Source organism: Prionailurus bengalensis, chromosome C1 (genome assembly GCF_016509475.1).
Source record: "Prionailurus bengalensis isolate Pbe53 chromosome C1, Fcat_Pben_1.1_paternal_pri, whole genome shotgun sequence".
NCBI classification, from domain to species: domain Eukaryota; kingdom Metazoa; phylum Chordata; class Mammalia; order Carnivora; family Felidae; genus Prionailurus; species Prionailurus bengalensis.
In genome coordinates this window covers 221,836,747-221,973,302 of record NC_057345.1, presented here as the reverse complement: position 1 = coordinate 221,973,302, position 136,556 = coordinate 221,836,747, and the positions used below count along the sequence as shown (strand labels likewise).

Below are 136,556 nucleotides of genomic sequence, written 5' to 3'. Positions count from 1 at the left end.
CAGGCTCACCTGTGGCAGAGCTCCCCGCAGCCATCCAGGGGCTGCAGAACGCCGCTGGAGGACTCCCCCTGGGTCAGGAACAGCAGCACCGGCTTGTGCTGGGCCAGGGCCTGAGTGGGACGGATGTGCCAGCTGTGGGCACAGCCAGAGGGGGTGGGCGCCTCCCCGTGGGCCCCCCAGCCCCTCCCAGAAAGACTTTCCCTGGCGAGGGCAGGGCAGGATCTGCCCCCCTAACACTCCTTTCCTCCCCGTGGATGGGACAGATCTGGGCGGCGGAAACTGGATGGGCCTCATGTGCTGAGCCCGCGTCTGGGCTCTGGGAGGTGGGCTGGTTCTGGGAGGAGAAGGACTTCCCCCCCCCCCCCCAACCCGAGACAGAGCCGGAATGGGCCCAGCCTCTCCTGCCTTGTCCTGTTGGGGCCCGGTGAGGTCAGCTGAGTCCCCAGGGTCTTGGCTGGTTGGGACGGACCTTTCCCGACGGGGAGGGCTGGCATCCTGAGTGTCAGGGCGTCCTGCTCCCACCTCCTGCCTTCAGCCCCTCTCGCCCAGCCCACAGAACCGGGCTCCTGACTCAGTTTCCCTGCCAGGCAGCCTCCCTATCAGGCTTCCCGCCAGCCCCTAAGTACTGGAACGATCCTCCTGTGCACGGTCCCCTGCTCCGGGGAGAGCTGAGGGTCAGCCCCAGTCTCCCAGCCCGAGCCCCCTCGGCCAGCCGGCCTCCTCCCCTCCCTAGGGCCAGCATGCCCCACCCTACCTCTTCCAACTCTTGCAGAGTGTAGTGGTTTCCAGGGTCCTTGATCATTGGGTGCACGCGGGCTCCTGGGGGCGGGGGCAGCGTGAGAGGTAAGCACCCTCCACCCCGGTGTGGAGACCGGGGGTCTGTGCTGACCGCCCCGGCCCGCGGCCGCAGGGAAGAGGAAGTGGGGTGTGCTCAGGGAGCTGAGGCTCCGGGGGTGCACGGGATGAGAGCGACCAGGCTCAGCTCCTCTGCCCCCGCCTCGGGCTAACCTCCCCGAGCCCAGCCGGGCTCCTCCCTCGGCCAGTAGACAAGCATTTGTACAAGGCCTGGTGGGTGGGCCGCGCCTCAGCAGCGTGCGGTGACGGGCTGATGGAGCAACGGACGGACGAGTGAGGCTCTGGGAAGTAGGCCTTCGTCCCGCTCTCCCTCTCGGGCCCCTGCGCCCCCCTGCACAGCGGCTCCAGAGTCGGTGTAGAAGGAAGGAGGCCGTGGGACCACCGAGCCTCAGGGGGGAGCCCAAGGCGGGGGTGCGGGTGGGGGCCAAGAAGGGTCTCGCCCGGGGTGCGCAGGGGTCAGGCGGGGCCTCTGGAACGGGGGAGCCTGTGAGGTCCGCTAGGGGCCCTGGCCTCTGCCCGACGCCGCCTCCCCTTGAAAACCGGCGTGTGAACCGAAGGGGACGGGTGAGGGGTGGGGGGCTGTCCATTAACCAGGACCGAGTGCGGCCATGTGTGGAGCTGACCGTGCAGGATGTTTCCAAAGGCCACGATCAATCATTAAACCCGCTGCACACTCCTGCTCTTGATTTCAGTCCCTCTTCAGAAAGTTTTTACTCTGGAAGTGAACACCTCGTCAGTGCCTCTGTTTACTTGGCCGCTCCTGAGAGGCGGCTGTTCCTGAGACCCTGGGAGGGGGTGTCAGCCTCCAGAACCCTGTCCTGTCACAGAGCAGAAGTGAAGCCCGGGGACCCTGGGGAGCTGCGGGGGCTGTCTCGGGTTTGTGTGGAAACCTGAGGCTTGCCCACATGCTCTGGAAACAGCTGTCCTCAAGCTCTGGGCGACTGGGAGACAGGGTCTCTCCAGCACCCCAGCGCCCACTTGGAGGAGGCGGCAGCGGGCCTGGCGGCTGTGGGTGCGTGAAGGGGACGGGCACTTACCCGCGGAGGGGCCACGGTTGGCGTCTGGGGCGTGTGCGGTGGGTCTGCCGGGCGGGAGGCAGGTGGGAGGCCTTGAGGAAGGATGGCTCGAGGGCCCACACCCCACCCTCTGCCCCGTCTCTTACCGATGCGCTCCCCGATGTCCGCAGCCCGCTGCCCCCAGATGCCGTTGACCCCGACCAGGAAGGGGTCCCCTGGTTCCAAGATGTTGAACAGGGCGGCCTCCAGGGCGCAGTGCCCCGAGCCACTGATGGCCAGGGTGAGGGGGTTCTTGGTCTGGAACACGTACTGGATGCCTTGCTTGATATCATCCATTATCTGGGGGCCGTGGGCACGCAGGTCAGACCCTACGCCTCTGACCTCTCCCCCCTGAGGAGGACACTCAGGGCACCCACTGCCACCACCTACGTGGCCTACCTGGAACATCTCTTTGTGCATGTGCCCAATCATCTGCTTCCCCCCGGCCACCAGGACACGCGGAGCCAGGTTAGAAGGGCCCGGCCCCAGCAGCAGCCGGTTAGGGATGGACAGGGGCCTGAGCAGGGCCTCCGGAGGGGCCACCAGCAGCTGGCCGGTGGCCATGGTCCGTGCCCAACCGGCCACCTGGGGCCCCAGGGTCGCACTGGCCCTGGCCAGCGCTCGGAACATTTCCCAGCTGGCCTCGAGCTGGTGTCCGGAGGCCGATCGATGGGCTCCCCCGCTGCACCCTCTCTGCCTTTCGTTGTTTGTCGCTGTTACCTGACCCTTTATCGACACTTCTCCTGCATGTCAGGGCTTGACAGCCAGGGTGTTGAACCCTCGGTCGGGGGAGGTTCCTTCAGAGTCCAGTCAATGAAAAACAGAGTTTGGCAAGCTGCCCTCTGCCCTCCGGCCCCTCCCAGCTCCTCAGCGGTCGGATGATGCCCGGCCCCAGCCGAGTGCATCCTGCTGGGCTCAGGGGTCCCCCGAGTTTTCCTTAAAGGACCAGAGAGCGGATATTTCAGACTTGGCAGGCCTTCTAGGCTGTGTTGCGGCCACTCAATCCTGCTGTGGCCATGCAAAAGTGACTAGAGTGGTGTTGCTGTGTGCCAATAAAACTTTATTTACAAATACGAATCGTGGGCCAGATTTGGCCCAGGGACCACAGTTTGCTGGCCTAAGGGACAGGCTTAATTTGGAAAATATATATGCCCCGTCTGTATAGACATACACACTCTCTCTCTCGCACACACACGCACACGCACATATACCCACCGAGGGCACAGTCATCCCTGATCCTTTTAGAAATAAGGGTCTCCTCGGCCTCTCCACTCCCGACGGCCCTGACGTTTGGTGTTCACTCACGTTCCCAAGGGCACATCTGTCTGGGAGTCCTCCGCTAGCTAAGTCGACAGGTGGTTAGAATAAATGCAACGCTCGACTACTTGCGGGAAAGGGAGCCAGGCCAGCCGGGCCAGAGGCACCCGTGCAGTGGAGCCCCAGGTGCCCTGGGAAGCCAGGAAAGGCCGGAGCCCGACCTGGTGCTCCCTGAGCAGCACCCATGCCTCGCATAGTTTTCGACGGGGCCTGGTGGGAGCACGTGGATTCCTGCCGTGTTTAGGGCTCTGACGCCGTGGGCCTCGATCGCCGGGGACCGGAAGCATCGGGGCTTCCGCAGGAGACTTCACAGCGACCGAGGAGGCGGCACCCTCCCCCTGGGGCCGGGCACGTGACCTCCCCGTGCCGGCTCGATCCCCGGCCCGGCAAAGTCCCTTCCTTCAGCTCTTGTGGATGGGTCTGGGTTTGTCTGGCATCCTGGGAGCCCCGGGGACCCAGAGAGCCGGAGCCAGGCTGGGCCTGAGCACCCGGGAACCTCCACAGCCTTCGGAAGCGGTGGTGGTCTGTCCATCCGACGGGCGAGGAAGCAGGCGCAGGAGCAGGCTCCACGCCCTGGGCAGAGAGCAGCCCGGGTGGCCCCAGGGAAGGTGCCGTCCCAGCCGGCCCGGGGCATGCCCGCCATGACAGTTGGCCTGGACTTCTCCAGCTCAGTGGGCCCTCCCTCTCCCCCTCCCCTCCCCTCCCCTCCCCTCCCCTCCCCTCCCCTCCTCTCCCTTTCCTCCCCCTCCCCTCCTCTCCTCTCCTTCTCCTTCCCTCCCTCCTTCCCACCTTCCTTCCTTCCTTCCATTCCTTCCTTCCTTCTTTCCTCCTGCCCCCTCCCCTCCCCTCCTTTCCCTCCCCCTTCCCTCCTCTCCTCTCCCTCTCCTTCTTCCCCTTCCTTCCTTCCTTCCCTCTTTCCCTCCTCCCTCCCCCCTTCCCTCCTTCTCTCCCTCCCCTCCTTCCCTCCCTCCCCTCCCTCTCCCCTTCCCTCCTTCCTTCCCTCCCCTTCCCTCCTTCCCCTCCCTCCTTCCTTCCCTCCCCTCCCTCCCCTTTGCCTCCTTCTCTCTCTCCCTCCTTCTCTCGCCCCTCCTTTCCCTCCTCTCCCTCCCCTCCCCTCCTCTCCCTCCCCTCTTCCCTCCTTCCCTCCCTCCCTCCCTCCCCTCCTTCCCCTCTCCCAGAGCACTCACTCTCCACCAGGACCCGTCTGGCTGCTCCAGCTGATGTAGTATCAACAAGAGGAAAAGTAGAAGCCCTAATAGGTAGGGGAGGAGTGGGGACTAGAGGAGTCCTGGGTGCTGGGAGCCGAGAGCCTGGAAGAGGGGAGAACCCCAGGGGGCTGCCAGGAGAAGGCCAAGTGGAGTGGGAAGCACTGGGGGCCTCGAGAATGGGGAAGGGTGCCGGTCCCAGGGCCAGGAGGGCAGCGAGGACGCAGGAGCCGAAGGACAAAGGTGGGGGGTCTACGCAGCTGGAGGCCTGTGTCAGGAGGACGTGTGCAGACCCCCTGATGGAGCCGGCATTCTCAGGTCCTGCCCCACCACAGCCTGGTGAGCCTGCGTAGCCCTGGGCCCCGGGAGTCACGGTGTGGTGTCAGCCCGGCCCGGCCCTGGTGAACCCTTCCTCTGCCCTGAGCTGGTCAGACAGGACACACCGCACCGTGCGCCTTTCTGCCCACTAAGAACAAGGACAGCATGCCCTCCCCGGGGCCGGGCACCCTCGGCTCAGCAGCTGCCCTGGCTCTTTCCCTTGGTGGCTGCACCCCTTCCTCTGGGCCCCCTTCCCTCCCGGCTGGGGGGCTGCACCACCCCCCCCCCCCGTGTCCTCCAGGCACACACACCCCTTCGCTCCAGTCTAACACGTGCCTCTGTGCTTTGGCACGTGCTGTTCCCTCTGCCTGGAATGCTTGTCCCTTTCTTTGCTCAGCCCTGCTTGCTCTTCTCTTGGGCTGTGGCCAAGCCTCCTGTCCAGGGAGTCATCTCAGCTGCGTGGGGTCCCCCGGACGCCCTTCCACCGAGCCGTGTGCCGCATGCCAGCCGGGTCACGCGGTCCGGCCCGCCCCACCCCAGGGAAGGACCCCGCTTTGTGCGGTGCGGCACGTGGGAGGCAGGGGGAAGCCTGGGCCTGGGAGGACTGGCCGGTTCGTCCCGGCAGGTGGGTGGGTGGGCACAGGCCAGGAAGCCAGGGGGGGTGTGCGTGTTGTTCCCAAACAGGAAGGAACCCTGTGCCAGCGACACGGGGGCGGAGGGGGGAGCTGTTGCAATCCAGAGAGGCGTCGCCTCAGGCCAAGAGCCCATTGGGAGCCGAGGGAGCCCGTGACGACAACCGGCAGCCGGCCAGGCAACCGACCTCTGTCTCCGGAGCCCTGGAGATAAGGGCCACCTGGCCAGGTGCGCCTCGACCTCAGCTCAACACCAGACCAAGCGAGGCACCCAAGACCAAGGACAGCACCCACCCCGGAGAGTGTGCCGGTCAGCCAGGGCCTGGGTGGGGTGTGGAGTCCTCCCCCCGGCGCCTGGGTGGTCCTCCCTGGCCAGCTCCCGGTCGGCCCAGGTGGTCTTGCGTCTCCATTCGGCCGTGGGCCCCTCGGGTGACGCCGTGATACAGCGTGACGCCGTGATGCTGTGTTTCCACCTCCGCTTTTCCACAGTGGACGTGAAAAGTGCAGGTGACTGCTTTTGCCTACGGGTCTGCTGCCCGCCGTGCCCCCGAGCTGCGTGAGGAAGGCAGGGCACGTGCCGTCTGTCCCCCGGCGCTCGAGGTGGACGATGACCCGGTCTGTGGGCCACACAGGCCCGCTCCCCTCTGCCGGCCGCCCGCTCCTGCCCGGCGTCTCCAAGATGCTGTTTCTCAAACTACGGCTAGAGCCAGCCTGCTGGGACACCCCAGGCCAGGGAAGGCCATCAGAGGCCCTGTGCTCACCTTCCCACAGACAGCCCGCCGGGTCCCAGGAGGGGGCAGGGATTGGCCTGAAACCTCTGTCTCAGCCCGAGGGGCAGGACTGTCCCCACCTGCTGTGAAGTGCGGCTTTCAGCTCGGCAGTGTCCAGCCCCAGGGGTTCGGGCCGTGACGGAGGGGTCTCTGCCCAGTATGTGTCATACAGAGCCTGCCCCACTGAGAGGCCCCTGAGAAGACACTGTGTCCCTGGGTGATGGCTTAGTTGTGTGGCAAGAGGCGCCACAGGCCCGTCTTGACTGTCTGCTGGCGGTGCCCCCTGCCGCCCCGCTGAGCTGCCTCCCTGGGGCACAGGGCGCCCTGGGGTGCGGGACACAGGGGTCCGAGAGTGAAGGACGTGCACCTGCAGGGCAGACCCGGGAGCCCAGCCCCGTGCGGCAGCGCTGAGACGTGGGGACGGCCCACGGGCTTCAGCCCTGTGCCCGGGAAGGCCGGGAAATTCGGCGGCCGCGGCTCCTCTCCCGGGCAGCCCACCGCGTCCTCACCGCTGCCCGCTTGTCTGAGCGCCGGCTCCCCAGGTCACCCCCGTCCCCATCTCTCTGCGCCTCCGAGGCTGCACACGGGCTCCGATGCTCTGCCCACCCTGGACCCCGGGCTCTCCCTGATTTCCCCCCAAAACACCACCCACTTCCCGTGCTGCCCCTGGTCAGCCTGAGCGTGCTGGGTGAAGCACCCCTTCCAGGGTAAGGAGGGGGACGCATGGGGGTGCCCCGAGGGTATGGGCACAGCCTCTAAGTTCTGGAAGGGCTCAGGAGTTAGAATTTCATGGATTCGTCTGTTCCCCAGGCTGCACCGAGCTGGGTGAGGTTGGGGGAGCAGGGGTAGGGCCCAGCTGTGCCCTCCGGGGACCCACTGCTGGTTCTCAGAGAGAGAAGCCTCCCGGCCCCATCCTCAGGACCCTTGGGGGCCCCGCCACAGGGCTGTGAACAGGCTCAGGGTGGGGCTCAGAGAGGAGGGGCCGGGCCCTCTCCCCTGGAGGTGGGGGGCCCGGGCAGGTATCTGCAGTCACCTGCAGCCTGATCAGTGTCCTTGTCAAGTGTCCTCATCCATAAGTCAGGGAAGGCACCAAGGGCCACAGGGACCAGGGGAGACCAGGGTGCCAATTACTACAGAGCCTCTGGGCCCCCATCACACTCCTCTGGCTCCGGGACTCAGACTTTTAGGGATTTAAGGCTTCTATGAGCCTGAGAGATATGCCTACGTCAGGACGACCCAGCAGCACTCTCCCGTCTGAGATGAGCAGAATCCAGGCCAAAGTCGGGGGACGCCGCTGGGGCTGGCCCCACTGCCCAGTGCCGCACCCAGGCTGCCACTCCCACTGCTGGAAAATTCTGCCCTGGTGCCAGGGAAACAGATCCCAGCGGTTTCTGGCTGTCGTAGATTGGATGGGGTCCTCCCCAAATACATGTGCTAGTCCTGGTGAATGTGACTTATAACAGGGTCACTGCAGATGTGATCAGGTTAAGATGAGGCCACACTGGAGTAGGGGGGACTGCAATCCAATGGCTGCTGTCCTCACAAGGAGGGGGACGTTCAGGCACAGACACAGAAGAGGCCACGTGACAACGGAGGCAGAGATGGGAGTGATGGGGCCACAAGCCACGGACTGCCAGCAGCAGAGACGCTGGAAGATGTACGTGGGCAGGAACCTCTCCTACGCTGGCCTCCAGGACAGAGACAATAAACTGTCATGTCTGAGCCTCCCCGTTTGAGGTCATCCGTTACGGCAGACCCAGGGCACCCACACATCGTGTCCAGGAAAGGGTTGACCAGCAGGCCCCGCTGCCCTCCTCGGGAACGCCCGCCCGCCAGGTGGCCCGCGGCTGGAACTCGTGGATGAGAGGACCTCGCTGCCCCCTGACGTCTGTGCGGTCTGTGCGGTCTGTGCGGCGTGGTTCGAGCTGAGCACCCGCTTCCGCCCGGGCACCCGGAATCTACGCCAGGCCCAGGGGGCCCCGTGCCCAGCCCCCGATTAAAACCCCGGGCGCTGCGTCTCTCACAGGCACCTGGTGGTGGCCTGTGTGAGTGCACAGGGAGGGCGCCCGGGAGCTCGGGCCTGCTCCCCCGACTTCTCCCTTCCTGCGCGCCCTACCATTTCTGTGTTGTGAATCCCAGCTGGGAGCACGGCCTGTGCTATGTCTCGGGGGGCCCCCGTGAGTCACCGAGCCAGGTGGTTTTGGGGACCCCAACAAGTATGTGCAATTGACTTTTTAAACCTCGGGAAATTGAATGCTTTCCCTTAGCACCCACAACCGTGTGAACAGACCCACATTTCTGTCCTCCACGCGACAGACGTCTGCCTCATTTCTTCCGGAAACATTCTGGGAGAGGTTCTGGGATTTTGCGTCACCGGTTCGTATTTTTGTTTATTTAGCACCATTCACGTGCCTTCTGTGTGTCAACCACACGAGAATGAACAATTCTGAACAAGATGCTGGAGCCGAGTGGCCTCGCTGCTGCAGGGCGCGAGCCCGGATGGTGCAGGGCCTGCGGCCTCAGGGAAGTACCCAGGGTAGCGAGCACACGCACTCCGGGTGGGAGCGACCGGCCGGGAAACTTTCTGGCAGGAGCACGTCTGAGACAAGATCTGACAGGGAGAAAGGTTAACCGGGGCTGTAAAGGCGGGGTGCAGAGTGGGCCAGGCCCGTGGAGCAGGGCACAGTCAGGAACAGAGGGAGGCCCTGCGTGGTTTCTCCGGAGAGCCCCACGGAATCACGGACTTTACCTATGACAGTCACAGATCACAGCAAGGAAAGTGCTTCGAGAGTCGGCCAGGAAAGGGAGGTGCCTCTTCCCGGGCAACCTCCTGTGTCTGGAGGGCACAGTGTCCCAAACATGAGTATCAGAATGCCCAGACTTTCTGGTTCCGGAAGACTGGGGTAGGCCCGAGAATCCGCATTTCAGCAGGGAGCCCGAGAAGACCAGGCTTCTCAGTGGGTATGTCTGGGGTCAGAGGTCATTCAACTCCAAAAGCCTGTGCTTGGACCCCACCTTGCCCAGGGAGCCACTGGGGGACGGGACAGAGGTGAGAACACCACACGTTGGCCCCGCGGGAAACAGCGACACCCAGTGGCCAGACTGAGGCCCCACGGGGAGCTTGGAGAAAGCCGCGTAGAGGGATTGTTGCAGGTGGGGCAGAGGCGAGCCTGGGGGTCTGCGGGCACGGGTGCAAGCTGGGCGGAAGGTCTGCGTGGGTGCACGTCGGTCCCAGGTGGTAGCTGGATGCTCACTTTCCTGCACGAAGAATTTTGAGCCCGGCCGTGCTCTGGGTGTGAGCAAAGAGACAATGACTTCTGTGGCCGGAGCCTGCGGGGACTCACGGCGGCAGTGACCGCTGATGCAAGCAGGAAGGCTGCAGACAAGGCCTGGGGAGACGTGGGGGTGATGTTGGGACCCCTGACAGGAAGCTGTTCTCACTGCCTGGCCAAAAGCGTGGGTCACAGAGAGTTCTGGGGGGAACCGGGCCCCCCTCTTCTGCTGCATCCATCTGGGAAGGGTTGAAACCAAAAGCCCAGGTGGGAAGTAGGTTCCGGGGTGTTCTAGAAGCACGGGCGGTGGGTGGGTGGTAGTCCTGTCCTTATATTTTACAGAACTGAACTCAGCCAATCTTTGAATCCCCTGGAAGAAAGTCTGCTGCTATTCTGTTTACAGATGAGGAAACTGAGGCATGGAGCAGTTCACCCCCCTGGACTGAGCTTTACTGGGCCACTGGGCCGCCGTGGGCTTCCATTCGTGGTGACCGGCAGGGCTCCTTGTCCCCGGCCCCAGAAGACCATGCAGAGGAAGAAAGCTCTGGGCCACTCTCAGGTACATGCTTGCCATCAGGGCTCCAGCTGGGGTCTCCCCAGGAGTTGGGCCCGTCTGCTCCAGCTGGGCCAGGGCCCTGGGCCTCCGCGGAGGGAGCCAGGCAGAGGCAGCTCCGGAGGCAGTCGGGGCCCGAGTGCTGGCTCACGCACAGCACGTCCCTGTTGGGAGGGCTCCACTAACCCTTCCTACCACTTCTAGATGTGTTCTGGGTCTTACCTCTTTCCCCCCTTGTTCCCAGAATGTGGCTCAGACCCCGAGGTCACTGGGGTCTCGTCCCATGCATACCTGGCAGAGGAAGCTTGCTCTAGCAGGGCCTGCACAGGCCACGCCCTGGGCCCTGAACTCCCCGGGGGGACCCTGGTCTCTGCTCCACCGTGGCCCGGGACGCCCCTCCACATGGCCCCCGCCGTTTCGCCCACGTTCCCCCAGCGAAGGCACCTGAGTGGGGCCCCCGGCCACTTCCAAGGAGGCCTGAATCCCCGGGCAAGCAATGCGGGGTGCGGTCCGCTCACACCGGCTCCCCGAGAAGGCTCAGCAAACAGCACCGTCACTGTCGTCGGGACTGGCCTCCTGGCTCCTTCACACATCCTCTCGAATAACCAACGAGAAAGGAATTGATCCTCAAGCTCCTTCCTCCAAGGTCAGCCTCCTTTCTGCCAAGATCTAAGAAAAGATTTAATTTCAGTCACTTCTGCTGCCAGTTTTCAATTCTGCAATGTCATCTTCCGAGCCGCGCGTCTGAATTACACCCTGTGCACCCTGGGCGCCGCGTCGTCTTGGTTGAGGCGAGCAGAAGACCCTCCGAGGGAGCCCCGTGTGCCGAGGAGAGGGGCGTCGGAGGCCTTTCACACACAGCTTTGTCTGTGCAGAAGGGGTCCGTCCCGAATGATCGACAAGCACATTATCACGTGCAAAACAACACAGATTTGGGGGCCACACAGGCAGGAAGATCCTGACAGCCAGACACACGGACGTCAACGAACGACCTCTGAGTACGAAAACTGTGTCAGGGACGTGGCCACGGGAGTGCCTGGGAGGGGAAGGGGCTCCTGGCGGCCCGAGAGTAGCAGGTGCTGCACGCGCTCGTGAACAGGAGCAGGACGGCCGGACTCCTGTGGGATGTGCATGCGGTGGCCGCTGCAGCCACGGAGCCTGACACGAGCCGGACACGAGCCTGATGCAGCTTCGTGATCTAAAACGACAGGGGAGGGGCGCCTGGGTGGCTCAGTCGGTTGAGCTTCCGACTTTGGCTCAGGTCGTGATCGCGCGAGACCTTGCGTGATCTCGCGTGAGTTCGAGCCCCGCGTCGGGCTCTGGGCTGACGGTTCAGAACCTGGAGCCTGCTTCAGAGTCTGTGTCTCCCTCTCTCTCTGCCCCTCCCCCATTCATGTTCTGTCTCTCTCTGTCTCAAAAATAAATAAACATTAAAAAAAATTTTTTTTTTAATAAAACGACGGGAGTTGTTCACACCTTCGCGGAATAGAAGCCAAACACCTCTGCAGACGTTGTAAACATTTCCTCCTCTTTGGATATTTCTTGTCCTTGAAGTGTTGCTGGTTGATTCTGTCACATTCGAGTTCCAGATTTTGATGTGGCCCCACATCTGCTGGGCTGGTCCTTCACGATGTCTGGATACCTTATGCTCCAGTTTTCCGCCCTCATGATCTGGTGCCCTGCCAGAAGCCCTTTCCTAATACCATCCCGCAGGGGATTCAGATTTCGGGAGGACATAAACATTCAGTCTATTAGCTCCTGTGAGAAAATCTTGGTAATTAACACTTGCTTAGAAAATTACCAATTTGGGCGGCCGGGGGGGGGGGGGGCGCCTGGTTGGCTCAGTTGGTTGAATGACTGACTCTTGATTTTGGCTCAGGTCATGATCTCATGGTCCCTGGGATCAAGCCCCGAGTCAGGCTCTGAGCTGATAGTGAGGAGTCTGCTTGGGATTCTCACTCCCTCTCTCTCTGTCCTTGCCCTGTGCACACGTGCTCTCTCTCCCCAAATTGATAAATTAGTAAATAAATAAATAAAAAGAACGAAAGTTCATTCCTTTGTTTTCAGTGTAAATCCACGACCCTCCCCCGCGGTTAAAAAAAAAAAAGATTACCAATTTGTTTAGATTTTCACCTTTTATATAAAGATTTAAAGTGCATTTGTTGTGTAGTTACATTTTCTCCTTTTCAAATAACTAAGCCTTTTTTTTTTTCCCCCTGAGTCTGGATTTTGTTTATTTTCTCCTCCATAACTCCAGGTTTTACCTTATCTCTTGAAAACTCTGCTGAACTTTGTTGTTGTTACTTCCCATCTGAATTCTGGGGTTGAATATAAGTCAATCATTTTCAGTCCTTCTTGAATTCTTATCAGGGGGGCCTGGGTGGCTCAGTGGGTTGAGTGTCGGACCCTTGACTTCTGCTCAGATCATGATTTCACACTTCGTGGGATCGAGCCCCGTGAGGTTGAGCTGGAGCAGGGCTCTGTGCTTCGTGGAGCCTGCTTGGGATTCCCTCCCTCCCTCTCCCCTTTCCCTGCTTGCGCGTGCCAGCGCAAATTCTCTCTCTCTCAAAAGTAAATAAACATTAAAAATAGTTCTTATCAAAGCATTTAAGGCTTGCGTTTGTGTCCCTTTATTTAAGTTTATTTCTTTAGAGAGAGAGAAAGAGGGAGGGAGAGAGAGGGAGAGAGAGAGAGAGAGAGAGGGAGAGAGAGAGAGGGAGCATGTGCCAGCAGGGGAGGGGCACAGAGAGAAGGCGAGAGAGAGAATCCAAGCCGGCTCCGTGCTGTCAGCGCAGAGCCTGACATGGGGCTTGAACTCACGAACCGTGAGATCAGAACCTGAGCAGAAACCAAGAGTCAGACGCTCAACTCACGAGCCACCCAGGCGCCCCTCATTTGCTTCTTTTAACACGGGGGCTGCATCGGACTGACACCAATGAGGACCCCCTCCTTCACCCCTACCTGGAGTGCCATTTCACTTCTGTCTTCTCCTTTAGCCAAATACATTTTTCATTTCCAAAGTGCTTGATGTTTTCTCCTTGGGCTGTGTTTTTCTGGTTTGCTCTCTTTTTTATTACCTTGGACTCAGAAAAAGATGACCTATACAACTTCTTCTGTGAATAATTTACTGACGTTTGAGGGGGGTGGGGCTCGAGGCCTAACTGAAATGCTGTCAGTGTTCATGGGCTTTGGTGAGGGTCCCGTCAGCGGGCTCGCGGAGTCTGCAAAGGGCATTCAGTCACCGTGGGCAGGGCTACGGGCCCCCTGAGTTGGGGGTGAGTCCCAGGCGTCAGCGGCACTGAGAAGCCTCGCCGGTCCTGGAGGGTACAGGGCGGGGGCCGTACTGGAACCCGGAGTAGGCTGTGGGGGGTCCAAAGCCCTCAACGAGCATGGCAAACCACTAGGGGTGCTCTGAAAAGGCGGAGACGAGGGACACCTCCCTGCACCTGCCCCCCGCCCTCTCCTCCTGCCTTCTGATCTCCTGCTGGACCCTTCCACTGGCTGAAACCAGGGAGGTCAGAGGACCCAGAGAGGTCAGCCCCCGGGGACAGAGCGGGCAGAGGCTGACTGGGGAAGCAGGGGCCAGGTCTGGAGGGGGTCCTCACCCTGCATACCCCCAGGCACGGCCGTGACAGGATGTCCCCTGCCTCGCTATAAGTTCCTGTGGAAGGGCCTGTCTTCACTAAGACTGCTCAGGCCCAAGCCCTCAGCAGCATCGGGTGGTGTGCTGAACGTTCTTTGCATACGGGACCTCTGACCTCCAGGCTCTGTCTAGTGCCCGGCTGCTGCTCCCCCGACCCCCTCCCCACCCCCCCTCGGCTTTCCCTGCCAGCAGCCGAATCCGTCCTGGAATTTTCCGGGAGCGCTCAGTCTGCTTTCTTCCCCACCCACCCCCCCCCCAACCCTACTCAGCTCTTTGCGGGCAGTGGGGCGTCCTGATGTAGCCCCACCTAACAGACGGCATCTTAAGGACACAGAGAAGGACAGCCCTTCCTCTTCCCTCCCCCTGCAAGCCCCAGACACAGCTCAGAACTTGTAGGGTCTTTGTGGATGTGCAGGGGAGGGACAGGGGAGCTCCAGGTGGGGACTCCGATTGACCTTTAGGGACCTCCTTCTGGTCTGGTCACACGAGGAGCCCCCAGAAGCAGCCGTTCTGTGGACACGGTCCCCCCACAATGGGCTCTGGCTCAGCCCAGCTGCCAGCTGCTGCCAGCCAGACACTGAGTCAGCATCTGGCCCGCAAACAGAGCCCAGCAGAGCGGTCCACACGCGGTGCAGGGCCCCTCTGGGCCTCCCGGGCCAGAAGCTCAGGGGCCCGTCCACTTGGGACCTTGCCAATCTCCACCCGGTTCTGCTCTGTCCCACCCACGGCTCCAGGCTTCCGAGTCTGACACCCAGCAATGCCCGTCTCCCTCAGGCCATCTCACTCCTTCATAAAATGGAATATAACGTTGGTCCTACCTCCTGGGTGATTCAGCAGTAAAGTGAGAGCAGGTATTGCAGAGGGACAGGTGTGTTCTTCCAAATACAGATTCCTCCCTGCTGGCTGGGAGGGTGCTGTGAACCAGAGCCTCCATTAATTAAGGCCCGGACTGGGTACCGCGAAACCTGCTTCCTACCATCCCCCAAGGGCTGCCTCAACCCCTGGGGCTCTGGCCCCCGAGAAGCTCCTGGAGTCCGGGAATGAGCTTTCAGCCAAGGGCCTGCCTGGCACTGGCTTCACGCACCCCGACCCTCAGGGGCCTTTTCAAGTTTCTCAGCCTTGGTTTCCTCCTGGGCACAATGGGGCTGACAACTGTGCCTCCCTATGCAAGACAGCAGGAGTAAACCAAGCTCGTTATTCAAAAGTCAGCACTTTGCAAATTCTGATGCAGGTGCTGGGAGAATTAGGGACAGGTGTCTGGGGGCTGCCCCTCGGCCTTCCCACATGCCCAGCCTCGGGCTGCCCTCAGACCAGCCTGGTGGACGGTCGCAGCCCTAGGACGCGAGTCTGTGCTCGGCTCCTGGGCCCCAGCCCCACTGCCTATGCTGGGCCAGTGCCCCGGGGCTCTGCCGGGCCTCCTTCCACCGCACCCAGACCAGTGGCTCCTGTTCACTCACCACCCCATCTCTGCCGCCCCACAGAGTGAGGAAACCTGTCCACGGCTCTGGGAGGTTCCTCAATGCTCTGCCCGTGTGCTGGCCTGCCAGCCTGGGGAGTCCGTGCCCAGACAGCCTGGTTCTCAGCTTACACACTACACTCCGTGTTGGCTCGTTTGTTTTACTTTTCTCCAAACCCAAACAAGGGTACAATCCCCACTTTAAACACAAGGGCCTCAGACTCTCAGGGGATGGAACCAATGAGAACTGGGGCATGGGAACGTTCCATCCGGTGTCGGAGGCGGGAAGGCTGCATGGAGGAGGCATCCTAATAAGGCTTTGGAGGATAGGAATTGTCAGCTTTAGAGGAAGTCCGCAGAAGCTGAAGAGAAGGCGTGACCATGGAGTGGGCAGTGGGGCAGTTGGTCAGGCACCTGGAGGGAATGAGCAAGGACCAGATGGACAAAGGGGCTTCCGCCAGGTGGAGGAGCTGTGTGGCCACAGGATCCAAGCTCCAGGTCAGGGAAACTGTCCCACGCAGGCGCCCCTTGGGGCCTGGACCTGCCTAGGCAACCCCCCCCCCCCCCCCCCCGCAGCCCGAGCCGCTGAGCAAGTTGGGAAGAGAAGGGTCCCCACTAGGCCAGCAGGTCCTGCCTCGACAGGAGCGCAGTGCCTCCGCGCAAGTCCTTCCCTCGGTTTCCCGTGTTGGCCTCAGTTTCCTCATCTGTAAAATGCAGCTAACGCCTTCCAGCGTTGGATCTGGAACCCCACGGCGATGCAGCTCCAGCCCACAGAGCTCCCCGCCCCGCGGCCCCGGGCCCGCCTTCGGGGCGGGGTCTGTTCTCCCGCAGCAGGAGAGCCCCACGAAGGCCAGCAGCCCCAGCACACGCGCCGCTGTCCACGGGGATGCGCGCCCCGCTCGGCTCCCTGGCCCGGAGACACGCCCCGCCGTTGCCTTGGCAGCCGCGTCCCCCGGGGGCGCGCAGGGCCCCGCACCGGGCTGCGGGGCGGGGGGTTGCCTAGGCAACCAGGCGCTGCCGCCTCGGGGCGAGGCCCGCACTGGGCGGGGCCTCCAGGGGCGGGGCTCGGGGCCCCTGGCGCCAAAGACCCGGGGCTGGAGGTCCCCGAGTGGGCAAAGGAGTCGGGAGTTCTGGCGCCGCCCATCCACCGGGAGGACACTGCGGACTGCTGGCGGGCGTTAGAGGCCTCGCAGCATCTTCCGAATTGCACCTGTCCCCTTAGACATCCCCCCACCTCCAGAGCCAAGGTCGCCGTAATTTGGGCAGACGACAGCGGTCCCAGCACCTCCCCCCCTCCCCCAAACGGTCCAATTGTCACTTCTTTTCAGGTAACTTGTCACTCTGACTTCTATTTTGGATGATGATGATGATGATGTCCTGCGTTCTGCAGGTTTGGTTTTATTTTTCTCATTCGGGATCACGTTGATTTCTCGCTGAGCATTTCTGTCTATCTGCAGTTCTGGAAAATGCGAAGCCAATATTTCTTCAAATATAGTTTCCATGTCTCTCCACTCCTCCTTCCGGAATTTCAGGAGCCCTTTCTCAAGCACAGGTGACAGGCTTCTCCAACCCGGCTTCCCGATTTCTCCCGACCCCACCGCCCTGCCTCGGCGCTTCTGTTGCGCGCGGGCCCACAGTCCTAGGCTTCCCTTCCCCGCCAGGCAGGAGCCTCGAGCTTTGCTTTTCTTCCCAACTTTGCTCCAGGGTGACCCCAGTGGGACCTGGTGCTCACAAAGCTCTCCCAAGTAGCCGGCACCCCATCCCCACTTTGTTCCCCCAGGTCCCCTCTGCACCCTCCGAGCTGCTGTGCAGACATAAAAGTCCCTGCTGGTCCTGAGGGGCTCCACCGGGCTGAGCCGACACCATGGGTTTGTGGCACTTGGGCGGTTTATCTTTTCTGTTTGCAAGCTTGGTTTGTGTGTGTTGAGTCCTGCGATATATCTTTCCACAATTCGTTTTTATTAAGTGAAACCATTTGAAATGACCATTTTTTTTGTAGGTCAAAAATAGTTGCACATGAAGGATGTCACGAGTTAACCTAACGTTTGGAGTGACTGGGGGGGTCTTTCCAGGTTGTTCAGCTCTACAGCATTTTGTCTACAGCTCGGACAGGATTTTAAAAACCTGATTTCTAATGTAGGATTTGTTACTGTAAGTTCAGAATGGTACAACGAGAAGGTAAAAGTGAAAATGGGTCTTAACCTCTACTCTTAGAGCCGCCGAAATAAAAAATGTATCTGTATACCCAGAGAAGACTAGCAAGTTCAAACTGCACATACAGAAAGGCTATATAAACATGCTTAAAAGCGAAGGCCTTCTCCGCTCCTCTCCCCAGCAGCAGCCCCAGCCGTGGCAAATACCGTCTCCCGGTTCTGGCGCTTCCGTTCAGGAATACAAGAGAGGGAGGTGAATGTTATGCACACTCTTCTGTGCCCCTTTGAAGTAATTTAGCAAACATCCTTGTGATCTTTGCACATCAGCACATCATTTGGGACTCATTGTTTTTCGTAGCTTCAGAAAAATCTCTCCTGTACATACCCCCAATTCAACGAACCACTCCCCTTCGGGAAACACCTAGATTATCTCCAGTTTTGGGGGCAAATTTTTGCCCGTAGATACCGCAGGCGAATGTCTAGCCACCGCCTTCCTGAATCAAGGATAGGAGCACCTTTGGGGCGCCTGGCTGGCTCAGTTTGTAGAGCATGCAATGCTCGATCTTGGGGTGGTGAATCTGAGCCCCACTTGCGGGTAGGGGCCCCCCGGGTGGCTCAGTTGGTTAAGCGTCCAACTTCGGCTCAAGTCATGATCTCACGGCTTGTGAGTTCGAGCCCCGCGTCGGGCTCTGTGCCGACAGCTCGGAGCCCGGAGCCTGCTTCGGATTCTGTGCCTCCTTCTCTCTCTGCCCCTGCCCTGCTCATGCTCTGTCTCTCTCTCTCAAAAATAAACAAACATTAAAAATTTTTTAAAAATTAAACAAAAATAAAAAGAATGATAGGAGCACTTTAAACGTGGAAACAATTCGACAAACTGAAGAAAAATAATGATACTTGTCCCGGCCACTGCCACCACCATGTTGTAGAGGGGCTCCTTTCCACACACCCTTGCTCACTGGACATCACCAGACATTTACGTTTTGGACAATTCAGTAGGTCGAAAAATATCTCCCTGTTTTGATCTCCATCCCTTTAACTGTGATGACCTTTGCTATTGACCCATTGTCTTCCTGTCAAGTGTCCCTTCGCAGTATCTGGCCATTTCTCTGCCGGTGTTTACATTTTGTGCTGTTAGGTCGCACGGGCTTTTTGTAGCTTTAGAAAATTCCCTTCATCTTCATATGTTCTGAAGTATTTTTTCAGTATGGGGCTGGTCTTTCAATTTCGTTTATGATGTTTGGGCCATGTAGACGCTCCGTTTTCACGTGGTCCGTCGGTTTCTAGCACTTTCAAGTCATGGGTCCTCGTTTGTCCGCACCAAGATATTGAATGTGTCCAATCCTGCTTCATTCTCATTTCCTAAAGTTTCATTTTTTTTACAACAAATGTTTACTCCGCCAGAAGCTTTTCTTGATGTCGTGGCAGGCGGTATTCAATGTTATAGATCTCCCACAGTGGCCGGTACCAGGGACCAAGTCATCTACTCTCCCCAAATCATTTAAAAGGGTATCCTAAACTTTTGATCTGTATCTTTCAGAATTTAGAATTTTGGAACTTTCCGTTTTAACGTCTAACAGGGCAGATGCTCTTCCTTCCTCTCCTTTGAAACAAATTTCCTGATTAGTCTTGTATGTTCCTTTTTTTCCAGGTGACTTTTTTTTTTTTAATTTTTTTTTAATTTTTTTTTAAATTTTTTTTTTCAACGTTTATTTATTTTTGGGACAGAGAGAGACAGAGCATGAACGGGCGAGGGGCAGAGAGAGAGGGAGACACAGAATCGGAAACAGGCTCCAGGCTCTGAGCCATCAGCCCAGAGCCCGACGCGGGGCTCGAACTCCCGGACCGCGAGATCGTGACCTGGCTGAAGTCGGACGCTTAACCGACTGCGCCACCCAGGCGCCCCTCCAGGTGACTTTTTGTCGCTATTTTAACTAAGACTGAATCAAATGCGTCCTTTTAATCTAGGGAAAACTGGGCCTTTTACAACATTGCCTCTTTCTTTCCAGGGGTATGCTGTGCTTTGCCATTAATTTACCTCTTTTCAGTGGATTTTTAATTTTTGTACGCAGTTTCTTTACCCATGAGAAACTGGCACGTTTCTTGTTGTCTCTGGATGTTTTACATTTCTCAGTGCTATTGTGATTGGACTCCTCAATTCCAGGCTCTAACTGGTTATACTGGTGACCCCACTTGCTTTTCGGAAAACTGTTGCCCTGTCAGTGATGATGTTTCCTACTCGCCCCAACTTACTGTTTCCTGTGGCTTTTCGCTCATCCCTAAAGTTTTCTAGGTCGACAATCACCTTATCTGAAAAGAATGATAATTTTGTTTCTTCCTTTCTAATACGTTTGCCTTTTTTCCTCTCATTTGCAATTACAGCGGCTGATACTTCTGAGTGGAGTGGAGGGGACTGTGCAAGTCCCTTGCTGTCACGGGAGTCCTTTTGTGTCTCCGTTACAGCTGTCATCTGCACAGGGCTCACTGTGTGCCCAGCCCTGCTCTCAGCATTTCACATGCAAACCCCCAGCCCCACCTGTGAGGTTGGGACGACTCTTACCCCATTTGAGGAGTGGTGGCAGACATGGGGTGACTGACCTTGTCTGGAGTCACACAGCTGATGGAGAGTGAAGCCCACAAGAATGGCCAAGAAAGGCAATCAGGGTGTGGGTTGAAAGAGCCCAGGGGAGGGTGCAGTTGCAGGGCTAAGTCATGCGGGGTCTGCCGGCCAGTCCAGTCTTGCTGCTGGGGGGAGGGGCATGTAAAGGGTGCGAGGGCCAGCATGCAGATGCTAGGAGTCCCAAAGTCAGACAAACATTAAAACCAAGAGAGGTCAAAATATTTGAAAAACCATACAGATTAATTTTCTGGAATGAAAGAAAAATAAACAACCTCAGATTGAAAGGGCTCACAGGGGGGCACCTGGGTGGCTCAGTCCGGTAAGTGTCTGACTTTGGCTCAGGTCATGATGTCGTGGCTCGTGGGTTCGAGCCCCGTGTCAGGCTCTGTGCTGACATGTCAGCTCGGAGGCCGCTTCGGATTCTGTGTCTCCCTCTCTCTCTCTCTCTCTCTCTCTGCCCCTCCCCGCCTTGTGCTCTGGCTCTCTCTCTCAAAAAATAAAATAAAAACATTAAGCAAATACATTTTAAAAAGGGGGGCTCACAGAAAAATCCACACCTTTAGGAAGTTCTAGAAGTTCCATCCTGAGAGAAAGAACATGGAACAAGAACCCAGGGGACATGGGACGTCTCAACTGCATACAAGGAGACCACGAAAGAATATTTTTTAAAAATTGGAGGAAACAGGGCACCTGGGTGGCTCCATCAGATGAGCGTCCGACTTTGGCTCAGGTCCTGATCTCACGGCTTGTTAGTTCGAGCCCCACGTCGGGCTCTGTGCTGACAACTCAGAGCCTGGAGCCTGCTTCCGATTTTGTGTCTCCCTCTCTCTCTGCCCTTCCCTCACTTGCGCTCTGTCTCCCTGTCTCAAGAATAAATAAACATAAAAAAAAAAATACAAATTGAAGGAAACAAGCTTTGCACCTAGAGTTTTGTATCCAGCCCAATTGAAAGTATGAAAAAGTCTTCTCAGGAACCTGAAGCTTCAACATATTTTTCACCCAAAATCCACATTAAAAATACGGTGTATTTCATGAACAACATAAATGCAGGAGAGGCTTCCCAGAGGTATGGAAAATAACAGTGCCCACATTCCTGGGAATGAGTGTTAGTTATTTTAAACAAAAGTGAGGACCAAAGGAAAAAAAAAAGAGTATGTCCACAATAACTCAGAACCATAATCCTAGACAATCAGGGCCCTGGAGTAAAGAATCTTTGGCAAGCTGAGGTACTTGAATGTTAGGGACAATATGTGACTACAGAGGTTCATGGGGTAAGTAAAAATGGTGTTAAATTTAGGGCAATTGCCATAAGAATAAAAGTAAGACCAAGGATAAAGCACAAGAAAATTCACTATACTCCATGAAAAATAGAAAAAAATAAATACAATAAATAAAATTTTGTATAAGCTGGCAAACCAAATCTCAGTATAACAGTTAATTACTATAAATGTAAGTGGATAAAATTCCAATTAAAAGGTAACCCCCCCCCCAAAAGGTACAACCTAATTAGATTTAAAAATGCTAACAGTGGGTAGCTTAAAAGAGATACACTTAAAAAGAAAGATACAAGGGGCACATGGGTGGCTCAGTCGGCTGAGCATCTGACTCTGGAGTTTGAATCAGGTCATGATCTCACAGTTCATGGGTTGGACGGCAAGGAGCCTGCGTGGGATTCTCTCTCTCCATCTGTCTCTGACCCTTCCCCTCCCCCCTCTCAAAATAGATAAATAAACTTTAAAAAAGAGAAAGAGACAAATAGCTTAGAATAAAATGTTGGCAAAAGACATGCCAGGCAGATATGAACCAAAGGAAACTGGATATGACTTTCAAGTTTAAGACAAAAAAATTTTTTTAAACCCACATGGGACACCACATGCATTCTGATGAAATGGGCCACAGAACAATAGTGCACGTCCATCAGGATCATTTAAATACCCGAGAATAAGTCTCAACGTACATCACGCAAGATCTGCCAGACCTGCAGGGAGAAATAGGTATTTCAACAATTGTCACTAGAGATTTTAATTAAAAAAAAATTTAATAGCTCAAGCAGACAAAAACTAGACATCTCCAAATCCTGAACATCATAATTAATAATCTTAAAATCATAAATATCTACGGAAGTCTATACCCATCAAAGAGAGAGTACAACCTTTTAGCACATGTAGAATAGTTACAGAAAAGGACCATGTGTTGGGAGCTGAAGAAGCCTCCATAAATTTCTGGGGCAACATTCCATGCAGCGGGCTGCGATGTTTGGCTTGTGCTTCAAGGTCCCCTCTGCGCCATGTCCTAAGAAACCGTGCTCGTCAGTGGGTGCCCCAGCCTTCCAGCTGCCCTTGGACTCAGGCAGAGGGGGCACTCCCAGGTCCAGAGAGGAGGAGAGTGGGGTCCAGGGCCAGGGGTTGGCTGCTCTGGTCCCTCTTGATGAGTGCTCAGCTAAGGCCTCTGTTCCCGCCAGGGCTGCTCCCTCTCCTCCCTCCCACCCCTTGCAGTTGGCCACAGTGTCACTGCAGTGTCACTCAGTCCTGGGGTTTCCCTTCTCCTAACTACACCTTTGTAAACAGTCCCTTTATCAAATACTCCTCACATTACCTAATTGGAGTGTGCCATCTGCTTCCTGCCAGGATCCTGACTGAACACAGACTTTGTTCTCAGGCGGTAATGCGATTAAATTAGAAACTGGTAACAAAAAGTTACGATAAAAGAAATACCGAAGCAAGCGAGCAAGAAACGCTATTGGAAAGTAAATAACATTATTAAATAAGGCATGGGCTTATAACCCACGAGTTTAAAAGGAGATCATCAGGGATATTAGAAATATTTAGATCTGCGGCGCCCGGGTAGCTCAGGCAGTTAAGCGTCCGACTCCGGCTCAGGTCATGATCTTGCGGTTTGTGAGTTCAAGCCGAGCGATGGGCTCTGTGCTGACAGCTGGGAGCCTGGAGCCTGCTTTGGATTCTGTGTCTCCCTCTCTCTCTGCCCCTCCTCTGCTCATGCTCTGTCTCTCTCCCTCAAAATAAATAAACATTAAAATAAAAAGAGAAATATTTAGATCTGAGTGATAATGAAACATCATATGTCCAAATTTGTGAGCCCTGATAAGGCTGTGCTGTAGAATGAAGTTTGCAGTTTTAAATATATCCGTCAGAAAATTAGATGGTTTAAAAATAAATGAGTTTGAGCACTTAGCTCAAGACGGAAGCAACATACAGACCCGGAGAACCAGGAAGGAGGGAAATCATCAACAAGGGCAGAAATGAGTGAAACAAGAGGAAAGATGAGAAGACGGCCCAAACAAAAAGTTGGTCCCTTGAAAATATTTGAAAATATTAACAGAGAAAAACGCAAGTAAACAAAGTACAGAATTTAAAAAGGAGAAATAACTAGAGAAGCGATTGACATAAGAATGAGTATATGCCGGTAATTTTAAAAGCTCAGTGAAATTGATTAATTCCTAGAAACATGTAAAATTTGGCTCAAGAAATAGAGAACTTGACCAGATCAATAAATATGATGAAAATGGAAATGCTAAAGCCCCCCCATGCCCCGCCCAGATAGTTTGGAAAAACAAGAATTTCTCTTTTATGTAGGTGGTTCCATGAAATAAAAGAAGAAAAGAAGAAAAGTTGGGGGGGGGGGCTTTGGGGGATGGGGTGGGAGGGTGGCCTCCTTGGCAGGATGCATATTCCAGGAGCTGGGCTGGAAAGGGACCTGGGCACCTTGTTACTCTGGAGGAATGTGCCACGCAGATGGTGCAAACCGAGGCGAAGCCCCCCAGCCCTCACTGAGTGGGGTGGGGATTCAGTGGTTAACTAAAACCTTCAGGGCAGCGTCCTGCACCTGCTGGGCGCTGGGGGAGGCTGAGCCACGGGGATGCAGAGAAAGCTGATGGCAGGAGCTGGGCTGGAAAGGGAACTGAGCACCCCGCTTCCGCGAAGGCATAACGTCACCGCGCCCACCGCAGTTCCGGTGGGTGAGCCGGCTGGAGGCTCCGTCAAAGGTGCCACCCCCTAGGGTGGCCGGTGGAGGTCGGTGGCAACAGCGAGGCCAGTCGGTCTGGGTGGCCTGGGAAGCCGCTGGACGGGTTGACGCAGGCTGGGTTTGCCCGTGTGGCCCGGCAGCAGCGTGTGACCTGGTCCACGGAAGTTAGGCTGCGGAGGCAGGGTGCGAGGACCGTGGGGGCTGATGACCTGGAGAAGTGGGGCGGGCGGCGGGTGGGGGTCTCCACCCAAGGCATGATGGGAGGAGAAGCGGGAGGCGGCCGGCCGGTTGCATCATCCCTGCGAGAAGAGCTGTGCGCGATGCTCTGGTCCCCTCCAGTGCCGGACCGAGCCTGCAGACGCGGTTAAAATTCACCTGTTACGCCGGAGTCGGTGTCCGCTCCCCGCCCCCCACCGCCCCTCCCTGCGGCAGGGACCCCACCGAGTCTTTGTCCCTCTGCGACCAGGCGCTGGTGCTGCCAGCCTCGCGGGTGGGGGGCTGGGGGCAGGCGGAGATTTCACTAGAAAGGGGTCACACTTGGGGGAAGGCCCGGCGCGGGATCCGCGGCAAGTGCGGGCGGGCAGGGCGCCGCCCGGTCACTCACCCCCGCGGCGGGGGGAGGGGGGGGTGGCGCGCGGGGACTGCGCGGGCGGAGGGGGCGCCGCGTTCGAGCCCGGGGTCGGTTCCCCACGTCTCCCACCGAGCAGACCGCGGTGTCGTGTCGGCGGTGATGTCACAGCTCGGCTCCAGGCCCCCCGCCCCCTCCGGTCCCAGCCCCCCTCCCCGAGGCGGCCGCGACGCCCGTCCCTCTCCCCGCGCGACAAACCAGCTGGCGGCTGGGGCTCGGGCGCCGCGCGCAGCCAACCAGCGCGGCGGGAGGGGCGCGGGGCGGGCCGGGCCGGGGGCGCGCAGCCCGTCACGCGGTGCCGCCGTCACAGCGCCCAGCGCAGCCCAGGAGCGGCAGCAGCTCCGCTCTCGGGGACCCGCGCCCATGCCGGGCCGCCGCCAGTGACGCCGGAGAGGTAAGGCGGCCGCCCGCCTGGCCTCGCCCCTGCGCCCCGCTGCCCGCACCTGCCTGCGCTGCGCCCCCCCCCCCCACCCCCAGCCCGAGCCGCGTCCTTGTCGCCGCCGGCACCGCGCGCGCGGCCCCTGCTCTCCCCCCGACGCTCCCCGTCCCCGAGGAGAACAATGGGGCAAATTCAGGGGTGACCGCCCTTCAGTCGCGGCCCGGCCGGACCCTCGGGAAAGGCCCCGTCGCCGCGACCCCTGCTGGGGCGGGACCGTCGCCGGGAGGGGCGGGGGTCGCCAGGGGAGGGCGCGCGCCGCCGGTGGCCTCTCGAGACGCCCCCTCCGTCGCTTCCGCCCTAGTCCTTCCCTGGAGAGGGGCCCGCGGGCTAGACCGCGGGGGAGGGCGGGCCGGGGCGAAGCGGAGAGCGCGCGGCCGGGGGCGCGGGGCAGCTGCCGGGGCCCCCGGGGTGGGGGAGGGGGTGCTGGAGCCCGGAGCCTACCAGGCGGGGCGGGGCGGGACGGGCGGGGGCTGCGGCGGGAGGCCCGCTTCGTGCGCACCTCGGGGGGGGGGTGCCCTTCATCCTCCCCCCGCCGCATCCTCTTCGGGAGAGACCCCAGCTCCATTCTAGAAAGGCTTGGGAGGGGCCGTCAGCGGATGAGGCCTGTATCTACGCAGCCGGCGCCCCAGTAACAGGTGTGGCCCGGCGGCGGGCAGGGAGGGGGCTGCGGGGCCGCCCGACTCGTGTGACAGGGACCAGCGCGGACGCGAGGACCCCCGGACTCCCCGTTTAGGCTGCGGCTCCCCCTCCCTCCTCCCACCGCAAAGCAGGGGCGCAGCCCGTGTGCTCGGGAAGGGGCGGCGGAGGCATCCCAGGGCCGAGCGAGGGTCTGCGGTCCCCGGGGCGCTGGGTGGGCGGGGTGGGGGTGGGGGGACAGCGGGCCGCAGGGCCGAGTAGGGGGGAGGGGAGGGAGGGAATGCCAAGTCATGGGGCCTGCTGGGCGCGGGCACGACGTCGCCCCGGCGCGGACCCGATGCGCGCCCTCGTTTCCAGGAATAGGGACTTTTCCCGAGCGACCGGTGGCCCCCTCCCCAAGAGGCGGCCCCCTCCGAGGCGCGCCCGCTTTGCTGGGACCAGAGGCCGGTTAGGGCATCGAATTGGACCTTGCGGCTGCGGAGAGGAGGAGGTGCGGGGAGGTCCCTGCCGCGCAGGGCTGGCCGGTCCCAACCCCGGGGGAGGACTGCAAGACAGAGCGCCCGCTCCTGCGGAGCGGTCACACCCGACCCGCTCTCCCTGCCCTGCTGTCTGTCTGCCTAAAGGGGCTCTGCCGGGGGCAGCCTGGCCCGGATGCCTGGCCTCTCGGCCCCGAGAAGGCAGCTGCAGGTTTGAAGGGCAGCTCTGGGGTCCAGAGCGGGGGGGGGCGGGGGGGGCTGGGACCGCACCTGCGGCGGCCATTTTGCAGGTGTGGTTGGCCACCCGCCTCGGCCGGGGCCGCGGGGTGAGGGTGGGCAGGCGTGGCGCCGGCAGCGGGGCGCAGCGTCTGCAGGGGCGGGTGAGGGATGCTGCGAGGGCCAGGGCCAGGCGCCAGGGCTGCTCTTGGCCGGGGTCGAGATCCAAGATGGGCTGATGCTTGCAGGGAGGCCGCTGGCTGGGAGACCCAGAGGGGGTGGGCGGGGGGAGTCAGCCTCTACCCGGATGCTAGGTCTGCGGAGGGCACTGGGTTCAAGATAGGGACCCGGTGAGCAGCTCTGTCCCGCCTTCTGCCGGCATCTGAAGACAGGAGGGGTGTCCTCTGTGGGGTGTGGTCCACAGGACAGAGAGACTGGGATCGGGCTTGGAGTCAGGGCTCCCCGAACCCAAGAGTCCCAGTGGGGTGGGGGCGCGACGAGGGCCTGCTGAACGTCTGCTGTGTGCCCTGTCCCCTCTCCCACACTGGAGTGTCCCACGGACTGCCCCTCCTGGGGCCTTGCCCTGGGCCAGCCACAGCCAGCCAGAGACTGGACAAAGCTAGAATTTATGCCACCCGACACAGGGGCCCGTCCACTCTGCCTCGACCCCCTTCAGTCACCACTGCAGACCCAGGGCTGACCATGTCCTTTGGAAGGAGAGCAAGATGGGGCCCTGGGACCACCGGATTGGGGACTGTGGGGGGGAGGGACTACCATCTTTGGGAACCATGCCCTTCATGCCTGAGACCCCGTACCTCTGAGAGTGGTCACTCAGCCGCTAGTGACCCCCAGGATGAGCGCACGGTCGTCCTCCTGCCCACTCCCGAGTGCTCCCTAGAGCACCGCCCCATTTAGGGTTCTTGGGCCCAAGGGAGTGGATCCCCACCCACATCCACTGCCTCCCTTTCCCCACCCAGACCCAGGAGCATCTCAGGGCCTGGTTGGGGCTGGACCACACCCTGCCCCAAACCTCTCAGCTTGGCTGGGGTGCTCAGGGGCAGAGCCAGGCAGGTGGGTCTGTTCTGTCCCATTAGCTGATGGGTCTCACCCCACAGCAGGGCTGGGGTGGCAGGCAGGGCGTAAGGGTCGGGGGTGTGGGCATGTGACTCACTGCCCCACCTGACCTAGCAGGTTTGCGGTTTAACTCCCAACAGGACCGTGATTCTGGCTTTGGGCACTTCCCCCCCCCCCCCCAGGTGCCTCAGGAACTCAGTGAGGGGCCATTGCACGGGGGGCACTGGAAGTGTGGAGGGCACGGTCAAGTCAACGGTCCGCTGAGGCTGAGCCTCTGACCCGTCTGGGTTTCTCTCCAGCCCTTCCTGTGTGCCTCCACGGTCACGTCCCCCGCCCCGGCCAGCTCCCACCCTGGCTTTGTCATGCGAGCCCCTGGGAGCCCCTTGCTAGCTGGTGAGGCCTCACTGGGCGCCGTCCCTGGCACTGGGCAGGACTTACCTGCCGCCTGGGTGGCTGGGTATCTGAGAGGAGGGGCTGTCGCCTTCTCGAAAGCCTCCTCCGCCTGGCTTTAATCTGCTAATCCTGGTCCCGCAGTCTGGCTGCCTGAGCCCTGCCCGCCCCCCCCCCCTCCTCCATGCAGACAGAAGCCCAGGGGTGCAGAGTGCCCGCACTGCCCGCCTGCTGGGTTCCGGGGCCCCCTGGGTCGGGGGTGGGGGTGCTGGCCAGGACCCTCGCCTCCTGTTCCTTCTTACTCCTCAGCCTGCTCCACACTGGTCTTGGGCTGGTTGTGCACACAACAGTCCCTTACACGCTCAGTCTCAACACACCCCCACGCACACTCACTCACATACGCTCGTGCTTCGGCCTTACTCGCACTCATACACATATTCACACACGCACGCTCACATTCACCCATAGACACACTTACACACCCAACCTCACCCTCTCACTGTCTCTCACACACGCGGCCTCACACACTCTTCCAGTCTCACTCTCGCACACTCACCCCCCCCACACTCCCCTCTCACACGCGCACACGTGCACACACGCACACAGCCCTCGCTTGTCTTCGTTGCTGCCTAATCCTCTCTCTTCTCTGGAGCCTTCCACCCAGCCTCCACGGGAGGTCCCTGGACCCCCTCACATGCCACCACCTTGAAGCCAGCTGCAAGCCCCCACTGTAGGTGGTGGGTCAGAGGAGAGAAGTAGGCATTTGGTGGGTGCAGACTGCGTTGCACATCTCATGGGCCTCTCCTCATGGGGGGCTCCCAAGCCCCCAGCCACTCGGGCGGTGCTCTCCCGTTTCTCAGATCTGGAGACTAAGGCTCCTGGTGGGCCTGTGGCTTGTCCGGGGGCCCTGAGAGCCCACCCAGCTCCCTAGACCCCGGAGATGGCTGCTCTTAGGACTTCCTGCCCTCCTTGCCACCCTCTACGCCACCCCACCCACCGGCCTGACCCCCACCCCCCACCCCACTGCCTCACTCCCACCACCCCACCCCTCCACCCCCCACCCCAACCCTCTACCCCCACCCCACCCACCGGCCCCCCCCAACCCCACTGCCTCACTCCCACCCCCCACCCCTCCACCCCCCACCTCAACCCTCTACCCCCACCCCACCCACCGGCCTGACCCCCACCCCCCACCCCACTGCCTCACTCCCACCACCCCACCCCTCCACCACCCACCCCAACCCTCTACCCCCACCCCACCCACCGGCCCCCCCCAACCCCACTGCCTCACTCCCACCCCCCACCCCTCCACCCCCCACCTCAACCCTCTACCCCCACCCCACCCACCGGCCTGACCCCCACCCCCCACCCCACTGCCTCACTCCCACCACCCCACCCCTCCACCACCCACCCCAACCCTCTACCCCCACCCCACCCACCGGCCCCCCCCAACCCCACTGCCTCACTCCCACCCCCTACACCTCCACCCCCACCCCAACCCTCTACCCCCCACCACACCCACCGGCCTGCCCCCCCAACCCACTGCCTCACTCCCACCCACCCCACCCCTCCACCCCCACCCCAACCCTCCACCCCCCACCCCTCCACCCCCACCCCAACCCTCCACCCCCCACCCCAACCCTCTACCCCCACCACACCCACCGGCCTGCCCCCCCAACCCCACTGCCTCACTCCCACCCACCCCACCCCTCCACCCCCACCCCAACCCTCCACCCCCCACTCCAACCCACTACCCCCACCCCACCCACTGGCCTGCCCCACCCCAACCGCACTGCCTAACTCCCATCCACCCCACCCCTCCACCCCCACCCCAACCCTCTACCCCCACCCCACCCACCGGCCTGACCCCCACCCCCCACCCCACTGCCTCACTCCCACCACCACACCCCTCCACCCCCCACCCCAACCCTCTACCCTCACCCCACCCACTGGCCTACCCACCAACCCCACTGCCTCACTCCCACCCACCCCCCCCCTCCACCCCCCACCCCACCCCTCTACCCCCACCACACCCACCGGCCCCCCCCAACCCCACTGCCTCACTCCCACCCACCCCACCCGTCCACCCCCTACCCCAATCCTCTACCCCCACCCCACCCACTGGCCTGCCCCCCCAACCCACTGCCTCACTCCCACCCACCCCACCCGTCCACCCCCCACCCCAACCCTCTACCCCCACCCCACCCACTGGCCGACCCACCAACCCCACTGCCTCACTCCCACCCCCTACACCTCCACCCCCCACCCCAACCCTCTACCCCCACCCCACCCACCGGCCTGGCCCCCCCACCGCACTGCCTCACTCCCACCCACCCCACCCTTCCAGCCCCCACCCCAACCCTCTACCCCCACCCCACCCACTGGCCTGCCCCCCCAACCCCACTGCCTCACTCCCACCCCCCACCCCTCCACCCCCCACGCCAACGCTCTATCCCCACTCCACCCACCGGCCTGACCCCCACCCCCCACCCCACTGCCTCACTCCCACCACCCCACCCCTCCACCCCCCACCCCAACCCTCTACCGCCACCCCATCCACTGGCCTGCCCCCCCAACCCCACTGCCTCACTCCGACCCACCCCACCCCTCCACCCCCCACCCCAACCCTCTACCCCCACCCCACCCACCGGCCTGCCCCCCCACCCAACCGCCTCATTCCCACCCACCCCACCCCTCCACCCCCCACCCCAACCCTTTACCCCCACCCCACCCACCGGCCTGCCCCCCCACCCCACTGCCTCATTCCCACCCACCCCACCCACCGGCCTGCCCCCCCACACCCCACTGCCTCACTCCCACCCACCCCACCCCTCCACCCCCCAACCCAGCCCTCTACCCCCACCACACCCACCGGCCTGCCCCCCACCCCTCACCCCACTGCCTCACTCCCACCCCCCCACCCCTCCACCCCCAAACCCAAACTTCTACCCCCACCCCACCCACCGGCCTGCCCCCCCACCCCACTGCCTCACTCCCACCCACCCCACCCCTCCACCCCCCAACCCAGCCCTCTACCCCCACCACACCCACCGGCCTGCCCCCCCACCCCACTGCCTCACTCCCACCCCCCCACCCCTCCACCTCTCCACCCCCCACCCCAACCTTCTACCCCCACCCCACCTACCAGCCTGTCCCCCACCCCTCACCCCACTGCCTCACTCCCACCCACCTCACCCCTCCACCCCCAACCTAACCCTCTACCCCTGCCCCACCCACTGGCCTGCCCCCCACCCCCCACTCCACTGCCTCACTCCACCCACCCCCACCTTTCCCCTCCATACATACCCCAACCCCAAAACCCCAACCCAATCCTCTACCCCCACCATCCCACCCACCACCCCTACCTGTCCCCTCACATCCCCACCACACTCTTCTGTCCCAGTGCCCCACCCACCCCACCTCACAAACAGTAGGCGTCCAGTAAATGCTATTTTCTTGTTGAGCTGGTTGTTTTAGCGCAAGTGGTCCATTTCCTGTGTGCCCAGAGAAGGCAGCCACCGCCCTGTTCAGGTGCAGATTTTCTGTGTGCCTTCACAGCTCCCATTTAGGGCCCGTGTTTCCTGAGGAAAGAGCCCCCCTGCTCTGGGTGTCCTGTGAGGCTCCCGAAATGCAGCTCTGGGGAGGGGGTGGGGATGGCCCCCACTGCACCTGCAGACCCCTCTCCTGCCTTCAGAGTGAGGCTGCTGGTGCCCAGGAGTGCCCTAGGGGGGTGTCGGGAGTCCTCTCCCCCCTCTCAGGTTTAGCCCAGCCAGTAGTGCTCAGGGGGGCATCAGTGTTCTTCCCCAGCTGTCGTCAGCTCCACCAGGATGGTGAGGGGCAGGGCTGGGCCATCAGTGCCCACGGGCTGTGGGTCCATGAAGACCAGGCATCTGAGGGGCCCCTGTGGGGCTGGGCATGGGGGTTGTCATCTGCTTTGTGTCATCTGATCCTCACTGTCCGCCTGCTCCTGATGCTTGGGCCACAGCACGGACACAGGCCCTGGTGCCTGAAAGGTGTCGGGATAAGCAGTGATGTGGCGGCCAGGCCCAGAGTGGAGGAGGAAACTTAGGGCCTCCCTCTCCTCTGCATGAGGTCTATGCTTGGGCAGGACATTCTTCACTAGCGTCTTATTCCCCAGCCCTCAATCATACTCTGTCCTGCCAGGTCCCCTCTTTCCTGGCTCCCACACCCCCTGGAGCCCCCTTCCTGCTGTCTCCCTCCTGTCTGTAACCTGCCACGTGCCAGCCTGCCTGTTGCTCACCACATCCCCTGGGTCAGTGGCTCTGTTTCTCGGACCCCAGAGCTACTCTGGTTTTGGCTTCCTGTCCTGTGTGACTTCCTGAAAATGGTGATGAGTTCTTGGCCATGTGTCTGCGTCTCTGCTCTGTCCTCACGCTGGGTACATGGTTTGTCTGGCGGCACTTGTTTCCCCTAAACATTCCGCTCAGAGCACTCGACATTGGCTTCATGGCCTGCTGCATCCAGTTCCTTACGAGCAAAGATCCACCCCTTTTCTTTTCCTGTTTTATTCCTCCACTTTATGCATTGTCTTCTCGTCTTGTTCTCTTTTCTTTCATATATCGTGTCTCCTTTTTTAGGTCTTATTTTCTGGGCAGTTTTGGACTTCATTTGCAAGTTCTTGAAATTGTGTATTTCAGCACCTACCTTTTCCATCTCTAAGAGCTCCTTCTTTCTTGTTACTAACTGTTCTTGTTTCACAGCATCCTGTTCTTGTTTTGGAAATGTACTATTTTCTTGAAACGTTCTGAGTATATTCATTGAGGGTTTTTTTTTTTTTTTTCATTTGCTTGTTTTTGCTTCCATTCTGTGCTTTATCTCTTGTTTTCTGCTGGTTTATTCTGGTCTTTACCTTTGAAACTTTTTACTCTTCTCTTGTACATGGAAGTCCTCCTGGGCCTGTTTGTGTTGGGGAGCCGACTGGGTAGTAGAGCGTGCTGCCACTGGTTTCCCCAGGTCTGAGTGGGATTCTGACTGGCACTCGGTGTGGGCTGTGGAGGCTCCACTGGCAGCCTTTGCTTTTGGTCTGAAGGGCTAGGAGCTGGATCCAAGCTGTCCTGCTCCCTCATACTGGAGTGTGGGGCGCCGGCATCCACACTGAAGCATTCACTCTCACCGGACATTTCCTTCCATGTCTGTGAGAAGAAACGTCAGCTGTGTGCCTGAGAGTGTTGGCAGCCACTGCCCTCTGTGAGGGTGGGTGGCAGGGAAGGGGGTGAAAGTTTTACTGATGTGGCTGTTCTACAGGCAGACTTACACTGAGGACCCTTTCTCCAGCCTCACTTCCTGCCCCTGCTCTCCACTGGCTGCTTTGAGCCCACGGGCCCAGAACCCCCGAGGCCCCTGCTGTGTGCCAGCCCCTTCCGGGCTGTGTCTGGCTCCGCCCCCTCCCACAAAGGTATGAGGGCCTGAGGTCATGGGTGATGCCTCTCCCCTGCCCTTCAGCATTGGGGTGACTCACTGGCGTGCTCTGGGGCCTCCAGAGTGACCCCTGGCCATACCTGGCACTCGTGCAGCCCGGGGGTCCTCCTCACCCTTCTGAGGGGTCTAGGGGCCCGGCCGGCATGGACTGCAATGTGTATCTTGTAATACTAAGAAAAGCTAGTTTTGTCTTTTCTTAAACTCTTCAGGAAATATCAGTGTTTCAGGAGGAGGTGCTGCGTTGCTGTGGTGCTCTAGGGTGTGCCGCTGGGCTGGGGGTGGGCAGACTGATGCCCGAGGGGACAGCGGCCAGGGAGGCCTTGGCGCCCAGTGCGGATGTGTGCAGGGGCCAGCCCCAGGCCTCGGGCAGCCTTTGCTTGTCCGTTTCTCCACAGAGGTTTGGCCTGTGCTTGCGCATGCTGCCCACACCCCTGCTCCGTTCCTTTGTCCTGTTCCTTGGAGAAATACTCCAAGGGCCCTGAGAAACAGATGTGAGCTCCTCGAGGGGCTGGTCCCATCCTCTGTGTCCGCAGTGACCTGTCCGCGGGTGGGTCCTCCGCGTGTTTTCACCAAGTGAACGGATTTCAACTCCCCTCCTAACCCGGGGGCCTTGGCCCATGGCTCCGGGTCTCCCTCCCCCGTGGTCCTGACCATCGTCACTTCCTCGTCCACATGCGTGCCTGCTGTCGCCTGGCCCCTCTCGTCCTTCTCCTGCTGACTGTCTTCTCTGCCCCACTTCTCACGGATGCAGCCCAGGTCTTGTCGCCCTCAGACCCTGATGGCAGCCCTCTTCGGGCCTCGGGGCAGACCCTCGTGGCTCGGGGGCCCTCTGGAACAGTTCCTCGGGCTCCTCTTGGGTTCTGGCATGCTCCCTGCACCTGCGTGGTTCTCCCGGCTCTGAGCCCGGGCTGGCCTGCTCATCACCCCTGCACACGCCCTCCCGGCCGCCCTCTGCAGCACCTGCAGCCACGTGACCCTCCACCCCTAAAGGGACCATGGCGCGCTTTCTGCCTTCCCTTGTCCTCTCAGACGCCTCACCAGGCGCTGGGAGGGGAGCTTGGCCTTCTTCCTGCTCTCCAGCTTGTGGCGTGTCTGCGGCAGTGACCCCCCAGTCCCACACCTTCACCCCCCCTCCCCCCTCCCCCGCCGGCAGCCCCGCCCCCTGCCGTAGGTGTCACGGGCTGGCTCCGCCCCCTGCCTCATCACCGTGATTTCCTGCTCCCCTTCGTGGCCAGACTTCTCGAAAGAAGTTAAACACTGTTGGGGCGCCTGGGTGGCGCAGTCAGTTAAGCGTCCGACTTCAGCCAGGTCACGATCTCGCGGTCCGTGAGTTCGAGCCCCGCGTCGGGCTCTGGGCTGATGGCTCAGAGCCTGGAGCCTGTTTCCGATTCTGTGTCTCCCTCTCTCTCTGTCCCTCCCCCGTTCATGCTCTGTCTCTCTCTGTCCCAAAAATAAATAAACGTTGAAAAAAAAAATTAAAAAAAAAAAGAAGTTAAACACTGTTGTTATGTGATGGGGCTCACGAAAAAGAATACAGAGCGTGTCCACAAACAGCCACGTGTCCACCCTCAACTTCAGAGGTAAAGCTTTTCCAGCACGCTCCCCGGTTCCCCGGCACTGAGGGCGACCGCCCCCCTAACCCTCGCCAGGGGGCTCTGGGGCCGGCCACCTTGCTGACCCGGAGGGCCACATCAAAGCCTCGGCGGCACCCGTGGTCAGACTCCTGACCTGACCTGAAGGCTCATCATCACCCAGACTGCCCTCCACGTGCTCAGAGTGGCGTCATGGACCCCGAGGCTCCCCCGTGGGTGTGCAGCCCTGCATGGGCCGAATCCCCTCAGGCGTCCGTCCGTGTCCCGCCGGGCTGAGTGACGTTTGCTGTTTATGACATTCCCAGGGACTGTGTCTCTGCTTCATTCGGTCCCATCTGGACAGCCGCGGTGTGACCTGTCCTGTCTCCGGTCGGTGGACAGCCAGTCTCTCCATCCCCTCCCTCTTCCCTCCTCTTTCTCCTTTCTGCTGCAGACACTGCAGTGTTGGGGTACCCGTCTGGTCACAGAGCGGCCGGTCCCATAGTCTGCGACTGTACTGGATGTGTCTCCCCTTGTTGTTTCTAAGGACCGTGTTGTTCCCTGTGACCTGTCCTTACAACAGCTCGTGTTGCCACATGCTTTAACGCTGGGACCTGAGGGGTGTGGTTTGGAGCCCACGCTCTTGATTACCGTGGTGGTTGAGTGTCGTGTCCTGTAAGTGACCTGTTCAGATCTCGTTGCTATTTTCTCGACCTTTTTGTTTGTTTATTCGGTTTTCGTGTGTTGTCTGTATGTTCTGCACACGAGTCCGCGTGACTAGATGTGCTAAAGACATCTCCGGGCGCCTGAGCGTCTCTGCACCCACGATGGTATCTCGATGTCTGGGCTTTTCCTTCTGGAGTCTTCTGTGGGTTGAAGCCTCAAAGGAGAACGTGGCGATAGCACCCGTCTTCGTTTTCTCCCCAAACTGTTGTTCACGTTCGGGTCTTGAGTCTGGGTGGAATTGGATTTGGTATAAAAAAGGAGTCTAATTCTGTGTTTCTCCATATGGCCAGCCAGTTGTCTTCATCCCCCCGGGCCGCTGCAACAGAACACGGCAGGCTGGGCGGCTCATAGACCCCAGTGATTTCTCACACTTCTGAGGCTGGACGTCCAAGGTCAGGGTGCCGGCAGGGCCAGGTTCTGGCGAGCGCCCGCTCTGGGTTGCAGTTGGCCAACTCCATCGCAAAGCGGAAGCAGGCTCTCTTGGGACTTTGATAAGGGCGCTAATCCCATACGTGCGGCCCACCCTCACCAACTCATCTGACCCTAACCGCCTCCCACTGCCTCCCCCATACCACCCCGTGGGGTAGGGTTTGGGTTAGGAATGTGGGGACACGGACGTTCAGTCCACAGCCAGTTTTGTCAGCCATGCAGCTTCCGGATCCCTCCCTTCCCCGCTGACCTGCACGGCCCCCTTGGTCCGCTCTCCGAAGGGCTGGGTCTGTGCACGTGTGTTTCTGGGTCTCTTCTGTTACCCTGGTGGTGACTCACCTGGTCCCAGCCACGCCATCTTAACCACCATAGCTTTATATTAAATCTTCATACCAGGAGGGCGTGTCCTCATCTACCCTCTTGTGTTTCTTCAGACGGTTTCCGGTATTCACAGCGCCTCACTCTTCCGTAGAAATTTTTGGAAAGAGTCTGTCAACTTTCCAGAAAAAAATGTATTTGAGGTTTCGTTTGAAATTACAGTGAATTTTTGATTCACTCGGGTGAAAATAAACGTTTTTTAAAAGATACTGAAAATTTTCCACAAGCAAGTTATAGGTCTTCATTTATTTAGATTTTCTATAAAATTTTTGTGAAGGTTAAAAACGTCCTCATAAAAGTTATGCACATCTTTTGTGATATTTATTACTATCAAGGTTCTATATGCTTTGGGTCAATTTTTATTTTTAATTTTTTAACGTTTATTTATTTTGAGAGAGAGAGAGAGAAAGTGAGCAAGCAGGGGAGGGGCAGAGAGAGGGGGAGACAGGGAATTGAGTTATTCTTCAAAGGTACCTTAAAAATATATTTTAGCCACTAGGGTGGCTCAGCCGGTTAAGCATCCAACTCTTGATTTCAGCTCAGGTCATGATCTCATGCTCATGAGATCAAGCCCCACGTGGGGCCCTGCGCTAAGCATGGAGCCTACTTGGGATTCTCTCTCTCTCTCAAAAAAGAGATACACACACACACACACACACACACACACACACACCTCTTTAACTCTTTGCCTCTAGTATATTCCAGTGTGGTTGGTTTCTAGCAATTTTACCGTACCTTCCCCAATTCAAATAATTTGTCTGTGGATCCTCTTGATTTCTGTGTGGATAAGCAAATGGTCTGTAAATGATGGCAATTTGGGTTTCTTCTTTCCAATCTGTATTTTGTCATTGTTATTTCTTTTTCATGTCTTATCGCTCTGGCCAGAACCACCACTTCCATGTGAAAAAGAAGTGTGATGGGCGTCCCAAACTTGTTTTTGAATGTAAAGGAAATGTTCCTAATATTTTAGCATTAAGTATGATGTTTGGGTAGGGTTTTAGCAGATACGTATCATGAGATTAAAGATTTCTTTTATTCTCGTATTGCCAAGAGTTTTATCATAAACAGATTTTGAAAACTGTTGAATGCTTTTTCAGTATCATTTGGCTTTTTCTCCTTTAATCTGCTATGTGGTGAATTCTATTAATAGATGTACTTATGTTAAACCATACATATGTTATCGTACCGGTATTCTTGGAGTAAACCTACCGCGTTATCCGTTTTATTTGCTGCTTGGCCCTCTTGCTAATGTTTCAGACTTTTGTATCTATGTTCATCAGTGAGGTCAGTCTATGGTCTTCTTTTCTCAAATTTCTTTTGTCTAATTTGATGCTAAGGTCATATTGGCCTCAGTGAGTGAGTCGGGAGTATAATCTCCCTTCCTCTGTCTGCCTCTCATTTTTCTGTTCTCTTGAAGAGTTTGATTACGATTGGAATTACCTAGGTTTTTGAATGTGTGTTGGGGTTCACTTGCAAAAAGCGTCTGTGTCTGCTGGGTTTTTTTGGTAGGTAGATTTTTAAACTATTGAATCAACTTCTTTAATAGTTATAGGAAAATTCAGGTTCCCACTGAGTAGTTTTTCTCCTGGTTACAGATCATCGTTCCCTGCTTCTTGGCATGCATAATAATTTTTTTTTTATCAGATTCTAGACATTTCTACATCGTGGAGTGTCTGAATTATGCCTTCTTCTTAGAAAACATGTTGGGCTTTAGTTTGGCAGGCAGCAAATTACTTGAGATAATTTGATCCTTGAGACCTGGTTTTAAGCTTTCCTAGAGTTACTCTAGAGTAGATGTCGCTCCAGGGACAGTGAAGCCTGCTGCTGAAGTATGATTTCTTTGGGGTCTCTACTGAATGTCTGGGAGGGAGGGATCGAGAGGACTCTCTTCTGGCTGGTTGATGCACACATACCTTCTTTTATGTGAGCTTTGGGAACCTGTGTCTTCTTTGCCTGGACTACATGGGGACAGACTAGTTCTCTACAAAGACTCAAGGGAACCTCTGCTACCCAGCAGCTATTTCCTTTCCAGAACTCTGCTCCACGACGTCCAGCCGCTTCAAACTACCCAAACTCTGGCCTCCATCTCCTCAAGTCATGAAAGCTGCTTGGGTCCTACGTCCCAAAGCCTGAAATCTGGAAATTGCCTCTGGGCAGATTTGGAGTGATTATAGGTTTCCTCTTGTCTGTTTCCCTTCTCTCCGTGATCACAGCCGTGCACTGCCTGCTGTACAATGTCTGAAAACAGTTAATTTCATACATTTTGTTCAGTTTTTGGGTTGTTATTTACAGTGAGAGTTTAAAGGTACCCTTGTAGCTTCCATCGTGGCTGGATGTGGAAGTGCCGGAAGTTTCTTCTTTTGTGTATTAGCCATCTCGAAGTTTATTTCTCAATTTTCTTTTTTTAAGTTACTTTCACTTTATTTTCTTTTCTTTAGAGAGAGCGTGAGCATGCAGATGTGTGTGCAAGCAGGGGAGGGGCAGAAGAGGAGGGAAAGAGAATCTCAAGCGGTCTCCACGCCTAGCACAGAGCCAGACGTGGGATGTTATCTCACGACCTGAGACAAAATCAGGAGTTGGTCCATGAACAGACTGAGCCCCCTGAGTGCCCCTCTTTTGAAGTTTTCTAAACACAGGTCTTTAATGATCTTTTATTGATTTTTAATTGTGTTCAAATTACACGATCCATTTGACACAGAGTCTTTGACATTTATTAGGAGTTGTTTTGTGACCTACTACGTGGTGAAATGTTGTAAATGTTCCATGGGTGTCAGAAAAGGGACCGTTTCTCTCATTTTCCAGAGGAAGACAGCACCTGTGTTCATCAGTTCGTGATTATCACGTTCAGGTTTTCTACATCTTTGCTAATTATGTCTGCTCGATCTGTCGGTGAGTGAGGGATTCGTGAAAATTCCTGTCACGATAAGTTAATGAATTCTTTCGTGGAGCATGACTCTTAACCTTGGTTTTATGTTTTCATCGTGTTGTCTCTCTGGGACCGTTCTGAGTAATTTTTTCTGATATGTTTTCCAGTTCATTAATTCTCTGCTCAGCTTCATTCAATTTGCTGATTAATATGTCTGCTAAGTTTTGAAATTTGAATGGTTACATTTTCATTTCTAAAAGTTCTGCACGGTTTTGGCCCCATATTTTACACCATCATTTCCCATTCCTGTTTATTTCTCTAAGCATTTTAGGCACACGTATTTTATAATCTGTGGCTGACAATTCCAGTATCTGTAATCTTCGGTAGTCCAGGATGAAGATCTAATTCTAGTTCTTTTTTCGTTTCCTTTTCTACCCCCCAGCCCACCCCCACCCCCCACCAGAACTCTTGCTCATGGTGAATTGCTTCTCTGGCGTTTGGGTAATATTTAATTGTGAGCATCCATTTGACTGATCTTCATCTGTGGGAATCCTGGTGACCCGAGAAGAGGAAGCTGTTTCTTCTATTTATCATCATTATTTTTTAGTCTTTATTTTTGAGAGAGACAGAGAGAGAGAGAGAGATTGTGTGTGAGTGTTGGGGAGGGGCAGAGAGAGACAGAGGATCTGAAGCAGACTTTCGCACTGTCAGCACAGAGCCCGATGCGGGACTTCAACCCACCGACCTCAACCCACCGACCGTGAGATCATGACCTGAGCCGAAGACACTTAACCAGCTGAGCACACCCCGCCCCAGGCGCCCCAAGGGCTAAGCTGTTTCTCAGGAGATTTGTTCTTGTGGTTGTGATGTGCTGTAGCGGCTGAGCCCCGCTCTGAGGTCACTTCTCAAACTTGGGTTTCACTGATCATGCAGGGGTCGCAGATTTGAGACCCAAACCTGCACGAGGACAGTTCTGTGACCTCGGAGTCTCGGAAACACTGGCTTTTCCACCCCAGGGAGCTGAGAGGTGTCACAGTAATTCCCCTGGGTCCCTTTGATGACAGGTGGCTTTTCCCCAGCCTTCCATGTCACACGATTTGGTTCCACTTCCAACTTTGTGTGTGCTTGAGGCCACGCCCTCCAGCCTCCATTCAGCAGGCAAAACCCAGAAAAAATTCACCTGTTTTCCTTGTTGGTTGAGAAATACGACTTTTATTTATTGATTCATCTATCTATCTATCTATCTATCATTTATCTATTTATAATTTTCTATTCTATTCTAGAGAGAGAGTGAGAGCAGGGGAGAGTCGGTTGCTCAGCCGACTGAGCCATTTGGGCGCCCCTAGAAATACTAACTTTGATGAGCCAACTGTTTTTGTCTTCGCACATGCCGGTGTTTGCCAACCAAAAGGAGGTCTGTTTATCTACTTATTTGCCTGGGCCATTTGGTAATTAAAACAAATTCTGTAAGTGTGACCACAGCCTAGAAGGGTCAGATACAGCCGCCAAACCTGTTTATGGAATCAGCAGGTGTCCGTCTCTGTCCCGTCCCCATCAGCTCTCCCTCTCTCTCTCTCTCTCTCTCTCTCTCTCTCTTGGCTGTTGTGTCGTGCTCAGTCGCTCCATCGTTCCGCGGTGCTAAATAATGTGCTTATTCTGCTGAATGGTGTTTGCCTGGTTTGGAAGTTGCATAAGTGGAATTATAAAGTGTGTACCTTTTGTGTTTGAGTCCTCTTTTCTCGGTGTTATGTTTGTGAGATTCGTCCATTTATCTTCTCTCCCTCTTGAAATGCCACCAAAATAAGGGCAAAGGTAAACTCAAGAAAGACCTAAACTCTTCGGGCGGGAAGAAAGACCAGAGAAGGCACAGTAACCGCGTTTTGGAAAATGAAAAGCCGAACCCTCGTGGTGACTGACGGCAGACTCAGGAAAGCTGGACCCCAAGGAGGCCGAGGGGAAACCGGGAAGCGACCCGTGGTGTCCCCACAAGGCTCAGGACCTGGGCACCCAGCTGCCTGTGGCAGTGAGGGCGAGATTCAAGGGGACCTGCCCGAAGTCTGCTTAAGGGGCAGCTGGATTCCCAAGGCTTCTCCACTGCTCCTTCTCTGTCTCTTTCCACCTTTCTAACCCTTCGGCCGTGACTTAGTCAGTGCTCACCAGTGACTGATTCAGTGACCGAGTCCAGCCCCCTCCCTAGTAGAGTTTTTCTCGAATCTCCAGCCCCCTGCCCTATCAGAGGCTCCGCGGCCGGTCCACAGACCTGGGCCTTTCTCCAGGAAAACTCTCCTGAAGGTCCCCCCCCTGGCGAACCTGCAGCTCCCTGAGGGACGCCGGGGTCTGAACCTGCTTGGGAACAGCGAAGCGCCCCCCCACCCCCGGGACGGTGTGAACCCCCCCACCCCAGGCTTGTGGTTCAGCCGCATCCCACAGTTTTCATATGCTGTATCCTCACTGTTGTTCGGTTCAAAATAGTTTCTCATATCTGATAAGTTTTGTTTGTTTGTTTGTCCCATGGGTTAGTTAGAATTGTACTGCTTCACGTCCAAGCAGTTGGGGGATGTTGTAAGTTGTTTTGTTTTGTTCCGTTTTATGCACCTTGTGAGTATAATTTTATTTATTTATTTATTTATTTATTTATTTATTTATTTATTTTCTTAATGTTTATTTATATTTGAGAGAGAGAGACAGAGAGGGCACAAGCCGGGGAGGGGCAGAGAGAGAGGGAGACGCAGAATCCAAAGCAGGCTCCAGGCTCCGGGCTGTTGGCACAGAGCCCGACGCGGGGCTCGAACTCACGGACCGTGAGATCATGACCTGAGCCGAAGTCGGACACTTAACCGTCCACCCAGTTACGCTTAACAGGATGCTTAACTGAGCCACCCAGGGGCCCCTTGATTTTAATTTTAAACTGAAATTTGTTAGAGTTTGATTTATGGCTAGCATATAGCTAATTTTAGTACGTGTTGCATGCACTTTAAAAGAATGTGTGCGATATATATTTTTCCTTCTCAGTAGCTGATGGAACACGCAAACCAAAACAATTTTTTGTTTTATTTTCAACCTCTCTGTGTCTTTTTATTTAAGGTGTCTCTTGGCAACAACATAGAGTCTTTAAAGGTCTGTTTCGACAATTACATTTTACTGGGAGTGTTTACTTCATACAAATTTCGTCTATACTAATGGGGCTTTTGTCTGCAGTCTTAAGTCTTCATTTTCCATTTGCCTAACTTTTGTTGTTGTTGTTCTGTGTTTCCTCCTTAGTTGCCTTCTATTGGATTAACAAAAGGATTTACATTTTTTCCTGTTTTTTTCTTGCTGCTAAATTGTTTCTTTTTCTGCTCTTTTGATGACTACCTTAGCAGTTGAAACACGTATACTCGAGAGTCTAATATAAATTGCTGCTTTTCTGCTTACCTGATAATGCTGATGCCTGAGCCCTGTCTCGTGGCTTCCGTCATTGCTGCGGAGAAGTCAGTTGTCAGGCTTGTTTTCGTCCCTTTAAAGGTTATATGTCTCTTTTTTTTTTGCCTGGGTGTTTTTAGGATTCTTCATTTTTGGTACTCAGCAGTTTTATTATGATGCACCTTCATGTAGATTTCTTTGTGTTTATCCTGCTTTGCCTTTGCAAGGCTGCTTGAATCTGTGGGTTGATCTGTTTCAGCAATTGTGTGTATGTATGCACATACATATGTATTTAAACTGTTTATTTATTTATTTATTTTGAGAGTGTGTGTGTGTGAGTAGGGGAGGGGCAGAGAGAGAGAGAGAGAGAGAGAGAGAGAATCCTAAGCAGGCTCCATGCTGTCAGCACAGAGCCCGATTCAAGGCTTGATCTCACAAACTGTGAGATCATGACCTGAGCCAAAATCAAGAGTTAGATGCTCAACCGACTGAGCCACCGGGGCGCCCCTTGCTTCAGCAATTTATTTGTATTTTTTAAAACATTTTTTTAACTTTTACATTTATTTATTTTTTGAGAGACATAGAGAGACAGAGCACACGTTGGGGAGGGGCAGAGAGAGGAGACACAGAATCCGAAGCAGGCTCCAGGCTCCGAGCTGTCAGCACAGAGCCCGACACGGGGCTCGAACTCACAAACCGTGAGATCGTGACCTGAGCCGAAGTCGGATGCTTAACCGACTGAGCCACCCAGGCGCCCCTAAAATATTTTTTAAAGTTTATGTTTTGAGAGGTGGGGGGAGAGGCAGAGAGAGATGGAGAAAGAGAGTCCCAAGCTGGCTTTGTGGCGTCAGGACAGAGCTCAATGTGGGGCTTGAATTCATGAACCATGAGATCATGACCTGAGCCAAAATCAATAGTCAGGTGTTTAACTGAGTGAGCCACCCAGGCACCCCAGCTTCAGCAATTTTAGACAGTTAATCGTCATTACCTTTTTAAGTATTGGTTCTCTCCTATTTCTTCTCCTTTTCGATTCCAATTACATGCATGTTAGGCTGCTTCACTGTGTCCGGTATCACTCTGACTGTACTTTCTGTATTTTCCGTTCATTTTTTCCTCTGTTCTGTAATTTCTGCTGGCCTGTCCTCCAGTTCATGAACACTGCCTTCAGCTGTGTCTAATCTCTTGACCTCTTAATGTCAGTTATTGTGTTTTCAGTTCTAGAATTCCCATTAGAAATTCTTTGTTATCGTCTCAAGTCTTCTTGCAAAATTCTTCATTTTTTTCCATTTAATTTCTCCGTACTTTTCTCTTTATTTTGAATATATAAGTTGCGGTCATTTTAGAGTCCTTGTTTGGTAACTCCTAGATCTGGATCATGTGTAGATATGTTTCTTTCTTTCCCCCCCGCCAATTTGTTTTGAATCCTATAGTCCTGACTTTTCTCATGTCCTATGACTTTGGATGTATTGTCAGACCTTGCCCGTTAAAACACTGTAGAGGCTCTGGATGGTTTGCTCCTTTCCTTCCAGACGGGCCGAGTAGACGGTCATCCCTGATTCAGGCAGAGACTAAGCGGAGTCAGGGAAGCCTTGCAGTATGGGTAAGGTTAATCCTCCCTGTGGCTCTGGCCTCCCTTTAGACTGTGTGCTTCCCCGGGCTTTCAAACCAGGCTGTGGTGTGATCACCAAGAGGATCCTGAATGCTAATCCCTGTCTCCTTAACACCTGAGACTGCAAAACACTCCTGGTGGATTTTTAGAAGCTTTCTGCTTGAGATTTTAAACTCCACCCCTCAGAGTTCGGCACATGTCTTAAGGCTTGAACTGGCCAAGCGAAGTTCCCCACTCCTTCTTACTCCTAGGATTTTGGGCTCTCAAGTGTGCTTCTTTTGACCAAAAGCTCAGCGGGTTTCTCCATCCCTCGGCAACGGCCCTCTGCCTGGGAAGACTCCAGATTCCCAGCCTCTTGCCCCGTGCCCAGAATGCAAATGCATTTAAGGAGAAAGTGCTGCGGAGTGCTGGAATGTTGTCTCCTGCCCTGGCAGCCCCCCCATCTCCGGAATCTTGGCCTCCTCGCCTGCGTGGTTTCAGTAGCTCTTTGATTCCTTCCAACAGATTGTAAGATTTTACCCACCTTCTCTAGCTGGGCATGGCGGGAGGGGCACTGCTGTGCCGACGGCCGTTCTGCTGCCTGCTCTGCTTTCCGGGCTTCGTGCTAATGCACGGTCTCTACCCCAGAGCCACAAGCGTGGTCTTCGTTCTTGCAATGCTTTCAAAAGCAAAGTTCTTGCTCTATTTTTTAATTTTTAAAAATATTTATTTTTGAGTAAGAGAGACCGAGCACGAGTGGGGGAGGGGCAGAGAGAGGGAGACACAGAATCCGAAGCAGGCTCCAGGCTCCCAGCTGTCGGCACAGAGCCCGGCGCGGGGCTCGAGCTCAGGAAGGGTGAGATCATGACCTGAGCCGAAGTCAGATGCTCAACTGACTGAGCCCCCCAGGCACCCCTTTAGCTCTATTTTTTAATATGGGGGAGCCAATGGTTCCAATACCAGCCTCACCCCGTTACCTGAAATGCTGTTTTATCGTCTGTCTGTCTCTGGTCAGGCTTAGTCTTTTCTGTTGATCTCTGTGCCTGTGTCATTACTGGACTTCGCAACTTGTAGCTTTACAGCGAGTCTGATACCTGGTAGGATATGCCCTTTGTCCTTATTTTCCACAGCTGTCTTTCGAACTTTTGCAACATGCCACTGAAAATCCTGTTGGAGTATTTTGCTTATTGGAATCGCACTGAAATAATGTAGCTAAATTTGGGGAGAGCTGAACATTTTGCAATATTGAATTGAACATCTGCTCTCATAAATATTTTCCTCATTCCTAATGGTTTCCTATTTCGGTGCCGAACATTACTTACTCTACAGATATAGCCTCTTTTTTATTTATTTATTTATTTATTTATTTATTTATTTATTAAAAAAATTTTTTTTTCAACATTTATTTATTTTTGGGACAGAGAGAGACAGAGCATGAACGGGGGAGGGGCAGAGAGAGAGGGAGACACAGAATCAGAAACAGGCTCCAGGCTCCGAGCCATCAGCCCAGAGCCTGACGTGGGGCTCGAACTCACGGACCGCGAGATCGTGACCTGGCTGGAGTCGGACGCTTAACCGACTGCGCCACCCAGGTGCCCCTCTAGCCTCTTTTTTAATGTTTATTTATTTATTTTGAGAGACAGAGGGGGAGACAGAGTCCCAAGCACTGTCAGCGCGGAGCCCGATGGGGCTCAAACCCACAGACCTCGAGATCATGACCTGAGCCGAACCAGGAGTGGGACGCTTCACTGACTGAGCCACCCAGGCGCCCCAGCCTCCTTTTTTAGGGCACAAGGCACGCTGGTAAATGCTAGAAATGTCGTTCCAATTTACATTCTCCCCGGGAATTCGTGACCTTGGTCTCGCTCTTCCCACCCCGGCTGGAATGTCCTAAGACTTTTCCCCGTTTCGAGGGCATGGAGATTTTCCAGCACGAGGAAGCAGTTTGTCAGGGAGGCACGTCCCTCCAGTCCCCGCCTGGGTGGTCACTCGCGGAAGGAGGGAGGGGAAATTACTGGGGGCGCTCGGGCCGTGTGGACAAACGCTGTGGCTGTAAGGGGCGCCGGGGTGTGGCGGGGCGAGCCCAGACCCCCGCTCCTCCCCGTCCGCCTGGGCTCCCGCTCGCGTCCTGCGCTTGCTGGCCCTCCGCGGTCGGCTGCCCTGGGCTGCCTGCTCTCCCTGCAGCCTGTGGAAGAGCTGAGGCTGCCTGAGGGGATGGGTTCCGCTCCGTGTTCCGGGGAGTTCCGAGGGGCCGAGGCCCTGGCCCTGAGAGGGCCTGGGAGTTTGTCACCTGAAACCCGCACCGATCCCCGCCCCCGGGGGGCGCCCCTCCGCCTGCACCGAGAGGCCCCCCGAGAGGCCCCGGGACCCGCCGCAGGCCCCCTCTGCTCTTGGTCCTGGGTCCCCAGAGGTCCTCACGGGCGGGGGTTGGGTCCTTGCTGGAAAGGGGTCTTTGGGGCAGATTCTCCTGAGGGTGGGAGTCGCAGGTGAGGAGGGTGAGGCAGGAGGTGCCCCTTCCGGGAGGGCGGATTTCGTGGAGCCTCAGTGTGGGCGAGTCTGAAGACCTGTCCCCGAGCCCTGGCTCTACTTGGATGCCTCCAGTGACGGCGGGTTCGCAGCTAAACGGGCTTGTGAGTTCATTTCAGACGGCTGAAGCCCCGAGCGCCTCTTCGGGTGGGGCTGAGTTGTTTCCCGGCGCTTCTGGCCGTTCCTGTAAACACCAGCTCTCTGCCCTGAGCTTGTCCCTCTCTGTGTCCCCAGGGGCCCGTCCCTCGGGCCCCCAGCCCCCCTGCGGTGGCCCGCCGCAGCCGCGGGCCGGCAGCCCCGGCAGCGCCCTGTGGGGACGGCCTTTCACCGTGGCCACGGCGGCCGCAGAGTTCCGCAGGGAGTTTTCTGCCAGCTTTCCTCAGGGGCCCGGGACCCGAGACTCCGACTCACTTTGGGGGCCACCCGCCTCAGCCTGTCGTTTCACAGGTGGGTAAACTGAGGCCCAGGGGTTAAGTCACGCAGCGGAGATAAAGGCAGGACCTGGACCGGGTCCTCTGGTCCCTGCTTTGCCCCTAATTGTCTATGACGCAATTTGCTCATCAACGGACGTCGATGTGGCTTCGGGAATGCCCCGGGCGCCTTCGGCACGAGCCGTGCGCAGTGGCCCATGACGCCGACACGCAGACCCCTGTCTCGTTGCCGAGGGCTGCCTGCCCCGTCCTTTCGATCTGCTCTCGAGCGAATCGTTTCCTTCCCTGCTGGTGTGGAGGCCATACTCGTGGTTGCGGCTGCCAGCGAGAACCCCAGGGTGTAGGGTGTGGGAGGAGACCCTGGAACCCTGTTCGACTCTGAAGCACACCTTGACGACCCTCCTCGATGCCTCGAAGGCCCAGACTACCCAAGGGTCCCGCTCCCGCTCAAAGAGCATCTGTGTCTCACGACGGCTGTGCCCGCTGCCCGCGTGCCCGCCGGGTCCCTGGCCAGATGGGCGAGGCCAGGGCTCAGGAGCGTGAGTCTGAGGGCACCGGGGCTCTATGTCTGCTGCTGCCTGTGGCTGCCCGGCCCTCTTCATTCCGGGCCCTGCCTTGTCCTGGCGTCCGGGGCTGGGGGACTGTGGCTGGGGGCGCTCAAGAGACAGCACCTCAGAGACCCGGCTGGCAGCATTTTCTGTGGAAACAGATGCTTGAAGGTGGTTCTGTTCCCGGGACCCCCTGGAAGCTTCCCTGGGCGCACTGGCCGTGAGGGGACGCGTGCGTCTCCACAGGCCCCTGTCTCTGCCTCGGGAGGCTTGCCGGTGAGTCATCTGGTCTCCGGCAGCTGTGGCTTTAGGGAAAACAAAGCTGTACCTTTGTGATTACTGTGAATATTCACCCCTTCCCCCCCACCGAGTGGGGTTTGGGGCTCTGTGTGCCCCGGCATCATGGGATCGTCCCCTTGTGCCAGTCCCCGCACCCCTGTGCGTGCCTCCCCCCACCCCACCCCCAGCCTCCCCGGGGTCCCCCAGGCGGCTTCTTTCTCTGCCCCCCTGCCCTGACCTTGGCATGCCGGGAGTCGAGCACAGTCCGATGTCTGGAGGAAGCTCACCAGCGCCTCGCTGGCGTCGAGGCCTGGAGGGAGGGCTGGCGGCCTGTGCTCCGCCGTGAGTCCTGCCCACCCGCGCCCGCCCCGCTTCCGGGGCTCCCTCCAGGAGCCTCAGTCTGGGCACGCAGGCTGGGCAGGGAGATGCGCAGGGGCCGCCTCCCGCAGGGGACGATGAGGTGTCATGTGCCCCCCAGCAGGCACAGGCCTGCTCCCCCTGCGGCCCCGTCCTCGGCCTCCTTCCTCCTGTCCCGTCTCGCCCGGGTCTTGCCGCAAAGACTGTTCGCCCGCCCCCGGCCTGTGGGCTTCCAGCGCCCAGACACTGTCGTGTCCAGCTGGCGGGAGCCCAGCCCGGGCCTGCATCCTCGGGGAGCCGCTTCCTTGGCGTGAGCGTGAGGCTGACCTCCAAAGGGACGTGAAGGTCGGCCTCGCACTCGCCGAGGTCGTCACAGAGCAGGCCTGGTGGCGCCGGGGCTCCAGCAACCGTGTCTGTCCTGCTTGTCGTCCTTTGGTTGGTTCCTAAACTTCTCACCAAGTAGCACACGTGGACGTGGCACCCGAGGCAGCGGGGCTGAGGCTCCTCGGGAGGGACAGAGGGACAGAGGGACGGCCCCGCTTGCCCCCCCCCCCCCCGCTCCCGGCTCTGGTATGTGCTCCCCCGTCTCTCAAGTCCGCTCAGGTGGCCACTTCTTTGGTTTCTGGGTTTAGCTAATCTGTTTTTTTGCCTTTAATGTTGATTTATTTTGAGCGCGAGAGAGTGTGTGAGTGTGGGAGGGACAGAGAGAGAGGCAGAGAGAAAGAGAATCCCAAGCAGTCTCTGCGCTGTCAGCACAGAGCCCGACACGGGGTGCGAACCCCAAAACCGTGAGATCACGACCTGAGCTGAAGTCGGGGGCTTAACCAACAGAGCCCCCCAGGCGCCCCTGGGTTTAGCTACTCTGGAGGTTCAGCTGTCTTGTAGCATCGCTCCAGCAGAGACCCTCCCCCCACCCCGGCCCGACAACTCCATCCCCGCCTTCCTGCCGCATTTCCTGTGCGGTTCCTGAGTTAGAACTTTGTGTTTGCAGCGGTAGGACCAGTAAGGACCCTTCTCTGCTCCGCACGTGCCTCCTCTGCTCTCGTCAAACCCTGTGACACTCTGACGGCCACTTCTCCCTGGCCTCGGACCTAGCCTCCCTCCCGCTGGCGTCACCGATGTCCCCTCCCATCAGGGGTGTCCCCCTGAGGCAGCCCCAGTGTCCTCCTGGGACCCCCTGCGCCATCCCCTGGGCCTGGACCCGCGTCTTCCTCACGTTCCCTGTTCGCTCCCGCACTTGCCGGAGCACAGATCCCGGCATGTTCCACAGTCTTCCGGGTCTTCGTTCTCGCACTCGACTGGCAGTCGGCCGAGTTTAGAACTGGTGGCAGGACACCTCTCCTCGGCAGTTTGGAAGCGTCTCTTCATCACCATGTGGCCGAGGAGATACAGATACCGCTCTGATTCTCCATCCTCTGTGGTCTGTTGTGCCTCTGGAAGCTTATGGAATCTTCCCTTTAACCCTGAAGTTCTGAAATTTCACGATTTGCCTGGTGTGTGACGTTTTACGGCCGGCAGGGTGGGTAGGCCCTTTGAATTCGGAGACGGGACTGACAGTCCGGGGAGGTTTGCTTGAATTATCTCTTCAGTGGCTGCTTTTCACTGACCCTCAAATTCTGTCCGTCCCCTTTCATGGAAAATTGGTAATTCCAACTTTTAAAGTTTCTGTTTTCATTTCGAAGAACTGCCTTATTCGTTAAATGGTCCTCTTACAAATAGCGTCCTCCCCTCGCTCGTGGACCTGGTAGCTTTCCTTTCTGAGAACATTAGTTACAAGGCATTAAGAAAATACTTTCCTTCTGTTCCCTGCACGGTCTCTTGCTGTTGCGTTCATTGTCTGGTTGTTTTAGCCTCTGTTTCTTGCCAGAGGGTATGGTCCTGGCTGCTTTCCCCAGACGAGAGCCCTGCACGGGGTTCCCGCCGCCCGGCATTTCCGTGGCCTTCGTTCAGCCCCTCTCCAGTGGGCGCTCCCCACCTGCCCTCGTCCGGCCCTCGGGCGCCCTGGGCCGGGCAGGGCCTCTGACCTCCTGCCCGGTGGTGGTGGAGGGCGGGGTCCTGGATGTCCGCAGGGGGAGGGTGGGGGGCTAGGGGTCCTCACCGGCCTGCCCGAGCTGCTGTAACAAAGTTCCACAGACCGGTGGCTCAGAGAACAGAGACATACTGTCTCCCGGTCCTGAGGCCGGAAACCCGAGATCAGGTGTGAACAGGGCTGGTTCCTACTGAGGCCGTCAGGGAGACTGTTCTGGGCTTTCCGGCTCCTGGTGTTTGCTGTCACCTTTGCTGTTCCTTAGCCTGTGGAGGCATCGCCCCGATCTCTGCCTTTGTCTCCACATGGCGCTCTCCTTGTGTCTCTGTGTCTTTTTATAAGGACTCTGTATTGGGTCGGGGGCTCATCCGACTCCAGTGTGACCTCATCTTAACCAGTAACATCTGCAAGGGCCCCGTCTCCAGATAAGGCCACGTTCTGAAGTCCTGGGGTTTAGGACTTCAACGCAGGAATTTTGACGGGACGTAAGTCAACCCATAGCAGGTTTAATGCTGATTTTCTACAAACACCCGCCTTTGATGCCACCCAGACGCGAGCCTTCGGAGGCACCTAGAGTCTTTCCAGGTCCCGCGGCGTGAATCGGCTTATTTCTTGTTGGGCTCTGGATTTCCCAGGCTCGCTAAGCCAGGCTCCACTCATCCTGTCTGCTTTCTTGTCTAAAATGTGTGGTGTTTCGCGTCTGTGGCCGCCCTCTCCAGTTCCTGGCCCCTGTGGTGTGGGTACTTAGGGGGATTTCGGAAGGGAGAAGGTTCAGTCCCCAACTGGAAACACTGTTCTGCCTTTTGGATATTGCTTCTAATTCGTGTCTCCCTTTCTCCCAAGGTGTCTCCGCCCTCACCAGGGCTCCCAGAGCTGCTGAGGGTGACCAACGAAGGCCGGAGAGATGGCCGGGGCCTCGGTGAAGGTGGCGGTGCGTGTCCGCCCCTTCAATTCCAGGGAGATGAGCCGAGACTCCAAGTGCATCATCCAGATGTCTGGAAGCACCACCAGTGAGTATGGGTCGTGACGGCGCTGTCGTCGGCTGCTGGGCGCTCAGGGCCAAGGGTCCTGGGCCTCCCCCCCAAGACACAGCAGCCGCCCTGGCCCCCACCTCCCTCCTTGTCCACCTGGTGTGTTGGCTCCCTGGGGGCAGCAGTGGCCAATCACCAGCGGGGCGGGAAGGCTAAAGTGACAGAGATGTGTCCTCTCCCGGTTCTGAAGGCCAGTGTCGGAGATCAAGGCACTGACAGGGCCGTGCTGCCTCTGAGGTCCTAGAGGAGGCGGCTTCTGCTGGTCTGGCCATCTGGGCCTGTAGCCGGCATCTTCAGGTGACCGTCACGTGAGAGCACGGATCGCCTGGGAGGTGGGCGGGGGATGGGCATTAAGGAGGACACTTGTTGGGACGAGCACTGGGGATCCCACGTGAGTGACGAATCACTGAATTTCTGTTCCCGAAACCGGTATCACACTATATTTTAACTAAAAGCCCGACCAAGACAAAACCCCGCTGATCACTGGATTTAGGACCCACCCTAATCCAGTCTGATCTCATGGTAACGACTAATTACATCTTCAACAGCCCTCTTTCCAAATAAGGTCATGTTCTGAGGCTCAGGGTGGACGTGAATTTGGGGGCACGCTTTCCAACCCAGTACGCGAGGTTACTGGTTTCTCATTGTGTTTCAGCTGCCCTCCATTGACACGTTCTTTTATTTCTGTCTGTCCCTTGGCCTTGTGGCTGTAAGTCGCCTCAAAACTGCCTGAGAAATAGGAGGCCTGCAGTCAACACGTGGACAGTAAGAGATAAGATGATGGTTTCAGGCTCAGATGTGCCCCGAAGGGTTTCTTTAGGGCACACGCAGGCTGCTGGAGTCCAGGGGAGCACTCACTCCGAGTCTGGGGAGCACTCACTCCGAGTCCGGGGAGCACTCTCTCTGAGACTGTCCTTTGCTCTTTTGCTTTGCACTTTCGTGTTGAGTGGCAACACGCGTGCAGACGCCTGCAGGCAGAGCACAGCGCGTAGCCCGGAGGTCTCACAGCCTGAGCAGAGCATTGCCAGACCCCCCCACCTCCAGCCACCCAGAAGGCCCCCCGCCCCTTGCTTCCCACCCGTGGGTTAGCGGGGCTTGTCTAGGGTCCCGTGGAAACTGCAGCCGTGTTTGGCTGATATCTCCCGCTGACTGATAGCCTGTCCCCACAACCGCTGACGTACGACAATTCAGGGCTCAGCCAGGCGCTTTGCCCCCGGGGTCCCTCAAGCGGCTACGGCAGCTGTCACCCGCGGGCTCCTGGGGTACAAGCTGTCCTGTGTGCTCGACGCCAGCTGCTCACTCCGCGCCTCGTCCTCAGGTCGTGGGGTGGATGGAGGCCTTGCCCGTCCTCAGGTGCCCTGCACCCCCACGTAACCCTACCCCGCCTGTTAGCCACCAGGTTGGAGGGAGGGGCTGGCCGAGGGGAGGGCGTGTGGAGGGCGTGAGGACTGGGGAGTCTCTGGGAATGTTCTGGGCCCCGTTAGGCTCCGTGGGAGGGGGAGGGGCCGGGAGGTGGTGCCCTACGTCCCTTCGTCCGTGTGGGCAGATTGTGGAGGCCCCCGGGTTTTGTCGCGGCTTTCAGGAACCGAGTCACTTCCGCTCGGTCCCTGGAAGCAGACCCTGACGGGAGGATTCGGAAGGGTTTACCGGGGAAGTGGTCCGGGACACGTGGGGAGGGAACGTGGAAATGCGGAGGGCGCTGATGCCTGGGGGGCAGGGGGCACCACAGGTGGCGGGGGCCGGTCGCCGGGACCCCCTGACCTAGAGAATGCATCTCTGAGTCATTGTCCCCAGAGGCTGGCTGCCTGTCCGGCGTCTCCCCAGTGTGAGCTGAGGGTCGGTCCAGGGGCCTGCTTTCCTCGCGGCCAGAGAAGGTGCTCAGGAGGGTGACTCTCACCTTAGAGGTGGGAAGCCAAGAGCTGCACAAGAACTGGGACCCCTGGGTGGGAACCACGACCCCTGGTGGGAACCGTGACCCCTGGTGGGACCCGTGACCCCTGGTGGGAACCACGACCCCTGGTGGGAACCGTGACCCCTGGTGGGACCCGTGACCCCTGGTGGGAACCACGACCCCTGGTGGGAACCGTGACCCCTGGTGAGAACCGTGACCCAGGGTGGGAAGGTGACCTCTTGGGTGGGAACTGTGATCTCTTGGGTGAGAATGGTGGCCTCTGGTGGCAACTGCGACCTCTAGTAGGGGCTCTGTCCCTGGGTGGGCAGTGGACACCGGCCCAAGGAGCTGACAGGGTCTGTCATGTCAGTGTTGGATGACCCAGGACACCGGGAATGACTATGGGGGTCCCTGCTCACACCTGGGCCAGGCCTGACCAGCACAGTCGCCACCTTAGACAGTAGCTGAGGGTCTTGGCTCGAGGGGTTCACAGGCAACCAAACCCTGTAAGAGCCTGCAGAATAAACAGAAAGAACAAAACATCACAGTCGGACCCCTGTCTCCCCTGGAACTTGGGAGTGGTCTAGGACAGGATGGGATGGGTGTCACGGAAGCAAATGGCTGGAGGAGATGATGGGCCGTGGGGGGTGAAAACTCTGACCTACCTCTGGCCTGAGAGACAGAGAGAGAGAGAGACAGAGAACAGACAGGGAGGGAGAGGAGTGTCAGAAGAATGGATAATCAGGACACTTGCTTTGGGAGCTATTTTCATTTTCAGAGAAAACAAAGCAGTGATGGTACTGATAGAAAGTGCTAGAAGCCAGGTCAGAAGTGGGGGTGAAGGCTGAGGAAACCCAGAGGCAAGGAGAGTGCCCTTCAGCCCTTAGCACAGAAGAGCGTGTCTGAGGAGCGGGGTCAGAGGGCAGGACGGGCTTTATTCCCGGCCGCCCTGGGGCAGAGCTGCTCAGGGGGGTGGGCACCCACGGAGGCGGGGTTTGGGCGGCCACCTTGCCAGTGTCTGTGGGGCCTATGAGAAAGGGTGGGGACGATGCTCCGCTGGGTAAGGCTGTGCGAGGCCTCGAGGGCCAGCAGAGAAGTGTTGAGCAGGGAGCCACTCTCCCCAGTGATACATCCGGTGGGCTCCGTACGTGGATTTGCCCAACGGCATCCGGTGCCAGGCCGTGAGTGTCAGGGATGTGACATATTTCTTGAACCTCAAGACTAGATGTGCACAGGAGATGCCACGTCCCTAAATGTACCCCTTGAACCTCCATCGTGAGGCGCAGATTAGAAGCATTTAGAGGCGAACTTAATTTGTCGTCCCATACTCACTGCCTGGATGAACAATACTGTTCACTGGAACATTCCAAAACTAGTAATTTTGTGAGCCAACCAAATCGTACGCAGCATATGCTTCTGTGCCTACGTGGCAGGTCTGGTGTAGGTTACTCAGGGGTACAGAGGTCCTGTGAGTACCCCCACATCCCTGCTTTACATAAGAACAGACTGAAACTTCTGGAAGGGTTTGCTCTCTTCTCTCTGAGTCCCGGCTATACAGAGGAACCCTCAGGATTGGGGGCCCCCCACCCCTGCCCCTGTACCCCTGGGGCCCCGAAGCGAGGCTGGGCCTGGATCTCAGCGTCTCTTGTGTCCATTTCAGACTGGCCTTCATTCCTGGACCCTCTGCAGCACCAGTGGGAAAATTCATTTTCCCAGGAAAAAAAAGCTGGGATGGAAATTATTTTCCCAGAAACCAGAAGTGTGAGATCAGGCTGTCCATGGGGCCGGCTTCCTCTGAGGCTCTGCGAGCATCCGTTCCTGGCCTGTCTCCTGCCTGTGGGGGCTGCCAGCGGGCCTGGGCTTGCCTCCGTCCTCATGTGGCCTTTTCCCTACGTGTCTGCTTGTCTGTCTGTGCTTTCCCTTCTTATAAGGACCCCGGTCACTGAATGTACGGCCCACCCTAATCTGCATGATCTCATCCTAACTAATTACATCTGCCAAGACCTTTTTTCCAAAGGTCACTTTCTGGGGTTCCAGGTAGATGTGAATTTGGGGAAGACGCTGTTCACCCAGGACACTGCCTCTGGAGCAGAAGGCCATGGCAGGGCTAATCATCCAGGGCCTGCCCCCAGCCCTGCCAGGCCCCACAGGCCCACACCCAGCCCGACCTTCCTGCCTCCAGCCCTCCTCCTGGATGCTGGCGAGCTCGTCCTAGTGGGCATCAGGCAATGCACCGCCATTCTGGATGGTCCGCTGGAATATTCCGGACCCTTCTCCTCTGCTCATAGTGGTCTTTCTCCCAAAGGCCTTTGTCAACCAGCAGCCCTGTGCACAGACCCAGGTGTTGCAAACACCTAATTCATCTAAGTCAGCCCCTATTTGCCATCACTGTTCTAGAATGTTCTTGGCTCCAAACAGAAGGCCACCGAAGGGAACTCGGCAGTGGCTGAGGAGGCAGTGGTGCTGCTGCAGGCCTGTTCATGGGAGGAACGGCCGATGCGGTGTCAGGGAGGAGCCCTGGGACAGCTGCCTTCTTTCCTGGATGCCTGCCACCCGATAGGGTCACCATGGCCATTCCGCTCACAGGGTCACAGTGGTGACCTTGTTTGCTGTCCCCACGGGGATGAGGACCGTTTCCGAGGCACAGACGGGGAAACCGAGTCTGTGTGAGGGCCTGTCATCACGTGTGGCCATGCAGGAAAGTGGACAGGGAGCCCCTTCATGTTGTCAGCAAGCGTGTGCTGGGCACGAGCTTCCAGGCATGTGTCCTCTCTCTCTCTCTCTCTCTCTCTCTCTGTGTCACACACGCACATACACACTCACCTACCTGCTGGCGATTTACATGGAACAAGTAACAAGTACTCTCCCCACGGAGCCCTAGGGGGGCAGGACAGAGGCTCTTACCACCCTCAGGGGTGATGTTCCAGCAGGGAGGCGGACCTTGCACATGTGGATGAGGGCTGTGCCTTGCAGAATCAAGAGGGCACAGTGATGGGGTGCAGAGGGGCTAGCCAGGGTGCAGGGGGCTGGCCGGGGTGCAGGGGGTTGGCCGGGGTGCAGCAGGGCTGGCCGGGGTGCAGGGGGTTGACCGGGGTGCAGGGGGTTGGCCGGGGTGCAGCAGGGCTGGCCGGGTGCAGCAGGGTTGGCCGGGGTGCAGCAGGGCTGGCCGGGGTGCAGGGGGTTGACCGGGGTGCAGGGGGCTGGCCGGGATGCAGGGGTTTGTCCAGGGTGCAGGGGGATGGCCGAGTGCAGCAGGGCTGGCCGGGTGCAGCAGGGTTGGCCGGGGTGCAGCAGGGCTGGCCGGGTGCAGCAGGGTTGGCCGGGGTGCAGCAGGGCTGGCCGGGTGCAGCAGGGTTGGCCGGGGTGCAGCAGGGCTGGCCGGGGTGCAGGGGGTTGGCCGGGGTGCAGGGGGTTGGCTGGGGTGCAGGGGGGCTGGCTGGGGTGCAGCGGGGCTGGCCAGGGCACAGGGGCCTGTGAACCAGATCAGATGGCCACGGAGCCTCCTTGTCTGTCGGGAGAAGGTGAGGAGGGGGCTGTCCCGTGCGCGAGGAATGCCAGCGGCCGGGTGTGGGACTCACTGTTCCCCGAGGCCCCGCCGAGGTCCCGCTCCGTGAGGGTGGCCGCCTCCTAAATCCTGCACGTTTGAGGCAGCGGGCTGCTGGTAAGGCAGCTCGCTTGTGCACATCGCTCTCACGCTCACACACACACTCTCTCACTACACTCTCACACGCCGTCTCACACGTGCTCACACGCTCTCACATGCACACACTTGCACCCCCCCCCACGCGCTTACACGCTCACACTCTCCCACACACACCTGTCGCCTGATTTACGTGGTGTAAATACTCTCCCCTCGGCTAGTTTCGAGCTACAAGGGTTTGACAGCAGGCTCACAAAAGTCTTCAGTGTTTGGCTGGAAGGGGCCCAAGCAGCACACGCTGGCTCGTGGGGCCTGAGGTCGCAGGGACATTGAGACGGAGACGAACGGCTTCCGTTCCGCCGCTTCCTCCCGGCCGTCCCTTCCCTGTTCCAGCTGCCCCCCCCCCCACATGTCTGTCCCTTGCAGGCGTGCACCCCGGGCGGCTCTCCCGGTACTGCGTGCTCGTTGGAGGGGCCCCAGCCCCCCCAGGCTTGGTGGGAGCCCGTCCCCGGCTCGGCGAGCCCCCGAGGACCCCCCTCCCTCCTCCCTCCTCAATCCCAGGCAAGGAGAAACTCGAGACCCTGGCAAAGGAAGCTGTTTCTCCGGCGAAATCGGCTGTGTCTGGGCATGCAGGGGGTAGGCGGTGGGGACGGTGTAAAGGTGGGCCCGGGTCTGCCCAGGGAGCAGGGTTGGGGAGCGGGCCTGTCCAAGGACCCGGGATAGGGATCAGGGCCTGTTTCGGGAGCAGGGTAGGGGGGCCAGGCCTGCAAGGCAGGGAGGTGAGGAGCAGAGGGGACCGGGCCCCTGCCGCGTCCTAGCCCGGACTTTGCCTGGGGGGGTGCCGTGATTGTTGTTTCCACGGCGCTGGCATTATCTGCGCTCGGGGTTCCGGTGGCTGTGTCCCCAGGTCCCAGCAGGAGTGGACAGCAGGACAGCCTGCTCTCCTTGGCCTTGCTCCTGGAGGCAGCAGGGATGTGACCCCCTCGAGGCCCCGAGGACAGCGCTGGGGTGGTCAGTCACCTGCTCCTTCCTGCTAGCTTCCCCAAGGTGCTGGTTATCTCCCGGAACTCCTCAAACCTGGGGTCTGGGTCCCAAGGCCAAGTCAGCCCTGGGGACAGGGCTTCAGGGGATGCCCGTGCTGGGAGCAGGCCCGTCAGCCAGAGCAAGTGGGCCCCGGGGCCTGCCCGCACAGACCCCCGGCCCCAGAGTCCTCCGTCAAGGTCAACGCAGACCTCAGAGGTTCAGACGGTGCTCCGGTAGGCAGCGGGCGGGGTGGCTCAATGGGGGTGGAGGCCTCAGTGCCTCCTGCCTGGCCACAGAGCAGTCACCTCTTGCAGGCCTGGGGCAACGGGGGCAGAGCAGGCTCGGGCCGGGGGCCGCTGGGATGCGTGGCAGGCACCGGCTGGTGTGTGACGGCACCAGCACGCATTCGTGGCCTCGTTCCCAGGGCTGCCTCTGGTCAGCCCGCTGCGGGGGCGGGGCGCGCACAGGACGGCCCCCGGGGGGCCCGTGAGCGCGAGCCTGGAGGGAGCCTGCAGGCACAGGCCGGGAGGAGCAGGCGGTGGAGGCTGTGATGGGGTGCCCCGGCGGGGACAGCCAGGGCCGCACACAGCACACGGGAGCCACATGGGAACGACAGGGCCCGGAGGAAGCAGAGCACGACCGTGCCGGGCTGCCCAGCCTGCCCGGCCTTCTGGCTGCTTCCAGGGCACGTGTACGCGGAGCGGATGTGTAAGACCCAGAGGGGTGGGCGGCGAGGGAGGCTGGACCGAGCGGTGGGGGTGGGCTGCAGGCTCCACCCGACAGAGGAAAGGGGCAGACGTGGCTTGTCTGCCTGGAATTGGAGCCCTGGCCCCATCCCACTGTGGGGGGCTTGTCTGGGGCCAGAGGCCACCGAGGACCCCACCTCCCTGCCCTGGGTACCTCTCTGGTGGGTATGGACCACATACTGGTCGTCTCTCCCCCAGCACAGCATTAACTGCCACGCCTGTTCCCCCCCCGCCCCCTCCGCAGCCATCATTAACCCCAAACAGCCCAAGGAGACACCCAAAAGCTTCAGCTTCGACTATTCCTACTGGTCACACACCTCGGTAAGCCCAGGGCTGGGATCCAGGGGGGTGGGCTGCAGTCGTGTGGATGCTTGCTGTGTGGGCCTTAACCAGTCCCTTAACCTCTCTGAGCTCATGACCTGGGACATGAGGGTGGGACAGGGGAAGGGGCCAGCGGCACCTGCCTGGGGCGGGGAAGGGGCCTACCTCCTCAAGTCCCCGTGTGCTTGAAAGGTCACCCTGAGCAGTGACAGGCATGGTTATGGTAACGCCCCGGACCTGCCTAAATAATCCTCTGTTGGGAGAGCATCCGGCCGCCGTAACCGATCTGTGGGCTCCCGGGGCCTCCAGCCCCACCGCTTCTCATTCCCAAGGCTGCCAACCCAGCCTTGATTTTGAGCCTTATGTCCCATGTTCCTGCCTCGGAGCCTTCACACAGGCAGTTCCCTCTGCTGAGATGCCCTTCCGCCCCGCCAGCCCCTCCCAACCCCTCCCTCAGGAAGCTGCACCCCACCAGGCAGGATTAGGTCCCCTCTCCGGGGCGTCTGCGCGCCGGGGCGTGGGGCGGGCGTCCCTCCCCAGCGGGAGGCCTCGGGCTGCGAGGCGGGTGCTCGGAGAACACAGCGGGCTGAGCCTCGGGCGCACCCGGCCTCCTACAGCTTCGCTCCCTGTTGTCTTGCAGCCGGAGGACATCAAGTACGCATCACAGAAGCAGGTGTACCGGGACATTGGCGAGGAGATGCTGCAGCACGCCTTTGAGGGCTACAACGTGTGCATCTTCGCCTACGGGCAGACCGGGGCCGGCAAGTCCTACACCATGATGGGCAAGCAGGAGAAGGACCAGCAGGGCATCATCCCGCAGGCACGCGGGCCCCGGGGCTGGGGCGGGAGGCCGGGGGAGGGCAGCACGGGCAGGGCTGCAGGAGCCCAGCGGGGAAGGGCCGGGCAGGGCGCCCCAGGGGAGCAGCCTCGGAGAGAAGGGGGCCAGGAGGGGAGGGACACTGCGAGGCGGGAGGGCAGGGCCGGAGGGGCGGTGTGGGGCGGACCTGCTCTGAAGAGGCTGGAGCCCCAGGCCCTGCGATGGGGGGTGCTGAGGGGCAGAGCCCTGGCCGTGCCCCCCGGGTCACATCCGTAAGACAGGGCAGTCGGGAGAGTCATTGTCCCGCTGACCCTTCCCCCGGGAGCTGTGGAGGCTGGCGGCGGACAGGGAGAGACGCCCGGGACAAGGGGTGGCCTTTGGTTAACTGCAGGCTGAGACATGGATGACTCAGGGGCCCAGAGCTGCTGGGACCCCGGGCAGGCTTCTGGATCTGAGCTGGTCAGCGCTTGACCTGGTCAGGGCAGGAGAGAACACCGGGTGGCCTGTAGCACGGGGGACCCCAGCCCACCCGGTGGCGACAAGGACGGCCCGAAGAGCGTAGGAAGGGATCAGAGATGGTCCGAGGGGACTCCATGACTTAAGCAGAAGACAGCCGCTCTTTGGCTGCAGGCCTTTTCAGTGCCTTTGAGGTGGACTGTGATGAGCAAGAGGGGCCCGGAGAGCGGCGACTGGCCTGGGCTCAGGCTGCCCACGGCACCCCGGGGGCAGGGCTCCAGGAACAGCCCCATGTCCCCATCACCTGACGGTGTGTCCTCGGCCCTATAGCTCTGTGAAGACCTGTTCTCCCGCATCAACGACACGACCAACGACAACATGTCCTACTCCGTGGAGGTAGGGCTCCCCGAGCGTCCGTTCTTCCAGCACAGCGGGGGGCTCGGGCGTGGACAGCGGTGCATTTCTGCTTTAAAGCAAGTCCCCACCACTGGTCTGTGCCGTTGGCTCGTCCCTCCCTCCTGCATGTGACACCCACACCGGGCACGGGAGCGAGGGGCGGTCCTCTGCTCAGCAGGTCTCACTGAGTAGTTGCTCCGGACCAGGGGCGGGGACGGATGTCTCAGAGCCGCGGGACCTGGCTCTGCCATGGCCGCGGTGTGTCCCCGTCGGACCAGCCCCAGGATGAGCGCAGGTGGGGGGGACCAGCAGGAGGTGGGCCGACTTCCTGCGCACTCACCGCACTCACCTGACCCCTGCACTCGCACATGCCTCCCCCTGCCAGCAGGTGGCCCTCACACCCCTATCCCAAGAGTCCCTGGTAACGGCCCTGCACCCCCACCTTGGGGGGCCCTGATGGTACCTCTCCGCCCTGCAGGTCAGCTACATGGAGATTTACTGTGAACGCGTCCGTGACCTCCTGAATCCCAAGAACAAGGGCAACCTGCGTGTGCGCGAGCACCCGCTGATGGGGCCGTATGTGGAGGACCTCTCCAAGCTGGCCGTCACCTCCTACAATGACATCCAGGACCTCATGGACTCAGGGAACAAGGCCAGGTGCATGCCGGGGGCTCGCCCTCCCCCAGTTCTCTACCCTAAACGCCGCCCCCCCCCCCACCACCATCGTGAGTCTCCCTGAGGAAGGCCTGCTCCTGGGGCACCTGTCGGTTTCCCCGTGGGGTCTGTCCAGCACCCCCGTGGAGGGTGGACCCCGTGGGCCTGAGGCCACTGAAGGGCCAGCCTGGGAGGGGCCTCCAGACCCCCACCCTGTCACCTCCACAGGGGCTGCTCCTCCTGGGGGGGACTGGCATCATCTGTGAGGCTCCCCGGGGTCCTTCCCTGTGGGCAGCTGCCCCGTTGGGCCCAGTGGTCAGGAGGCTGTGAGGCCCGGTCCTGCCTGCTCTGCAGGGGGCGTAGGTGGGGGCCTGGGGGCAGGGTCAGCCATAAGGCACTGCTGGCCACGGGCACTGGTGGCACTGCCCCGGGGGGGTCTGCCTGGCTGCTCACGGAAACGGTCGCCTTCTCTGCCGCCCAGGGACGCCCCCACGGTGAACGACCTCACGTGGGTCAGAGCCCCGCAGGAGCAGGGTTCTGGTGAGGCCTGTCCCTTCTGTGGGCTGTCAGACAGCGAATCCCCACCAGGGACACGTCCTGAGGTCCTGGCAGGTCGGCAGCCCTGGGACCAGCCCTGCAGCTCCCCTCGCGTTGCCTTGGGCTCTGTCCCCCAGGGGCCTGCTGCCGGCCCTGCCCAGACGGGGACCGAAGGGACAGAAGGTGGGCGCCTCCTTTCCCTCCTGGGCGGGGGGCCTTTCCACATCTCGGCCCGACAGGGCCCCCTCCCTGTTTCATGAGTGCTCCTGGGCTCTGCTGACCCCTGTCACGGCTCCCGAGTACCAGGCTGGAGCTGGTGGCCGGGAGGGCGTGGGCCCCGTTCGCGCTGTGACAGGACACGCGGTCACCACCAGGCTGGGTAGGGCAGCCCCGGGAGCCCTGGGAGAGCCATGCCCCGTGACCTGGTCCAGCTGGCTAGCACCGTCAGCGACTCTCCTGCCCGACCATAGGACGACAGGTAACCACGTGTGGCTTCCGTTCCCCCAGGACCGTGGCGGCCACAAACATGAATGAGACCAGCAGCCGCTCCCACGCTGTCTTCAACATCATCTTCACCCAGAAGCGCCACGACGCGGAGACCAACATCACCACGGAGAAGGTGAGCGTGGCCTTGGCAGAGGCGGGCCATTTGGGCGGGGGCACGGGTCAGTCCCATCGGGCAGGACGAGGAGGCCCGCGAGGCTCGGACAGCGTCCTCACCCTGGGCGCCGGGCCCTCACCACCCCCTGCTTAGCGTGGGCCTCCGAGAAGTTGGCCGGCCTGCGGGGCCACCTCGTCTCGGTATTTGGCACCGTCTGGGCATAGAAGGGACTGACGGTGGAGGGGCCGTGGACCCGGGGTCTGCCTCCTGCCGGATGGTTTTGGTGGAGACCGTGGGGGCTGGGGAAGGGCGTCCCCATGGCCGCACTGCTGAGGATACCGGTGGCCCTTGGAAGCAGAGGGCCGTGGGTGGAGTGAGTGCCTGTCACGACGGTGACCGACTGGCAGGAGAGCGGGGGCCCCGGCATCCACAAGCACAAAGGAGAGGCTGTGGTCTGAGCGCCACCCCGCCCACCGCCCGGCTCCGGATGCCTTTCCCACGCGCCTTGGCGTTCTCAGGGAACCCGGGTAGGAGCACGGTCCCCTGGGACCTTTATCTGGACACGTGGTCTCCATGCCCCGGAAGGGGCCGCAGGGCAGGCTCAGAGCCTCTTCCTGCCCATCGGTGGCCCTGTCCCTTGGGGTCAGGTTTTCTCTGCGTCACCTCCCCTGACCCACCGTCCAGGCCTCCTCCCCGGGGCGCCTCGGCCGCCGCCTGGTGGGCAGTGCTCTCTCGGGCAGCAGGCAGCCCCCCAGGGTCCGCACGTCCCGGGGAAGTTTGCCACACTTCGTCGCCGATCGCGCCAGGGTCCTCTCAGCCTGGTGCCATCCTCCCAGAGATGGCCCGGCAGGGTCTGGGTGGGCAGAGAGAACGGAGCCAGAGCTGGGTTCAGATCCCACCGCGGATGATGAGCCCATCTGTGGAAAAGGGGGGCAGGACACATCTGGGGAGCTCTGTGGGGGTTCCGTGCGAGCACGTGGAGAGCCCCGCGCACCGAGGGCAGCGTCTCCGCAGCATCGCGAGTGTTAGGGGTGAGGGGCATGCGGCCTCTTGGGGAGGTGGGCTTTGAACCCCAGGCAGAGCCTCCGGTGCGCTGTGAATAGAGGGAAACCGCGGGGTCTGAGACCGGCGGACCCCCGAGGCAGGGCTTGGCCACGGCCCCTCAAGTGTGCACTTCAGGCCTCGGAGGGGGCAGGGCGCCCCCTAGCGGCCTTGAACATCTCCTGCATTTTGTTGCGTTTCAGGTGAGCAAAATCAGCCTGGTGGACCTGGCAGGGAGTGAGCGGGCGGACTCCACGGGAGCCAAGGGCACGCGGCTCAAGGTAGGGGCCAGGCCACCATGCCTGTGGACGGCAGCGGGGCCCCTCCACGCCTCGCTCATCCGGCAGGTCCCATCTTCCAAGCCTGGCCTGCTCCAGGGTGGGCCGGGCGGGAGGGCCCCTCTTGGGGAGCACCGCCACCCGGGGCGAGCCCGGGCAGGGAGGGCAGGGGGCGAGGGTGAGGGCGTGGGAGGAGGCCAGTAGCCAGAGGGCCGCACCCAGCACGCTGGCTTAGTGGTTAAGGAGGACAGAGGCCCTGGCGGGAAGGCTGGGCCCCGTGCGGGCCCTCACAGGACCCCGGCCACCCGTGTCTGCGCTTTCCCGCCAGAACCCAGGCTGCGGGGCGGACAGTCTCTGGTCAAAGCGGTCCTTGGTGTCGGGGAGGAGACTTTTCATTTTCAGCCTCCCTTTGGTCCCCGCCGTTACCTGGGGGACGGGAGCGGGCCCTGGAAATTGTACCAGCGGGGCTCGTGTGAGGTGTTTTAAGGACTTCCTGGGGGACTAGGACAAACACTGGGCGCGCTGCACCCCCTTGGCCAGGGTGGGCCTCTGAGCAGCTTCTCGCCAGAGCCTCCCGTGCTCCAAGGAGCCCCGGGATTAACGGGCAGGGCTCGGTGGCCTCAGACCAACGTCGCGCGGGTCAGGCCCCATGGGATCACGCTGGAGCAAGAGGTTCATGAGGCTTCCTGTCCTCTCTGCACGCAGGAGGGAGCCAACATCAACAAGTCCTTGACCACGCTGGGGAAGGTCATCTCTGCTCTGGCGGAAATGGTGAGCCAGCTTCGGGTTTCTAGAACTAGGCTGATGGGATGGATTGCGGATGTGGCTCCCTGTCCTGACTTCTGTGGAGGATGCCGGGGGCCTGTCATACCTGCCCCGGGCCCTGTCTCTGGCAAGGAGCCCGGGGTTCAAGGGAAAGCCCGAAGGTGTGAGGGGTGTGTGTCGCTAGGCTACAGATGGGGTAGTGATCCCTGTTACTCCCTGGAACCTCAGTTTCCCTACCAGTATTGGCCACTCAAGACACCCAGGCCTTTGTTCAGAGAGGGACGAATCTTACGAGGCCCTACCCTGCTGAGATTGTTAGGGGTGAAGGAACCCGAGAGGTCGCGCTGTCGTTTGGCCCGTCGGGACCCGGGTGGCCAGCGGTGGCCAGGTGAGGAGGGATGGACCCCTGGCACGTGCTCAGGCCTCTCCTGCTCCTTTGTTCTCTGGAGCCTGCCATAGTCTCCTCCCCACACACCTTGTGTCCCCAGGCTCGCCCCAGGTCCTCAGACTCTGTCTTTTCTTTTCCAGGACTCTGGGCCCAACAAGGTAAGCTGCTTTCTTCAGTTCTGGGGGGAGGAATCTCCCTCCAGGGCAGGGCTGGGGGCCGGAAGCAAGGAGCCCCTTTAGCTCCGGTTCTCCTGTGAAGGTCTCGGTCGTAAGAGTGCTCCTTCATTTGTGCACCTCACAGACAGACACATCGAGCCAGCGCTGAGCTGGGCGCTGTGCCAGGACAACACAACCCTTCCGGGGCCACAGCACAATGGGGGACGGAGAGGTAGAGACGTGGACACAGAAAAAAAAAATTACGAATTGGTATACATTTCATAAAGGAAAAAGATGGGCCGTGAGAGTGACGCACAAGTGAGACGGCCTTTAGTCGGGGTGGCCAAGGAAGCTTTACGCGTAGTTTTAAGGCTGAGACAGGAGGAGCGGGGAGGAGCCAGCCGTGTAGCTGGAACGCCCAGTGTGAGGTGCTAAAGGGGAAAAATGTTGGCTTGTGTAGGAATCGTGTGTGAGGAAACGTGAGGAAGCACGAGGAACTGTGTGAGGACATGTGGTAGGAACCGTGAGGAAACGTGGGAGGAACTAAGCGAGGATCTGAGAGGAACTAACTGCAGAAACGGCGTGAATATTTGTGGGGAACTGTGTGGACGATTGTGTGAGGAACGGTAAGGGAAGTGTGTGTGGAAGGGTGAACCGTGAGAGGAAGTACGTGAGGTGGGGTGGGGCAAGGAAGGCACTTCTGAGGGAATTGTGAGGAACCGTGTGGCAGCTGTGAGATACCGCGTGGAGGACTGTGTGAGGAGCTCTGTGAGGAAGTGTGGGAAACGAGCACGGCGCTTACGGAACCGTGTGGTGGACTGTGTCAGGGACCGGAGAGAACTGAAATCGTGTGGAAACGTGTAACTGTAGCTGAGAAAATGCGTGTGAAGTTGCGTGCAGAACTACGCGTAAATGTGTGGACTGTGTGAAGAGCTGTGTAGAATGGTGTGGGGAGCTAAATGGACAAATATCTATGCAAGGAAACTGAGGAACTGTGAGGAAACGTGTGAGGAACCACGTGAAGATCGTGTGAGGAACTGTGAGGAACCGCGGGAGGAACCACGGGAGGAACCACGGGAGGAACCGTGTGAAGAACCGCGTGAGGAACCCCGTGAGGAAATGTGTGAGGAACTGCAGAAGGAACCGTGAGGAACCGTGGGAGGAACCGTGAGGAACCGTGTGAAGAACTGTGTGAAGAACTGCAGGAGGACCCGTGGGAGGAACCATGTGAGGAACCGTGGGAAGAACCGTGTGAGGAACCGCGAGAGGAACTGTGAGGAAACATGTGAGGAACTGCAGAAGGAACTGTGAGGAACCGCGGGAGGAACCGTGAGGAACCATGTGAGGAACCGTGGGAAGAACCGTATGAGGAACCGCATGAGGAACCACTGAAGGAACTGTGTGAGGAACCGTGGGAAGAACCGTGTGAGGAACCGTGGGAAGAACCGTGTGAAGAACCGCAGGAGGAACCGTGAGGAACCGCATGAGGAACTGTGTGAGGAACCGCAGGAGGAACCGTGGGAAGAACCGTATGAGGAACCGCGAGAGGAACTGTGAGGAAACGTGTGAGGAACTGCAGAAGGAACTGTGAGGAACCGCGGGAGGAACCGTGAGGAACCATGGGAAGAACCGTATGAGGAACCGTGGGAGGAACCGTGAGGAACCGCGTGAGGAACCGTGTGAGGAACCACTGAAGGAACTGTGTGAGGAACCGTGGGAAGAACCGTGTGAGGAACCGTGGGAAGAACCGTGTGAAGAACCGTGGGAGGAACCGTGAGGAACCGCATGAGGAACTGTGTGAGGAACCGCAGGAGGAACCGTGAGGAACTGTGTGAGGAACCGCGTGAGGAACCCCGTGAGGAGATGTGTGAGGAACTGCAGAAGGAACCATGAGGAACTGTGGGAGGAACCGTGTGAAGAACTGTGGGAGGAACCGTGAGGAACCGCGGGAGGAACTGCAGGAGGAACCGTGAGGAACCGCGGGAGGAACCATGGGAGGAACCATGTGAGGAACTGTGGGAGGAACTGTGAGGAACCGCATGAAGAACTGTGTGAGGAACCGTGTGAGGAAACGTGAGGAAACGTGTGAGGAACTGCAGGAGGAACCGTGAGGAACCGTGAGGAACCATGTGAAGAACCGCGGGAGGAACTGTGTGAGGAACCATGTGAGGAACTGTGGGAAGAACCGTGGGAGGAACTGTGAGGAACTGCATGAGGAACTGTGTGAGGAACCGCCGGAGGAACCGTGAGGAACCGTGTGAGGAACTGCATGAGGAACCGCGGGAGGAACCGTGGGAGGAACCGCGGGAGGAACTATGAAGAACCGCATGAGGAACTGTGTGAGGAACCGCAGGAGGAACTGTGGGAGGAACTGTGAGGAACTGCATGAGGAACTGTGTGAGGAACCGCGGGAAGAACCGTGAGGAACCACGGGAGGAACCGTGTGAAGAACTGTGGGAGGAACCACGAGGAACCGCGGGAGGAACTGCGAGGAACCACGGGAGGAACCGTGTGAAGAACTGCGTGAGGAACCGTGTGAGGAAACGCGTGAGGAACCCTGTGAGGAACCGTGAGGAAATGTGTGAGGAACTGCAGAAGGAACCGTGAGGAACCGCGAGAGGAACTGTGAGGAACCATGGGAGGAACCGTGTGAAGAACCGCGGGAGGAACCGTGTGAAGAACCGCGGGAGGAACTGTGTGAGGAAGCATGTGAGGAACCACGGGAAGAACCGTGTGAAGAACCATGGGAGGAACTGTGAGGAACCACATGAGGAACTGTGTGAGGAACCGCAGGAGGAACTGCTGAAGGAACTGTGTGAGGAACCGTGGGAGGAACCGTGAGGAACCGCGTGAGGAACCGTGTGAGGAACCACGGGAGGAACTGTGTGAACTGCGGGAGGAACCGGGGAGGAACCATGTGAGGAACCGTGGGAAGAACCGTGTGAGGAACCGCGGGAGGAACTATGAAGAACCGCATGAGGAACTGTGTGAGGAACCGCAGGAGGAACTGTGAGGAACCACATGAAGAACTGTGTGAGGAACCGTGTGAGGAACCGCGTGAGGAACCCCGTGAGGAACCGTGAGGAAACGTGTGAGGAACTGCAGAAGGAACCGTGAGGAACCGCGGGAGGAACCGTGAGGAACCATGGGAAGAACCGTGTGAGGAACCGCGGAGGAACTATGAAGAACCGCATGAGGAACTGTGTGAGGAACCGCGGGAGGAACCGTGAGCAACCACGTGAGGAACCGTGTGAGGAACCGTGGGAAGAACCGCGTGAGGAACCGCGGGAGGAACTGTGTGAAGAACTGTGGGAGGAACCGTGAGGAACCGCGGGAGGAATTGTGCTGGGAGTCGGACGTGCTGTGTCGGGAAATCTGTGGGAACTGCATGTGAATACATGTGAAGAATCGTGAGAAGCTGTATGTGGACCGCGTGAGCCACCGTGGGACTTTGTGTGAAATAGCGTGGGGATGGTGTGAGGGATCGCGTGCCTCCAGAGCTTTCACAGTGAAAAACGATTTTTTCATGTGTATTCGGTTTTGAGGGAAAGAGACACAGAGCGTGAGCGGGGGAGGGGCAGAGGGAGAGGGAGGCACAGAGTCCGAAGCAGCTCCAGGCTCCGAGCTGTCGGCACGGAGCCCGACGCGGGGCTCGAACTCAGGAGCCGTGAGATGGTGACCCGAGCCGAAGTCGGACGCTTAACCGGCTGAGCCGCCCCGGCGCCCCAGGCGCCCTCCGAGATCTAGGGGAGCGCCTCTTGGAAATCAGCCTGAAGAACAGCGACGGAGGAGCCTGCGTCTAGAGAAAAGGCACAGCCCCCGTGGTGGCGCCCGTGTGCGTCTCCCGGGAGGGCTCTGGGGGACAGGGCCGTGTCCGGTGGCCTCTGCAGGGGCTCAACAGATACTTTTAAGCAACTGTGTGCATGAACGAGGAGACGGTGGAAAGTAACCGGGTGCCCTCGGTCAGCGGACTCCCTCGTTCCATCAGCGGCGTCCCCAGGGAGCGGTCAGCGGTCTCCCTCGGTCAGTCCGTAAGCAGTGTCCGCGGGGCGCGGTGCCCAGCGGCCGTCGCGTGGCCGGAGTCCGGCTTCTGAATGTCCTCTATCTGCCGGAATGGAGGAAGAAAGAGGCACAGGAGTAGGCGAGGGTGTGGAGGACGCTTCGTCCTGGGGCCGGCGGGCGGGGGCAGGAGCGGCTACCGAAGAAGGGGCCTGTGCCCTGGACTGCAGGGCAGGGGAGGGAAGGTGAGTTCAGTGAGGGAGACACGTGAGCGACGGGCGTGGGCAGAGGCCCGCGTTGTCACGTAAAGCAGCGGGGCCTTTGCTGTTTAGTCAGCGGGACTGACGGTGGGGCCCGAGGAGGGGGCGGTGGGCTCAGACCGGCCCTTCTGACGGAGCAGAGGCAGGACACGCGGCCGTGTCGGGCTGTGCGGCCCAGACGCGCGACGGGACAGACGAGGGAGGAACCCGAGGGATGTGCCGGCAAGTCTGCTCCCAGCCCTGAGTGCAGGCGCCCGGGGGCAGCGCCCTGGGGTTCCGGTGTGGAGAGGCCTTGAGAACCGGCCCGGCCCCGCCTTCCACACCAGCCTTCGGTTTGGGGGACCCACCCACAGACCCCGCGCTTTGCCCTGCCAGCTCCCTTCCCTTCTGGCGGGCTCAGGCTTCACCTCGAATGTTCCTCCCCCACAGAACAAGAAAAAGAAGAAGACCGATTTCATTCCCTACCGAGATTCCGTGCTGACCTGGCTGCTCCGGGAAAACCTAGGTGAGGCCTCTCGGGGTCGCCTATCCCCCGGGTTCTAACTTCCACTCTGGGCCGCCGTCCCGCCCTCCCTCCTGGGGAGGGGCATCCAACCACCAGGAGGCCCCTCACCCTTTCTGGGCTGAGGTGGAGGCAGACCTGGGGGGTCCTTCCGGAGGGCCCGGGCTGGTGGCCAGCGAAGGGCTGAGGGGAGCAAGTGCGGGGACGCAGCATGGCCCGCGGGGCCACAGGACACACACGCCTGTGCCGCTGCTCCCGCTTTAGGCCTGTGACGCCCGGACCACGTCCCCCCACCCCCCGCCCTCGCGGGGACTCCGCGATTCTGGGGAGCCCTGCTTGCTTGCTGGGCTTTTGGGAGGTGCCACACGTCACGCCTTCTCCCTGAGTTCTGGGCCACCGAGAGACAGAGAGGGAGATGGAGACTGAAACGTTCCCAATCCCGATCCCTTCAACCCGAAAACAACCGTGGGGGTCCTCCCTGGCTACGTTTACAGCTCGGGAGGCCGACACCCAGGAAGGTAAACTGAGTCACGGGCTGACCCGGTGAACATAGGCAGCTGGGATCTACAGCCTTCCTCAGCTTCACGGCTGTGGTGTGGGGGTCCCTCCCGGCTGGCTGACCCTGCACCCCGGAAGCAGTCTGGCTGTTCCTCAGCTCAGACTAGCGATGGGCGCCACCTGGGCGCTCCGGGAGGCAGGTGAGCCCCACCGAGAGCGGATGGTATGTGCCAGGAATGCGTTTCTTCACCCGAGGCCAGGAAGGAGGCCTTTGCCACAGGGCGGGGGCCGGCCCCAGGGTGGGGACAGGGGGAGCCCCCCACAGCCCAGCCTGGTGCCCGAGCCCTTTAGGCTGTCACCTCACAGTCTGTGTGGGGGCCACACCCTGGGCACATGACTCCCGGGACACGCGTCCCTGAGGTCACAATGGAGGGGCCATCGGTCCCAACCCTGAGCACGGACAGGCAGCCGTCCCGAGGGCTGCCCGGGCCGCTGACCCGACCGCGCCGACGGCCCAGCCCCCGCTCCGCTCAGAGCCTGCGAGTGATCCTTCGGCGTCTGAACTGAAGTCGAACATCCATTTCCTCGCGCAGTGTGTTACCTGATGCCGGGCTCCGCGCTGCCCCGGGCTGGGAATCTGACCTTAAATACCGAGAAAAATCTTCCAAATGAGGAAGATAGAAGTGAAAGAAATCATTGCACCTGGAGTTGAATTGAAATGAACGTTGACTTTCTCAAGAAATTATCCTGAGCGTGAGAGGAAATGCTCCTCTCTTCAGTGTGGGGAGGGAAGACTGGTGGTTGAGAATAAACCCAAATTCGAGCAAAGCACTCTGCGGGAGAAAAATGACCGAGGTACCCCCTGCGGTGATGAAGTCAGACCCCCCCCCCCCCCGTTCCCACAGTTGGCCCGTGACGCAGTTTACCTCTCTGAGCCTTGGCCTCCCCAGCTGTACATGCAGGCGGGGAGGGGCAGGAGGGTGGGGGGAGGAGCCCCCGCGAGCTGGCCTTCTTCCCGCAGGCGGGAACTCCAGGACCGCGATGGTAGCGGCCCTGAGCCCTGCAGACATCAACTACGACGAGACTCTGAGCACGCTGAGGTGTGTCCTCCGGGGAGGTGGGCCCCGTCCCCCCCCCCCCCCACCCCGGCAATGGGACTTGCTCGCTCGTCCCTGGGACCACAGGCCCAGACGCGAAGGCCCCGCCACGGGGAGAAGATACCACCCTGTCCCTGCTCCTCCTGGGGACTCAGTTCCCCCGAAAGGGGGCAGGGTTAGGTGAGGCCCCCTGTGGGTCTCTGGCCAGTGGCCCCACTGACTCCAAGTGGCATGAGCCCCTGCCCTGTGTCACAGCCCCTGGGTCCCCGCTACTGAGGCCCTCCCCACCACGGCTCTGCCCCCGGCAGGGCTCCGGGTGCCCTCGGGCCTGCCCGGCAGGGGCACAGCCCACAGTTCCCTTGGCCGTCCAGGTACGCCGACCGGGCCAAACAGATACGCTGTAACGCCGTCATCAACGAGGACCCCAACAACAAGCTGATCCGTGAGCTGAAGGACGAGGTGACCCGGCTGCGGGACCTGCTGTACGCCCAGGGTCTCGGGGACATCACCGACAGTGAGTGTCTGTGCCCGCCTGTCCTGGGCAGGGCAGCCGGGCCAGAGTGGCCTCCCTCCTGGGGACGGCCACCCGCTCGCCGGCTGCGGCCCGGCCGGGACCGGTCAGTCGGCCTTTGTGGCCTTGCCACCGGAATCCTAGCCCTGCACTGAGTCCCCGTGCGAGGCCCCCCTGGCGGGAGGCTGGGGTTTCTGTCCTCGACCCGGGTGGACTGCATGGTTTGGGTTTGGAGCTGGCCCAGGCAGGCCACGGACGTTTTTCCCGGAAGCCACACGGGCATGCCGTGGGCGCGGGGGGTTGCAGCGGTCTCCGTGCGTCCCCCGAAGACCCCCGCCACCCTGTCGGATGCCCGGCCTGCGACCGGCGTGCCTCAGACCCTCTGGAGACAAACCTGTTCTTCTGTTTCTCTGTCTCTCCTCCTCCCCCACGCCTCCCCTCCCCATAGCCAACACTGTGCCCGGAGGACCCAAATGTGTGTATCCCCCTCACTGCTCTCCGCATCCCCGCTTCTGTGCCTGCTCGGCGGGGCGTAGGGCAGCACGGCGGGGTGTAGGGCAGCATGGCGGGGAGGGGTCCGCCCAGCCCTCCTCTGCCTTCCCCTCTTTCAGGGGCTGGGGACAACAGCCGTCTTGTTCGCAGACACCCTCCAGGTGGATGCAGGCCATGCTGCCTTGTGAGCCTGCGTTCCGGGTTCAGTCCCGTGTCTGTGTGGGAAACTGAGGCCACAGGGAGGCCTGGTGCAGTCGAGGCCCCGCCAGGCCGGAAGTGACTGAACTCGGCCTGTCCGAGCGCCCTGCAGTGCCAGAGGCCTGGCAAGCTCGGAATGTTAGCTGGCACCGGAGGGCCGGGAGAGCTGGAGGGCCCGCCGAGGCCCGGGGCCTGTCCCCTGGCTCCCAGCTCCGGCCTCCCCCAGACCACACCGCACACACCTTCCCCTGGAAGCGCCCGTGTGCCCTTCTGGCCTTGGGCCTGGCTCCCTGTGGCATGGACATGTGGTTTGGTGCCTCCCCGACCCAGGGGCCGCAGGGTGCCCTCGGTTGCCCCAGCGCCCCGTGCTGTCCTATGTTTGCCACTGCTCTGCTGTGTGTCTGCTTCTGCCAGGAGGGCTCTGGGCATCTCCCATACCAGGGGTGGCCTAGCTCAAATCCCAGGCCTCGGGCTCTCTGGGCACCCCAGTGCCAGGAGACCCTGGTCCCAGAGCAGGCTCTTTGGGGTGCAGGAGTAACGTGCTCCCTAGGGGTTCCCAGTTCACCTCTCCTCCAGGGTGTTCTCGGGGCAGATTCCTGTGCCCGGTGGGGCTGGACAGTTAGCACAGCGCAGTCCCCGCAGCTGGGGGGTGCATGGCCGACCAGGCGGGTGATGGGTGCCAGGGGTGGGCGCCCGTGGCAGGGAGGATGAGGACGGGTGTCGGGGCCCCGGGCGTAGGAAGGCCGCAGGGCAGCGACAGCACAGGGTGGTGGATGGGGTGGGGGTGCGGGGAGGCCGCTCCCGGACAGAGGCCGCCGGGCGGCCTGGGGGCAGGCGCAGGGAAAGCAGACGGGCCTCAGGGCCGGGCAGGTGCGGAGGGTAGAGGCGCTCGAGCGGGTGCCGGGGTGGTGGGCGGGCCCGGGGGCTGCGCCCTGGCGGGGAGGTGGTGGGCAGCCTTGCATGTGCTTGTGCGGCGCTGGGCCCCAGGCTGCACCCGCCGGCCGTGTCTGTTTCCTGCCTCCCTTCACCTGCCTCTTGCTTTTTCCCAACTTGGTCTTTCTTTTCTCTCCCTCCCGTCTGTCTGCCCGCCCTCTCCTTCCCTTCCTCCCATAGACGTGTCCGACCTTGAGAACAATAACCGTAACCGTGGCGGGGCGGAGTTGAGTCCAGCCCCTGACAATCTCTCCACAGTGACCAACACCCTGGTGGGCATGAGCCCCTCGTCCTCGCTCTCGGCCCTGTCCAGCCGCGCCGCCTCCGTGTCCAGCCTGCACGAGCGCATGCTGTTCGCCCCAGGCAGCGAGGAGGCCATCGAGAGGCTGAAGGTGAGGGCTCGGCCCGCGGGGACGCCACCCCCGGGGGGGCGGGGACGGGGTGGGGGGGGCGGGCCCGGGACCTCTCCCGCTGGCACGGCCGTGCTAACGGCGCGGGGTGGGCCGGCTTGGAGGCGGAGCGGCCGCACGGATGGGTGCAGACGGAGTCTGGGCCCCACCCCCGGTGCCCCCACCGGCGCCCAGCACCGAGGGGTCCCCGCCTGCTGAGCAGGGCAGGCGCGGGTCCTGGGGGTTCTGTGCTCACACCTGCTTGGAGTGTTCCCCTGGCCCGCAGCGGCCCAGCGGCGGGCGGGCTGCCTTTTCGTTTATTGGTGTTCCGTCAGCAGATGACTGGGGTGCCGGGCTGTGTGGGGCTGGGGGGGTCCAGGCCTCGGAGACAGAAGCACGGAGGCTGGACAGAGGCTGGACCGTGGCTGGCGTGGGGCACGGGTGGGACAGGCTGCCCACCGGGGGGGCAGCTGGGAAGGTAACCGGGAGCTGGTGCGGATGTCGGAAGTGCTCGTCCTCTGTCCCGGCAGCGGCTGAGGGTCACCTGTGCCTTGGAATCAGTTTCTCAGTGTCCGCATGTGTCTCGCAGTGTCCCTGCATGTCTCTGAGTGTCCCCGCATGTCTCCCAGGGTCCCACATGTCTCTGAGTGTCCCCATGTGTCTCCCAGTATCCCCGTGTGTCTCCCAGTGCCCTCGCGTGTCTCCCAGTGCCCCCGCGTGTCTCCCAGGGTCCCCCTGTGTCTCTCAGTGCCCCCACGTGTCTCCCAGGGTCCCCACATGTCTCTCAGTGTCCCCACGTGTCTCCCAGGGTCCCCATGTGTCTCTCAGTGTCCCCACGTGTCTCCCAGGGTCCCCATGTGTCTCCCAGGGTCCCTGTGTGTCTCCCGTGTCCCAGGTATCTCTCAGTGTCCCCACATGTCTCCCAGGGTCCCCACGTGTCTCTCAGTGTCCCCCAGCGTCTCCACATGTCTCCCAGGGTCCCCACGTGTCTCTCAGGGTCCCCACGTGTCTCTCAGGGTCCCCATGTGTCTCTCAGTGTCCCCACGTGTCTCTTCTCCCAGGGTCCCCATGTGTCTCCCAGGGTCCCAGGTATCTCTCAGTGTCCCCACATGTCTCCCAGGGTCCCCATGTGTCTCCCAGGGTCCCCACGTGTCTCCCAGTGTCCCCACGTGTCTCTCAGTGTCCCCCAGCGTCTCCACGTGTCTCCCAGGGTCCCCACGTGTCTCTCAGGGTCCCCACGTGTCTCTCAGGGTCCCCATGTGTCTCTCAGTGTCCCCACGTGTCTCTTCTCCCAGGGTCCCCATGTGTCTCCCAGGGTCCCTGTGTGTCTCCCGTGTCCCAGGTATCTCTCAGTGTCCCCACATGTCTCCCAGTGTCCCCACGTGTCTCTCAGGGTCCCCACGTGTCTCTCAGGGTCCCCACGTGTCTCTCAGGGTCCCCGTGTGCTTCCCCATGTCCCAGGTATCTCTCAGGGTCCCCGCGTATCTCTCAGTGTCCCCACGTGTCTCTCAGCATCCCTGCTTGTCTCCCAGGGTCCCCACGTGTCTCCCAGGGTCCCCACGTGTCTCTCAGGGTCCCCGCGTATCTCTCAGTGTCCCCATGTGTCTCCCAGGGTCCCCACTTGTCTCCCAGGGTCCCCACGTGTCTCTCAGTGTCCCCACGTGTCTCCCAGGGTCCCCACGTGTCTCTCAGGGTCCCCGTGTGCTTCCCCATGTCCCAGGTATCTCTCAGGGTCCCCGCGTATCTCTCAGTGTCCCCACGTGTCTCCCAGGGTCCCCATGTGTCTCCCAGTGTCCCCACGTGTCTCCCAGGGTCCCCACGTGTCTCTCAGGGTCCCCGCGTATCTCTCAGTGTCCCCACGTGTCTCCCAGGGTCCCCGTGTGCCTCCCCATGTCCCAGGTATCTCTCAGGGTCCCCGCGTATCTCTAAGTGTCCCCACGTGTCTCTCAGCATCCTGCTTGTCTCCCAGGGTCCCCACGTGTCTCTCAGGGTCCCCGTGTGCTTCCCCATGTCCCAGGTATCTCTCAGGGTCCCCGCGTATTTCTCAGTGTCCCCACGTGTCTCTCAGCATCCCTGCTTGTCTCCCAGGGTCCCCACGTGTCTCCCAGGGTCCCCACGTGTCTCTCAGGGTCCCCGCGTATCTCTCAGTGTCCCCACGTGTCTCCCAGGGTCCCCATGTGTCTCTCAGTGTCCCCACGTGTCTCCCAGGGTCCCCACGTGTCTCTCAGGGTCCCCGTGTGCTTCCCCATGTCCCAGGTATATCTCAGGGTCCCCGTGTATCTCTCAGTGTCCCCACGTGTCTCCCAGGGTCCCCATGTGTCTCTCAGTGTCCCCACGTGTCTCCCAGGGTCCCCACGTGTCTCTCAGGGTCCCCGTGTGCTTCCCCATGTCCCAGGTATATCTCAGGGTCCCCGTGTATCTCTCAGTGTCCCCACGTGTCTCCCAGGGTCCCCATGTGTCTCCCAGTGTCCCCACGTGTCTCCCAGGGTCCCCACGTGTCTCCCAGGGTCCCCACGTGTCTCTCAGGGTCCCCGTGTGCTTCCCCATGTCCCAGGTATCTCTCAGGGTCCCCGCGTATCTCTCAGGGTCCCCATGTGTCTCTCAGTGTCCCCACGTGTCTCTTCTCCCAGGGTCCCCATGTGTCTCCCAGGGTCCCTGTGTGTCCCCACGTGTCTCTCAGGGTCCCCACGTGTCTCTCAGGGTCCCCGTGTGCTTCCCCATGTCCCAGGTGTCTCTCAGGGTCCCCGCGTATCTCTAAGTGTCCCCACGTGTCTCTCAGCATCCCTGCTTGTCTCCCAGGGTCCCCGTGTGTCTCTCAGTGTCCTCGTCTGTGTGCGTTTCTCTCCCTCCAGGTTTATTTTGCCGTTTCCTCCACTGTCCACGGGAGAGACTTGTGTCCTCGGCCACGTTAGCTGCTCGGCCCTTCACCCTGACCTTTCGGGCATTGTGCCGCCTGACCAGACTGGGGATTGGGGTCTCGGTGCCCTTCCGCCTGGCCTCCGCTGCTGGCGCAGGTCCCTCACCTCCCTGTGCTCTTTTCCGCTGCCCAGGAGACGGAGAAGATCATAGCCGAGCTCAACGAGACCTGGGAGGAGAAGCTGCGGCGGACGGAAGCCATCCGGATGGAGAGGTGAGGGGCGGGGAAACCGAGGGCCCCAGCGCTCCAGCCCGGGCCCCCGCTCCCGGGGGGGGCCGTGCCCTCCCGCCCGGTGACTCCTGCCCCGTCACCGGCGGCCCCGCTGACCTGACCCCTGATCAGGAGACCAGTCCCCCCAGCCGGACACCTCAACTCTCCGACCGGATGGGACTCCACCCGGGCTCCGCCCTGGGCCGCGTGGCCAGAGCCCAGGGCCGACTGGTCGGTTGGGGGCCGGGCAGGCCCTGCGGCCTCGAGGCTCCAGCTGACCCAGACACTGTCCCCACAGGGAAGCGCTGCTGGCCGAGATGGGCGTGGCCATGAGGGAGGACGGCGGCACCTTGGGCGTGTTTTCTCCAAAAAAGGTAGGCGCGCAGCCCTGACTGGCACAGGGCCGGGCGGCCCACAGCCCTTTGTGAGGTGTCAGCTCCTCTGGGAGGAGAGGGGACAGGTCCGGGCACCGGGGGCCACGCTCGCCCACAGCCGCACCTCCCCAGTGGGGGAGACACCCTCTCGGAGCTCAGCCAAAGTCAGGTCTGGCTATCCCAGCTGGCACTCAGGTCTTCTCCCGCCCGGGCCCACCTCGCTCACAGGACCTGGCCCCGTCACCAGGGGGGCCTCCAGAGCACTGTCCTCCTCAGTAGCTCAGGTGGGGCACAGCACGAGCGTTTGGGGAGAAGTTGTCTCTGATAATTCTCGGACCAGGCCCCCCACCCACCCCAAAGAGTGCCAGAGCCTCGAGCCCTCAGGAGCTACGTTCTAAGCCGGGGAGCCTCCAAGGAGGTGGTGGCCGTGTGTTCTGACCACAGCTCCGGACTCTCTGGGCCCTGCCCTCGATACTATGTTAGTGAGGAAGCTCCTGCCCGCCTTCCTGGGAGCATCTTCGTGTGGCTGGCCCCTCACCCTGGCTCTGTCTGGGACGGCGGGTGCTCTGTGCCACCAATGCCCAAAGCCAGACACACACGGAGCCCCCACGGTGCCGTCGGGGACCCTGTGGGAAGAGATGTGTGGACGCCGGTGTGATGCGTGCATCGGCCAGGTGTCCGCTCCTTGGGGACAGGGCCAGGCTCCTCGGGCTTCTTCCGCCTTCGTGCGCTCCAGGCTGGGGGGGGGGGGTGGGCAGCAGTGCTGAGGCTCAGAGGCGGGGGTGGGAGTGCTTGCAAGGACTCGGGGCAGGCTGAGAAGCAGGTCACACCCTGCTTCATGTGCCTTCTGGAGAGGCCTTGAGTTTTTCCTGGGGAAACTCGCCCCTTCCCGGAGGGTGGGGTGTACCCCGAGGCTGTGGGAGCAGGTGCTCTTGGGACACTTGGCACCCTGGTGCCTTTGCTTGGTGGCCCCGGATCTGGGCGCTGCCCAGGAGTGGGAGGATGGCCCTAGGGACCACCGAGGACACCTCCTTCTGAGAAGGGCAGCATTCCTGGGACTCTGGGGAAGTGCCCGTGCCAGCTGGACCCCCCTACTCAGCCCTGCAGGGCGAGCACCGTTCCCCTTGCTTGGGAGAGGGGGCGGTTGGGGACCGCTGTCCCCAGTGTCTGATGACCGCTGTCCCCAGTGTCTGATGACACAGCCCCACACAGGAGCGCTGGTGGTGCATCGTGGGATTTATAGCTTAAAGTGGAGGCGGTTTGTTCCAAGGTGCCAAGCGGGAAACCGAGGAAGCTGTCCCAGCCTCCACCATGTTGCAGGACCCTGGCCTGGGACACAGTCAGGGGTGGCGTTCCTGAGCTCAGGAAGCATGTCTAGGGCCGCAGTGCCCTGGGAGGGAGGCAGGTTGCGGAGGGCAGGGCAGCTGGCGGGTGCTGGTCGTCTTTGGTAGGCCCGTGGACAGGAGAGCGGGTCCGAGCTGGGTGGCTCAGCAGGGACTTCCTTTACAAGCTGTGCTCCAAGCCCCCAGGCCAGATCCCTCCCTGGCCAGTGTCCTGATCCTTCTGGACTCTCAGATCCACTGGGACCTCAGCTCCTGGGCGCTTCCGTTGGACTGAGGGCCTGTAGCCCCCTCGTAGGGTGGAGCAACAGACCCAGAGCCTGGTGCCGTGGGCCCTGCAGGGACCCGGCCTGCGCCCTGCACATCTGAGGGCCCGCCACAGCCCTCAGAACCCCCAGGTTCCCAGCTCCCCTAAGCGCCTACTGCCTGGTGCCGAGCTCCCTGGGCTCCTCACGGGAGCCAGGCCGGGAGGACACTGCATCCCCAGGAGGCCAGGCCTAGGCTGGTGGCGGTCTGGCGCCTGAGGAGAGACAGGTCAGGTGCACGTCAGTGCTGGGCCCCGGCGCCTCCCCAGGAGAGGTGACCCTCCTTTCCCCCCAGACACCACATCTCGTCAACCTGAATGAGGACCCGCTGATGTCCGAGTGCCTCCTGTACTACATCAAGGACGGGATCACCAGGTGGGGGTCGTCAGGGTGGGGCAGGCTCCCTGGCAGAGAGGCCGCCAAGCCTGGGATGTGCCGCAGCATTGCTGTCCCCCGTGCTGGCTGCTGGAGACAGTGCCGAAGGCCACCCTGGGCCACGTGGCTCTCCCAGGCGGGGCGGCGCTTGGGGCATCCCTGTGGGGATGCGCGGGCAGGCCAGCGGGTGGCAGCACGGGTGCGCTGGGTCCTGCCGGTGCTGACGTCCCCCGCCCCTCCCCAGGGTGGGCCGGGAGGATGCGGAGAGGCGGCAGGACATCGTCCTGAGTGGGCACTTCATCAAGGAGGAGCACTGTGTCTTCCGGAGCGACTCCCGGGGCGGCAGCGAAGGTACCTCTGCCCTCCAGTCCCCACCTCTGCTCTGGCGCCACTGACCGTCAGGCCTGAGCGGGGCTGTGGGTCAGCCCTCGCTCCTTGGTCCGTCCCGGCAAAGCCCTTCCATTACAACGGTGTTCTGAGGGCTTGGCTGTGGACGCGGGAGCTCCCTCCCCACGCCGCGAGTGGTCGGGGGGTCTCCGTGGACAGGAGAATGGGGAGCCGTGAGGAATGAACCTCCATCCGGGCTGGAGGACTATTTTTACACCGCACTCTCCTGTTGGCTGTGGCGCGACCATCTGTCCGTGTCCCCAGCCTGCCTGCCAGTCACCTCAGGGCGATGGCCTTGAGCAGGGTTGGGGACGGAATTCTGTCTCCAAAGCCTGCCCTCCTCTTTGGGATGGGCACAAAGCTCTAGGGGGCTCTGGGACCTCTGGGGCCCCTGGGGACACACTAGCCACTGTTTCCCGTCCGTGCCCACCTGGTTCTCTGACTGGGGCAAAGGCACCTCCCCATCGGGCGTCACCCTCACCTGTTGTATGGGGTGCAGCCCTCCTCTGGCTTCTCCAGGGCCCACACGATGTATTGTCTGGCGGCCATCAGGCTTTGCAGCTAGCAGGGATGAGAGAGGCCCGATGCGGGCCACACCTGGGTAGCCAGTTGAGCCGAGCCCTGCATGCGGACAGAGGGCATGGCCACTCGGGATGACAGTCCCTCACTCTCTGCCCTCCCCATCTCTGTCATGTAGCCGTGGTGACCTTGGAACCCTGTGAGGGGGCAGACACATACGTCAATGGCAAGAAAGTCACGGAGCCCAGCATCCTGCGGTCCGGTATGGCTAGGGCCCGGAGACGGGTGTCTCTTTCTCCCCTGCAGTTTCGGGACTAGGCCTGGGGTCCACGCACTCAGGAGGATAGGCCTGAGCTCGGTGTCTCCTTCCTGGTACCTGGGCCCCAGGGCAGGGAGGACAAGTGAGGGTGACTAAATGAGGGTGGCTGGCCAAGGTGGTGGGGGATGAGCTGAGGGAGGCTTTAGGGAGGACACCCCAGGGGCTGGTGTGGGAGGAGCTGAGCCTGCTCCGTGGGCCCTAAGTCGGAAGGAAACTAGGCTGTCCAAAGAGCCCTTGTAGGCAGGACTGTCCAAGACGGTGGGTGCTACAGCCCTGGTGGACGTGTCTGCCTGGAGGGTCCTGCAGACCGGGGGACCCTGGCCCTGGGCACATACAGACGGGGGGCCCTGGCCCCTGCCCTGCTTCCATCGAGGCGGGTACTGAGGGGAAGGGCCCGTGAGCCCGTGCTGCAGCATCCTGCAGGGTGGGGGTGGGGGCACACACAGCCCACAGGTGTGGAGGAGTGGCCAGGGCCAGGGCCTGGGGGCAGGAGACCAGGCTGGCCTGGGGGTGACACGTGTGGGCTGTGCACAGGACCGCACGTTGGAGAAAGCCCCAGGACTGTTTTTGCAAACATCACTGGCTGCTGTATATTGAGGGGGGGGGGTGGTGAGGGGGTGGGTCTGGGGAGAGAGTCAGGTCCCGGCCACGGGGTAGGTGGCTGGCTGGTCCGGAGCCGACCCGGGTGGCTCGTGGTGGCCCTCCCTGGGGCGGGCCAGCCTGGGGGACCTGCCCGCGCTCCACTTTTCCCGACTTCCCGCCCTGACCCCTTGAGGCCACCCCCAAGGCCACGGGCTACCCCCTGATGGCCGGCCTTGCTTCTGTCCCCCAGGAAACCGCATCATCATGGGGAAGAGCCACGTGTTCCGGTTCAACCACCCCGAGCAGGCACGGCAGGAGCGCGAGCGCACGCCCTGCGCAGAGACGCCCGCTGAGCCCGTGGACTGGGCCTTCGCGCAGCGCGAGCTGCTGGAGAAGCAGGGCATCGACATGAAGCAGGAGATGGAGCAGAGGTGAGGCCCGAGGCTGCGGGTCACCGCGCCCCCTCTTCCCCTGCCGCGCTCCATCCCCTTCCACCCCCACGCCGCGCCCGCTCACCCGCTCACCGGCGCCCGCAGGCTCCAGGAGCTGGAGGACCAGTACCGCCGTGAGCGAGAGGAGGCCACCTACCTGCTGGAGCAGCAGAGGCTGGTGAGGGCGGCCCGCCCGCCGGGCCCGGCCTGGGCGGGGGCCGGGAGGGGGGTGCATGAAGGGGCCGGGCCGGGGGTGGGGGAGCCTGAAGGGGTCAGGCCCGGGGGCGGGGCGTGAAGGGGCCCGGCCTCCACGTGGGCCCACACTCCTCCCTCCGTGGCCAGGACTACGAGAGCAAGCTGGAGGCCCTGCAGAAGCAGATGGGCTCCAGGTGCTTCTCTGAAGCAAACGAGGAGGATGAGGAGCCGGAGGACGAGGGTGAGAGGCTCGGGGGGGGGGGGGGGGGCAGCGCCTGGGCCGGGGCTGGGCGGGGTCTCGGGCACGAGGAGCCCCCAGGCGCCTGGTCGGCACCTTTGCCCTCGGGGTCCCCGGCCCGCCCCTCAGGGAGCGAGGCCTCCTTGTCCCCGGGAAGCACCCACGGAGGCAGGATTTGGGGGAGGCTGCGCTGCAGCCGGAAAGCGCAGGCGTGTGCTCGCGCAGTGTGTTCACACAGGCGTGTGCTCGCGCACGCAGGTTATGGCAGGAATGGCCCAGGTGGTGGGGAGCACGGTGCGGGCAGGGTGTGGTGTCTGCTCGTCCGCCCTGCCGTGTGTCCTGCCTGCACAAGCTGGTGCTCTTTCCCAGGACTAGGTCACCACCGCTCCTCACCTCAGGACCCCCTTTCCAAGCATCAGCTTGGGCAGCCCCCCTGTGACAGGGGGAGGACCTCACATTGCTGTGGGGCACGAGGGCGGCCCGCAGGCAGGGCAGATGGGGTGGAGTCAGGCACAGGATGCGCGTCCAGCTTGACCCCTCTGGTCAGCACCCTTGCGTAGATGTGACCTTGGCCTCCTGTTGCCTGGAATCATCTTCCCTCGGGGCAGGAGCCCTGGATGAGAGGGGCGGAGCCTGGGAGCCTGGACGGGCCCCTTCTGGTGTCCCTGCTCCCTTTCTCTTGGGGACACAGTAGACAAAGGTGTGTGAGCTGGGACAGGGTGGGAGGTCAGTGTGCTCTCTTGCCTGTCCTGTGAGCACGTGGCCCCAATGCTGTTCCCTCCCCCCGCCCCCAGCCCCGCTGGGCTTCTCTGACTCTCAGAATGTCCGGTTCTGGTCAGCCCCTCTGGGGCACATGGAGGCTTCAGGCCGCCCCCGGGGCGGATCCTTCTGTGGGTTTCCTTCCCTCCAAGAGCCCGAGACAGTTAGTGCAGAAGTGGGGGCCCCGGGCCAGAGTGGGGTAAGGTGGCATTTCCGTGACGACCGCACGTGCCTGTCCCCGCAGTCCAGTGGACGGAGAGGGAGTGTGAGCTGGCGCTGTGGGCCTTCCGGAAGTGGAAGTGGTACCAGTTCACGTCTCTGCGGGACCTGCTGTGGGGCAACGCCATCTTCCTCAAAGAGGCCAATGCCATCAGCGTGGAGCTCAAGAAGAAGGTGGGCCCCCACCCCGCCGCCCACAGCCCGGGCCCCGTACAGCCGTGGGCAGAGCGAGGGAGGCCCGGGGACGGACCCAGGCGAATGCGCACCCTCCCTGCTCCGGGAGCAGCCGGGGTGCAAGTACAGCTTCCCCTCCGGCTGCCGGTGGAAGGTTCCGGTGAACCCTGTGGGGCGTGCAGCCCGGAGGTGGGGCCCGGCTCGCACACCCCCGGGGGCTGACGGGCGGCCGCCTCCTGCCGCCACAGGTCCAGTTCCAGTTTGTCCTCCTCACGGACACGCTGTACTCCCCACTGCCGCCGGACCTGCTGCCCCCAGAGGCTGCCAAAGAGCGGGAGACGCGCCCCTTCCCGCGCACCATCGTGGCCGTGGAGGTCCAGGACCAGAAGAACGGGGCCACCCACTACTGGACGCTGGAGAAGCTCAGGTGTGGTGGGCAGGCCGCGAGGGGGGGCGGCAGGGGTGGGCGCGGGTTCGCGGCGCTCCTGCGTCCCTGCGCTTCCCTCCTGCTGGAGTTGCTTTTACAGTCAGAAGGCAAAAGCGTTAGCGTAGAATCGGCGTTCTCCTCCTATGGATGCGGCGGTCAAGTGTACCGCGCTTCCAGGGAGGAAGGGGCGGATGAGGTTGACGGTGCTGCAGGAAGGCGGGCGGGGGGCCGCAGGGCACGCCGGGCGGACGTGTCCTCAGAAGAGCTCGGTAGCTGCAAGCCTCTCCGCCCTGGGGCTGTAGGGATCCCAGGGGAGGACAGGGACGAGGGTCCGGGGGAGGGCCTGAGGGGGCTGGGCTGGGGGCGAAGCTGTCCCTGCGAGAGGCGTCTTTCCTCCAGCTCCGCCTGCACCCTCCCCACGTGCTCGTCCCCACGTGTGGCTCTTACCTGAGAAAGGGGACTGAGTGAGGCGCGGGCGATGCCGTCCAAGGGGAGTCGGACAAGCGCTGCTCGAGGTGCCCCAGACGTGAGGCCCCTGCACGGAGGCCGAGCCAGGGTGGGCGGGAGGGAGCGCAGGCCACAGGAGGGAGACAGGAGCAGAGCAAGCGAGTCCACGGCCTCCGTGCGGGTCTTCACGCCCTGGGCAGGGCAGGGCCGACCGCTGGGACCGTCCGGTTTGAATTTCTCTGGAGGGCTTTGGCGCACAGAGCCTGCCCCTGGCTGCCGAGTCCCTGGCTCTAGGGTGATTTCAGGCAGGGGGTGCTGGCTTGGCGTGAGTCAGACAGGTGGGTGGCGGGGGTGGGGGGTGGTTTCGGTTTCCTTGTGAGAGGTGGGCTCACCCAGGACTTATCCACTGTCTACAGGAACCGACCGGCCCAGCCAGCAAGGCCCCACAGATGTCCCGACACCCTAAAATACAGAGAAGGAAAGCTGTAAAAACACACAGTCCTACCCAGACACTCCCGCACACACCCTCACACACTCACAGATGCCCGCACACCTCCTTTCTCGCATGGCTCGCTCACACGCTCACACACACGCTGGCACGCACGCGCGCGCACACAGGTACACGCGCTCTCGTACGATTCATGCAAGTAGATGCGCACGCTCAGGGCCCCCCACCCTCCCCGGGGCCGCGCTGTGGCGGGGACGAGCCCGTTCCTATCGCCGCTGAGCCCTACCGGGAAACGATTTCGTTCCCATTCTTCCACAACTTGGTGGTTTTCCTGGGGATAATACTTTTTGAAATGTGTCACGTTTCTGTATCCCGTCACCGATTTGCCGTCTGTTCCCTTGAGCTTTCAGGGCTCTGTGACGGGATCCCCCACCCCGAGCGTCCCCGCCGTGGCTCTGGCCGGAGCCCTCTCCGTTTCCCCTCCAGTTCCCGGCCCATCCTGCCTGCACAGATCACGTGGTGTCCCTGGGCCAGCATCGAGAGTATTTAGCACATGCTCGCCTGGAGGTCTCCTTGCTCACGGTTGACAGATTGCGAGGACCGCGCGGGGCCTGTCAGCAAACCGTGCCGAACCCCGGATGACGCTGAGCTGCGGCCGGAGCCGGGTGGAGCCTGCTGTCCCCAGCAGCAGAGGTGTGCTGTGCCGGCCGCTCGCCCAGGCCCACAGTGATCCCTGTTCCCCTGCAGGCAGCGCCTGGACCTGATGCGGGAGATGTACGACCGGGCCGCGGAGGTGCCCTCCAGTGTCATCGAGGACTGTGACAACGTGGTGACTGGCGGAGACCCCTTCTACGACCGCTTTCCCTGGTTCCGGCTGGTGGGCAGGTGGGCGCCTCCTTCCTTCCCTGGGCTGAGAGAGAGAGAGAGAGAGAGAGAGAGAGAGAGAGAGAAGGTGGTAGGGGCAGGGAGTGGGCGTCCTCCTAAGGCCGAGCGCCCTGGCTGGGCCCTGGCCCTGACATGAGGAGGGAGCCATCGAGAGGCCCTTTCCCACCTTGACGTCCCTGACCTCGTCCTTCCTGGGTCCGAGGCACCCCGCCCCAGCCACTCCTGTCCACAGACCAGTGGGCCCTGTAATTTGGGGACCGGGGAGGGGAGGGAGTCTCAGTATCACCACCTACACCTGCTGCGGGGCTGTGGCCGCCGGGTTGCACGTGTCCCCGCGTGTGAATGTGTGGCTTGGTCAGGCTGAGTGACCTGGTCCTCACACGACCTCAGCCACACCTGGCGAGGATCACGCCAGTGGCTACTTTCCAGAACTTTCGGTGACCTTCCCCTGAGCACACGTGTGGTTTCTTTCCAAGCCTGGGGACGGGATGCACTTTTGGTTCTCGTGTCTTTTAAAACAGCATTCCTGATGGTCTGTGTGTTTGGTTTTGGTTTTAAACAGAAGCCCCACCCCCGCCCTGTCCGTCCCCGCGAGTAGCTGGTGTTAACTTCTCTCTGTCTTGTCGCACTAACCTCAGTTCAGTCATCTCTGGCTGCAACAGCTACCCTCTTCTCAACACATGCATGAGCGAGCGCATGGCTGCTCTCACCCCCTCCCCCACCTTCTCGAGCCCCGACTCCGACGCCACCGAGCCTGCCGAGGAGCAGAGCGTGGGGGAGGAGGAGGAGGAGGAGGAGGAGGAGGAGGAGGATCTGCAGGACGACGTCTTTCCGGAGCACGCGCTGTGCGACGGCCGGGACCCGTTTTACGACCGGCCCCCCCTGTTCAGTTTAGTAGGAAGGTTGGTGAGGTCGAGGACGGCATGCTGGGAAGGAACCAGCTCTTTTGCGCAGGAGCACTGCTGCGGGCACAATTTGACCGCCGTCAGGGCGTGACCCCCGAGCAGAGGGTGTGAGGGAGCGAGAGGACTCCTGGCCGTCCTGGAGTGTGCCCAGCAGGGAGAGTCGGGCCCCAGTGTCAGAAGAGGTGGTGCTCCCGGAGCACGGCCGTCCGGCGCTGTGTGGTGGAGCTGTGTCTACAGACAGGCCCTGGAACCCGGGAGGAGTCCCCGAGCGGGGCCGCTGGGGGGCATTTGGGAGAGTGGGGGTTTGCGTCTGTGCACCCACCACTGGCTGCAGAGGCCTCACTTCCCTCCGCCTCCTGGTGCTATTGACCTGCTATTGACCAACAGCTCCCCGCTGGGAGAAGGAGGCCAGCCTGGCAGGGGGTAGGGTTGGGGGGGGGGGGAGGAAGAGCTGGCAGGGGAGGGTCTGCCTCTGAAGCCGGGGCCCAGGTGGACCCTGCCTCTCCCCGAGCCTCTCTCCATCTGAGAGTAAGGACGGTTCGCTCCTCCTGACCTCCCGGCTATCACGGCGAGAGAGGGCACACGTGGCCCTGTGCCCTCGAGGAAGCGCCCTCGGCAGAGAGGGCTTGTTACACTTTCTGGATGGAAGAGGGAGGCCGAGGTCAGGAGGTGGAGCGGAGGCCCCGGGGAAGCCCAGACCCCACAGGCAGATTGGGCAAATGCAGCTGCCATTCATGTTTTTTACTGCCATGGAATGGAGGCAAAGCAGAGAAAGGAAAGATCTAGAAACTTAGCTGCTGTAGTAAGGCACTCAGCTCATTTTGATTTTACGTATAGAAAAAGCACGAGAGGGTTTCAACAGCAGCCTTTTCTGAGTCGGAGACGGCTTTCGTGGGCTAGGCCGATGGGAGTTTCTGCAGGTTTTGACCTCGGAGCCCCAGTACTGGAAGCTGAAGGCCGAGGCTGGCCCCCAGATAACGGGTTCACACTAGGAGCCCTTGGGCGCAGACGCGGGACTGAAGGCCCACCAGCTTCTCCTGGAAGGAAGCAGCTCCCCACGGCGCATGTCGTGGAGTCCTTCGACTAGCTTTCCGTGGGTGTGGCATGCTGGCCTGCTCCATAAACACGTGGGCTCTCGCCCTCCGAGATGCCCTGGGTCTGGGCCTCCCGCTCCGCTGAGAGTGGGGTGTAGCCCCGGGGCCGGCTCCACGCAGGCCTCTAGAAAGCCCTGGGCGGCTCCGGCGTCAGGTAGGCGTGGGCTCAGGGCGCAGGGGAGCGAGGGCACCGGGAGAAACGGGGTGTGAGCTCTGCAGTCTCAGCCAGAAAGAGCTGGGTCCTTCCGACACTTTCCCCCTTCTGTGGATCTGAGATGTTACCAAACAACCAAATCAAACCAAGTCGTCAGCGAGAGGCCAGCCCCCCCTACGGCGGGCGGTCTGTGTAGGGCTTCATCTGGAAATGTCCCGATCTTTTTGGTGTGGCAAGAATTGGCTTCTCCCGCGCAGCAGCTGTGCAGGCCCAGGCCCTGAGAAGGACCCCATCTTTGGTTTCCTTTTACCCTTCTGGTAGCTGCTGGCTCTCTCTCTCCAAAGCTTAAGCAGAATTGGGGCACCCACTCTTGTCTCCCTTTGGAAAGGCTTTCCTGGCCCCAGCATGCGTCTCTGCACCTCACCAACCTCGTGGTTTTAGCCCTGCCTCCTCCCCTCCCGCCGCACTCAGCCCTGGCTCTGCCGCTCTGCCGTCTCCTCTCTCTCCGGGCGGGTTTCAGCCTGCTTCAAGGTGCCCTCACCCCTGTGGACGGGCCCCCCCCCAGCCTGGGGGGCTCCTCACCCACGGCCAGGGTTAGCCCCCCAGTGGCCTCTCCCTCTGGTGGTCTGGGGTGCGAGGTGAAGGAGGGAGGTGGGACGGGCTGACCCAGGCAGCAAAAGTGGCCCCGGGGGCTCTGGTTCGCCCCTCCCCCAAGAATGCTCCCTGCCCGGAACGTCGCTTTCAGTAGCTGGATGGGCAGGGAGCCCCAGAGAGGAGGGCGAGGGGCTGGCAGCCAGGGATGGCGGGCCCGGGGACGGGTGGCAGGGGCGGCGTGAGGCGGGACCGCCCAAGGGGAGTGTTCCAGGCTCTGCGTGGGAGGATGCTGACTTGCTGTGCGTCCGCATGGTGTCACCTGGGGGGGCACGGCCAGTGCCTCGGCTCCCAGCTGGGGGCCCTCCGTGTCCCGGGCCAGCAAGGCCGTGAGCCCCTCTGTGCAGCCAGCGCACCGTGGCTGGCGGGGCCCGCCGGGCGGTGCTGAGGCTGTTCTGGCCCCTTTGCTGACGGACGCTGATGTCGGGCCGTCTGGCGCGTGTAGGGCTGTGGAGGGGAGGCCGGCGTCTGTACCAGCGTCCTATTCCCTCACGTCCGGGGTTCTGTCGGCCAGGGTGGGCTCTGCCTGGGCCGTGGGCTCTTCCAGCCCTGGCTTGTGGAGACCTTCCAGGCTGTGCCGCCACTAGGTGGTGGCTGCTGGGCCCCAGGGGTCCCTTCTGGCCGGACGTGCCCATCACCGTGTCAAGATTAGGTCTCGGGGATTAGGGGCGGCAGGAAGGAGAGAGGGCCCAGCGGCCGGCACCGTACGCTCTTTTGCCTTCTGGGAGCGTCCCAGCTGGGTGCCCCAGGGGACTGTGTGCATGTGCTTTAGCCACTGCTGGGTTACGAAGCTCAGAGAGGGGCAGAGGGGTGGCCGTGGACCCCCGCGGCCGACCTCATTGTGTGGCCCTGCACCTCCAACCAGGGGGCACCTCGAGGCCCCCACCCCTGGGCAGCCCCGCCTCCGGGGAGCACATCGAGGCTGCATTTGTCTAATGGCTTGAAGTTGGAAATGGCAGTTTTTGATGCCACGGGTGTTTGGATGTTTTTTCGCCCCCGACAGGAAATGCTAAGTTGATCTACTTAATTAGCCGATCGAGCTGGTGAGCGGGACGGTGGTGTCTACCCAGTAGGGCTAGGAGCCAGCCTGTGGGTTTAAACCCCAGCTGGGGCCTTAGCTCCCAGCCCGAGGCACTTCCGCCTCTGTCTTCGTGCCTCAGTTTTGGGTCTGGGAGATGGGTACCGACAGCTCTAAGGCGAGGAAGGTGCAGGTGCTTGAACTGAGACGCGTCGTGGGTGAGGAGGACCCACGTGCTGCCCGGGGCCGTGGAGGCACCGCTGTGTCAGTGCTGGCCCCTCGTGAGCTCGGAGGCACGGCTCCCAGGATGGCTTCACGACTTTTCCACCCACCAACGGGGTGATTGTGGCCTCGGGCACACGAGAGGCCCAGCCCCAGCCGGCGCGTGGGAAACCTCAAATGTGCACGATGCTACAGGCACAGACCCTGAGAGCTCAGAAGGGGGTAGGGATCACCTCTGGGGTGCTGTGAGCGGCACTCTGGGTGGCCCCGGAGCCCAGAGCCAGCCCCCATGGAATTGTCCCCAGAGCCTTCCAGGAAGGCACTCCTGGCTTTGAAGTGGCCTGGGTGGGAACAGCCTTCAGCTCTCCTTCCCGGAGGCTATAGTGGCTGAGGACCCTGGTGCCGGGCACTGTGCCCTCACAGGCCCGCGGTGGGAGGTGCTCCTCCACTTCTGAGGGCCCTCCCGTTGGTTCCTTGGCAAGTATCGATGGGGGTGGGCAGGCCGCGGCCCCCGCGTCTGTGCCCAGGGCCCCTGGGGGCCTCCTCTCTGCCTCCCAGCACGGGGCTTTCTGCAGTGGGCCCTGCGCTGGGAGATGGGGTGGGGGCTGACTTGAGGGCCCTGCAGCTGGGGGCTGTCCTGCTTGGTCCCCTTAGCTGTGTCCAGAGTGGTGGGCTGGCCAGACGGGGGCCCAGTCAAGGGGGCAGAGCAGGGTCGGGACATGTTCCCACAGCCTGAGTTCCGGGCTCCCTCTGCTTCCCCCTTCGGACCTCAAGGCTTTGCTTTCTTTCGTGGCTGCCCCCTTCACGCACCCTCAAATTCAAGCAAAGGCCCTTGGCCAGGATTCCGGGGGCCCAGGGAGGGCAGCCCAGCACTGTCCCTGTCCGGAAGTGAGTGCTGCGAGAGGCTCACCAGCCAGCCCCGGCCAGACCCTGTCAGAAGCAAGGGGCTTCTGCTCTCTGAGTCTCGGTTTCCTTTTGTGACCAGGGCCATGGCTGGCTTTTGCCGACAGCTTCCGTGCCTCGTCTTGCTGGGTGGCCAGGGGCAGGAGAGCCCCCACCCCTGTCGCAGTCAGGCAGACCTACCTGCACCGTCCTCAACACAAATGCTTTTCAGTGATGAGTTCCCCTGGGACAGCCCTCCCCTGGGGCATTCTCAGAGAGGGCACCTTGCTGACGAAGGGAAGGGCTCCACAAAGCCATCAGGGGCTTCCCCTGCCCCAGCGGGACGTCCGGGCCCCGGGAGGCAGTGAGCCCTCTCCTCCAGCTGGTGCCTGTCTTGGCCTGGGGGGTGCCCAGGGAGCAAGAGACACTTGGCAGAGACCGCCCCCCCTGCAGGTTGGGACAGATGGCTCTGAGGAGATACGTGACATGGGGGCTGGGAACGGAGAGGAGGACAGGCCTCACTTGTGGAGGGAGCGGAGAGCACCGGGGTTGCCCCGGGACCGAGGGGGTGGCTGGGCGGTAGGGCTAACGGTGAGGCGGGAGCTTGGCTGGCATCGAGGGTGCGTGGGAGTCTGGTCAGAACCCCAGGCCCCGTCTGGCTGCTGTGGGGGCCGAGGGGGAAGCAGCTGGGTGACAGGTCCTCCGCAGAGGACCTCTACGTTTGAGGGAGAGCTGACGCATTTGAGAGCAGAGCCAGGACGCTGCTCAGGTTTCTAACCTTCTGTAGGCAGAGGTCCGGCAGGAGTGGGGGGGGGACAAGATCTGGAGCCCACACGAGAGAGGGGCTCCGGGGTCTGGAATCAGGCCCCTGGGGCACAGCCCTTCCCCACGCCCGTGGTCACAGGGGCTCCTCCAGGAAATGAGGCATGGGGCGAGACCAAGGGGCTCAGCCTGGGTGGTGTCTGATCTCTAAGCAAGCTAAGAGGGGTCGGGGATGTGGTGATACCTCTCCTCCTCCCCCTCCCCCTCCTCCTCCTCCCAGCTCAGCCCTGGGCCGTGCATCTGGGTGCCAGCACCCACATGGCCTTCAGACTGTGACCTTCCCTCCCCTCCCTCCCTCCCCCACTTCCCCTATTGCTCTCACTTCTGTCCCCACTGTGTTCTCCCCGGCTGAAGCCCTGGGACTCCCTTGCCTCATCTCTACACCTGCTCCCCCACACCTCCTGCCCATCCTCGCCCAAGCTCTCCCCCTCCCCTGGGATCCCCCACTGCCCCAAGATCCCCCCTGGAAGCCCGGGGCTATCGAAATCTGCACCTCCGAGCTGGGCCCAATGCCGGTCATGATGGGAGGGAAGGGGAGGGCCGGGCGGGAGGCAGGTCCTGCGCCGATGTGTGAGCGGAGCTGCGGGTTCTCACCAGATGGGCCACGTGGGCCGCCTTCCCTGTGTCAGGTGTCCCCTCGGGACGGGTGCCCCCGACCAGGGAGGAATTTTGCTCCGCGTCAGCCTGCACACCTAGCTGCGTGGCATGGGTCTCCCAGAGTCCTCTCTGTCCGGGCGGCCCGTGCGACCTCTGCGCGTTGGCCAGCTCCGGGAATTCGGTGGACACCTGGGTGACGTGGCCCCTCGCCGGCCTGGCCTGCCACTCGCTGGCTGCGCGGCAGAGCCGCTCGGGATGTGAAGGGCTCTGGGCGGCCTGGGGGTGGCGGTGCCCTGTGGGCCGGGGGTGCTGCCCCGTCGGCTGCCACTGTGCGCTCCCACCCGCCGTGTTCCCCGAAGGGTCCGAGAAGGAACCGAGAGCTGTGTTCCACCTTAGGAGCCCTCTGTGGGGCCCCGAGGTCAGGGGTCACTGGGAAAGAGGCGGGAGGCAGGGGGATGCCGGGCATCAGTGCCAGTGTGAGGTCCTAGCTCGGCGTGGCCGGGTCCCCAGGTCCTCCTCCTCCTTGAAGCAGGCTGAAACCTCCCTCCTCAGCTCTGATAGCGGGTATGGCCCCGCGGGCTCCGCCCCGTGCCAGCCCCGCTCCGCGCTTCCTCTCTGCCCGCCCTGCGCACGCCCTCCTCCTCCTGTGTCCTCCGCGGCCCGTGGACCCCCCCCCCAGCCCCCGCCCAGCACAGCCCTGTGTCCGTCCCGCCTGCTCGCTGCCCTGGCTGCCTTGCGCCTCGCTCTGCTTTGCAGTGTTGTGTCGTGAGCCCGGGCCGTGCTGCCGCCAGCGCCGCTCCGCGCGCACGCTGGAGAGGCTCTGACCTCTGGCCTCTGCTTCCCCCAGGGCCTTCGTGTACCTGAGCAACCTGCTGTACCCTGTGCCCCTGGTGCACCGCGTGGCCGTCGTCAGCGAGAAGGGAGAGGTGAAGGGCTTCCTCCGCGTGGCCGTCCAGGCCACTTCAGGTACGTGTGGGGCGGCCCGGGCGGAGGGCCCCGTGGGCACCACGCAGTGGCCGGAGCGCCACCAGCCGCCTCTGTGTCTCCGGCTCCCGGCCGGCACACGGGCTGCTGGCTCCAGGAGAAGCCTCTGCTGCCCAGCTCTGCGCTCCGGCCTTCCAGACGCTCCCGGGTCAGGTCGGCCGGGGTCCTAGGAGACTGTGCGGGCCGAGCCCAGGGCTGTCCGAACCCGCTCCGGTTCGGGGGCCCTCCTCCCTCCCATTAGACAGCCCCAGGTGGACCCAGAGACCGACCGGCTCCAGACCCCAGCCTGGTGCGGAGCGGCCGCTCCCCGGCGGTCTCTGAGCCCAGCACAGGCGTGCAGACTGCAGCCCGGACCGGGGCCACGACAGCCCTCAGAGCCTCTCTCCAGACTCCCCGGTGTGCCCCGCTTGCGGGCCCCGTGGCCTCCCTGGAGCTGGCCTTTCTCCCCAGAGGGTGTGCACACCCCCCCTCACTGTGGGCCTGCAGAGGTGGACACCCTCTTGCCGCTGAGCCCTCCCCTCACCCCCCCGGCCGGGGTCCCGGGACAGGAGAGCCACAGAATGCCTTTGAGTCTGGGTTTGCTTCCCTGTAAATGGCATCCCATTTGAAGCTCCCTACCCAATAGGAGTGTCGAAAGATTGTTCCAGAACACAGATGTGGGCATGCTTAGCCACCAGAAAGCTGCAGGCCAGAGAGGGCCTAGTGTTCGTGCTCTAATGGCCGTTGCTCCCTTCTCTGCCCTCGGGCCCCCAGCCCCTCCACAGTGGCCTCCTTCTGTCTCCTCCCACTGCCTTGGCAGCCTGCGCAGCCTGGGGAGATAATGAAGCAGAAAATATGCAGAAACGCCGAGCAACTCCCAGACTAGGTGGGGCTGGGCTGCTCCAGAATGCTCCAGCCACTGAAAGGGTCTCGAGTCACCCCACCCCACTTGGAGCCACTTCAGGCGGTTTTGGTTACACCTTTAGGATTCTTTTGTCAAATTCTCACTAGCCTGTAATTTCCAGATACTCTTTACAGCGCTTCCCAGTCATGTCACTGTGGTGCCGAGATCCCCTGGGGACCCTGAATGGGGGAAAGGACAGGACGGGGATTCTAGGGACGTCTAGTGCCACAGCCATTCCTCAAGGGGGACCCTGTCCCTGTCATCTTGGAGGGGCTCTGTCCCCCTGAGCCCTTGGCCCTTTGTGACCAGCGGGAGCCCCGATGCAGCTGGTCCCACAGAGTGGCCTGCTTTATAGGCGGACGCTGTGTGTATTTGGGCCACACTTGACATTCCCTGTCTAGTGGCTACAATGGAGAAGGTGCCACTTGGAAAAGCTCCGGTGGTCACAGAAGTCACACCTGTCCTGCAAGCGTCAGCTTGCAGGACCTCTCAGCACCGAGTGGAGGGGCCGGCCCCGGGCCCTCGGGCAGCTGGGGTAGAGAGCACGGCAGGGTTTTGCCCCGCCCCCCTGGGGGCCCCAGAAGAGGAGGTCAGGGCCCCTGGATTATCTGGGAGGCCTCCCAGGGGGGTGGCTGTATTTGGGGTTGGGGAGGCTGACGGAAGCCAGGTCTGGGGGGTGTCCCTTGGGAAACAGTGGGAAGGCACAGGACGCCATGAAGGACGGCCAGTGGGGGGCATGTGGGGAGCAGGCGTGGGAGCTGAGCGGGGGCTGCCTGGGGTCTGGGTGGATGACGGTGGAGTCGAGATCAGGAGGACCCCACGGAGGGGTCTTGCCCGGTACGGCTCTGCTGGTGCAGCCGAGTCTGGGGGAGGGTGGGGGTGGCCAGGACTCAGGGAGACGGGAGGTGGTCATAAGGCTGGTTCTGAAAACACGGAGCTGTGGCCCCATCAGAGGAGGCTGTGCTGAGGATGTGGCCCCGCCTGGGTCCTAGGACAGCACAGGCGGGCGACCGGTGTGCCTGGGACGCGTCCTCCTTGTTCTGGGGCTGCGGTGGGCGGCACTGGGGATCCCCCCGTGTGGGCCAGAGTCTGTTCCGGCTCCTGTGCCTTCCCCCCACCTGGCGACCCCGCCTGGCCCTGCCACTTCCCCCTGGGGGACGAGCTGGGCCCCAACCGTCTGCTCTGTCCCCATTTCAGCTGATGAAGAGGCCCCCGATTACGGCTCTGGCGTCCGACAGTCAGGAACCGCCAAAATCTCCTTTGACGACCAGCATTTCGAAAAGGTGCCGTGAAGGGTTTGGCCCGGCTGCCCAGCACGAACGCCGGGGGCAGCTGTGCAGCGGGCCCCAGGGCCTCCTGTGTTCCTTCCTCTCCTTCCAAGCCCCAGGCCTCGTGGCATGTCCCCCTGTCTCTCACTGTCTGACTTGCCCTGACCCACTGGGTCTGTCTCTGTCCTCGCCACGGCCTCTCCGGGGTCTGTATCTGCTTTCCCTGCCTGGGCCTCAGCTGCGGGCCGGGACACAGAGCAGGTGTGCACCCCCAGACGCCGAGATGCCTCCACCCCACCCCCCTTGTCCCCTCCTCGGGCTTGCTCTCCTGGATGCTGTTTCCACCAGCATCTTTGCTCTCCGCCAATATCCCACTGAGAGCTAGAGGGCCCCTCCTCACTGTCTCGACATCGGGTGCCGGGCTGCCCCCCGCCCGGTCCTCCCTCAGAGGAAAGTGCTTTCCACCTGGGTGCAGGAGGGGGAGGGTCCTGCTCAGGGCCCCAGACCGGGCTTAGCTCACAGGCCAGGAGGCTCCTTCCTTCTCCTTCTTTGGCTCTTTCCTAACCTGCCCCCACCTGGCCACCCGTCACCCCGCCTGAACTGCTCCCCCGCTTTCCCACTGCAGCCAACACAGGCCACCGCAGCCTAGGAGAGGCCGAGGGAGGTGGGCGCCCGTCTAGGCGGGGGCAGGTCTGCAACGCGGGTCCACAAAGGCCCTGACCCGACTCCGGGGCCCTCAGTGGGCCACAGTGGCCTCACCTGGAGCCGGCTCCCCCTGACTCTGGCCCCCAACCCACTCAGTTCCAGTCCGAGTCCTGCCCCGTGGTGGGGATGTCCCGCTCCGGGACCTCGCAGGAGGAGCTGCGCATCGTGGAAGGTCAGGGCCAGGGTGCGGAGGCAGGGCCCTCGGCCGATGAGGTCAACAACAACACCTGCTCAGGTAGGTTGCCGCACCTGCCCCGGGGCCTGGGGCTCTGGGACACGGCCCCCGCCCCGCTGTGGCCGGGGAGGCTGTGAGACCTTCCCACGAGAGGACACCGCGTGGGCTCCCCGCCTGACGCTGGGCTCCAGGCCTCTAGGGTGCTGCCACGTTGCTGTGCCCTCGGCCCCCTGCAGCCATGCCTCCAGAAGGCCTCCTCCTAGACAGCCCTGAGAAAGCCGCCCTGGACGGGCCCCTGGATGCCGCCCTGGACCACCTGCGCTTGGGCAGCACCTTCACCTTCCGTGTGACAGTCCTGCAGGCGTCCAGCATCTCTGCTGAATACGCGGACATCTTCTGCCAGTTCAAGTGAGCCCCGTGCCCCCTGCTGGCTGGGGACCAGGGCGGGCGCCTAGCACCCCGGTGACCCCCGCCAGTCCCCGGGAATGGGTCCCCGTCCCGTCTCCTGCACCCCGCCGAGCATCTCCTTTAACTCTGCAGCTTCATCCATCGCCACGACGAGGCCTTCTCCACGGAGCCCCTCAAGAACACGGGGAGGGGCCCCCCGCTGGGCTTCTACCACGTCCAGAACGTACGTCCTGAGCGCCCCCGCCTCTGCCCCCCTCCCGGGTCTCTGGCTTTGCGGGGCCTCCCCGGAGCTGAGCCGAGCTGTGGTCACTCTCCGTCATACCGTCTCCCTGTCCTGAGCCCCAGCCGTGAGCTGGCGGTGCCCGGGTGTGAGGGCACGGGGCCTCTGGTGCCAGGCAGGGCCGTGGAGGCTGCTGCTGGACAGTCGGGGCCTCGGTGGGCTGCTACCTGGGGGTAGGGGCAAGCCGGGGGGCAGATAGGAGCACGAGGAGTCCGGGGTGCCCCATGTGGTGCTGGCCTGCTGCCGGGGAAGAAGAGAGAGAGGCAGGGCACACAAAGGGCATCGGAGAGGTCAGGGAAGCTGCAGGTGGGGCACGTCCCAAGCTTGGCTGGGGGAAGAGCGGGACTCGGACTGGAGTGGCTCCGTGAGGCAGGAGAATGTGGCCAGCCAGCCGGGTGGCAGGGGGAGATGCGCTCCACTTGGCCATGATGAGTGCCGCCGGGGGGCAAGGCCTCGGGTGCCCGCCGAGGAGCGTGGATTTGACCCTGAGCGGTGCGGCCTGTGGGTGCGGGCTGTGTGGCCCAAGCAGTCACAGGCCCCGCACTCAGAAGGGCCCCACGGACCGGCCTGTGCTGACGCTCAGGCAGCAGGGAGCTAGTGATTTCTCGGCCAGGGAGGCCGGGCCAGGGGTGAGGGTGTGCAGCCTCCGTTCCTGGGCTCCGGAGCAAAGCCCGCGCCCTGGCGGCCTTGACAACCAAGTTCCTGCCTCTCGGCCTTGGAGGCCGGAAGCCCGAGATGCAAGTGTGGGTCGGGTCGTTCCTTCAGTGACCTTGAGGGGGACTCCGTGCCGGGCCTCTCCTGGGCGGATAGATGCGGTCTTCTGTCTGTGTTCTCACACAGCCCTCCCTCCGGGCCTGTCTTTGTGTCCTCATTTCCGCTTTTCATGAGGACAGGCATACCGGATTAGGGCCGCCCTGATGCCCTCATTCGAACTGGGGATTATCTCTCTGAAGAGTCTAGGTCCAGCCACGGGTCCTGGGCATTCAGGCTGCAACATAGGAATTGGGGGAGGGGGGCACATAACTCTCAGGGAGTGGGCGAGGGCCCAGGAAGCCTCAGGCCGGGCCACAGACCTTCGTCCCCTTGCCAGCCCGGTGTTCTGAAAGGGCACTCTCGGGGGTCCGGCCTTCAGGGGTGTGATGGGAGGGGAGGCGGGGCAGGAAGGACCAGGTGAGGAGTGTCGCCCCTTCGTGGGCAGAGGTCGGGCCCAGCCGCGGTGTCCAGTCTGGTTCTCCGCAGAGGCTGAGCGCTTACCTCTGCAACCTTCCTTCCCTCTCTTGACTGTGGCGTGGCTGCGGCCTCCTGCCTGCTCTCCTCGTCCACCAGATCGCAGTGGAGGTGACCAAGTCCTTCATCGAGTACATTAAGAGCCAGCCCATCGTGTTCGAGGTCTTCGGCCATTACCAGCAGCACCCGTTCCCCCCGCTCTGCAAGGACGTGCTCAGGTCAGCAGCCCTGCGTTGGGGGGGCTAGGCGCCCCCTTCCCAGACCTCATCCAGCCCCCGCAGGGCGTGGGCCCTCTCCACCTCCCAGCCAGCAAAGCCGGCCTTGCCCCAGACAGGCCTGGTAGGGCGGCTACAGCACCCATGGGCCTCAGATGCCCATTTTCCCTGATGATGGGGCGGCTGGTTACCCAAGGTCAGCGGGACCCAGAGCAAGTCAGAGACATCCCTTCGGGGATGTTTCTTAAAGCAAGTTTCTTAAAGAGTACTGCCGTCTGGGCCCAGACCCCTGCGGGCATGGGCCATGTCCCCAGGCCGGGGAAGCGGGCGTTGGGCGGGAGGACGGCCCGGGTGGCCCACGGGGAGACGGCTCCTGCTGCCTGCTCACCACTCCACCGCCCAGCTGTCCCTTCCCCCGGAGTCCTTGGCCCCCAGACTGAGTGAGGGAATATCTTTCCGTCTCCCTCATTCCACGTGACCTCTGGGGGACTCTGAGGGTAGGCCAGGGTGTCCCTTCTGTGGTCCCCACCCCCCCACCTGGGCGCAGGGAGAACGGCACGTGGCTTCTGTGGTATGCGAGCCTCTGGCCACCTCTGCCCCCCTCTCAGCTGTCCTGGGGGACCCGGAGCTAAGTGGGGCGTCCTGGGTGGTAGAGGAAGAGAAAAGCCATGAGAGGTACTGGTCCCGGGGGGGTGGCCCCAGGAGCCTCGTCTGTCCTCGGGAGGGCCAGGGGAGGCTCTGTCCTGGAGGCCCCTGGATGGAGAACCAGCATTCTCGCCCCGTTCTCCTGGACTCGCGGGGCCACCCAGGCAAGGTCTGGGGTCCCCAGGGGCCCTCCTTCCCCATCCAGGCTGCTTTCCTAGGCCCTGGGAGGCAGGGGTCAGGCGGAAGCTTGGAGCGGACCGTGCCGTGACCGCCCTCTGCCAGCCTCCTGCCCTTGGCTCCCTCTCCAGCCGGAGGGTCCCAGAGACGCCACCTGCAGCCGCCTCACAGAGGCTCTTCTTCCCCCACAGCCCCCTGAGGCCCTCACGCCGCCATTTCCCGAGGGTCATGCCGCTGTCCAAGCCAGGTAGACGGAGCCCTCCTGAGTCCACCCCCGGGGGAGGGAGGTGCCCACGCTACCCTGGACGCGTTCCCCGCCCCGGGCCTCCTTCCTGAGCGCGCCCCCAGGACGTGGCAGGTCAGGTCTCCCATCAGTGGCTGCCTCTCTCTCTCCCGTCCTCCCCCAGTGCCTGCCACCAAGCTCAGCACCCTCGCGCGGCCCTGCCCGGGGCCCTGTCACTGCAAGTACGACGTGCTGGTCTACTTCGAGATCTGTGAGCTGGAGGCCAACGGCGAGTGAGTCCCAGCGCCTGCCGGGGTCGGCAGGGCTCCAGGTGGTGCACGGGGGCACTCTGGGCTCCGGGCCGGACCGCCTCACCTCTGCCAGAAGGCGGGGTTGCTTTCCCTGCCATGGCCCTTCGGCTCCTCGGGCGGGGGCTGCGTGTGTCTGTGGGGCGGGGCCTTGCCTCACGCATCTCTCTCTTCTAGTTACATTCCTGCGGTGGTGGACCACCGCGGCGGGATGCCGTGCATGGGGACCTTCCTGCTCCACCAGGTGCGGAGCGCTCCCCGGCCCTGCCCGCCTCGTGTCCCTGCCCCGCCCCATGTGACCCCCAGACGATCTGACCATGTCCTCTCTCCTGGTGCCTGGCAGGGTATCCAGAGACGGATAACCGTGACACTGCTGCACGAGACGGGCAGCCACATCCGCTGGAAGGAAGTCCGAGAGCTCGTCGTGGGTGAGTGAGGCGGGTGGGGGCTGCCTTGGGGGCAGGGGCTGGGCCGCTGGGAGCAACGGGGCCCCACCCTCTCCGCCCCCCACCGTCCCGGCCAGGCGGCTGACTGCTAACCACAGCTCTGCCCCTGATGCCGTGTGACTCTGGCTAAGTCGCTTAACCTCTCTGTGCCTCTCTGAAGAGCCTAGGAAAGGAAAGCTCGGACTAGGGTGATGATTCCAATTTCTATGCAATCACCGTGTCAGCTCACCAGGGCTGCCGTGACACAGCACCACAGACTGGCAGCTTAAACAACAGAAAACGATCCTCCCGTAGACCTGGGGGCCTGAGTCTGAGGGTGTCAGCAGGTGGCCATGCCCCCTCTGAAGCCCGTAGGGGAGAGCCCTTCCTGGAGGTTGGTGGGGAATGTCTGTCCCTCTTCGGCTTGGGGACCCGCCGGCTTTAATGCTTCGACTTCACGTGGCCTCTTCCTATAGAAGAAGCTACATTCGGGCCTGCTTACTCCATTGTGACCCCATCTCAACTGATCGTACCTGCCGAGACCCTGTCACGAAATAAAGTCACGATCTGAGGTCCTGCAGGTTAGGACTTCAACACAACCGTTTTGGGGGGAGGACACAGTTCAACTCCTGGCGGTCACCACGGCTCTTAGACGGTTTTCTTCCATGACCTCACGCTGTGAACTCTTTGGTCTACTGGAAGAGTTTCTCGGCCGAGCTATAGACTTTGTCCAGTTTTCATTCAAGGACACGGACACCTGTCCGCCCCTACCCTTCCTGGATTGATGGATCGCTCTGGAAACCCCATCCTGGGCATTTCTGTGGCCAGAAGGGCAGCAGCTGCAGGGTGCCGTCCCTGGGGCTTGGAGAGGGGCTTCCAAGGGTGCAGGAGCGGGGACATGACCGTGAGACCCATCGTGCTATGCCCGAGAGCGCAGAGCTGTGGACAAGGAGGTTCTGGGGGCCCAGGACAGATGCTTTCGTTTTAGACATCTCGTATCTTTTTTCACTCACACGGCGAAAGGCTGGAGCAGGCGAGCCAACCCTCATCTCAGATGTCGTTTAGGGCCGGCGTGGACAGCGAATCGACTTAAAGAGTTAGCAGACACCCGGCCAGCGCGTGGACCGGATGCAGGCAGGAGTGTGTGTCCCGTGTGTGGGCAGAGAAGGGGAGCTGGTGAAAGGATCTGGGGAGATGCTGGTGTGAACGCCAAGGCCCCCGCTCCACGTTGGGGTGTTTGGGCTGTGCCTCTCTGGGCTTCATAAACCACACGGACCGGCGAGCGGGCTGGGAGCGAATGGGCTCCGGGGCGTCGCTCTTGCAGGCGGAGCACCTGGCCACGCTCGGAAGGGGCAGAGAACCTCTGCGGAAGCACGCGCTCCAGGGGCCGAGCAGGGATGAGGCTGGCGCTGTGGCGAGCTTTCTTCCGGCAGCCGAGCCGTGGGGCACTCCACCTCCAGCCACGGGGGCACATGCTGGAGAGCACTTCTCGGGGAGCCCACACCTACCTTCTCCCAGAGCCCAACAGTTGCAAGAAGGTTCCAGGAAGTGGGGCCAGCAGCTGCCGCGTGTACAGACACAGAATCCTGGTCGGGTCCCGGGCTCTGCCTCACCTCTGTGTGGGGGGCAGCACACAGGGCTTAAGGAGAAAATGTAGTGCGTGTGTGTCCCCTGAAGAAGCAGAGTATTCAACCTAATGCTACCGGGGCAGGAAATTACTAACGGGGTCGCCAGCGGGATTCCTGACTCGCAGCGGATAGGACCACCACCCCAGTGTGGGTGGCTTAGAGGCTTCTGTTGGAAATGTGCCCTGCAGGGAGAGATCTGTGGCCCAGATAGTGTCCTCCCTCCCTCCCTCCCTCCCTCCCTTCCTACCTTCCTTCCTTCCTTCCTTCCTTCCTTCCTTCCTTCCTTCCTTTCTCTCTTTCTCTCTTTCTTTCTTTCTTGAAGGGAAAATCTCTCCTTATCTTGCTAAGATTTTCTTTTCCAATGAGAGCCTGTACATTCTAGGCCGAGTGCATCAGTTGGGTGCAAGAGAGACAGACCTTGAGAGTGTCTAAGCTGAAAAACTCCAATTACAGGAGGAACGACGGTGGAGTGATCCACAGGGCGCTCACGCCCCGGCTGGTAGCAGACCTTGCCATGGGCTCCCTGCCTGGCGCTCTTGTGGGCACGTGGGGAACCCGCTCCCTGATGCGGTGTCACGGTTCCGGAGCCCTCGCCCAGGCGGGGACCCAGCACCCCCTTCCGTTATCCTGAGAGGTGACTGAGCCCATGGCCTTTCCCGTAGGTCGGATTCGAAACACACCAGAAACTGACGAGTCCCTGATCGACCCCAACATCTTGTCTCTCAACATCCTCTCCTCTGGCTACATCCACCCGGCCCAGGACGACCGGTGAGTCCCCTTGGGGTGACAATGGGTTCTGTTCCCAGCTCCCTGGAGACAGGGTCCAGGTCAAGACCCAGGGCGTGCCCTCAGCCGACCTGGCTTTGTAGGGTCCGGTACGTGTCCAGCCCCGAAACTTTTGGGCCTTCCTTTCCGACACCTCCGGAACAGGTACGGGACGGGCAGGCTCGTGGCCTCCACGTCCTTTGGTGTGTTTGTCTACACGTTGTCCCATCACTGGCTCTCGCATTCGTCCGGCCTGTCCATTCGGTCACCTGGTGGAGGGGCAGCGGGACTCGGGGGTTGGTGAGCTGGGTTCTCTCCTCAGGAGTTTTGGGGGGGCAACACGGGGTGGTGCGCAGACAGACGGTCCTGAATCTCCCCGACCACACTGCTGTGGGTGAGTCTGGGGCTCTGGCTGGGGTCCCTCGGGCTGGGGGTCCTGGATCCGCCAGGCACCATTTGGCACGCGCTCCTTGTCGCTGGGCTATTCCTTTCCGAGCTTGTGGTTAATGGCCAAGACTCAGCAGCCCGGGCAGCCCCAGCCCCGCCACATCTGGGACAATGGTCGGGGTATGCAAGCCCCCAGGGACACCCTTAGCAGCCCCCCACAAGCCAGCCTTGTTGAGGCTTGCCGGAGGCGAGGGGGCGGGAGGTGAGGGGTGGTATCTGAGGACTGACGGGGCGGGGGGCGGGGGGAGGGCAGCTCCTAACTGCCGAGAGCTGCCCTGTTGGCGAGGACGTGGGCTTGGCTGTGTCTGAGATGCTGCTTTCTAGGGACTTGGGGGAAGGATGAGGTGTTCCAGAGTGCTGGATGGCCGCTGCGGAGGGCTAGACCTGGCCCAGAAGCAGAAGCTGAGAGTTGACCCTTGGAGTTCACACTCTGGGTGTCCTCACGGGTTCCTGTGACAGTGTCTGCAGGAAAAACTTCTTTGAGGGCTGGGTGTGCTCGGAGGGGACAGGGGACCCCACGCTTGCAACGAAGGCTGGGATCCGTGAATGTAAAAGGACCTGAGGGAGTCGTCCTGTCCTGACTCCCGGGTCCAGACGGAGCCTGGGCTCATCATGGACGCCCCAAGGAGTTGGCTGTAAGGGAAGCACCCTCAGTGTGGGCAGTTGGGGGGCTAGGAGTCCAAGACCCCCAGAGGGGCAGCTGTGACTCGTTCTAGCCCTGCCCAGGAGCCTCCCAGAAGAAACTCCGCTGCCCTCACGTCCAGGGGAGGGAGGAGTGGGATGCAGAGTGCCGAGGGGGTTCTCATGATGTGCAGGCTGGGGGGCCCCTCTGAGGCCGTGAGAATGTGTCAGAGGAGGCCTGATCCCCAGCCACACGGGGCCGCCTGCCGGGATGTGGGGACCGGGACCCCAGAGGGGAGGGTGCCCCGGGACCGCCTGTGCCATTGGGGAGGGGTCTGTCTGCCGTGCTGAGTGACCTCAGCATCCGCCTGGCCTCTGACCCTTCCTTTGCCCAGGCAACTTCTAGCTTTGGGGGCAGAAATGGAGTGGGGGCAAAACCAAGCGAGTGGGGGTGGGTATGTTCCCTTTGGGCCTCCCTCCCTGCGCGGTCTCTCTACACTGAGGACCGTGCTTCTGGGTCTTTCCATCGTCCCGCCAGCCTGGCCGAGGGGCCCTTGGCTCTGGGCTACGTCCCGGGGTAGCTTAGGAGGCTGTGGCTCCCGGCTGGACCTCGGGTCAGCAGGGCTGTAGCTAAATAGGTCCACCCCTGTCCCTAGAGGCCCGAGGACCCGTCACTGATGGGGCTTTGGTTCCGCCTCCTGGGAGCTGTGGCAAGTGAGGCTGGCCTCGGGGCAGCTCTGGGGTCCACTGGCCCTGTGTCTTAGGTCAAAGCCCTGGTCCAAGGGTAGAGGAAGGCCCGTCCACGGGGCAGGACCATAGACCTTGCCAGAGCTGCTTGGGCCGCAGGCTTGGCTCCTGCCCACGCCAGTATAGCCCCAGGACTGCTCTGACCCCCCAGCTTTGCCCCCAGCAAAGTCCTGGGGACCCTCCTCACCTGGCGGCCCAAGGCAGGTGCCATCCCGAGGCTCCGCTGGCCAAGCCGGCGGGCCCCTTCCCGAGAATCTTCCTCTTCCCCAACCCTGGCTGATGTCCTCAGAGCCCTGTGATGGGCCGCTTGGGTGCGCCCTGCTCCCCCTGGAGACGCTGGGGCTCAGAGACCCCAGGCCTGGCTTGGGCCGAGGGGCTCGGGCTGTCCTCATGCTTTGCCACGACCTCGGCCTCCTCCGCTGCAAGGCCCCACGCTTTGCTCAGAGTGGGCCTGTTGCCGCAGACGGCTGCTCTCCCGCTGCCCCTCCCCTCGCTGCCGCTGCCCTGCCGCCCCGCTGCCCGCTGTCCCGCCGCCCTGCCCCGCCGCCCTCACTAACCTGTGATTGTTTGTGTTTTGCAGGCAGTTTCTTGATTCGGACATGCCTAGGTATCATTTGTGCCCCCTTGGTTTTATTCCAGCCTCTCTCCTTCCCCAGACCCACAGCCCTGACTTTTAATTTCGGCTTTTTGATCCCTTCTACACTCGCTCCCCTTTCCCTCCTGTTTCTCCGTTTTCTTTCGTTTTCTTTCCTCGGAATACTTTTTTGATTTTCTCTGTTGCTTCCTCTTCCCACCCCCTCCCTCCCTCTTGGCTGAGCTCCTTCCCGTACTCTTGATTTTGGCTGCATCCGTAGTTTCCCGCCCGCCCCTCCGTAGACACTGGCTGGCCTCCTGCTCCCCCCACCCCTGAGCCTTGCCCGCCCCGCGCTGACCCGCCCCTGCCGGAGCAGGAGCCGGTGCCCCCCCCCCCCCCTGCATGCAGGCTGGCCGCACCAGCCCCACTCCCTGCAAGGTGAAAGAGAAAAGGGGGAGGAGGGGCCGGCGCTGGGCCCGGGACGGGAGGGCAGACGGGTACCGGCCCTGCAAGGGACCTCTGCGCCATACCCTCCGCTGCTGGGCGGTTGCCCGGCCAGGCTGGCCACCACACACCGTTTGCAAGTAGGTGGGCGGTGAAGTTGGGAAGGGCCCAGTAGGTCTCGGGACTCACCCGGGTGGCTCCAGGTCCAAACCCCCCGGAGGCAGGGGTTCCCGGGCAGGGGATGCCCTCTCTGAGTTGAGTGGGGCCCCTGCCAGTGCCCACCGGGTGCAAGGGTCAGTGAGGCCCTGGGCACGGACAGCCTCAGAGTTCCTAATCAGGACCTGTCCCTGAGACCCAAGTCTGTTCTGGGCAGAGGGTCAAGGTCGTCTCCCTCCGGGTCCTGTGGATTGTGGTCAGAGCTCCGTGGTGGCGGTCTCCCAGGACAGCCGTTTTGAAAGGCGAAGTGAGCGGTTGGAAGGCTCCCGGCAAACGTTTGAGCCTTGAGGCTGCATGGTAGCTTGAGCCGGGTAGGGGTGGTGCCTGCTCCTCTTCTGGAAGGAGCCTCAGGGTGGGGCAGGGGGCACGGCAGGACTGAGTCATGGCCGTGAGGGTCACTGTGAGTGTGACCCGGGCACTTGGAGCCCAGGCCCCAGGGAGGGCAGCAGGCTGTGGTCCCGCCGGTGTGACCCTAGGGGCGCACTCGAACATCGCACCTGTTGGATGAACCCATCTTTTCCAGAGCCTTCTGCGGGCCCTCTGGGGACCCTGTCAGGGGAGAACTAAGGTGGCAGTGGCTGCCCCAGGAAAGGGGGCACGGCCATGCCGGCCAGAAGGGACCTGTCTCTCTGGGCCATGCGCTGGAGGAGGTCGGGCGGGGAGCCGGGCTGGTTAAGGCCGTGTGGCTGCTCTCAGAAGGCTCTGGGCTGGGAGCCCCTGGCTCGGGTTCCTCCCCTGGGCGGGACCCAAGTTAAGGGCTGTTTCCTTGACGAGTGGAGACCTCCAGGCCGGTCGGTGTGAGGGCTCGAGGGGGCGTGACTGTTTTGTGCATGTTTGAGCTGCCACAGCCAGTGCAGTAGGATAGAGGGGTGCTTGCCGGTCCTCAGCCCGCCCCCCAGACACAGACCTTCCAGAAGGTTCTGGGGAGAGATAATGCCCCGTGGCCAGGGGGAGGTGTGGCACCAGGAAAGGGAACCAGTTTTCCTTTCCGGCAGGGCTTTCTTTGCTAGCCCCCCAGCGTCATGAGGCCCTCACCCCTGCACCTGAGCGGGGAGCACAGTCCCCCCAGTTCCAGAAGAGGGCTCACTGGCCCCAGTGGGCTTGGCCTGTAAGAGGAGGCCTAGGGCACTGGAGCGAAATGGGGGTCAGAGCCCCAAGACTCGGACTTGTGCCTTCCCCGCAGGGCCCGGCTCTACGGGGCAGGGAGCCACCGTGGTGGCGGGACCGTGGGAGGTGGCGGAGGGAGGGTCTTGTCCCACGTGTGCGGCGTGGGGTGGGGACCCGGGACAGCCTGGCAGTGCCCTCCTCTGGCCGAGTGAGTGTGGACAGGTGGCAGAGCCTTCGGGAACCTTGTTCTCCTTCCCCCTTAGAAAGGGGATAATTTCGCCCCCGCCCGAATGGCCGGGACACACACGGGCTGCGACGTGAAGCTCTGGGCAGGGCGGCTTGCACACAGCTTTGCACCTGTGGGTCTCCTGCTTGTCACCCGTCACCTGTCACGCTCGTCCCCCATCCCTCACCCCCGACCGCTTAGCCCTCACCCGCATCCCCTCACCCCTACCGTCATCCCCTCACCCCTCACCCCTGACCACTAACACTCACCCTTCATCCCCTCATCCACTCACCCCCTCACCCCTCACCCCGCCCACTTATCCTCACCCCGCATCCCCTCACCCCTCACCCGTCATCCCCTCACCCCTCACCCCTGACCACTAACACTCACCCTTCATCCCCTCATCCACTCACCCCCTCACCCCTCACCCCGCCCACTATCCTCACCCCTCATCCCCTCATCCCCTCACCCGTCATCCCCAACCACTTCCCCCTCACCCCTCTTCCCCTCACCCCTCACCTCTCATCCCCTCACCCCTCAACCCTGACCACTTATCTCTCACCCGTCTTCCCATCACCTCTCAACCCCTCACCCCCTCACCCCACACCCCCCACCCCTGACCACTATCCCTCACCATCATCCCCTCACCCCTCACCTCTCATCCCCTCACCACCTCACCCCTCACCCCCGACCACTTATCCCTCACCCCTCACCCCTCATCCCCTCACCCCTCACCCCTGACCACTTCTCCCTCACCCCTCATCCCCTCACCTCCTCACCCCCCACCCTTCACCCCTCACCCCCAGCCACTTACCCCTCACCCCTCATCCCCTCACCTCTCATCCCCTCACCCCTCACCCCTGACCACTTCTCCCTCACCCCTCATCCCCTCACCTCCTCTCCCCCCGCCCTTCACGCCTCACCCCCAACCACTTATCCCCTCACCTCCTCACCTCCTACACTCTTATCCCCTCAGCCCTCATCCCCTCACCCCTCAGCCTTATCTCCTCGCCCCTCACCCTCTTATCCTCCTCACTCCTTACCCTCTTATTCCCTCACCTCCTCACCCTTCACCCTCTCGTTGCCTCATCCCCTACTCCCTCACCCCTCACCATTTATCCTCTCACCCCTTCTCCCTTCACTTCCTCACCCCTCATCCCCTCACCCCTTCATCCCCTCACCCCCTGCCTTCATCCTTTCACCCCCTCACCCCCTCACCCCCTCACCTCCCCACTTCCTCGTCCCCTCAGTCCCTTAATCCTCTCATTTCTCCTTTTCCTTCTGGTCCAAGGACCCTCGCACGGCACGGTGGGTGAGGCCGCTGAGCCTTACATGTGTCGCGTCAGGTGCAGCAGAATCCCCGAGGCTGGGGTTCAAGCCCGTCGCCCTGCTCCTGGCTGTGTGACGGTGCTGGGGTCCCGCTCCTCACCGGACACGAGGGCTGTCCCGGCTGCAGGCCGGGGGGCTCCGTCCTGGAAGTCTGCCTGTCGGTTCGCCGTCCCCAGGGCCACTCTTGAGAGTAATTCTCTTCTAGAAACGGACTTCCTAGAGCGCTATGAGTTTCTTGCTGAAACTTTGAGCATGGGTTTAATTTTCAGATTCTCAACAAACCCGTTCACGTCAGGATGCCCACCTGGCCCGCCCACTAACCTGCCACCGCTGAGACACTTGTCACAAGCGCCAGGTGCAAGTCACAACACGGTTGTCTAGATGTCTAAATAGGCCACGTGCAGCCGGCACGCGAGAGTGCCATCGGGAATGCCCAGGCCTGTGTGCTGGGAGCCCCGACCTCCCGATTACCCTGCCCTGGCAGTCCGGCCCCACCTGAGCCCCGCGGGGACGTGCGCGGGCGCACAGCCCGTTGGGTTAGGCAGGGCAGGGCAGGCGTGGGGGCTCCCGTGTCACAATCCGAGGGGAGATGAGACACCTGCCCCTGTCCTGGCCGGTGTAGCCGCTGAAACTTTCTGAGCAAGAGTCGACACGGACAAAACATTGTAGAGCGTATGACGTTTTCTCTGTCGACAAACTTTTTAAGCGAGTGTTTGGTTTTCCCCACATGGGTCCTCCCTTGTTTGAGCATCAAGCTCCACGTCCCGGCACTCAGTTGGGGGTGGTCCCGTTTCTGGGCCCCTGCGGCCCCACTCTCGTGCGTGGCTAGAGGAGAGCCGGCCGAGCGACCTCCCAGCCTGGGACCCCGCCCCACCCGGCTTGAGCTGCCCTGTGTTGAGACAGGGCTGGAGGCTGCTGGACCGGACCAGGGATGTCTCAGAGGAGGGGGCGCCTCGATCCTGAGCCCGCAGTCGGCTGCGGAAGGATCTGTGCAGGGCGGCATTTTCCTTCCAGAGGGAGGGCCCCGTGGGAACCCCTAGGGCTCTGCCGTGGGCCAAGCCTTGCCCTGCCCGCTGCTCTCTCTACACAGGGGTGGCCCGGAGAAGGGCTGAGGACTGGGGCCGTGGGTGGGACCTCACTGGAGGAGGGACACGTGCTCTGGCCTGTTTCCCCAAACGGGCTGGATCCCGAGGGCCCGCGGGCTGGTGGGGTGGGCCAAGCCCAAGGGGAGGCGCCAGAGCGGGCTCAGGGGCTCCACTCCCGAGGTGGCCGCATCCCAGTGTTTCAGCCTCAGTGGGTCAGTGGGTTGGGGGTGGGGCCTGAGAATCCGCACTGCTGACAGCGCAGCGTCCCGAGTGGTGCTGCCGCTTCGGGTCCGGGGACCCCACGTCCGGGCTGCACGGTTCCCCCAGGAGTTGTATCTGAGGGACTGGCTGGGTGTCGGGTGGGGCAGAGTGAGGGGTGCTGTGGGGAATGGGGCTCTCTTCTGGGGGTGACCTGACGCCCAGAGAGATCTCCAGAGTCCTGCACCTGTTCACCAGTGGGGGTCCGGAATGGTACCCACGGCCTCCCGTGGCATCCTGGCTCACTACGGCTCCCTCTCTGGCTCTCCGGGTCTTAGTTTCCTGCTTCCTGATCAAGGGGACACCAATCAGCGGTTCCCATGCTGCGTCCTGCAGGCTTGGTGTCCTACGTGGCTGTCTAGGTCCCACATCGGGGGGGCCACCGCCCTCTGCACCCCAAGCACACCTGCCGTCATCTGGGCGGGACCTCCCTCTGCAGAGGCTCCAGGGGCTCGGGAGTGTTGTTGGGGACCCTTCCTGCCTGGGGCTCCGGGGTCTGGCACCCACGGCTGGCTGGGGGCTGACCAGTGGTTTGGAGCCAGCTACGGGCAGCAGCTTGGCTATGCCAGGTCAGACCCTGGCCATCTTGGCACCTGGGGAACGGTGCGGTGAAAGGTGCCATCCTAGGCTGTGGACGTGGGCCCAAGAGGGTCCCCACCCCCCGTCACCTCATACGTGAGACCCACAGGTTCAGGTTTTCGGAGGGATTCTTGGTCACTGGAGTCTCATCAGGGCGAAAGCCTGACGGAGGGCCTCCCGGCCAAGGGCACCTTCGAGGGGCCTCGGTAAGCCTTGTTGGAGGTGTGCCGTCTCTCCGTGCGGCTCCAGCCAGTTCTAGCATGGCCCACCTGGTCCTGGGGCGAGGCCCCTGGCTGAGCCCTGGGTCTCTGGCTGGCCAGACCGGGCTGGCTCTGGCTCCTCTGGAGTGTCCCGCCCGAGGCTGAGGGGCTCCGGACGAGGCGGGGACCCAGCTCCTGATGCCCGAGTAGGAGCCTGCCCTGGGAGGGGCACACAGAGAGTGCACGCTGTCCCCGTGCTGGTCCCCGATCTCGAGCCAGCGGTGGGGGCAGGCTGGGTCCACACGGCCGGAGCGCTCGCAGCGGAACGGAAGCCGGTGGTGTTCTTTAGCGACTTTTGAGGCAGGTGGACAGAGGGGACCGCACCGAGCTGAGGCCGTGGGCCAAGCTGGAGGGTTTGGGGCTGGCTGGCCCACTTGGGTGGGGGCCCCAGGCTAGCCGTCCCCGGTGTGTCATCGGGGCCTCTAGGAGGCGAGGATTAAGGATGATGACCCCCGGGCCCCGCCCTCGGCACCTTGTCCTGGCTCGTTCAGCCCGCAGCACGTCTCCATGGGGCCCCAGTGCCTGCCGGTGGTCCGTCCAGGAAGCAGGGTACAGAGATGTCTGGCGAAGGCCCGGGGTCGAGTGGCCGTGCGGGAGCATTCGGAGCCCGGCAGTCCGGAGGGCGTTTGGGCCAGGCTGCCGTGGACCACGGGCCGTGCCTGCGGGCCTGTGGCGTCTGGGGGCCCCCGGGACCGAGGGTGTCCCTTTAGGTCTTGGTCACGGGTCCACGGGTACCCGCCTGGTCCTGCTGGGGTGGGCCCAAAGCTCTCAGCGCAGACGCGGGGGGCCGGGGTCGGAGAGGGCCCCGCCCGCCGCCCCGTGAGGCGCTTCGGCGGCCGGCGGGACAGCACACACACCCGCTCACTGTCGGTTAGCTTGTACCCGGCCGTGTGACCGTGCTCGTTCTGACTTGTCCATCTCTTCTGTGTGTACGTGTGTGTCCTGGCTGCCTCCACCTTTAGCGTTTCGTTCGGAAATGACACTAGGTACAGCTCACTTTTCTCTTCCGCGCTGGCCTGGTCCGTCCCTCTTCCGCTTTTCAGTCCCCTTTCTCCTGCGACGTCTCCCCTGCGCTCTCTGCCAGTTCTCCGGTCACCCCGCTGTCCTCACGTCTCTTCCCCTGGGTCTTTGTCCTCGGTGACGCGTGTGTGACAGCGGCCCTGCCCCGTCCCACTGCTTCGCCCCGCGCCCCTGAGCGTGTCACGGGGAGCCCGTCCGCGCCCCGGCGTGGCCTTGCTCCTCCTGGCCGCCCTCCGCGCCCCTGGGCCGGGCCGGCTCCTCGTGGGGCGGGGGGGGGGGGGGGGGGGCGGGCCCGGTGGGGCCAGGGCGTGAGCCGCTGCCCGCGGTCTGTGTCTTTGAGGATGCTTGGATGGAAACGGGGCAAGGCTGGGGGCTGAGTGGCCACACTGTGGACTGAGGCAAATTTACCACCTCAGATAGGATCCTCGAATGCCCACCCGGCCTCGGACAAGAGTTTAGGAGCTCTGCCGGGTGGGTGAAAACAGGAGCTATCCTATAATAGGAAACCCTGCCCCGGAGCGGAGGCCGCTGAGGAGTGTGATGTCCCGCCTCCCAGGGGCGGCTTAGGCTGCCCTCAGAGGGGCCACGGGCCTCCGGCTCTGCTCACAATCTTTCTGGGTTCGAGGCAGGGACAGGGAGCAGGGCCCACCACCTGCTCTGTGCTAAATCGAGAGGAGCCTGGCCGCGGGGGGCAGGGGCGAGGCCATCTGCCCCGGGCCACCCCGCTTCCACTCCAAGTGTCCTCCCCCAAGGGAGGAGATGGGCCACACAAGGTTTTGGCAAACCTGGGCAGGTCGGGACCTCCTTACTCAGACGGGGCAGGAAGGGGCGGCCCCCTTCTGCCCTCTCCGCATCTCTCACCCCTGTCTGCCCCCACCTCCCCTCCTCTCCCTCCCTCTTTCCCTTTGTTGCTGTGTCCCAGCCTGCTTGCCTCCTGCCCTCCCTTCCCTCCCCCTCTGCCCCCGCCTCAGCGTCTGCGCTGCGGCTGCCCCGTCCGTCCGTCCATCTGTCCGTCCGCAGGGGAGTCCCCCGCCCAGCCCGGTCCCCAGTAAGGAGGAACCTACTGTTCCCCTCGGCCCGCCGCCCGGGCTTCCTGACCGGTGGCCCATAGGTCTCTCTGTCTGTGTCTGTCCATCTGCATGTCCCCAGCCCACAAGCGCGGCCCGTGTGCTGCCACATTTGACCTTGTCTCTGCTTCCTTCCAGGACCTTTTACCAGTTTGAGGCCGCGTGGGACAGCTCCATGCACAACTCTCTGCTGCTGAACCGGGTCACCCCGTACCGAGAGAAAATCTACATGACCCTCTCGGCTTACATTGAGGTGAGAAATCTGTGCCAAGGGTGCACCCCCAAATCGCTGCCCCCCCAAGTCTGAGATGCTTGCCAAGGGGCAGTGGGGGCCCTGGGTAGCCCCGGACAGAGGACTTGTCAAGTTCTTATTCAGTCCACGTACTTCTAATGGCGCCGTTCCCCCTCCCAGCACCATGTCCAGTGTGGCTTTGACCTCGGGGTTGCGGGAGGCCTGCGTCCATGTTCCGGGCAGCCTGAACCAAGAGCCTGCCCAAGCCCGTCCCCAGGGTCTTGCGCTGTGCCTTCCCTGCCAAGCACAGCGGGTGGCCCGGAGCATGGGCGTTGCCAGCTGGGTGCAACAGCGGGGACCTGGCAGCCCGGAGGGTGGCAGCTGGTGGCACGGTGGCACTCCACCTCCCCTCCCAGCCCAATTGCTCCGGCTGTGGGAAGGGAGCGTCCCGACTGCCTCTCGGGGTGGCGGTTTGCTGGGGAAGCCCTGGCTGGGCCCTGCCGCCGTGAGTCCCGGCCCACAGCGGCCTTGTCGGCACCTGCCGTGGAGCTGCAGGAAAACAAGAGAAGCAGCGGTGTGAGAAACAGCGTGTCAGGGCCCCGGGAAGTCATCTAGAGTTAAAATGTGGGTGGGAAGCCAGGATCTGGTTTGATCTTCACAGGTGTTTTGGGGAGCGTGTTGCCCCATCCCGTGGCAAGGTGGCGGGGGCCTGACAGGGTGAGGCCTGTGTCTGGGACCTTCGGGGTCCCCGGCACCAACGCCAGCCCTCTGCGGCCCAGGGAGGCGGGGCCCTGGCTCTCTCCCGGAAGTCTCCTGGGGGGGGAGGGGTGCAGGGAGCTCGCACCTGGGTGGGGGGCCAGGGCAGAGACCCAGGAAGGTCTGGGGCTGTCGGTCAGTGGCTTGTGCGCCCCGGGAGGTTAGAAGGGGGCCTGGGGCCCGGGTGCCGCGGGGTGCTCCTGCGCCTGAGCCCCCCTGCCCCCCACTGCAGATGGAGAACTGCACCCAGCCAGCCGTCATCACCAAGGACTTCTGCATGGTCTTCTACTCTCGGGATGCCAAGCTGCCCGCCTCATGCTCCATCCGCAACCTGTTTGGCAGCGGGAGCCTGCGGGCCTCGGAGAGGTGAGCCTGCCCTCGGGGGGCGGCCCGGGGGTCTGCTGTCCGGCACTCTGGTCCCGGTGAGGACAGACCGGACTCTGCACAGGGAGCGGCTGGCGTGTCTGGCAGAGGCTCGAGTGACACGCCGGCTTCAGGGGGGCCCAGACCAGAAGGCAGACTGGCCACTGTCCCAGCCAGTCTCCTGCATTCAGAGCCTTTCACCTGCCCCTGATGTTGGGGTCAGTGGAGGCCATGGGACACAGATGGCACATTGAGGGGCGTGAGAGAGCCCGAGTCTGCCCACAGGCATGCAGGAGAAGGCCTGGGGGGTTGGCCCTTCGGCCCTCCTGTGGGTGGTCCTGGGCCTGCTTCCCCGGAGGACCTCAGGGCCGTGCCATCAGGCCTGGGGCTGCGACTGGAGAGAGGGCATTCTGGACACGGCCTCTTGCCATTGGAGGCTGGCAGTGCCCGAGGGAGGAGAGTGTCAGGCCCAGGCCCAGCCGTCCCTTCTTGCTCTCTGACCTGTCCCTGCATTCCTGGGGCGGGGAGGGGTGGTGAACGAGAGTGTCACGGCAGTGAGGAGAGACCAGCAGGCCACCTGTGCTCACCTTCGGTGAGGCTCCCCACACCGTCTCGTGGACCCCAGTGTGCGGGACACCTGGCTACAGCCAGGAGGACAGAGTCTGGGGCTCAGGACTTAGTGGCCTTGGGCTGGCTGTAACCCGGCCACGCAGGGTCACCTAGTGAGCACGGGATACCGCCTGCGAGCCTGGCTCCCCCCTGTGCAAAGGTTCGTGGCGCGCACTTGGCGAAATCGTGGTCCCTGGCGAGAGGGGGCCCGGAGGGGTCTGGGAAGGGGACCGCCCACACGTGGCTGCAGCTCAGGGCCCCCGCGGCCCCGCGCAGGGCCACCTGGCATGGGCTGTCAGCAGGACCGGTGCCAGCTTCGCATTTGTTCGGCCCTGGCCATGCCCGGTGCCCACCCGCCTCCCCTCTCCCCGCAGCAACCGCGTGACAGGCGTGTACGAGCTCAGCCTGTGCCATGTGGCCGATGCCGGCAGCCCAGGTAGGCGCCTGGGGGGGGGGGCACTTGGTTAGGAGCCAGGGTTCCCCGGGGTCCATCAGCTAAGCTGCCGTTTTGGGGGGCCCTCACTTTCGAGACTCACGTGCTCACCTTTGCACTTCGGGAGTTGTTCTGAGAGGCCGGAGGACCGTGAGGGGAGAGGCAGCGCGGGGGGCGAGCCCAGCGGCCGCCGTGCCGGATGACTTCCTGTGGCTGAGGCTTGCCCGGGGGGGCCGGCCTCCCTCCGTGGACAAGTCCCCACGGGGGGCCCAAGGCCTGGCGCCAGGGCGCGGATGTGGCCAGACCGGCGCCCCCTTTCCAGGGATGCAGCGGCGGCGGAGGCGCGTGCTCGATACGTCTGTGGCCTACGTCCGCGGCGAGGAGAACCTGGCGGGCTGGAGGCCCCGGAGCGACAGCCTCATCCTGGACCACCAGTGGGAGCTGGAGAAGCTGAGTCTCCTGCAGGAGGTGCGCCTGTGCTCATCGGGCGCGGACTGCGGGCCGCAGGGCGCACGGGCGGCGGGGGGGGGGGGGCTCGAGTGTCCATCAGTTCCACCCCCCGCCGACCCCGGGGCAGCCGCACACCTGCGGGGGGAGGGCAGCTCGCTGGCTGCTTCGAAGGGCGGCTGCGGGGCTGGGGCTCAAGGCCGAGTGCCGGCAGCGCCCCAGGGAAACGGCGGGCGCTCGTGGGTCCGGGCGCCCCCGGGGCTGAGCTGCGCTCCGGCTCTCGTGCAGGTGGAGAAGACCAGGCACTACCTGCTGCTGCGGGAGAAGCTGGAGACCACGCAGCGGCCCGGCCCCGAGGCGCCGTCCCCCGCCTCCAGCGAGGACTCCGGCTCCCACGGCCCGTCCGGCCCCTCGTCCCCACTCTCGGCCGAGGGCCGGCCGTCCCCCCTGGAGGCTCCCAACGAGAGACAGCGGGAGCTGGCCGTCAAGGTGGCTCAGGCAGCGCTGCCGTGACCCCGGCCCCTCTGGGGGTGACTCAGCCCTGTCCCGTCAGAGCAGGAGCGGGGAGAACGAGGGGTCCCGGGAGTCCCCTCGCCTACCCCTCACCCACCCACACTGGAATTTGTCAGCCTTTTACAGCTTCCTCCCCCAAGCAGTGACCTGCTTCCTTGAATACCTATGCTGACGGGGAGCTTACCCCCTCTGCCCGGAGCTGGCTCTTTCTGCCGCTTGACGGGCCGCGGGGAAGGCCTCTTAGACTGTGGGCAGCGCTGCCCACCCCCCGTCTTTGCCCTCGGCCCCCAGCCTGCTCTGAGAGGCTTCCCCGGCTCAGCCGTCACCTCGGAGGGTGGAGGTGCCTGGGCCCCCGGACAGTCACCCACGTCAGGGGCCGTGCCTGGGGCGGAGCTGGGTCCGGGGGCCTCCTGACTCCGGGCATTTGTTCCTCTAACAGTGCTTACGCCTCCTCACGCACACGTTCAACCGAGAGTACACCCACAGCCACGTGTGCGTCAGCGCCAGCGAGAGCAAGGTGGGCAGAGAGGGGCCACCCCCAGGTCATCACGGGGCTGTTGTCACCAAGAAGAACTCACAGTCGTATCCAGAGAAGGAAATAAGGGTTTTCTTAGAAACATACTGTCATTGCCAAGGGCCCCGTCTCCCTGTGCCTGGGGTCTGTGGAGCACAGGGGCCTCCCGGCCTGGCCCTCACCCAGCTGCCTCTGTCCTGGGCTGGTCAGGCCCCGTCCCTGTGGCCATCCTTCCCCTACCAGGGGACGGATCCCGGTCCCCAGAGCTAGTGTGGTCCCAGTGCTGCCCCACCCCCCTTGATTCGGGACCTGCCGTGCGCAGCCTCTGCTCAGTCTGCGGCCCATCGCTGGTCGTCACCTTTGACGTGTGTAGGGGCGTGTAGGGGCTAGGGGCCGGTCGAGGGGGGCTGGGTAGAGGGTCCGGCCTGCAGTTGGAATGGGGGTGCCCCAGATGGAGGTAAAAGGTGAGCAGAGGCATAGGAATTAGCCACTGCAGGGGTGTCCCCACTCTGCAAGCCCCCCGCCAAAGGCCCACTGTCCTCCACAGCTCTCCGAGATGTCTGTCACCCTGCTTCGGGACCCATCCATGTCCCCTCTGGGGGCAGCCACGCTCACACCCTCCTCCACCTGCCCCTCTCTGGTGGAGGGGCGGTACGGAGCAGCCGATCCGAGGTGAGTGAGCTCCGGGCTCCGGGAGCAGCTTCCAGTGCCGAGAACCGACCGATGACCTCGGCCGTGACTCAGGCACACAGCGCAGGGAACATGGCATGCGCGTGGCCGGGCACGAGGGACGGCTGCAGGCATCTAGGGCAGGGCCAGCTGGAAGGGATCTGCCCCGCGCCCTGCCCTGGCTGGCGCGGCCCCCACCCATCTCCGGTTGTGTTACTTTCCCGAGGCCGGTTTCTGCTGAAGGGTAGATTTAAAATGCACCGGGGACGAAAACCGGGAACGGGTCAAACCGGCACAAAAGCCAAACCCTTTTCGGGGGCAAGTGCTCGAACAATAGTCAGTAGGAAAGCCGGCAACACAGTAGCCTGGCCTGCCGGCTACTGATGGCTGGTGTCTGCTCAGCTTTACCGGCACCTCTTACGCCCGGTCCCTTAGACTTTAAATCCCTCAAGGCATCCACGTTTTCTTCTTAAAATAAAAAGGCATCCAGCCCTCCGGGCCTCATCTGAGACGGGCCTGTGCTCAGCTGGGGAGCTGAAGAGACAGGGGGCTGCTTTCGCAGGGGCGGGGAGCGGGAAGTGTCAGGAGAAGGGCGGTGGGTCTTGCGGCCACGCCGGACCCTCCCCGAGCTCCAGCTGTGGCTGCGGCCGGGCCGACCCTGGGAGGTGCCCATGGGGCCGGCTGGGTGTGGGGGGAAGCCCGGTCCCACGTGGCTCCCCGGCCCAGCGGGGACTCTCCCTGCAGGGGTGCAGAGGCTTCGCTTTGCTTCCCCAGGACCCCGCAGCCCTGCTCCCGGCCGGCCAGCCCAGAACCTGAGTCTTTGCCCGAGGCAGATTCGAAGAAGCTTCCATCCCCTGCTCAGGCCGTGGAGGCGGACAAAGAGCCCCCGCGCCTGCTGGTTCCTGACATCCAAGAGATCCGGGTCAGGTGTGTGGGGGGTGCCCTGCCCCAAACCGGGGCTCTTCTAAAACCACCCGGCCAGCTCTGTCCCTGACCCAGGCCCGGGGACAGCGCCACACTAGGGAGGCAGGCAGGCAGGCCACCCCTGACCTGGGGCAGGAGCAGAGAAGGAGCAGACAGCAAAAGGGCAGGAGGGGGCCGGGGACCTCGCGGGCACCTCTGCAGAAAGACGGTTTAATGCCTCTGCGCGCTATCAGTTTGGCCTCTGTGCCAGATGCCTGCCTGGCCCTTGTGGCCCAAGAACGCCACCCTCCGCAGGTTGTGGTCACGAAACCCCACGTGACAGCGAAGGCGGTTGCAGCTTTTTTTTTTTTAAAGTTTCTCCTTCTCACAGCTGGAGAAACTGAGGCCCAGAGATAGGTTGGCGGTTCTGGTCTCCGATCTCCCAGGTTGGGGCTCTACCGGGTGCCCCATGGCCCCTGAGCCCCGGCCGGTACCGCCACGGGCCTGGTGGAGGGTGGTGGGCCCCACCGTGAGACCCCCACTGACCGCCAGGAGCACATGAGCCAGCGGGCGTCCCTCCTGCAGCCCCATCGTCTCCAAGAAGGGCTACCTGCACTTCTTGGAGCCACACACGGCCGGCTGGGCCAAGCGCTTCGTGGTGGTACGGCGGCCGTATGCCTACATGTACAACAGTGACAAGGACTCTGTGGAGAGGTTCGTGCTCAACCTGTCCACCGCCCAGGTGGAGTACAGCGAGGACCAGCAGGCCATGCTCAAGGTACAGCCTTGGAAACGGGATGGGCGGGTCCCGGGCTGGCCAAGGCCCGGCGAACCCCCGGCAGGGCCGCGGGAGGTGGGAGCCGGACCCCGGGCCCCGTCCCCCGTAGGCCCGTTTCCTACTCGCTGCCAGGCCGAGGTCCCCACGTCCCGTCTCTCACAGAGTCCCCCCTCGGCCCTCCCACGGGGCACCTAGTCCTGGTGACGGCCAGCCATGGCTGTGGTCCACAGATGGGGCGAGCACTGACCCATTCCCCAGGGACACCCTGGGCCGGGGGCTCTGAGCCCCACGGGGCCGGCCATGTCGTGGGCCTGGGAACACGGCCTTCCTGTCCCCTGGCTCTGCCCTGCCCCTCTCCGAGCCAGCAGTGACCCTGGCTTTGCCAGACTCCTACAGCACCCACTGGCCGATTTCTGATGCCCTGTGGTGGGGGGTGGGCACGAACTCGGCGTGCCGCCCACACCTGCCCCACCCAGGGCTCAGGCTCAGCAGGAGAGGCCGGCACGGCAGCAGAGTCAGAATCGCAGGGGAAGGAACCTCGGCCCGGGAGGGGTAGACGCATCCCAGGGGACCACGCAGAGCAGGCCACAAGGGAGCCCTGGGGCAGGAGAAGACACAGGGTGTCCCCAACCGCAGAGCCTTCCGCGAGGGGGCCGCCCCCGTGTGGGTCAGACCGGGCCGTGTGCACTGTGGTTGTCCCCTGCAGGTTCTTTCCTGCTCCCTCACCCCTGGGATGTCCCGGTGGCGCCCCTCCCCTGCCCCCACCCGTGCCCCACGGTGACCGCCGCGTGCCAACCTGGCGGAGGCCTCGCGCCGCGTCTCACGGCAGCCCTGCCTTTGCAGACACCCAACACGTTTGCCGTGTGCACGGAGCACCGCGGCATCCTGCTGCAGGCCAACAGCGACAAGGACATGCATGACTGGCTGTACGCATTCAACCCCCTCCTGGCCGGGACCATACGGTACGCGGCTCCCCCTGCAGGTGGTGGGAGGGCACCGCCCCCGGGCACGTTCTTGAGGACGTTAATGCCTAGTTTGTGTCATTGCTGCTGGTAAAGCATATGAGCCCCTGAGATGTTCAAAATGTACTTGCTTCCGGGGGCAGGCCCTCACGCGGTTGCAAACACAACTCACGGTCAGGCCTGGGCACAGCGAGCCCTGGCGATGGGACCCCCGCCCCTCCTGCACCGCTGACTTGCAGAAGGCAGGTGGGCGACTCCTGAGCCCGGGTCTCCGGGTGAGCAGGGAAGCAGAGGGGGCGTCCGCCGCCGAGAGGCCAGCATCCCGACCCCTGCTTGTCTCCACCTCCCTCAGGTCCAAGCTGTCCAGACGGCGGTCTGCCCAGATGAGGGTCTGAGCCGGAGCCCCCCGCGCCTCCACGACAGCCAGCAGGCCAGCCCCGCCCCCAGTCCTCGTCACCATCCGTCATGTCACGCGCGCCCAGCCTGCCCCCACCAGCCAGCCAGCCAGCCGGTCCCCTGTTGGGGACGCTGCGCGGGGCCCCACAGAGCGCCACCTCTGGCCCGGGCGCCTGCACCGCAAGACCTATCCTGCCCCGAGCAGAGGCCACGTTCTGTCTTCTTTCGGAGCGGGCCCCGGGTGGGAGCGGCTGGGAGGTGCCAGAGGCCGGAGGGCACAAGTCAGGGGCGTCGCCGCCATTCTGATATTTTTTTAAGCATAGACAGACTTATAATTAATATACATTAGTTAGTGACACCGAAACAGGCCACTCAGAAATTAACTATAAGACTGTGTTCTATTTATAAGTATTTATTTCTAATGCCTTCACATAGACCCGTAGGATTCGGATGGACCCCGTCCCCTGCTTGTTCCCTCTCTCATCCCCAAGCCTCGTAGGGAAGACCACGGTGAAGAGGCGTCTGCGCAGGCCGGGGCACCACCTGGTTGGCACCACGGGGGCACGTCCACCCAGGCCCGAGCTCAGGCTCGTGGGGGAGGCCTTCCACCCGGGGTGCGTGTGTGTGTGTGTGTGTGTGTGTGTGTGAGCATCAGGGGACCCGGCGCCCGAGGTCCAGGCCGCGAGGGGGGTGGTGTGCACCCTCCCAGCCGGAGGTAGAATCCGCATCTCACCCGGACAGCAGCCGCCGAGACGCGACCCCGCGGGCAGTGCCGGCAGCTTCTCCCCGGGAGCGTGCGGGCACGACGGGGGACCAGGCAGATGGGCCCCTGGGCGGTGGGGCTCTCCCGGCAGGGACGGCAGGGGTGGTGTGTCCAGGCCGGCAGGGTGCAGGTGGCGGGGGGAGAGATGGTCCGGGCGGTGGGGGGCTGGGGGTGCAGCTTCTCAAGCTCCAGGTGGTTCCCGGGAAGAAGGTGTGTGGCTTCCCCCCTTTGCCCCGAAAGAGGAGTGTCTGTGAGTCCCAGTGAGAAGATTCCACGGGGTCAGGGGAGGGCAGCCGGCAATGGGGCCCCCGTCATCAAGGAGGCTCCCCTCTCCTGCACCTGAGGGCGCTGCCCGTGTGTTGCTGCAGTGTCCGATCCGTGCCCCCAGGGACTGCACGCCCCAGGCCCGGCCGCCGGGGCAAGAGCCTGCCCCGGGCTGGGAGTCTGGTCGGGCACCACACCCAGGCCACAAACACATCAGAGAAACCCCGGGGTCTGGGGGGGTCTTCGGTGACCTGTTCCCTTGCCCGCAGCCACACGTGGCCTCTTTCTAACTCCAGTCAAAACAGCAACCGATCCAGAAACCCCTGTCCCGCCACGAGCAGGTTCCGCTCGGAACCTGGGCGTCCATGCCGTTCTCTGGTGCCTTCCACTGCCTTCGCCAGACCCTGCAGGGCACCCCAGTGACACCCCCTTTCCCACTTGGTTCAGATCACCTTGTCGCACCCCGGCCAGTGGTCTGGGGCCCCCTCAGCCTGGCTGTCCCCAAGCGGCACTGACGAGGCCTGTGGATATTGTACGGGTTCCGCGCCCTGAGGCCCGAGGTGTGCGCGGCCTCTTTCCTCTAGGGGTGCGTGGGCGTGGCTCCCACACCAAGCGACCAGGTTTCGGTTGGAGGCTTCCCTTTGGGAAAGTTATCCCCCCCATAACTTGAGCTTCGCCCCGGACGTGGGACCAGGCGGACGGGCTCCCCGCTCTGAGCGCCGTCGGCAGCCGCGTCTGGTTCCGCCGGCCGCGCCGGGCCGCTTGGAGGCTGTGAGCGCGCCTTTCCCGTAGCTGGTCTGGGCAGTGCGTCAGCGGTCACTTCCACCCGCTGCTCCCCTCGTCCCGGTGCTCGGAAGTCACCACTGATGGCATCGCTCCATCGGCAGAAAACGCGTCCGAGGAAACCACATCTGTGGGACGCGGGGACCCAGCGGCCTTCTTTGGGGACCCCCAGAGGAGGGCTCGCATCCTGGACAGAGAGCAAACGTCCGGAGACCGGATGTTCCCGGGCCGAGACGCAGAGGGCAGGGGTATGGCACAGTCCAGAGCAAGCATTTATTCTGGCTCCTGTGATGGCCTTGAGGGCAGGGAGGGGACCAGGGAAGGAGGACGTGGTTCCTAGATGAGTTGGTTCCCGACAGCCCCCCTTCCCGCAGGGAGACTGGAGGTGCAGGGCCCGGGCCGCAGGCCACCCAGGTCAGCCAGCCTGGAGCCGCGGCCTGGGAAGGCTCTGAGGCCCCCGCACCCGGGGCGCAGGGGTCTGAGGCCAGCCAGCCTGCAGAGCACCTGCCTCGTGGGGCTGAGGGAAGGGGGGACGCGCCCCATACGCGGGAGCCTCCACAGCCATGGAGGTGCCCCCAGGACCGTTTGATTCTGGCCCTGGTGCCCGTGCCCGCGAGCCAGGTGTGGGCCACGTGGACTCCCCGTCCCCTGCCAGACCCTCGGAGTTGGTGGGGAGAGAGATCCGAGTGAGAACACCCGGTCCCTTGTCCGCCCTGCCAGAAGCTGCCCAACGTGTCACGTCAGAGGGGACGGCACTTAGCAAACTGGGCCAGTCTTCACATCTGTGACGAGGGAGGCTGCGGTTTCCCAGAGGAAGGTCAGGCCTGGCTGTGGCTGTGATTTCTCACCAAGTGGGGAGGGAAGAAAGATCCAGAAAGCCATCTCTCTGGGAGTTTTTCTTTTTAACACCTGATGGCACTTGCTTTGCTTTGAGGGATAGCCGTCCTCACCCAGAGAAGCTCTCTGTCTCCTCCAGGGAGAGGGGAGTCCCCCCGCTGATCCGCTGTGGTCCCAGGAAGGGGGGCGCTGGGCTCCAGGCTCCAGTGTGACCCAGCTGGTGCCCGGGGGTGTTGACATGTTCCCAAGTTCCAAGGCCTCCGTGTTCCGAGTAATCGCCCCTAAGATGCCAACGTTTCGGTCACTGGTCACACGCACGCACACACACGCCCCGGGTGGCTGCAGGGAGGCAGCCTCCCCCTCCGTCCCGGTGCCCCCTCCGCACCTGTCGGGCGGGCGTGGCGAAGCACTCGGGGAGAGTTCCTGAATGTCGCTGGTGGTTCGGGCGTCAGCGGATCGCAGTGCTGGTCCTCCGTCCGCCCCCTCCGGTGCGGGACCCCGGAAGGCACCTTCCTTTTACCCCAGGGACCGGGGAAGTGCCCCCAGGGATCAGCAGAGTCTATGGCTTCTTCCAGGCCGGTGCTTCCCGCAGCTGGCCGTCCCCCGCGTCCCCCCGTAGCTTGTACATATGTGGTTGTGTGGCACACCCTGGCCCCTGCACTGTAACCACCATCCCGACGTAACGACTCGAGTTCCCTGACGTCCTAAACCTGAGTGTTAGGCTCTAGGCTCCTGTACTGTGTGTGTGCACTTAAGAATCTGTCCAATTAAGAAATAAATGTGGCTCCTTATGCAACATCAGACCCGCGGGTGTCCACTGTGGCCTTACTTGTGTGTTGAGTCTGTTCGATGCGGCCAAGAATGGCCCCTGGGGTCAGAGGTCCAGCACTGTCCGGAGAGCACCCACTTCCCACACCGGCGAGGCAGGGGGGAAGAGAGCCTGGAGGGGTGTGAGGGGCGATGGTCACGGGGGCACCCGCCTGCTTGCCTCGGCACCCGGCCGCACCTGGCTGCGTAACCCACGTGCCCAGGCAGCCTCAAAGCTTTTCTGTACGGTCAGCTTCACCCGGTACCAAAGCCACACGACGATATTGCAAGAAAATGAAATGCAAACCAGCGTCTTTCAGCGACATAGAAAACGAGCATCTTCGGTAACGTTTTGCCAAACCGAATCTACTAACTAGAAGGATAATCCCTCGTGATCGGGCGGGGCGAACCTCGGGAATGCGGGGTTGGCTCAAAGACCGATCAGTGTGATTCACCACGTTAAACCAACCAAAATCTGGTTGAAAATCAGAAAAATCAGAAAAATTAGAAAAGTCACAGACACAGAAAAAGCGTTTGACCAAACGTAACGTCCGTTGCTACCTGAGCCTTTACGTGGACGGTCACGTCCTCAGCCTGACAAGGCACGTCTCTCAGCAGCCCACAGCTAACGCCATCCCTACGGGCAGATGGGAGTGGGAACCCTCAGGACCGGGAGCGAGACAGGACGTCCTCTGTCAGCAGCAGTTGAAAGGAAGCAGACTCGGACACAACAGGGCCCGAGCTCCCCCGACACCCCCTCGGGAGGCCGCCAGGCTCAGCAGCGTGACCACCGCTGCAGTCGCGTGCCGTGGTCCTAGAGAACGCGTTGACACCGGAGGAGTGAGCACCTGTGATCGTCGCCCGTCCCCTGGCTTTACCCCGCTGCCCCACGGCATGCAAGTTGGCCCCGAGACCGTGTGCTTTGCTCTATTTAAGTTTTATCCAAACGTTAAAATGATGGGGCGCCCGGGTGGCTCAGGCGGTTAAGCATCTCGGCTCACATGATCATATGATCTCACGGTTCCTGGGATCGAGCCCCATGTCGGGCTCTGTGCTGACAGAGCAGGGCCCGCTTGGGATTTTCTCTCTCTCTCCCTCTCTCTCTCTCTCCGTCCCTCCCGTGTGTGCTTGTGCGAGCATGCGTGTACGCGCTTTTTCTCTCTCCCCGTCTCTCAAAAACAAATACAAATAAGTAAATAAAAGTTAAACTTAGGCAAAAATAAAGATTGAACTCCCGCTGATCGCTCAGCATGAATAGCCACTGAGCATTAGCCAGGCTTGTGTTCTCGGTGATGTGCTTGCTTCCTGGGTCTGAAACCACTTTCTGTGTGTTCTGACTGGGCCAGGCCCACCCCCCGCCCCAGTTGGAGCAGGGGGTTGGAGGGTGGAAGGGGGTCTCTGCGTGATCCCTGAGGGAGCTCCGGCTTCTCCGCTCACGGACTCCAGGGCTCCACCTGTTCCCCGCTCCTCTGACAGGGCGGGACCTTAAAGGAAAGAACAGGCCCCTTGCCCCCCACACCCCTTCCTGGGGCTGGGGTCTGGGCGGTTGTCTGCCTTCCAGGGGGAGCAGCAGGCAGAGCTCCTGTGGGGTTAACCTCACCCCTGCCCCCTGGGGCCCAGGCCCCTTCCCCACCTCCAGGAAAGTTCTGGACCTCAAAATCCTCTACTGGGACAACCAGAGGAAAGGCAGCATCTGTCGCCCATGCTCTGGACCCCCCTCCTAGCTGTCAGTCTCCCCTGCGTCCACGCAAAGGGAGGCTGCCAGGGGGGCGGGGGGAGCCCTTGGACGGGAGCCACACAAACAAAAGGAGGGTCAGGGGGGCAGAGGCTGGGCCAGAGGTGAGGGCACCCCTCCCCCCCCACCCCCGCAGGAAGGCTGGTTCTCAAGGAGGCAGAGCTACTGCTGGGCCTCCTTGTGAATGTGTGCACCTGCTCCAGAGGGGGCCGCGGTCCAGAGCTGGGCCCTGCTGAGCAACCCTGCAGTGCTGCAGGTGACAGGGCCATTTGGGACACGTCCAGGACTTTAGTCACGGTCCCCCAGAAGTCAGGTGCTCTCAGGGGGTGACGTCATACCCAGCCCTTTCTCCAGTAGTCTTGCTCAGCTGAACTCCTTGGAAGGAAGTCGGTGGCCGGCCTTCTCTTGAGGGGCAGGGGGAAGCAGGATAGGGAAGGCTTGTGAGAGAGAGGGGTCAGGTGCTGCTGCAGGCCTTGGGGACCTCCAGGTGGGCACAGGGTGAGGGTAGGAGGGGCAGAGGCGTCACCCGTACCCCCAGCGGTGTCTGGACGGTGGGGCCTTTGCCTTGCGGAAAGCCCACCTGCTGTGCTCAGAGCCCATCTCCATGGCTCTGTCTGTCCATCTGCGGGGCACGGGGGTTGGGACATGGGGTAAGGGGACGAGGTGCCCATCTCCCACTGGCCCACCTGCCCCGCTGATCTCCCCGCCCCACTGCGCCCACTGCCTTGGGCCTGGTATGTCCAGGAGACCTTGACCTGGGCCTTCCCCCGAAGCTCCTCCCTCCCCAGTGCCACGCCCCTCCCAGCCTCTGTCCCCCTCCCCTCCCAGTCCTGAGGGAGGAGCTCAGGGCCAGAGGCCCCTCCCCAGCCTGGCAGACCCCTCGCCCGGCAAGCTCCCCATCCAGCGGTCTCTGCACTGCGCCAGGCCATCTCCTTCTGCCTGGAATGACCCCTCCACCAGGGGTTGGCCGCTGAATCCAGCCGCCGTCAGTGACCCAACGCAACTGCTCAATGTCTGCCCTTCCCCAAGGTCGATGGCATACTACAGTCACTGTGACGTGTTGGTGACCTCAAGCCCCTGAGACTACGACCTCCGAGCTCGTGTCTCTGAAGCCTGGCCGGTGTCCCAAAGTCCCTGGTTGCTCTGGGCTTGAGAGCCAGGCCCCACAGCCTGTCCCCAGGAGGGCCGTTCACAGGCAGTCTCTGCTTACCGAGGGGGAACGGGTCTAGTCTTCCAAGGTCATTGTGATCTTGGGTCCAGAAGGAAGCACCTGAACGTCTCAGCCAGCCAAGCTTCTTGGAAATGCATCGTTATGAGTCTGGGCTGCTAGGCAGGAAAAGCAAAGTGCATGCTGGGCCGGGCAGACTTCTGCAGGGTCAGCTTCCTGGGGAGTCCGGAGCGGCCAGGCCGGAGCGCCCACGGCTCCCTCCCTCGCTTGTGTGGGGACACCTGGCCCGGCACGCAGCTGCCTTCGCAGGGGGACCTGGGGCCAGGGGACCCACAGTGCAGGCAGAGCCAGGGCCCCTCACCCAGGTGGGACACAGCACAGGGGCAGGGAGCTGCCAGGCCGTGCCCACGGAGCCAAGGGCCCGGGCCGTGAGTCACGGAGCTCCGACGGAGGCTTTGAAGCTGCGTCCAGCACCCGCGGCTGGCCGAGTGGGGGCAGGGGGCCAGGCGTGCCTCAGGCCCCAGGGAGGACGCCTGACCTATGGGCGTCCGCTGTGGTTCTGCTCCCGGGCCGGCAGGTGGGGGGGGGGGGGGGCGGGGGTGAGGAGGTGAGGGCACAGGTGTGGCGTTCGCAGGGACAGCCCGCCCAGGCGGACTCTCCCACAGCGGCCCCGTCCTCGGGGCTCGGGGCTCAGGGCGCGCCAGCCCTGACACGTCAGCTCGGGTCCCCCGCTCGGCCTGCTCCTCTAGGGGCCCCCAGGCCGATGGCCGGTCTGAACGTGTCCCTCTCCTTCTTCTTCGCCACCTTCGTCCTCTGCCAGGCGGCCAGGAGGGCGTGCAAGGCCCTGCTCCCGGCGGGCGCCTACGCCAGCTTCGCCCGGGAGGCGGTGGGCGCGGCCCAGCTGGGGGCCTGCTGTCTGGAGATGCGGATGTTGGCGGAGCTCGGCCCCTGGGCGGGGGGCTTCGGCCCCGACCTGCTGCTCACCCTGCTCACCCTGCTCTTCCTGGTTCACGGGGCGACCTGCGACGGTGCCGCGGCCAACCCCACCGTGTCCCTGCAGGACTTCCTCCTGGCCGAGGCCTCCGGGCCCCGCACGCTGCTGAAGCTGGCGGCCCAGGGGCTGGGTGTGCGGGCGGCCTGTGCCCTGACCCGGCTGTACTGGGCCTGGGAGCTCTGTGACCTGCACGTCCTCCAGAACCTCCTGGACCCGCACTGCAGCTCCCCCCTGCGCACGCCCGTGTCCCACGGCGCGCTCGTGGAAGGCGCCGGCGCCTTCCTCTTGCACCTGACCCTCCTCCGCCTCCGGAACAGCCTGCCCGCCTACCGGGTGCCGGCCGTGGCCCTGCTGGCCACCGTCATGACCCACACAGGTGAGACGGGGCTGCCTCTCCCCTGGGCCACGTCAGAGCCTCTGCACCCGCGTGGCCACCGCGCCCACCCGCACCTGCGGACACCCGGGGGCGAGGCCGCCGGCCAAGGGGGGCCGCCGGCCCACGGAAGCTGACGACCGCCCTTTCCCGGGAACCCAGTGGTGGCACGGCAGCCGGCTGGACAGGACCCGGTGCGGCAGGGTGGACCTGGGCCCCCGTCGGGGCTGTCGTTCTGGCTGGATCTTCCACATCCCAGCCGCTCCTGGCCATCTCAGGAGGCCGGCTCCCGGGACAGGTCGGGGCGAGGGGAGGGGCAGCCAGTGCGGTTTCTTCAGGGCCCAGGCCAGGCCCCGCTCTGGAAGCCCCTGCGCGTCCTCTGCCGCCCCGTCCAAGAGCACCAGGTCCCACCGTGTCTGCCCCCGCCCCCTCCCCCTCCCCACTCGGCCCCAGATGTCTCCAGGGAGGGCAGCGCCTCCCCCCTCCCATCCTCGCCCGCGCCTCGGGCCCCGGGCCTCCTGACCAAGCTCCCTGGCACCGCCCCCCTCTCCCGGCCCCCACGCAGCCACCCTTCCCACCAGTGGTGCAAGCAGAGAGCTGAGGTCAGCTGTGGGATGTCCGGACTGCTGACCTCACAGGGCCGCTGTCCCGGGCAGGGGAACAGAGCTGTGGGGGTGGGGTGCAGGTCATGTGGCCGGCGGCTCACTCCTGCTCAGGGCGCTAGGGCTACACCTGGAAGGGCCTGAGGGCCCAGCTCCCCCAAGTCTGCTTTCGGGGGCGGGCAGGGCCCGGTAGGGACAGAACCAGAGGGCTGACTTTCTGAGACGCCATCCAGGGTCTGGTACAGAACAGACGTCACGTGCCCGGGAAGGCGCCGCCAGAGCCCGCGCACAGGCGGGGAAACTGAGGCACGGGTGAGCAGAGACTTGCCAGGAGCAGGGCTGTGCGTCCGGACTGCCTGGGGTCCCGCCCGGGGGAGATGCCGGGAGCTCCTGTGGCGGCCCTGCCGCCACCCAGGGCGCCTCCCGGAGATCCTGGTCTGCAGAGTGCTTCCCACTCTGGTCTGCCCGGACGAGGCCGGTGCTCTTTGGCAGCGGTGGACGTGGCCGGGGTTGAAGGGCGCTGGCTTTTTCCCCAGCCCCTCCTCATCTGCCCTGCCCCTTCCCCTTTCTCTGGTTTCTTCACTGGGCTCAACCCTTCTCCACCATCTGTCTCTGTCTCTGCCTGTCTCCCTGTCTCACCGTCTCTGTCTCTCTCTCCATCTCTCTGTCTCTGTCTCCCTTTCTCTCAAGGACAAGTGCCCCCAGGTGGACAGAGGAGAAGAGAGCTGGGGGAGATGAGCGGTGGGTCGGGTGGGGGAGGTCTTGTCCCAGCTGCTCCCTGATCCGGGGACCTTTGGCTTTGGCCGAGTAGCCCTCCTGCCCACGTCCCCATCAGTACAGGGGGGCGGGGATAGGCTGAGCCCCAGCCTGTGTGCCGGGAACCACGGTGGGGATTTCCGGGGTGGCTCCTCTCCTGGCCGGAGAGGCGGCCGCAGGCAGGGCCCCACGGGGACGGTCTGTGCCTCCTCCCACAGCTGGGCCCTTCACGTCCGCCTTCTTCAACCCGGCCCTGGCCACCTGGGCCACCTTCCACTGCTCGGGCCACACCCTGCTGGAGTACATGCAGGTGTACTGGCTGGGTCCCCTGACAGGTAAGGGCAGAGGGGTCACCTGGGAGTCTCCGTGGGCAGCAGGCAAGGCCAGGCCTGGACAGTGGCTTGGGGATTGCCACGCAAAGCATTTGTGGTGGACGTGGGTGCTGGGCGGGCAGGAGGGACGCACCCACGCCTGCAGGGCGCCCTCACGGACCCTGAGCCCGGGGTCCAGGCAGGGACCGCTTCTCCAGCACCCGGCCTTGGCCCCTCGGCCTCACCACACTCTCCACACCTTGTCCGGCGGGTAAGCGGGGTCCAGTGGAGCTCTGGAAGCTTCCTCCACTTCTCTCTGTCTACACGGTGGGTGTGTTCTCGGGGAGCACAGCCTCGGCCTCCCCGGGGCTCCCAGGCAGCTGTAGGAGCCATGAGAACTTCCATCGTTCCTATTTGCGACTTCACTTTCCACTTGACCGCGGCCTCGGGTGCATGTGGTCCGTCCGCAGAAAGCACCGGGAAGAGGAGCAGTCCCTGCCCTGCCCGCATCCCCGCCCCCCTCCAAAGGCAGCGAGGGTCTCCTTATCCCCTCCCCCTTCCCTACATGACGGGCTCGCAGAGCCACTTCTGGGTTTTCAGTTAGGGCACTAACTCTCGGCCCTCCCTGTGACTTCCTCCCCCGCCGCCTCCCGGGGGACGGGCCGTGTGCCCCTGAGAACAGTCCTCGGGCTCAAGGGGGCTTCCCTGTGTAAGTCCTTAGAAGAGTCACGTACCCTTGAAGAAAATGTGCTCTCCTGTCCCGCCGTGGCCCACTTACCTTCCCAATGACCCTAGCGGCCACGTGAGAATTTAGGATTCTCTGCTCCACGAGTTCCGGGAAGAACCTGGGAAGCAGGGGCCGGGCCCTGCCCTCAGCACACCCTGCACTTCCCAGCCCCGGCCCCACCCACACCCGTCTCCTCCTTCGCTGTCACCTCCACTCTTGCCTACACGCCCAACACAGCCATGCACAGGGATGACAGGTCACTTGGGAGGCGGCCCTGGGAAGAAAGAGGCTGTGCACGTGGCCTACGACATTTGTGCCGGCGACACCAGGCCCGGGTCCCCGGAGCCTGGCCGAGAAGTGAGCCCGGTCCCCGATGGGTCATGCACGTCTCCCAGGGGTAGGCGCAGGGGGCGGGGAGGGGAGGGAGGTGTGGGAAGGGCCAGACCAGGGTCCGGGCGCTGGCTCCCTGACGCAGGTGCGCAGGCTCCCCCAGGCCCAGGCCTGCGGGGCCCCCGTCGCACTGAGGGTCCCGGCGTGAGCACCCGGGCTGCCTCATGCTGCAGCGAGCCGACTGGGCCCTGTGGCCTGACGCCTGGTTTCTTGCAGGGATGGTCCTGGCCGTCCTGCTGTATCATGGCCGCCTTCCTCGCCTGTTCCAGAGGAACCTGTTGTACAGCCAGAAGAAAAAGTACCGAACTCCTAGAGGGAAGCCGGCCCCGGGGCCTAGAGACACCCAGACGCCTGCGGAGGGGTGCAGAAGCCGGGAGCCTGGGCGGGGTGGGGCGGGGCAGCCGCTGCCGGGCTCCCGCTGAGCCGGCACGGTCTGGGGGGAGGGCCGGGGCTCTGGCTGGACTCTGGGGCCTCCCTGAGCCGAGGGGGGACCGGACCCGCAGCCCTTTCTCCCCCCAAACCTTTCGTCAATAAACCATTCCTAAGACCTGCCCGTCTCCCTGGCCTGACAGAGGCTTCTGGAAGGGCAGGCAAGGAAGGGCGTATGCCATGGAGGCTGGTCTGCGTCACCTCCATCTTCCCACGGGGCGTCTCTTGCCTCTTTACAGAATTAGGATCAAAGGGAAGACCGAGGAGGAAAGGCAAGAGGTCCAGGGTGGGTCACGGGGTCCTGAGAAGATGCTGGGGCAGAGATTCCACAGGTGGTGCCTGGCTGCCCAGAACCCACCGCCCGGGAGGCCCGAGCAGCCTCCTCACCCTGAGACCTGCTGGCCACGTGGGGGAAGGCGGCCGGAGCCTGAGGCTGCAGGGGAGCGGGCTGGACACAGGGTCCGGGTCCCACCATCCGCCAGCATCCGACCCTCAGGGCGGCACGCCCCCGGGTCCTCGTGGCCGGGTAGAGTGAAAGGAGAGTTCCGCCCCCCCCCAATTCCCGTGGCTGCCCCTTCGCCCCTTTTTCATCCGCTCTCCACCTGGCCTGGCAGTGAGGCTGCTCCCTCTGGGCCCCAGCTCCCTCTCCCCTCCTCGGAGGGGCTGCTCCGGGAGGGGTGAGCAGGCCCAGGTCTCTGAGGCCAGCCCTGTGTGCCTTCTGGAAGGCTTGATGGGGCTACATGGAAGCTTCCAGAAGGAGGACCAGGTGCACACAGGGTTGGTGCCAGGATGGGGGGCCGTCCAGCTCCCTTTGAAGGGAGTCTTTGTGGGCCGGGGGGCCGGGGGTGATAGCAGAGGTTGTAGCCCCAGGAAGGAGGAGAGGGTCCTCGGGGGGCCCAAGGTTAGAGGCTGGCTGGCACGTCTGTCCCCATAGAACGTGGCCTCTGCACAAATACTTCCAGGACCGAAGCTTCTCGTGCTCACTTAGTAAATTTTTTTTTTTTAAGTAGGCTCCACATCCGGCAAGGAGTCCAATGCGGGGCTTGAACTCACAGCCCTGAGATCAAGACCTGAGATGAGCTCAAGAGTGGGACACTCGATCGACTGAACCACCCAGGCGCCCCACTCATGTAGTAAATGTAACCAGTGAGTTCGTACAGGAAAAGCAAACCTGTGCACATTGTAATAAGTAATGTCAGCAAATTATCAGAATTCCCTGGGGAGTTTAGGGTCTTTGTTTTGGAAAACTTCAACGTCATAAAGCAACACCCACATGCTGGGAAGCGTAACTTAAATTTAAGGAACACTGCACTTGATGGAAAGAACACAATTTTCATAACTTCCATACGAAGCTCTGATGAACTGATTACTAACGTGGGAGGCAATTTAAAAATTACTACAAAAAGTTGATGACGAGTTTAACACGAAGAATGCAAAATGGTTCCATACTGGGCCACTGTTTAATATAATCCCCCTCGTTAATCAACCTAGGAATAAAATCATACGATTATCTCCACCGACACTTAAAAGGCCTCTGAGAAAATATAACATCTGTTTCCTGTTCTAAAAGATGCTAGCGCATTAGGAAGCGGTGGGTCATTTCTTAATCATGCGTACACGCCTACGTGCGCACAGGGCGCGCCCACAACCCGACGCCCCACTCGGTGGGAACAGACCACGTCTGGCCGAGTCAGAAAGACAGTGAGGAGTCACGGCTCCCGCTAAGATACGATCGGATGAAACCGGACAGGAGGGAACAGTTAGAGGAAAACCAATTCCTATCTGCAGACAGCGTGATAGTGACACTGGAAGAAATAGGCACCACAAAACCAGTCACAAGCACGGAGAGCCTCAGGACGGTGGCGGAATGTCACATTAACAGGCACTAGGGCCGCCCGGGAGGCTCAGTCGGTTGAGCGTCTGACTTCAGCACAGGTTGTGATCTCACGGTTCTCGAGCTCGAGCCCCGCATCGGGCTCTGTGCTGACGGCTCAGAGTTTGGAGCCTGCTTCGGATTCTGTGTCTCCTCGCTCCCTGCCCCTCCCCCGCTCATGCACACTCTCTCTCTCTCTTAAAAATAAATAAACATTTAAAAAATTAAAAAAAAATAGGCATCCGACAGGCTTCACATAGCATACAATGAGAAGAAAAATATCAGTAACAGCAAAGCTATAAAGAGCTTAGAAATAAATCTAACAGGGAATGCGTAAATCCTGGTTCCAGTGAACATTTTTTTAAATTCCCGAAAGACTTGAAAACACGGAAAGTCATTCCTTGCTCTTAGAGACGATATCCCAACATCCTAAGGATGTCAGTTCCCCCCAAGTTAACACGTACATGTTGATGATACAGTAATAATAATAAAGTCATTAGCATAAAATTACATAATATAGAATCGTAAATATATAATAGTAATAAAAATAACAAGTAATAACGCCAGAGTGCTTTGAGGCTGGATGCCAGATTCCCAGATCAGTATGAAAACAGCCAGCAAGAGGGGCGCCTGGGTGGCGCAGTCGGTTAAGCGTCCGACTTCAGCCAGGTCACGATCTCGCAGTCCGGGAGTTCGAGCCCCGCGTCGGGCTCTGGGCTGATGGCTCAGAGCCTGGAGCCTGCTTCCGATTCTGTGTCTCCCTCTCTCTCTGCCCCTCTCCCGTTCATGCTCTGTCTCTCTCTGTCCCAAAAATAAATAAACGAAAAAAAAAAACAAAACAAAAAAAACCAGCCAGCAAGAAAGTCAAGCAAACGCCGCAGGAGACACGCGTGGGCGGTGGCACCGTGGCCAGGTCGCCAAACACAGCTCAAACCCTCCGCAGTCACAGCGCGTGCTCCGGGCGAGTGGACAAAGATGACCGTCCACAACCAGGCCCAAGTACAAAGGACACTCAGTATCTGACGGGCGCGGCCCCAGCGTCACTGGGGAGAAGGCAGACATCGCGGTAAGTGGTGCCCGGGCCGTGTGGGGGAGGGTTGACTCTGTGCCTCGCACCGGAGTGAACTCCCAGAAGGGACTCGAAGCCATCGGAGACCTAACTGTAAAAACGTGAAAGCGGGGGTGACGTTCTTTCTACACTTGGGAGCGGGGGAGATCTCTCTGACCGTGACGGAAAATCCAGAAGCGATAAAGAGCATCGATACCTATAACAAATAGCAAACTAGGGAGAAAGGGTTGGCAACCTTTGTCACAAAGGGTGAAGACTAATGTGCAAAGAACTCTTTAAAAAATAGTTTTAGCGGTGCCCGGGCGGCTCAGTCGGTCACGATCTCGAGGTTTGTGAGTTCGAGCCCCGTGTCGGGCCGGGACGGCTGGGAGCCTGGAGCCTGCTTGAGATTCTGTGTCTCCCTCTCTCTCTGCCCCTCCCCTGCTGGCACTCTGTCTCTGTGTCTCTCTAAAAAAATAAATGAACATTAAAAATTTTTTTTTCATTGTTTTCAAAAAACAGGGAAAAAAAGCAAACCATGAATAGAAATGGACCTCGGTGCAGAGCAACAGGCTCGCACCCTTAAGAGGACCGCAAACCATATCAGGTAACAGTGTTCCTCCCCACAGTGGTAAAAAAAAAACACAAAAAACCAAAAAAACCACAGCTTCTCTGCACAAAGCCAGGCCTCCGCGAGCTTGCAGGGCAGGCAGCTCCTGCTGAGCCACAGGAGCCCGGCCCCAAGACGGGGCCCCTGAATTCAGACAAAACCCTGCTCCCGGCCCGGCCATCACTCCGGAGCCTTAGGACAGGACACTACACCCTGACCCCGCCTCCCGCAGTGCAGGGCCGGGAACAGGCCTGGGCTGTCGAGGGAAGGGACAGACCGCCTCCCTCTGGTGGAAGCCGGTCCCCGTCAGCTGGGGGGAGGCCCAGCGGGCTCTTGAGCATCCATCACATGCTTCAAGGGGACAAACCACAGCCCAGGTGGCCCTCAGCTCCTCCTGGCCCCAGCTGGGTCACCGTCCGGGCCCCAACCCCCCAGAGCCTGCGCTCTCTCCCACGGACTCTGCAGGGCTGGGACTTTCACACAGGCCCCCAGGCGGCTGCTGCCCCAAGCCCTGCGTGCAGCTCTGGGCTGGGCCCGCAGGGCACCGTTGTGGGGGGAGGTGCGGGGAGGAAGAGCTACCCCGGACCCGCTCAGGGGGACAGCCAGGCATCCAGCTCTTGCCTGGGGGCACCATAGTACCCAAGGGTCACACCTAGAGGGCCTCCCGCAGAGCTGGCACCTCGTGCTGAGTGCCTGCCGAGTCCCCTGCCTCTGAGACCTTTCCTCGCCACTTCTGGGCGTCACTCCTCGGCCATTTCGTGGCCGAAATAACCTGGGTTCTCAGAGGGACAGAGCCGGGGAGCCCACTCACCTGTTATGCCAGCCTTGCAGGTGGCAAGGAAGTTGCCCACTCGAGGGGGTTAGATTCAGCCCGGGCACCAAGCCTGGAGCCTCGTATCCGCTTCACCTGAGCAGACTGTCCTTCCCAGCAGGGCCCACACCTGTCCGGTGTCAGTGCCTGAAAGTGTAACCTTTTCTAGAGCCAGTGGAGAGACTGTGATCTAGTCAAAGGAGTGAATCCTGAATGGTGGAACGGTGGGTGAGCGGAGAGAGATTTGGAGAGCAAGTGCCTCCTGGGCCAGGGCTGGCCTCCCGGGGGATATGAGTGCTCGGGGTGCCGGTCAGAGGCCCGCAGCCCCTCCGGCTCATGAAGTCGGCAGCCCAGGCTGTGAGGTGGAAAAGCAGGAAGAGGTCACAGGCACGTGGCTGACCCCGGCAAATATTGGCAACACGGACGAGCGTTTCTGAGCCGTGTGTCCAGCAGGCCCAGGGGAGACCCTGCCTGCTCGTGTGAAGCTTCAGTGATGGCAATCGTTTTGACTAAAAGAAATGCCAACGGCCACTCCAGGGAGCTGAGTGTGGTCAGCCCGCGGGGAGCACTGGCTACACCCTGCTGACTCATTTCCTCTTCTGCAAATTGGAGGCGTGTGCGGAGCCTCCAGGCCCTCCGCAGCAGGACCAGCACAGAGCCAGCCGCTTCGCGGGGCTCAGCGCGTCGGGTCCCTGTCCCACCATCCCCCGGGGCCCCTCGCTCGACCACACTCTCCTAAGTGAAACGTTTTCTCACCCAGCCCGGGCTGGCTCACCCGGAGGGGCTCCCGTGTCCCACCCCACCTGTGGCCACTGCAGGAAATCGCCTTGAGTGCGAAATGGAACATGTATGTGTTTCTGCATGTTTGTGTCTGTGTGTGTGGACGTGCTCACTTAAATGTGCATGTTCAGGGCAGGGGCCCGGAAGGCCCCCTAGCAGCTGGCCTATGTGGGGTGAGTCCCTTAGGGCCTGTGCCCCCGGGCTCCTCTGGCCCCTGGCAGGCACTGGCTCTAACGAAGCAGCCTGGGCACCTGCTCCTGTCCCTGTGCCGGCCACTTAGGGAAAAGGCCACTAACGTGCTGGGGGCCCTTTCCTCCGTCCCTGGCTGAGCCCTCACAGCCCCTGTGGGAACCAACTGCCCGTTGACTCTGATCACGTGGTGCCTGCCTCTGCCTTGGACCCTCTAGGGAGGCAGGGCCACGGGAGAGAGATTTGGGGTGGACCAGAGGGTCCAATGGGCAGCTGAGGAAAGCGCTGGGGGGCCCTGCTTCTATTGGGGGAGCCCCCCAGCCAGGGGCAAGCTGCGGGGTGGGGGCTCTGCTCAGGGCCCGCTATAAGGGGTAGAGTGATGGGACCAGGGCTCTGTGGAGACGTGGCTGAATCTGGAACGGGGACAGGACATGCCCGAGTGAGCCCAGAGCGCCTGGTAGCACCAGGAAGTTAGAAAGCGCCCCCCAAACACCCACATGGATGGGAGCGTGTCAAAGGGATACAGAGGCCAACTCAAAGAGCCCCCCATCACCAAGACCATCTGAGCAAAAAATAATAATAATATTGAATTACTGACCCAAACTATAAAGCAAGTGCCCGTGAATCCGTGCCGATATACAGAAACTATTGAGTAAACAAATCAA

The 136,556-nt window shown here is 61.9% G+C and overlaps 3 protein-coding genes across 26 annotated transcripts in view; 2 read left to right on the top strand and 1 right to left on the bottom strand.

Annotated features, from left to right (window-relative positions):
* AGXT (alanine--glyoxylate and serine--pyruvate aminotransferase) overlaps positions 1–2,666 on the bottom strand; it is a 10,431-nt gene extending 7,765 nt beyond the window's left edge. The window contains 4 exon segments of the mRNA XM_043578400.1: positions 10–110; positions 755–819; positions 2,018–2,210; positions 2,310–2,666. Coding sequence (XP_043434335.1) covers positions 10–110; positions 755–819; positions 2,018–2,210; positions 2,310–2,540 — 590 coding nt within the window. The 5' untranslated portion in view covers positions 2,541–2,666.
* Positions 2,667–24,743: 22,077 nt separating this feature from the next.
* KIF1A (kinesin family member 1A) lies at positions 24,744–123,091 on the top strand. Of its 23 annotated transcripts, none has more exons than XM_043578379.1 (51): positions 24,744–24,852; positions 51,099–51,265; positions 58,831–58,907; positions 59,548–59,727; positions 60,511–60,576; positions 61,055–61,233; positions 62,275–62,386; positions 63,613–63,690; positions 64,393–64,458; positions 64,981–64,998; positions 69,684–69,759; positions 71,276–71,354; positions 71,723–71,865; positions 72,311–72,337; positions 73,744–73,877; positions 76,925–77,004; positions 77,300–77,375; positions 79,316–79,395; positions 79,640–79,746; positions 80,480–80,563; positions 81,453–81,633; positions 81,739–81,811; positions 81,976–82,069; positions 83,070–83,218; positions 83,467–83,645; positions 85,288–85,425; positions 86,064–86,327; positions 92,618–92,736; positions 94,835–94,920; positions 95,707–95,845; positions 96,022–96,193; positions 96,326–96,416; positions 97,800–97,918; positions 98,929–98,984; positions 99,145–99,253; positions 99,446–99,512; positions 99,612–99,696; positions 101,984–102,089; positions 104,482–104,508; positions 110,942–110,965; positions 112,205–112,319; positions 113,287–113,420; positions 114,401–114,462; positions 114,782–114,927; positions 115,195–115,395; positions 115,859–115,936; positions 116,481–116,605; positions 117,377–117,529; positions 118,091–118,283; positions 119,127–119,245; positions 119,598–123,091. In XM_043578379.1, the coding sequence occupies exons 2-51, from the start codon at positions 51,160–51,162 to the stop codon at positions 119,638–119,640; spliced, it is 5,415 nt and encodes a 1,804-aa protein (XP_043434314.1). In that variant the 5' UTR covers positions 24,744–24,852; positions 51,099–51,159; the 3' UTR covers positions 119,641–123,091. The 23 variants fall into 23 exon arrangements, with proteins under 23 accessions (XP_043434314.1, XP_043434311.1, XP_043434309.1 ...); XM_043578376.1 differs by having other exon boundaries at positions 73,666–73,877; positions 86,088–86,327; XM_043578374.1 differs by having other exon boundaries at positions 73,666–73,877.
* Positions 123,092–126,633: 3,542 nt separating this feature from the next.
* On the top strand, positions 126,634–130,701 carry LOC122479752 (aquaporin-12B-like). 2 transcript variants are annotated; one of them, XM_043573463.1, is made up of 3 exons: positions 126,638–127,368; positions 128,942–129,058; positions 130,368–130,701. In XM_043573463.1, the coding sequence occupies exons 1-3, from the start codon at positions 126,762–126,764 to the stop codon at positions 130,571–130,573; spliced, it is 930 nt and encodes a 309-aa protein (XP_043429398.1). In that variant the 5' UTR covers positions 126,638–126,761; the 3' UTR covers positions 130,574–130,701. The 2 variants fall into 2 exon arrangements, with proteins under 2 accessions (XP_043429399.1, XP_043429398.1); XM_043573464.1 differs by lacking the exon at positions 128,942–129,058 and having other exon boundaries at positions 126,634–127,368.
* The last annotated feature ends 5,855 nt before the right edge of the window (positions 130,702–136,556 follow it).

Bases quoted from the DNA above. Each gene is read 5' to 3' on its own strand.
- KIF1A (XM_043578374.1), top strand. From the start codon at position 51,160: ATGGCCGGGGCCTCGGTGAAGGTGGCGGTGCGTGTCCGCCCCTTCAAT. The intron at 98,985-99,144 runs GTAGACGGAGCC...GTCCTCCCCCAG, and splicing joins CATGCCGCTGTCCAAGCCAG to TGCCTGCCACCAAGCTCAGC. The intron at 114,928-115,194 runs GTGCGCCTGTGC...GCTCTCGTGCAG, and splicing joins AGCTGAGTCTCCTGCAGGAG to GTGGAGAAGACCAGGCACTA.
- LOC122479752 (XM_043573463.1), top strand. From the start codon at position 126,762: ATGGCCGGTCTGAACGTGTCCCTCTCCTTCTTCTTCGCCACCTTCGTC. The intron at 127,369-128,941 runs GTGAGACGGGGC...CTCCTCCCACAG, and splicing joins CACCGTCATGACCCACACAG to CTGGGCCCTTCACGTCCGCC. The intron at 129,059-130,367 runs GTAAGGGCAGAG...GGTTTCTTGCAG, and splicing joins CTGGCTGGGTCCCCTGACAG to GGATGGTCCTGGCCGTCCTG.